This window comes from Rhinoderma darwinii, chromosome 3 (assembly GCF_050947455.1).
Source record: "Rhinoderma darwinii isolate aRhiDar2 chromosome 3, aRhiDar2.hap1, whole genome shotgun sequence".
Lineage (NCBI taxonomy): Eukaryota > Metazoa > Chordata > Amphibia > Anura > Rhinodermatidae > Rhinoderma > Rhinoderma darwinii.
The window spans coordinates 135,068,847-135,213,025 of NC_134689.1; the positions used below are offsets into that span (position 1 = coordinate 135,068,847).

The following is a 144,179-nucleotide window of genomic DNA, read 5'->3' on the forward strand; positions in this document are numbered from 1 at the left end:
TTGCATCTGGTGTTTGGTGTGTTTTTCTTTTTAAATACATCAAGCCATTAGACGTAACTGCCATCCCTATAAAAGTGTTTCTTCTTTTTCCCTTTTCCTTTTTTCCTTTTTTCCTTTCCTTAAACACTGTACCATGGAGACAACGAAATTGTTCTCTGCCTATGCATAAAAATAACCTTTACGATTTACACATATATTTGAGCCAGCACTAAGCACTTTATTGACACAAACCTGGTTAGAGTGAACGTATCCTAACACAAGTAATCACTAGATATCCTGTCATATATTTACCTGCCCATCTCTTCTGCGCTGTCCAATGGGGTGCGTGCTTCCGGCGTACGCGGCCGGGACTGGGGCTGGCCACGCCCGCTCCTCTGTCAGTGTGGTGCGCATGTCCGGATCTCTTGGTACGCGTCGAGGGTCCGGATGTGCGCCGCAGCACTGGAGGGCGGAAGTGGGGCGTGCCACACTTCCGGCTGCGCCGTCGGATGCGCGCCGCATACTCTTGGACAGGGTAGAACGCATCCAACACACACCTGGGCTACTAATAGAAGGGGCATAAATAGGGAGCTGACGGACATGTACACCACACCCCCTTGAGGAAGCGAACATTCGCGAAACGCGCGTCGGGGCGCACACAGCGATCACCAGGGACCACACAGAGACATTTTATGGGTAAGAATATCCTGCATATTTTCAAGCTCCTAGGGTATGGTTTATTTCTACCTTCTCTATTGATCATGGTGTCTGTTTGGATCAATCTTGTCCTGCAGTAACATGTTGATATGTTTTTGAGTTCAATCGCCATACTCCAAAACTGGTGATAATCTTGCCTGTAACCCATTGTTATAAAAGGGCTCACTATGTGTTACTTTGGTTTCCTTGATGTATCTCTGTGTTGACTTTAGATTGAGTTTCTCCTGTCATATACGATTTTAAAAATGTTTATTGTTATGCATATTTAATAAAGAATCTTTTTGATACCTTTGGATATATACTGGCTTCAAGACTCTGTGTTGTGTTTTCTTTTGCATCTATATTTTTTTTGTTTGTCTGTGTTTTTTTTAACTTTATATCTACTGCCTTATTAATGGTGCCTGTCTAATAGACAGCGTCCATTAGTAAGGCGGAGCTTAGTGTTATCCGGTGAAAAGGCTGACACTAACACCCCCATTATTATCCCAGTACCCACCTCCACCAGGGCTGTTGGAAAGAGCCGGGTACAATCCAGTAACCAACCATCTGAAGTGATGGTAGGCTATTGGGGCGGCCGCAGGCTGGTATCATTAGGCTGGGAACGCCCAAAAGCAATGGGCCTTCCCATCCTGGTAATGCTAGGCTGCGGCTGTATTATTTTATCTAGCTGGTTATGACTTAGGGTCCCCCCCACTTTTCATAACGAGCTAGATACAATAAAGCAGCTGCAGCCTAGCATTACCAGGGTGGGAAGGCCCATTGTTTTTGGGCTTCCTCAGCCTACTAATACCAGCCTGCGGCCGGCCCAGTGCCCTACCTAGATATAAGGCCCTACCAGGGCCAGCGATGCAGCTGAAAGCTGCGGACTATCGGCCATGAGAAGTTTGGGAGGTCCCAAGAAGAACCTTTGCATCAAGGCTCATGAGCCATTAGCTATGCCCCTGCCCCCACACAACCCTCGTTAACCAATTTATTGAAAATAAAATCACTGTTTTTGAAGTAGTCCTCGAATCGGACGCAGTCCAATGACCAGACCTGAAAAAAAAACAACACAAAGAAAAAAATTGTAATACTAATAATTAGAAAAGCAAATCCATTATAAGGGTCTGTTCACACAGAGTTTTATGCAGGCAGAAAAATCTGCCTCAAAATCCTCAGAAATACCTCTTTGCCATGTTTTTTTCAACTGCGGTCATTGAGCACCACGGGCAAAAAACTAAGCGAAAACCACTCTCTCTGCCAAAAGCGTTCAGAGATGGAAACGCCTGAAGAAAGGGCATGGAGCTCCTTTTTCCCGCTAGCGTATTTTTACGCCCACCACTCACAGATGCCTCCTGTAGATAGTGCCACTCCGCCCCATGTAAGTAGTGCCACAAAGCCCCCTTGTAGGTAGTGCCATACAGCCCTCCTGTAGATAGTGCCACACAGCCCCCTTGTAGGTAGTGCCACACACAGCCCCCTTGTAGATAGTGCCACACACAGCCCCCTTGTAGATTGTGCCACACACAGCCCCCTTGTAGTGGGATTTCAGTCCAGGAGATGCCCTTGATGTCTTGGTCTATTTATGGACAGTGATGCAAGGTGCTTCTCCTGTGACTGAATCACCAGCCACCACGCCAGCAACGCTGTGGATGGGGATTCCACTTCAGGAGTTGCCTCTGATGTCACTGTCCATATATGGACAGAGACATCAAGCGCTCCGTCTAGGAGCGGAATCCGGCCACAGGGGGATTCCGCTCCTTCAGGGAGCTACGGTGGCGCTATGTATAGGAAGGAGGGGATGGGGGGGGTGGTACCTACAGAGGTGGGGGGTGCTATCTACAAGGTGCCACAGAACCCTGGTTGAAAACCACTTCATTAGACAGTACATGATTTATACATACCTGTCCTGGACCTGGTGCGGCGCCCTCCAGCTCTGCCGTCCATTCCCCATAGCGCTTCTTAGACTATGAGTCTAAGACACGCCCACTGTTCTTGGATTGGCCACAGCTGCTTACGTGAGCACCTCTGGCCAATCCAATAACAACACAACCTAACCAAAAACCTCGCACCATAGAAATGGCATGTAGTGGGGTCCCCTATAGCAATAGAACCTAACAACGAACCAGATGGGACATATCCCTTAAGAAAATATTGTACTCGATATAAAAAGCACAAAAAATATCTTTATTAAATATAATGACAAAATAACACAGTAATAGAAAAAGAGAGATAATACAGCATATACGGAGACATATACAGCAGGGTCAGATAGAAAAGACCATGACCAACAGAATCAACCATATACTAATGATCACTCACACGCTCAAATAATATCCAATAATAACACAAGCCCAGGGGTGTGTAATATAAATCCCACATGTAGCAAATAGAAATAAGAAGGTGGCCTGTACAATATCAGAACCTATACAAAAAGGGGAGGGCAGGATAACATGTGGCAGCATGCATATAATGATAATACGTCAGAGCAAGCACAGAAAGGGTGCAGCTAAATCGATATGTATACAATAATACGTATAAAGACAGCGCAGTATAACTAAATAGATATATGTATACTGCTAGATAGGAGTCAGCACAAGAAAAGAGTGTAGCTATTGACGTATATCAAGAGATAGTGTAGCTCAGATAGCTATAGAAAAATGCAGCTGCCATAGTTAGACAATATAGCCCAAAAGTCAGTATAGGTTTAGCAAAAGCACATACACATACCCTGAGACATGTTGAAAGAGCGTGGAGGATCAGAAGATCTGGGTGAACAAGCGCCTCGACGCGCGTTTCGCCCGATAGACCGGCTTCGTCAGGAGGCTAATTTAAAATGATACTCCAGGGTTATAAATAGAGGACATAAAGTTAGGCTCACCTGTGATGAGCGCAAATCGGCGCTCAGAACACACGCCCAGTGACGCCCACATCACGGGACGCGCCGCGCGTCAGATGGAGAGGACGCCGCATGATGAAAGATCACCATAGCGACGTAAGACGCTAAGCGGCACTCCCGGATGTAGGCCACACTGCGCATGCGCAACCGAGCGTCTGTGCGGACACCACAGGGGAGACAACAAAAAACAAGACTAACACAATGGCAGTTTAGGAGTGGGGAGTAACTACGAGAATGCAATACATTCAACGGAATCTAGCAATAGAGGGTACATGTAGATAGAACAGGATGTAAAAAATACACAAAATACCGGGGGTCGCGTAACTAAAAATAATAAAATTAAAATAGGACGGGGGAAAGTACACATATGACAAGACTGTGCACAAAAGGAAAAAGTAAGTGGACTGTGATCCAGTAGAAAAGTGAAGCAGATGTAAAAAAGGAGGGGGGGGGGCATTTAAATAAAATAATAAATATAATATATCGTGTGAAAAGTGGTATACATGAATGTGAATGGGCAATTCCCAAACACCCTATAAGGATACATGTACATGGTACAAAAATTAAATAATGAAATGGTGACAAGTGAATACATATATATATATATATATAAATAAATATACATGAAACAAAATACATCAAAATGTTTAAAATACATCAATATACTCCATCCTATATGTCCCACTATATATAACAGATGGAAAGCCGACAAAGTGGAACCCAAAATATAATAATACAATGGAATCCACAGTATCGGCAAAAATACACACATATAGATACATTGGTGGATGTACAAAATGCTGCAACATCAAATATACCAAAAATAGATATAAAGTGCTACACAATATATATAAAAAATACATATATAAATAGAAATATATTCTTATATAGTTAGTTGAAAAAGGCAGCAATCGCTCCAAAAAGTTTTTTTTAGAAAAATACACACATTGGCAGAAATGATACAACAAATACACAATACATCAAAATTACAATATGTGTATAACTTCTCCACTTCTGGTTTGCAATAAAGGCCATATGCGATCCTCGTAGACATATAGAGAAGTAGACCCACTCACTGGACAAGATAAACTGCAATATACAAAAGTAAGTATAAAACACAAGAAAAAAACCCTAGAGAAAATAAAATTCACGCATGGTTAAAAAGATTACAAGAAAGGCCTAAAACTAGTGGCTTCATTAAAGCCAGATGGAGCTACAGTATTAAGTAACGTGATCCACTTCATCTCTTTTCTTAATAACGCCACACGTACATCCCCACCTCTACAGCCCAAAGAGATCTTGTCAATTCCACGTACCTCAAAACCCTTTGGATTACAGGAGTGGAACTCGCGAAAATGCCGGGCAACAGGCTGGAGTTTGTCAATGTCCACGACAGTAAGTGCCGATTTAATCTTACTCACGTGTTCCAGCACCTTCAATTGCCTGGTAGTCATACCAACATAAATAAGCCCACACGGACAGGTAGCAAAGTACACCACAGCCACGGTATTACACGTGATGTGGTAGACAATTTTATAATCTTTCCTTCCACTTGAGCTATAAAAGTTAGAGGTACGTAGAATATATTTACAGGCATATATAAATAAATATACATGAAACAAAATACATCAAAATGTTTAAAATACATCAATATACTCCATCCTATATGTCCCACTATATATAACAGATGGAAAGCCGACAAAGTGGAACCCAAAATATAATAATACAATGGAATCCACAGTATCGGCAAAAATACACACATATAGATACATTGGTGGATGTACAAAATGCTGCAACATCAAATATACCAAAAATAGATATAAAGTGCTACACAATATATATATAAAAATACATATATAAATAGAAATATATTCTTATATAGTTAGTTGAAAAACGCAGCAATCGCTCCAAAAAGGTTTTTTTAGAAAAATACACACATTGGCAGAAATGATACAACAAATACACAATACATCAAAATTACAATATGTGTATAACTTCTCCACTTCTGGTTTGCAATAAAGGCCCCCACTACATGCCATTTCTATGGTGCGAGGTTTTTGGTTAGGTTGTCTTGACTATTCTTGTCTGTGTTTACAGAAAATACCTCAGGATTTATGGATTTCAGGAAAAGAGATAAGGATTGGATTACACAACTCGGTACCATATTCGGAGAGAATTCAGCAGTGACTACAGAAAGTAGTAACATTAAGGGCTTGAAACTTAAAATACGTGATCTTCTCAAAAAACGCACCAAGGTTTGGTGGAACAAGGCAGCCTTGGAAAATTATCTGCAGAAAGATATTATACCTCGCGGCCTACGCCTGCAGGTGTTCCCCACTTTGGATACGGAAGATCCTTCTTTTGTTGCGAAATGGGAAGATTCCCTTACTAAATGTTCGCGCACGCTTATTGAGCTGCTCATTGGGGCAGATCGTAGAACCCTCGACTCTCTGGAAAAGGAAATTGATTCCCTTAAGGAAAAGATACATCAATCTCTTAGTACAGAAGAGCTTGGCACTTTTGATAAGGCATTGGAGGAGGAGCTGAAAAAGTGGGAGAGAGAGATACAAGATCTTAAAACCAGAAAATTCCAGCGCGATTTGGGTGATTTCCAGTCAAATAAAATCTATCGTTGGCATACCAAAAGGGATAGAGCTCGGTCCTTGTCCCGTTCTGTCTCTTCTGCTTCTCTTGTATCTGAAGAAGAATGTGGCGGTTTTTTAGACAAACCTCAGGCCACGGGAGATGGAGACCCCCTGTTCGACCCCAGAACCCCGGCAGTCAAAAGAAAGACCAGAGGGGTATTCAACAGGGACAAGAGAAACAGGAGGCTCTAAAGGTAATTAACCTCTCTTCCCATACTTTGTCGTCCTCCCAAATAAATGTTTTGCAAAAGGGTCTGTCCTTTTCCCCTACGGGTAAATTTGATCTCTTTACCACCATTAAGGATTTGGCTCTTTTTTCTAGAAAACTACTGTTTAAAAAACATTTTGGTAGAAGGGATTATAGTGCTGCTATGGGTTCCCCGGCAGAGAGACAGGCATTTGATGCCCTTCTATCACTTCTAGAGGAACAGGAGGCTCACACTGATCCCAGACTTCCCATGCATCTGTGCCGCCGCTCCCAACATTTCCCCCCTTTCACTCTATGCCCCTCATTGGATATTTTTTTCAAACTAGTCAAGAAGGATCTGGAAAGTATTTCCGAGTCTAGGACATCATGCAATCTCAACTATAAGGAGAGGCAAGCTGTTCTGGAACTTAGAAAACTTAGGGATGTTATTATTAAACCAGCTGATAAGGGGGGCAATGTTGTATTATGGCCGGCACAGATGTATGAATGTGAGGCCTTTCGTCAACTAGATATGAGCCAATGTTACCGTAGGTTACCATCGGATCCTACGCTAGCCTTTAAAGCAGAACTAGATAGTTTATTGCAACGTGGTGTGGATTCAAATATTATCAACTCCAAATTAAGAGATGGTCTTTCCGTGGACTTTCCCATTAAGCCCACTTTTTATTTACTGCCTAAAGTGCATAAAAATGTCATCTGCCCTCCCGGGCGCCCAATAGTGTCAGGGATTGGAGGCTTATGTGAGAACATCTGCAGATTCGTGGATTTTTATCTACAGAAATGTGTGGAAACTTTGCCGTCATATATTAGGGATACCACGGATATGTTGCAACGTCTTGATGGGCTGTATCTTGAGGATGACATGCTTCTTGTTACATGTGACGTGGAGTCCCTGTACACATCTATATGCCATGACCACGGGATCCGAGCATCTAGACATTTTTTACAGATGACCAATCATGACCCGGATCTTGTTGAGTTTATTCTATGCCTTCTCGACTTTGCACTAACACACAATTTTTTTGTATTTAAGGACCGTCTCTTCCTACAGCTCCAGGGCACAGCAATGGGGGCCACTTGTGCGCCCTCATATGCTAATTTGTTCTTGGGGCTGTGGGAGTGGGAGACTGTGCAGCAGACTCCGGGTCATGATTCAGTGCTCCTGTGGTCACGGTATATAGATGATATTCTATTCATCTGGCAGGGCTCCACGTCTAGCTTGGAATCTTTCCTCAATTCCCTTAATAGGAATAATATCAACATCAAATTGACGTGGCAGTTTAGCTTCACTTGCGTTGACTTTCTGGACATCAGGATTTGCAGAGATAATAGCAGTTTTATTTCTACCGATATTTTCAGAAAAAAAACTTCTACAAATGCCCTCCTCCATGCTACGTCTGCCCACTACCCAAAGGTTACAACATCCATACCCGTGGGCCAGTTTTTGAGGGCAAAGCGTATCTGCTCCAGTGACAGCAACTTTGAGCGTCAAGCTTTGGATCTTACAGCCAGATTCAAGAGTCGTGGGTACAGTCAGAGGGTCATTAAGAAAGGCTATCTAAGAGCTAAAAACTCAACTCGCGATGGACTTCTGGTGAGTAGACCCAAGAGACACAAAATAGATCAGAATGTCAGATTTATCACTACTTTCAACCCTCATTGGACTGAGATTCGTGATATTTTGCAAAAGCACTGGCGGGTCCTTCTCACTGATCGCGACTTGGCAGGGGTCTTACCCAGTTATCCCTCCATTACCTGGAGGCGGTCTAAAAATCTTAAGGACCTTCTGACTGCGAGTCACTATATTCCTAGTGCTCCCCCCAACCCGTTTGGGAGTAGAGGCCCTCCTTGGGGCTCGTATAACTGCGGCCATTGTTCTGCCTGTAAATATATTCTACGTACCTCTAACTTTTATAGCTCAAGTGGAAGGAAAGATTATAAAATTGTCTACCACATCACGTGTAATACCGTGGCTGTGGTGTACTTTGCTACCTGTCCGTGTGGGCTTATTTATGTTGGTATGACTACCAGGCAATTGAAGGTGCGGGTGCTGGAACACGTGAGTAAGATTAAATCGGCACTTACTGTCGTGGACATTGACAAACTCCAGCCTGTTGCCCGGCATTTTCGCGAGTTCCACTCCTGTAATCCAAAGGGTTTTGAGGTACGTGGAATTGACAAGATCTCTTTGGGCTGTAGAGGTGGGGATGTACGTGTGGCGTTATTAAGAAAAGAGATGAAGTGGATCACGTTACTTAATACTGTAGCTCCATCTGGCTTTAATGAAGCCACTAGTTTTAGGCCTTTCTTGTAATCTTTTTAACCATGCGTGAATTTTATTTTCTCTAGGGTTTTTTTCTTGTGTTTTATACTTACTTTTGTATATTGCAGTTTATCTTGTCCAGTGAGTGGGTCTACTTCTCTATATGTCTACGAGGATCGCATATGGCCTTTATTGCAAACCAGAAGTGGAGAAGTTATACACATATTGTAATTTTGATGTATTGTGTATTTGTTGTATCATTTCTGCCAATGTGTGTATTTTTCTAAAAAAACCTTTTTGGAGCGATTGCTGCGTTTTTCAACTAACTATATAAGAATATATTTCTATTTATATATGTATTTTTATATATATATTGTGTAGCACTTTATATCTATTTTTGGTATATTTGATGTTGCAGCATTTTGTACATCCACCAATGTATCTATATGTGTGTATTTTTGCCGATACTGTGGATTCCATTGTATTATTATATTTTGGGTTCCACTTTGTCGGCTTTCCATCTGTTATATATAGTGGGACATATAGGATGGAGTATATTGATGTATTTTAAACATTTTGATGTATTTTGTTTCATGTATATTTATTTATATATGCCTGTAAATATATTCTACGTACCTCTAACTTTTATAGCTCAAGTGGAAGGAAAGATTATAAAATTGTCTACCACATCACGTGTAATACCGTGGCTGTGGTGTACTTTGCTACCTGTCCGTGTGGGCTTATTTATGTTGGTATGACTACCAGGCAATTGAAGGTGCGGGTGCTGGAACACGTGAGTAAGATTAAATCGGCACTTACTGTCGTGGACATTGACAAACTCCAGCCTGTTGCCCGGCATTTTCGCGAGTTCCACTCCTGTAATCCAAAGGGTTTTGAGGTACGTGGAATTGACAAGATCTCTTTGGGCTGTAGAGGTGGGGATGTACGTGTGGCGTTATTAAGAAAAGAGATGAAGTGGATCACGTTACTTAATACTGTAGCTCCATCTGGCTTTAATGAAGCCACTAGTTTTAGGCCTTTCTTGTAATCTTTTTAACCATGCGTGAATTTTATTTTCTCTAGGGTTTTTTTCTTGTGTTTTATACTTACTTTTGTATATTGCAGTTTATCTTGTCCAGTGAGTGGGTCTACTTCTCTATATGTCTACGAGGATCGCATATGGCCTTTATTGCAAACCAGAAGTGGAGAAGTTATACACATATTGTAATTTTGATGTATTGTGTATTTGTTGTATCATTTCTGCCAATGTGTGTATTTTTCTAAAAAAAACTTTTTGGAGCGATTGCTGCCTTTTTCAACTAACTATATAAGAATATATTTCTATTTATATATGTATTTTTTATATATATTGTGTAGCACTTTATATCTATTTTTGGTATATTTGATGTTGCAGCATTTTGTACATCCACCAATGTATCTATATGTGTGTATTTTTGCCGATACTGTGGATTCCATTGTATTATTATATTTTGGGTTCCACTTTGTCGGCTTTCCATCTGTTATATATAGTGGGACATATAGGATGGAGTATATTGATGTATTTTAAACATTTTGATGTATTTTGTTTCATGTATATTTATTTATATATATATATATATATATGTATTCACTTGTCACCATTTCATTATTTAATTTTTGTACCATGTACATTTATCCTTATAGGGTGTTTGGGAATTGCCCATTCACATTCATGTATACCACTTTTCACACGATATATTATATTTATTATTTTATTTAAATGCCCCCCCCCCCCCCTCCTTTTTTACATCTGCTTCACTTTTCTACTGGATCACAGTCCACTTACTTTTTCCTTTTGTGCACAGTCTTGTCATATGTGTACTTTCCCCCGTCCTATTTTAATTTTATTATTTTTAGTTACGCGACCCCCGGTATTTTGTGTATTTTTTACATCCTGTTCTATCTACATGTACCCTCTATTGCTAGATTCCGTTGAATGTATTGCATTCTCGTAGTTACTCCCCACTCCTAAACTGCCATTGTGTTAGTCTTGTTTTTTGTTGTCTCCCCTGTGGTGTCCGCACAGACGCTCGGTTGCGCATGCGCAGTGTGGCCTACATCCGGGAGTGCCGCTTAGCGTCTTACGTCGCTATGGTGATCTTTCATCATGCGGCGTCCTCTCCATCTGACGCGCGGCGCGTCCCGTGATGTGGGCGTCACTGGGCGTGTGTTCTGAGCGCCGATTTGCGCTCATCACAGGTGAGCCTAACTTTATGTCCTCTATTTATAACCCTGGAGTATCATTTTAAATTAGCCTCCTGACGAAGCCGGTCTATCGGGCGAAACGCGCGTCGAGGCGCTTGTTCACCCAGATCTTCTGATCCTCCACGCTCTTTCAACATGTCTCAGGGTATGTGTATGTGCTTTTGCTAAACCTATACTGACTTTTGGGCTATATTGTCTAACTATGGCAGCTGCATTTTTCTATAGCTATCTGAGCTACACTATCTCTTGATATACGTCAATAGCTACACTCTTTTCTTGTGCTGACTCCTATCTAGCAGTATACATATATCTATTTAGTTATACTGCGCTGTCTTTATACGTATTATTGTATACATATCGATTTAGCTGCACCCTTTCTGTGCTGGCTCTGACGTATTATCATTATATGCATGCTGCCACATGTTATCCTGCCCTCCCCTTTTTGTATAGGTTCTGATATTGTACAGGCCACCTTCTTATTTCTATTTGCTACATGTGGGATTTATATTACACACCCCTGGGCTTGTGTTATTATTGGATATTATTTGAGCGTGTGAGTGATCATTAGTATATGGTTGATTCTGTTGGTCATGGTCTTTTCTATCTGACCCTGCTGAATATGTCTCCGTATATGCTGTATTATCTCTCTTTTTCTATTACTGTGTTATTTTGTCATTATATTTAATAAAGATATTTTTTGTGCTTTTTATATCGAGTACAATATTTTCTTAAGGGATATGTCCCATCTGGTTCGTTGTTAGGTTCCAATCCAATAACAACAGACAGCGTGAATTGCAGTCTGAAGAGTGCTGGTGAAGCGCACCCCCTGCCCTGTGAGTGACATGCCTACCACTAAGGTCCTGAAGGAGCGCTCCTCCTTCTCTTTCCTTCTAGTTCCCGATTGGTCAGGTAGTAGCACTGCGGGATTGGAGCATTTTGCTGTCAATAATTTTTACCACAGGAGCTATAGCGAGTCCCTCATTGGATGGGTGTTAGCTGTACTTGATTGGAGCATATTTTTCTGTTTAGGGCCATTCTTATAAGGATCATCGTGATTGGTAGCATCAGTTCAGATGACGTCAGAAGTGAAGCTATAAATAGGAGACTTAGCCGCGTTCGCCGCCATTAGCCCCATTTCCCCTCAGGATGCCACTTCGGTGGTGAAACATGTCGGGGGGGGGGGCTTTTTCAATTTTAAAATCAATGTGTTCTGATAGCGCCCCCTTCCCTTGTGAATAGCGCCGCACAACCCGTCCTTCTCTTGTAAATAGTGGCACACAGCCCCCCCTTGCCTTGTAAATAGTGCCACACAGCCCCCTATCCCTTGGAAATGGCGCCGCATGGCCCCCTCTTCCCTTGCAAATAGCGCTGCACAGCCCCCCTTCCCTTGTAAATAGCGCCGCACAGCCCCCCTCCCTTGTACTTAGTGCAACTAAAGCAGAGAGCGGTAGCCTACCGCTACCACTCTCCGCTCTGCCTGTTTTGACTCACCGTCAGATGAGGTGGTCATGCGGCGAAGCGGGGGAGGATCACTTTTGACTGGGGTCGGTGACGGCACAGGAGTGGACTCATCCAGTCGCCTGACCTGAGTCACCTGGATTGGTCCACTTCCGGCACCGACCTCACTTGGCAGAGGCCAGCCTGCATATTTTGAGATTCCGCAGAACTCAAGCGGAATCCGAAAATATGCCCAGCCGCGGCCTACTATTCCTTTGCACTGCACATGTACATTTTGGCGCATGCGCAGTACAAAGTTCCGAGAGACTGCAGAAAAATCCCAGACGGTGCTTTTTTCTGCTGGACGCTACGGACGGAAGAAAAAACATCCATTTTTGCTGACTGTCTTTAAATTTACGGATGGTTGGCAACCCTGAGCCTATGATCATGCAAAATGCCTTTTAAAGACCATTTATACATTGGCAAGAAGGACCCACAAATGAATATCCCAGCTGGCCTATGAATTACATTTATGGAACTGGGAGCCATTGCTACTCACCCAGCACCATTCTGCCCACGTGATCTTTTCTATGGGTGACATTTGTGATTGACTCCAATCCTGGCTGTTTAATCTTTGTAATGCTGCAATAAATAGCAATTGTAGTATCACAAATAAGGTGCTTCTTTTCCCCCATGAACATCAGCGCCGGTGACAGCCCCCATGGATATCATTTGTACCTGCAACAATTCCGTTACGTGTGGACAAGCCCTAAATGTGAAAAAAGTGACGGACTATAAAGCTTGAATATAGGTAAACTACTTTCCTAATTCTCTAGGTTAAAGTGCCAACCTATATGATTCTGGTGGTGACCACTTCCAGTTATAGGAGTTTCTGGCAGATGTGAATAATATAATCGATCACAATTTTTTATCTTAGAGTTTATCTTTATACTGATGTGTCCTTCCTTGGCATTCCTCTTATCTCAACATATCCTGAGATGTGCGGTGCGAGATGACCAGTTTTGAAAAATAAATGATTTTGTGATACTCTATCATGAGATGTCTATGCTATATGTGTCTATGTGTGGCTACCCAGTGATGGTTGTGATGTGAGTTGCAACTTTTCAAGGGTTTTGCTAGCATGTTACAATATTGTATTGAATTGTTGTCATGCGAAATAGGAGTCATTATCCAAATTCAAGTAAAGGTAAGGGTGGATACATCTGTAGTCGCGGGATAATGGGTGACTCTCATATTGTAGTACCGCATTATATACCTGTTCTTTTGTGCAGCGCTCGTTTAGTCTGGCCCACATATAGTTTATTAGAAAGACTCTTGATATAATATATTACACTTTTTGTGTGGCAATTTATATGGTTCTTGATGGTATAGTATGGGTTCCCATCTGGAATCTCCACAGAGGTAACTGATGTTTTTCATTTTTGTCTCCTGACATGCTCGACACCTCCAACAAGGAAACAGAACCTGGGGTTTGTAACATGTTTTTTTAAAGTGTTTTTATTTATGGATTTTTGCTGTATTCTTTTATGTAATCGTTGGACTGTTGGGACCTCCAGATTGCCCCAATTCTTTGCCCTCCTAAATACGAAACTCAGATTATATGCGGCATTGAAAAAAATCAATCGATTACAGAAGTGGTGATTTCATTAAACAAATGTCGCAGGCAGAAAGCAGCTTGATATTTGACTCAAACGCTCTTATCCCAAATGTCTAAATAGGGAAATTGTGCTATATGCCTTCTAATACACATGTATTGCTAGAAGATAAACCTTAAAGTGGGAAAAAGAAGTCCAGCGAACTACTTACCACATGGGTTCTGTAAGTTGTGGTAAACAGCAGGTGTGGAATGTGAAATCTATCTCTGACGAAGGAAGACATTTCTTCTGAAACTTGTCGGAAGAAATCTCTACACTGGCTAGTAGTGCCCCGGTGACATTTCACACTACTAGCGGAGCTGCTTTTAAACTTACTATCTGGGAACTACACCACCGGCTGGAGCACCTCCGGTGCTCTTTGGGATTCCATGAACGGACTGCACTTGCACTTGGGAGGATTCATATCTGCCAAAAATAGTAGAGGAACAGATCAGGAAGCCAATACCTGGATGCGGTCACCACTAGGATCTTACAGGTTGGTGCTTTAACGTAGCGATTTAGGAAAGTAATTTACCTGCGAGCAAGCCTTATAGTCCGTTACTTCACATTTAGTTGGGCCATACTTCTCATGTAAGCAATTCAGCAACTGTGAACACCTTGGATTTTTAAGAAACAATTGTCTTCTTATATGATGTTTTCAAATCCATGCAAGTGCAAGTAGTTGATTTGCATCTAGCTATCCTCATATTTCGGGCCATATACTCTGTCTATTGTCATAGGTGCCAGTGTTTACTTTTGTGATGTTTGAACTGCTCTCCCCAAGAGCATTGTTAACAGCTTATGGGGGTAAAAACTGCTGGAGACTCCTTTTAATCCTTTCCCTGCAAGGGACGTATTTCAGACATCCTGGCAGGAAGGCACTTTTGTAGCCAAGGACATATCTGATACGTCCTTGCTACTAACTGCTCTAACTCAAGTTGGATCATAGCTAGAATTTTGACTTTCAAGCAAGCTCAAAATTGCAGCACACACAAACATAAGTAAAGGTTATTCATTTTACACTGTTCCCCTATCCTGTCCTTACGCCATCTTTACCGTCAATTCTTCAGACCACTTCTTAAGTGATACCCGTTACATGCTACAGTCATAGTGAGAACAATTATTACTAGAGAGAAATGTCTAATATATTTCTAATGGAAGGAAGAGATTTCCGTCACTCAGAAAATACATTTTTATTCACTCACGGTCGCCATAAATAATAATTTCGAACTAGTTCCACAAAAATAAAAAAAAGTATTAGTTAGCATATTAGATTAAGTTTAGGGAAATGCAATTATTGATCAGGGTTAGGCTGTGTTCACAAGTTGCAGTCAATTTGTGCTTTTTGCCACGTTTGTTGCAAATTCAGTGAAAAATGAAGCGGTTTTGCTGCATTTTTTTTTAATTGTGACGTGTGAACACATCCATAGAATTTATATAGGAGATCGAAAATTATTTGCCTATAGAATCCCAAATTTAATTTCTTTGTGAAAATTGGTTGTCTAGTTCAATATTATGCATCATTTGTACTATTCTCCTGCTTCACTTTATAAAATGTGTTTAATTGAGGAGGCAAAATGCCATAGATGCCAATATCTGGTGGCAGAATTTTGGCACATGGTATGGGAATGCCCTGCTATTAACTCATATTGGTCTGTCTTTGATATTTAAAGAAGTGTCATCTAAGCAAGATCCTGAAATCTGATGGGAAGTGTATCGAGCAGGCTCCACGCGTGAGCCCACTCTAAACATCACCCCCCTCCCGCATCAAGACGTGGCATGTCATGGGTCGGGAAGGGGTTAATGAAGCGGTCAGGGGGGTCACACGCAGCAAGGCCCCTTGACTGCCGACTGTAAGACGCATGGACTTTCTGGCAAGATTTATTCTTGCTAAAAAAGTGTGACTTATAGACTGAAAATTACGGTACTTGAATTTGGATCAGCTGCAATACTAGACACAACCCATGGACAGGAGTGATGCTATTACTGAAGAAAGCAGCCATATTTTTGTAATCCTGGACAGCCCCTTTAATTGTTTTACATTTGTATTTTGGTATGTTTTTGTTAAGTTTAATTTCTTGCTAAATAATAAGAAACAGACTTTACCTTTGACTATTTCTTAATCATTTTGTCTCTCATCAATTCTTATCCAAGTTGATATTCCATTTAAGAAACAATGTCCCTGAAGTGCTGTAAAAGCTTAAAGTAATATTTCACTGCTAAGCAGCTTTGACAAGCTTGAATCTGGTACTAAACTATGCAGAATTTGTATTTTATTTATTTTACTTTATTTTCCTGGAACTATGAAGATTTTGCTGATAAAAAGTTGAACTAGTTAATCTTGCTCAAAATAGCAGATGATTGGAATTTTGTATGTCAAATATTTAAGGTCAGTTTATGAAAACTCAGGAGATCCTTACATCCCAGGGGTTATCCAGATAATAGACTTAAAATATGAAAACCAGATCATGTCATATGCTACAGCTCAGTATAAATTATACGGTGCCAACCAGTGAATAGAGGTGATATACAACATATATTATAAAGAATGGGACGGGAAAGAAGGGGGGAGGGAAAGGAGAGGGAAGAAAAATGGGAAAATGGACAAAGGTTACCACTGGCAAATAGGCACTCGGCTCAGCATGTGTTATAAAAGTACACTGCCGTTCAAAAGTTTGGGGTCACCCAGACAATTTTGTGTTTTCCATGAAAACTCACGCTTATATTTATCAAATAAGTTGCAAAATGACTAGAAAATATAGTCAAGACATTGACAAGGTTAGAAATAATGATTTTTATTTCAAATAATAATTTTCTCCTTCAAACTTTACTTTCATCAAAGAATGCTCCATTTCCAGCAATTACAGCACATTCATTGCGCAGGCACTGCCTCCGGCCTCGTTTTCATCTTTTGGTAGCGTCATTCACAAGGCGTACCCTCCTCTCCAGCATGTCGAGGGCTGGCACATAGAGTGGCGTCTCTTGGAAACATGAGTTAGCGCTGGATTCTGTGTCCTATGCCAGATATGTTATTCGTTTTGCATTGGTTGGAAATATGTTTAAATAACAGCACTGGGTCTATCTTTTGTTATCCCCTGGCCTGAAGAAGCAATTGCAAAATATGCGTCGGGTTTGGTCGCCAACTTTTGGTCTGTATACACTACCGTTCAAAAGTTTGGGGTCACCCAGACAATTTTGGGTTTTCCATGAAAAAATGTGTTGCAAAATGACTAGAAAATATAGACATGACATTGACAAGGTTAGAAATAATGATTTTTAGTTGAAATAATAATTTTCTCCTTCAGACTTTGCTTTCGCCAAAGAATGCTCCATTTGCAGCAATTACAGAATTGCAGACCTTTGGCATTCTAGCTGTTAATTTGCTGAGGTAATCGGGAGAAATTTCACCCCATGCTTCAAGAAGCTCCTCCCACAAGTTGGATTGGCTTGATGGGCACTTCTTGCGTACCATACGGTCAAGCTGCTCCCACAACAGCTCTATGGGGTTGAGATCTGGTGACTGCGCTGGCCACTCCATTACAGATAGAATACCAGCTGCCTGCTTCTTCCCTAAATAGTTCTTGCATAATTTGGAGGTGTGCTTTGGGTTATTGTCCTGTTGTAGGATGAAATTGGCTCCAATCAAGCGCTGTCCACAGGGTATGGCATGGCGTTGCAAAATGGAGTGATAGCCTTCCTTATTCAAAATCCCTTTTACCTTGTACAAATCTCCCACTTTACCAGCACCAAAGCAACCCCAGACCATCACATTACCTCCACCATGCTTGACAGATGCCGTCAGGCACTGTTCCAGCATCTTTTCAGTTGTTCTGCGTCACACAAATGTTCTTCTGTATGAGCCAAACACCTCAAACTTCGATTCGTCTGTCCATAACACTTTTTTCCAATCTTCCTCTGTCCAATGTCTGTGTGCTTTTGCCCATATTAATCTTTTCCTTTTATTAGCCAGTCTGAGATATGGCTTTTTCTTTGCCACTCTGCCCTGAAGGCCAGCATCCCGGAGTCGCCTCTTCACTGTAGACATTGACACTGGCATTTTCCGGGTACTATTTAATTAAGCTGCCAGTTGAGGACCTGTGAGGTGTCTATTTCTCAAACTAGAGACTCTAATGTACTTGTCTTGTTGCTCAGTTGTGCAGCGGGGCCTCCCACTTTCTACTCTGGTTAGAGCCTGTTTGTGCTGTCCTCTGAAGGGAGTAGTACACACCGTTGTAGGAAATCTTCAGTTTCTTGGCAATTTCTCGCATGGAATAGCCTTCATTTCTAAGAACAAGAATAGACTGTCGAGTTTCACATGAAAGCTCTCTTTTTCTAACCATTTTGAGAGTTTAATAGAACCCACAAATGTAATGCTCCAGATTCTCAACTAGCTCAAAGGAAGGTCAGTTTTATAGCTCCTCTAAACAGCAAAACTGTTTACAGCGGTGCTAACATAATTGCACAAGGGTTTTCAAGTGTTTTCTAATCATCCATTAGCCTTCTAACACTGTTAGCAAACACAATGTACCATTAGAACACTGGAGTGATGGTTGCTGGAAATGGGCCTCTATACACCTATGTAGATATTGCATTAAAAAACAGACGTTTGACGTTAGAATAGTCATTTAGCACATTAACAATGTATAGAGTGTATTTCTGATTAATTTAATGTTATCTTCATTGAACAAAACTGTGCTTTTCTTGCAAAAATAAGGACATTTCTAAGTGACCCTAAACTTTTGAACGGTAGTGTATATGAAAATTTATTGAACAATAAATTAAATATGACAAGGTAGCACAAAGTGCAACACTATGTCAAAGTTGACAGACACAACACAGATACTAAAAATAAACAAGCAGAGAAAACGTCACACACCCGGCCGGGTAGCTAGTAATGCACTCATATAAATATTTATCTAACATTCATGTTTGTTTGCGTATATGGTAGGAGAAATGTAGCATAAAATTTACACTCTCAAGTTTAAACATACATGAAGTTGAGTCAAAAAATAAACCCGTTCAGGTGAAGAGTAGTGTGTCGATCATTCAATTGGTGGGTTTATGCCATACCAAGGCTGGAATAATTAGCAGCTGCAGGTATGAGTTAAGTTTAACCTCTTAATGCACGTATATTTATGAATCAACATATATAACCAGTATGCGTTGCTATGTCAAAAATGAACATCAAATAGTCACGTGGACACAATGAAGGCAAAAGGATAGAGCAGAAAGATTTATCCAATAGCATGTATCAGACAAATGACAATCGGCTGTCAAACAACGACGCGTAAAATGACTGCCTCGTCAAAGAAGTGCAGGACACTTCTTTGGACGTAATTTGAGCCGTTTTTCATTGAATTCAATGAAGAACAGTTCTAAATTACGGCCGTCAATGACGCCTCGCAAAATGCGAGGACAAGCAATTACGTCTGCAATTACGGAGCTATTTTCTCCTGAAAACAGCTCCGTAATATCAGACGTAAATGCAGTTTACGTGTGCACATACCCTAAGACTTTTCCTGCCGATGCAGATGTGCCCTGCTCTTCTATACCCTGCTTGGATTTTGGTGCTACGTATTGCTTGCTCGACAAAGGAAGCCTGCTGGGACGGATAGTTTCCCTTAAATTGCTGTTGTTATCTTCTGTCCTCTTTTGGCTCAATCGTGGGCTGCCAGCTACAACGTGGACTGCTGAAAAGGCACGGACTTGGCGAATTAACACCTCATACCTGCAGCTGCTAATTATTCCAGCCTTGGTATGGCATAAACCCACCAATTGAATGATCGACACACTACTCTTCACCTAAACGGGTTTATTTTTTGACTCAACTTCATGTATGTTTAAACTCGAGAGTGTAAATTTTATGCTACATTTCTCCTACCATATACGCAAACAAACATGAATGTTAGATAAATATTTATATGAGTGCATTACTAGCTACCCGGCCGGGTGTGTGACGTTTTCTCTGCTTGTTTATTTTTAGTATCTGTGTTGTGTCTGTCAACTTTGACATAGTGTTGCACTTTGTGCTACCTTGTCATATTTTATTTATTGTTCAATAAAATGTCATATACTTTTATAACACATGCTGAGTCGAGTGCCTATTTGCCAGTGGTAACATTTGTCCATTTTCCCATTTTCCTTCCCTCTCCCTTCCCTCCCCCCTTCTTTCCCGTCCCATTCTTTATAATATATGTTGGTTATCCAGATAATACGTGGAATCAGGGCTGGCCTTAGGGGTGTGTGACATGTGCGGCAGCACAGGGCGCATCACTCCTAAGTAAAGGGGGCGCCGTCACTGACAAACATGCTGCCTGATGCTTCCGTAGATTACTCCCTCTGTGGCACCTATTCCCTCCTACAACATAATCTTCTCTATGGTGGCACCATAGCCTGTCTCCTCAGCTTGCCTGCGGACTGCTGCGAATACAAACTAAGTCCTCTCTCTCTCTCTTCTGAAGCAGTCGGGACAGAGAGGAGGGGGAGGGGAGAGTTCACAGCCTGAGCATCTGCAGAGAGGAAGCGCCGTTTCTAGTCGTCTCCTGTATCCCCCCTCCTCTGCTGTGTGCTATTTCTCTCCTGTGTGCCCTTACTTCCCTCTCCTGTGTCCCCCTCCTCTCCAGTGCTGGGTCCCTCTATTCTTCTTGCAGACCAACAAACCGGCTACTTTCTGCAACTGATAATATCTGCTGTCCTGGGATGGGACATGTTGTAAAGGGCCCTGCTGCTACAGGAGACTGTCTGCATGAGAGATCCTACATAGAAGGTAAGTTTGTGTGTGTATGAGTGTGTGAGTGTATGTATGAGTGTGTGTGTGTGTGTGTGTGTGTGTGTGTGTGCGTGTGTGTGTATGAGTATGTGTGTATGAGTGTAACGTCTATGGCCACTGTCCGTCGTTCGGTCGTTAACCTCGACGGCCGTGGACATGGACATCTTACCTCGCTGCAGCGTCGTCCTCCTGTGAGGCGCCGGCACTCACTTCCGGACTTCGAGTGTTTCCGGCTGGCGTGCTCGTCCGCGGGTGCACGGCCTTAAAGGGCCAGTGCGCGCAATTTTTGCAGGAAGTCTGCAATCTAGCCCAGGATGCCCTGGGCTATAAAAAGGGCTCTGTCCTCTTGTTCTTTGCCAGAGCGTTGTATGTTACCCATCGTTTGTCGTGCTTATGGTCTCCCAGTGTCTTCCAGTTTCCCAGTGTACCTTACTCCTGTATCCCGTATCCTGTTTCCGTGCTACCTAGTTCTAGTGCGGTGCTGTGCAATTGCGGTGCTGTGCAACATTCTATGCATGATCTGCTACGCCTCACCCGACGACTTCCCGCCCCCTGGTCCTGGACGTGCCTGCCTCGCTACTGCCTACGATTGCCTCAGGTAACCCTCGCTCAACTAATTGAACTCTGTACTTACCTGTTTGCCAGCTGCCATCCCACTACGCGGTACGGCCCAGTGGGTCCACACCATGCATCGTGACAATGAGTATGTGTGTGTGTAAGTATAAGTGTGTAAGTGTGTGTATGAGTGTATAAGTGTGTGTGAGTGTGTGAGTGTGTATGAGTGTATAAGTGTGTGTGAGTGTGTGAGTGTGTATGAGTGTGGAAGGGTGTGTAAATGTGTGTGTATGAGTTTGTAAGTTTATGTATAAGTTCGTAAATGTGTATGTGTGTGTGTGTGTGTATCTGTGTGCATGTGGATATATATGATTCTTGTGTACATATGATACTGTAAGGGCATATTAACACATTGTAGTTTTGCAGCAATGATTTAAAAACAGTTTTTGCTGTGCTTTTGTGTAAATAGTGGCAAAACTGTGATATTTCCAGTATATAGTGTGTGTATATAGTGATATTATGTGTGTGTAGACTGTATAGCAGTATTTTGTGCGTAGTGTATATTGCGATATTATAGGTGTATGCAGTATATAGCGGTATTATATGGGAGTATAGTATATAGCAGTATAATAGGTGTGTAGTGAATATAATGGTATTATATGTGTACAGTATATAGCAGTATTTTTTATACAAACAAAATGTAGTGGTGTTATATGTGTGTAGAGTATAAAGTGATTATTATCATGGGGGTATTATTTATTTGTACAGTATTATTAATGTGTACTGTATATGGCGTTATTATATATGTATACATAGATTGTAAACTGTATGTCTGATATTGTCTGTACAATGTACCCCCTGGAATAAAACGTGCTGCGGATTATGTTTGCGAATATAAATAAAAAGTATTATGTATACATTTTACAAACGTATTATTTATGTATTAAATAAATGGTAGCGTTATTTATGCATACAGGACATACCTGTGTTATTTATGTGAACATTATATGGTAGCATTATTTGTGTGTAAAGGTATGTAATATGGGAGGGGGCGCCAAAACTATTCTGCTGCACAAGGTGCCCTCTAGCCTAAGGCCGGTCCTGCGTGGAATACATCCACTGAGACTAATAAAACGGAGGTTCCATGTTAAACATTGGAAATTTTTCCTGAAAATAATTTTAAAAATGGAAAGATTATATGTTATTAACACATTATATTTATAGCAATTATTCAGCAGTTTTCATGTAATTACACAACACACATAACTTCTAATGATAGTTGTATCCAACATTTTCTATTCAACAGTACATGTTATTTTCCTTGAAGTAAATGTCCACTTTTAAGTACCATTTCATTTTAGATTCAACATTTAGTGCAGCTTAATTTAATAATAGTCATTTATCGGTGTTAGACTGTATTTTTCCATTACTGAACCTTCAAATTATCTGCTTTCCTTCCTTACAACCTTAGTAGAGATGAGCGAACCGGGACAACCGAACCCGGTTTCGGTCCGAACATCAGGAAAAGTTCGGTTCGCAGCGAATCCGAACTTCACCGGGTTCGGCCGAACCTGTTTTGACCGAACCCGGTCAAAAATATTATACAAATCGGCAGCCACTTGTCTCTATCAATCACTGATAGAGAAAAGAGGCTGCTGATTAAAAATAAAATAAAAAGCATTTCATACGTACCCGGTCGTTGTCTTGGTGACGAGTCCCTCTTCTTCCTCCAGTCCGACCTTCTTTTCTGACGCGGCAGATGGTGATTGTCTGCAGAGGCCTCTGCAGCCTGTGATTGGCAGCGGTCACCTGGGCTGTAACGTCATCCAGGAATGTCGGGCCGGATGTCGAGAGGGACGCGTCACCAAGGCAACGGCCAGGAGACCGGACTGGAGGAAGCAGAAAGTTCTCGGTAAGTAGGAACGTCTTTTTGTTTTTTTTACAGGTTACTCTATATTCTGATCGGAATTCACTGTCCAGGGTGCTGAAACAGTTACTGCCGATCAGTTAACTCTTTCAGCACCCTGGACAGTGACTATTTACTGACGTCGCCTAGCAACGCTGCCGTAATGACGGGTGCACACATGTAGCCACCCGTCATTACGGGGCCTCATGCACACGACCGTAAAAACACCCGTTATTACGGGTCGTAATTACGACCCGCAATAGCGGGCCCATAGACTTCTGTTAGCCATGGGTACCTTCCCGTTTTCTCACGGGAAGGTGCCCGTGCCGTTAAAAAGATAGAACATGTTCTATTTTTTTATTTTACGGGCCGTGCTCCTATACTTTATAATGGGAGCACGGCTCGGAAAAACGACCGGCTGCCCGTGGCCGGCCGTGCTCATCTCCTGAAATACTCTGTGCTGCCTTAAACTCTGTGGACAGGTCAGGATCCTGTTTCTTTTAAATGCTGCTGGGGAACCCGCTCGATCCACTATATATGGCTGCGCTACAGTGCAGCATTTAAAAGAAACAGGATCCTGACCTGTCCACAGAGTTTAAAGCAGCACAGAGTATTTCAGGAGAGGAGCGTGCAGATTCAGTGCTGCTGTGAACTCTGCTCTTACCATTACGTAGCTCTCAGTCTGTTACCTCTCCTCCACTTCTGTCCTCAATAACACCTTCACATGATTGGCAAGTCATCGCAGCACAGAGTATTTCAGGAGATGAGCGTGTGGATCTTGTGCGGGGTGGTGACTTGCCAATCATGTGAAGGTGTTATTGAGGACAGGAGTGGAGGAGAGGTAACAGACTGAGCTACGTAATGGTAAGAGCAGAGTTCACAGCAGCACAGAGTATTTCAGGAGAGGAGCGTGCAGATTCTGTGCTGCTGTGAACTCTGCTCTTACCATTACGTAGCTCAGTCTGTTACCTCTCCTCCACTCCTGTCCTCAATAACACCTTCACATGATTGGCAAGTCACCACCCCGCACAAGATCCACACGCTCATCTCCTGAAATACTCTGTGCTGCGATGACTTGCCAATCATGTGAAGGTGTTATTGAGGACAGAAGTGGAGGAGAGGTAACAGACTGAGAGCTACGTAATGGTAAGAGCAGAGTTCACAGCAGCACAGAATCTGCACGCTCTCCTGAAATACTCTGTGCTGCTGTGAATTCTGCTCTTACCATTACGTAGCTCAGTCTGTTACCTCTCCTCCACTCCTGTCCTCAATAACACCTTCACATGATTGGCAAGTCACCACACCGCACAAGGTCCACACGCTCATCTCCTGAAATACTCTGAGCTGCGATGACTTGCCAATCATGTGAAGGTGTTATTGAGGACAGAAGTGGAGGAGAGGTAACAGACTGAGAGCTACGTAATGGTAAGAGCAGAGTTCACAGCAGCACAGAATCTGCACGCTCTCCTGAAATACTCTGTGCTGCTGTGAATTCTGCTCTTACCATTACGTAGCTCAGTCTGTTACCTCTCCTCCACTCCTGTCCTCAATAACACCTTCACATGATTGGCAAGTCACCACACCGCACAAGGTCCACACGCTCATCTCCTGAAATACTCTGAGCTGCGATGACTTGCCAATCATGTGAAGGTGTTATTGAGGACAGAAGTGGAGGAGAGGTAACAGACTGAGAGCTACGTAATGGTAAGAGCAGAGTTCACAGCAGCACTGAATCTGCACGCTCATCTCCTGAAATACTCTGTGCTGCCTTAAACTCTGTGGACAGGTCAGGATCCTGTTTCTTTTAAATGCTGCACTGTAGCGCAGCCTTATATAGTGGATCGAGCGGGTTCCCCAGCAGCATTTAAAAGAAACAGGATCCTGACCTGTCCACAGAGTTTAAGGCAGCGCAGCACAGAGTATTTCAGGAGAGGAGCGTGTGATTGGCTGCAGAGGCCGCTGCAGCCTGTGATTGGCTGCAGAGGCGGTCACGTGGGATGAAGCGTCATCCCTGGAGGCCGGCCTTCTGACGTCATCCTGACGTGCGTGACCGCCACTACAGCCTGTGATTGGCTGCAGCGGCGACATGGATGAAACGTCATCGCTGGAGGCCGGACAGGAGGAAAGTAAGTATGAACGTATTTTTTTATTTTTTTTTATTACATTAAAATTGTATTTTCCGTGCGCCGAGCATGTACTGTCAAGGTTGCTGAAAGAGTTAGTGCAGCCCATTAACTCTATCAGCACCCTGGACAGTACCATGCTCGGCGCACGGAAATTACAAGTTCGGTCAGAACTAGTTCGGTCCGAATCAAACTTTTTCGTGAAATTCGGTGAACTAGCCGAACCGAACTTTTCATAAGTTCGCTCATCTCTAAACCTTAGAGTTAAATTATAAAATTCTGTTTGTCTACAGTTCCTACAAAGGGAGTTGTAGTGCAGTAAGCTAAATTATGTAAGCGAGATAGGAATTGTTAAATCAGGACTCGTATTCCCTAAGGAATATTGGGTACTGCCAGGTTTTCTGGAGACTCGTTTCGTGCTTCCCTGTGACTAGCTCTGTTAGCATGTGGTGCTGTGTGCAGTTACTATAGCACTCCCAAGATCACAAGTGGTGTTAAGAAAAACCATTACTAACACATATACTGTAAGTAATGCAGGGTGCTGTCATTATTAATGGGTGATGTAGCAGATGGAAGAAGTTGATCTATTTTCCAAAAAAAAGGCTCCCATTAAACATTCCGATGTAAGCTGTGGAGTCTGCTGAAGGAAGAAATTACATAAAAAAATACAAAGTTGAGAAACTTTTTTTTTTTTATTCAATTTACCCTGGAGATTACTTTATAGTTTTATACCGCATGTATTAATGCAGTGTTAATGGCATTACTGGAATAGCATTTTAACTCTTGATAGCTGAACATTATAGAGTTACATAATATTATGTTAGTCTTTTAACATATCACTATGAGAAAACTCTTTCAGAAAACACATCTGCTTACTCTTCAGCAAAGCACATTTTTGGCAACAGAGAAATCCTTAAAGAATTCACATTCACTTATTCCAGCAACAATTATTTATGAAGCTTGTAAATTGCATTTTGATTTTCCATTCTGGGACACGTGTATGTTCAAAATAATTTTATACTCTTGAGAGCAATTTCATGTCATCTTTCTCATGATAAAGATCCAGAGTGTTCTAAAACTATTAAAAAGAAGTCAGCCTTATGTCCATTGTTATACTTAACAAACAAAGCAAAAGTTAGATTTTTAAGATTTGAAAACAATAAACATGTTACTGTTCTTGTAAGTCAGAGGTCACACACTAGTGACAGTGGCTTTATTTTCCAAAACTAGGATTGGAATCTTTTAGTCAAGAGATGTATGAAACTGTCTTTATATATTCCTCTTCCATATTAGATCTGAACCATGTTTTGGTAAAAAAAAAATACCTCAAGCATCAAACTACACTATACCAAGCTCCGATCAGGATGTGTGACCCCGGTGTTACTCGGAAATGTTGAGTAATGTGTTTATGATCTGTGCGATAGTAACTGAAAAATAGAGGGAAGATGTTTTTCTTCCCTAGCACCCTGTCAGATTTGTCTTATGTTTCAGGAGTTTGTTCTTGTTCTCAAAAGGTGTGAACCTGTTTAAGGAAATCTGGAAAATGGGCCTGAAAACTTATAGGAAAAGAGTAGGATGGGTTCCCAATCCCTAGTCCTTATCACCGAGCTACTGAACAGTCAACTGAGACTGCAGCTCTATATAGGAGAGGTGAACTGAAAAAGCTTAGTGTCTGACTGGGGCGTATCTCTGCTGTTAGTGTAAAGCTTCTGAGGAAAAGTGTACCTGTGCCTACTTCATTTTCTGTGTCCAGTTCCTTTAGGCCGGTTTCACACACAACTTTTTGACTTGTCTTTGGTGGCGTTTTTCAGTGTTTTTACTACGTTTTTTATTCCAAAATGTTGTGGACAGATGTTCGTTTAGAGTCTGTAGTTAGATATATACATACAATAGTTGATGAGGTATAAAAAAGACACAGGATTAAAAGTACCTCCTATAATCCTACGGTGTTGAGCCAGATGAAGCCAAACACCTCTATGAGGTGGATGCCATTTTCCCCTATATTAAAGGGAAAAATTATTTCCCGACTCCAAATATGGCAATCAGAATAAATCCCTGGATCATCATCCCATCTCCAGAATCTAGTACTCAGAACCTGTAATATTATATTTTTCAAAAAACACATCCAGGCCCTTTTTGAACTTGCTCAATGAATCAAGCATTACCACATCATGTAGCAGAGATTCCCATAGTCCCATTGCTCTTACAGTAAAGAATCACCTTCTATAGCACTTTGCTTTAAAATGTATTCTTAAGATGAATATAGTCAATTCTTCACTTTCAAGTATATATAAAATAATTTTTGAGCTTACATTCACTTCACACTTTTTTCACTAGTCAAAGGTTTTAGAATAGGGATCTAGGCCCAATAAGTCAGGAGAAATGGGTGAATATTTATTTGAATGGCAAGGAGATATCGGTTAGTGCTAATCATCAAATGATTCAGTTCAATATTATGCATCGCCTGTATTATACTCCATTCTTGTTTCATAAAATGGGCTTAATTGAGGATATGATATGGGAATACTCAATTATTGATTCATACTGTACTTTGATATTTAATGAGGTAGCGATCAAGCTTGATCGTGGCATTCCTAAAACAGCACAGTTAGCGCTACTGAATTGCACCGATGAATTGTCAATGGCAGAGTTCTCACAAACCCAAATTCGGTTTATTTTGAGAGTTTTAGTAGTAATTTCAAGGAAATGAATGGCAGAGTCTCCCCCTCTACTCTATAATAGAGTAGTATTGTTCTTAAAATTAAAATGTATGAAAAAACAAGATACATTTTTTTTAGCAATTGCATAAATGGGAGAAGCTTTGGGGTCTCTAGAACTGATGTGAAGGGGGATTGTTGTTTTTTTTTTATCTGGAGTAGGGGGTGGGTGGGATTGCACAGGGTCATGCTGGAATTGTTATTTTGTATTGTAAGCCTTGGTGGTTGTAATGTAACAATTTTTAGAATAAAATAAAATATTTAAAGTAAAAAAATAAAAATAAAGAAACCCCTTTTATGACGATGATGGTGAAACCTTTTTTCCTCAGACCTAAGCCCTCTTTTTTCTAAATTGAATAGACCGAGGTTTGATAACCTTTCTCGGTACAACGATACACCCTTAATTACCTTGGTCGCCCTTATTTGCACCCATTCTAGTTCAGTTATGTCCTTCTTTTACTGGTCATTAATAAACATATTAAAAGGAGGAGAGTCCATTACTGACCCTGTATAGTGAAATTTGATAATGTCTACAAACATAGCATTTAGTTTTTGGGGATTTTTGTAGTGTTTGTGGGTTAAAGGGGTTTTCCGAGTTAAAATGACTATGTGTTAGTGCTTATAATTTATTAATGTAAATACATTTGTAATATACTTACATTTTCCAGATGCTGCCGTGGGGTACTTGACGGGTGACGTCCCTCTCTGGCCACTGTGTTGATCTTCATTCTCTTCAGGGTATACAACACGTCACTTGTGGTGTGCCGTGAATGGGCTGTTCATGTGCGGTCCCTGCAGTTCTCGAAATAACAGCAGTGACCGCGCATGCGCATTACGAGAGGTACAACAGAACAGCCTATACACGGCACGTCACAAGTAACGTGTCGTATACCCGGAAGAGAATTGAAGATCAATGCGGCGGCCAGAGAGTGACGTCACCCGTCAAGTACCCTCTGATTAGCTGCATTTTCTTAGATATCCGTGATAAACATATCATTCATTCTATTGACCTTCTGGTGGTAGAGATGTACATTTTACAGATTTAACACAAAGTTACTAGAATTTTTTTTAAAGGGGACCTGTTTTGTTTTTGTTTTTTTTAAAACCTTATGTTATCTTCTCTTATTCCCAACGTCCTCCTGATTCCAGCACTGTAATTATCCCCCCCCCCCTGTTGTCCCGCTACAGCACTTACTTCCTTTGGTGACTGATATGCTAATTATAAGTAAAGGTACGGAGGGCAGGAAACCTAATTTCTCCTCAGAAGGTGTTGCTTCATGCATTGCAGTGAAGCTGTCCAATCAATGCAAACAACCTCACAGTAATGCAGAAAACCTGTAGTAAGTCACAAAAAATCATCAGGTCTGCATCGCTGTGAGGCTGTCCTCTCTGATTGGACAGCGTAACAACGATTCACAAGCCAACGCCTACTGTGGAGAGATGAGGTCTCCTCCTGCCTGTACTTTTACTCAAAATTGTCATACTAGGGACCAAACAGAGTGGAGGCTGTAGCGGGACATGGGGTGGGGACAATACAATTTTTTTACAGTGTTGTAATCGGAAAGAGGGCGGGAACGAGGGGAGGGATGTGGTTTTAACCCCTTCCCGACATTTGACATATCCATACGCCAAAGTCGGGTAGGGGAAGTATGGAGCGGGCTCACGGAGTGAACCTGCTCCATACGATGCAGGTGTCGGCTGTTTGTTACAGCCGACACTTCAAAGTAACGAGCGGCATCGCGATCCCGCTTGTTTAACTCGTTAAATGCTGCGGTCAATAGCGACCGCAACATTTAAATAGTTAGAAAGAGGGGGGCGACCCTTTCTAACAGCTCATCGCGCCCCCCGCAACGCAATCGCGGGGGGTTGATGGTTGCTATGGCTGCCTGGGGGCTTAATGAAGGCCCCCAGGTCCGCCATCTTTGTGCACCTATTAAGCACTACCTCCAGCAGGGATTAATAGATGCCTGTCAGAATCACGATATACTGCAATACATTAGTATTGCAGTATATCGTGCAAGCGATCTAAAGATCGCTGGTTGGAGTCCCCTAGGGGGACTAATAAAAAAAGTAAAAATTAGTTAAATAAAAAAAATTTTTGTGTAAAAAAAAAATAAACAAATATTACAAGTTAAAAAAAAAACCTTTTCCCATTTTCCCCTTAGAGCATAGCAAAAAAACTAAATAAATAAACATAATTGGTATCGCCGAGTCTCTAAATGTCTGATCTATTACAATATATCATTATTTAACCCGCACGGTGAACGCGGTAAAAAAAAAACATTAAACGCCAGAATCTCTATTTTTTTGGTCACCTAATCTCCCACAAAAAATGAAATAAAAAGTGATCAAACCGTCGCGTGTAAACCAAAATGGTATTATTAAAAACGACAGCTTATCCCGCAAAAAATAAGCCCTCACACTACTTAATCGACGGAAAAATAAAAACGTTATGGCTCTCGGAATTTGGCGACACAAAAGAAATTTTATTTTTTACACTTAGGTTTTTACTTGTAAAAGTAGTAAAATATAGAAAAAACTATATATATTTGGTATCGCCGTAATCGTATTGACCCACAGAATAAAGTTAACATGTTGTTTTAATTGCACAGTGAATTCCGTAAAAACGGCACGCAAAAAAACATGGAAGAATCGCTGTTTTTTTAATTTTCTACCCCACAAATAATTTTTTTCCCGTTTCCTAGTACATTATACGGCAAAATAAATGATGCTACGAAAAACTACAACTCGTCCCGCAAAAAACAATCATAGTACTATATCGACGGAAAAATAAAGACGCTATGGCTTCTGGAATGTGGAGAGGAAAAAACTAAATTAAAATCTGAAAGTTGTTTAGGTCGAGAAGGGGTTAAATGTTTTACCTAAAGATCTGCCCGCCTTTAAAACCATCTCCTCCATTTTCAATGTCAAGAGAGGTTGTTCGATTTACTGTATCCTCGCTGGTAATTCAACAGTCCCAGCGTTAGTGGATAACCTTGGAAATTTAGAGTAATAACAAGTCACTAAAGATAAGCAAATTTCTCGGATTCTATTTGATCCAAATAAATTTGCCGCAAATCGCAATTGCCCTGATTGCCCTGCGAACTCGTGTCTGACTTTTTTATGTCTTCTTGGACTGAAGGGGTTGGCCATTTTATGTTTATTTTCACTAATGTGTGGGGAACAGCATTATGTGGCATTTACTAATACATAGTTATTAGAAGATCAGCACCAATCTCTTCCTCTGTGAAGCACCACCCCCTTGTTAGCATAGCCTTCTCTGCGGACTGTACGGCACTCCCTTTCTGAAAATGGCCGCTAAAGGAGGGGCATGTGACCAGGTACGTCCATCAGTGGCCTACACTGAATAACACTGCGCGTAGCATGGGAAACTAGCGCATGCGCAGTGCCGTGCACAGTGTTATTGAGTGAAGACAGCTGATGGAAGAAATTGTGTACAGTAATTGTGTACAGTAAAAAATTGTGTAGTACCGTGTTAGCCAGAGACAATATGAAATGTTAAATACTTTTGTGTCAAAAAAGACAAAAGTATAATAGGTATGATACCTTTATGGACATGGACACACGTCACGTCCCCCATCAGACTGACTCCAGATGCCTTAACTCCTAAGTCATCACCCCTATAACCTCAGTTTTATTTCCCCGGCTTATCTTAATGATGTATCACCTCATGTACTAATTGTCGTTGTGTAACATCTAAATGTTGTGTCATTCATTTGTAAACTGCCTGAAGAAGGGGCCTCTGTGCTCTGAAAGCTTGCATATAGAACTTTTATGGTTAGCCAATAAAGGTATCATACCTATTATACTTTTGTCTTTTTTGACACAAAAGTATTTAACATTGAACATTTGGACTGAATTAGATTTGTGTAGAATCGATTTGCTCAACTCTATCAGTCACTCATGGAGCCAATAAAACAGCAGATTCCCCATAAATCCTCCAGTGTACCGAGTTCCCGAGACTTTTCTAAGGCCAGTAACAAAAGAGCCCATGGGAACCAGCAGTGGGCAACCCCATCTGAAGCTGGCTATAAAGCAGCCCACATGATGCTGGGGTGTGTCACTATTTTACTTTCTTTCACTGAGAACATTTTAGACCTTAGGTTTGTATGTCCAATGATAACAGCAGTTAGTCATGCACATAAAGCCACTTTGTACAACTCTCTCTATCAAACATTGGGGCAAATTTACTATTTAAAATGTGCCAAAATTTGGGTCCAACTGAGACAGAATTCTGGCATACATGCCGTGCGCCACATTTATTCACTGTTTTAGACACTTTTTTTCAACAAAATTCAATGGAAAAAATGGACATGGTCTACCAAATGAGCGTGGCTTCAATGTGACACTATGCACCAAAAATGTGCCAAAATTCTGCCTCAAGTTACTGGTGTAAACTTAGTCAACTAATAGGTGATATTAGGAAGAGAAAAGTGTCTCGCATGTCTAGGAGCCAAATTTATTATACAGCATGCACCACTGAAAAATTTGGTGCATTTTATGACTGCCTTGTCTAAGTTTACAGTGTCTAAAACTTAGACAATATTAGTAAATCCGCCCCACTGTCTCTACCTGTTTATTGCTAAAGGATAACATTCACTGATGTAGCCCGAGATATTGATGAACCTGAAAGAGAAATTTATGTTACATTACTGCTATTTTATATTCTAACCATAGACAAGAAAAAAAAACTTGTCACTGGGCAAATATCATAAGTGAGAGTTGTCAAGTTTTATCTACCAAACTGTCGGATATATTAAGCCATCTGTGATACATCTGCTGTTTAATGGCTCTGTACAGCATACACACATAAACCTCACAGGAAATATTTTGGTATTTATTGCTAAATTAAAAATGTTTTATAAGCCAGCAATCTGCTGTTAAAAATACACTTTAAAAAATAAGATATAATTTAAATTTAGAATTATACCTTTACAAATGAATTCTCTTGTGGGAGTAATATTATTAATGTTTCTTATAAATATTAAATTGCACCATTTGATTTAAGCAAAAGGAATATTAACACTATAAATCTCATTGTCTGTCCAGATATTTTATTTATATAGTATGAGACAGTGACAGGCAAAGTCGTTGGTGACATATATTTTTTCCGCCGGAATCATGTCATATGTATTTTAGGGGAAATTTACTCGTGGCTGAGCAGGATTTTTTATTTGCCTAATGTGTAAAAGGCCATTTCTTTTTCAGATGCTAAATAAATACTGGCAAGCCCTGTTTTATCTGTTCTGAGCCCACTGTACCTACACTTATTGATGTTAATCATCAACAAAATTTCTAAAACCAAGTTTCCTTGTCATTGAAATCTTTTAATAGCAATTCCCTTTAACACTGTCCATTTATTTAATAAGTAGGTAATTAGTTTAAAGGAGTATTCACATTTCGGACATTTATGGCATATCCTCAGGATATGCCATTAATGACTGATAGATGCAGTTCCCACCTCTAAGACTCACACCTATCTCTTGAATGGGGGCCGGTACCATCTGCTGCTCTCGCTGGGCTCCGGGCACTGGTTATCGAAGTGACTGAGCGTGTTTTACTACACTGTTTTTGGAACGCCAAAAACAGCCCTCATACCACTCAATAAAATAAAAAAAAAGAAGTTAGGGCTCTCAGAATATGGAGACACAAATCAAATGTTTTTTTAAATTAATTTTTTCTTTGTATAAGTGGTAATACGTAAAAATATATATATACACTTGGTATCGCCGTAATTATATTGACCCACAGTATAAAGTTAACATGTCGTTTTTATTGCACAGTGAACGCTGTAAAAACTGAACCCAAAAAACAATGGCATTTCCCATTCCACCCCACAAATAATTATTTTCTTCCAGTTTCCCAATATATTATATGGTACAATAAATGGTGCCATGAAAAACCTTAGTTAGTCCCGCAAATAAAACCAAGCCCATACAACTTTATTGACAGCAAAATAAAAAAGTTATGGCTTTGTGAAAGTGTGTAGGAAAAAACTGCAATGAAACAGAGGAAAATGGCTGTGGCGACAAGGGGTTAATCAGCAAAGAGTTTTGAATTTATTTAGATAAAAACCAAAACAAAATGGTATTCCGGGGTGGATATTCCCTTCAAGGAATATTTTACTGACCAGGAAATATGCTCCTTTATCCTTAGTATTAAAGGGGTAGTCTGTTAGAGTATATGGACATGATAGAGGGTTAACCCCCTTTTTGGACCTCCACTACTGTAGTGCCACTAAGAAAGTTTATTTCTGACATATGAGGACCTATCCTATCCATGTATTATATGGTTAGACATTTATTTGGATAGCCGGCATGTAGTACTAAACTTTCATCAGCAATATCGGCATCATCTGAGCCCCGGCTTCATTTGACAATGGAAATATCATCATGAGACAATACCTCAATTTAGCACTAGCAAACAAAGCAAAATACGTAAGTCTTGCATAGACAGTCATAGCCTTTAATAGGGTGACTGTGGAACAATTAGTACAATGGAGGCTCACACATAATAGGTACGTTTTCATTTTATCATTATTAAAATACAAACATTTGGCAAAAATTTCAGTCTAAAAAATGTACCAGTTCAATGCCAAAATAATTAATGGTGTAAAATGAAATGCAGTACTTTGGCAAGGGCAGAAACTCTTAATCTTGAAAGTCCAGTACCATGGTAACAGTTTGTATCAAACATTTTGTTATAACACACTGAATGAGATTAAACTTTCTTTGTTTATGCTAATGGATACAATGTAGAACAGTAACTAAAACGGATACTTCCCTTTTCTATATTTGGCATTGCAGCGCACACTTTCATTCCCGATTGATACACAGTGGCTGTACAACAATTAAATAAAGACGATATACTCAATCTACCTCTCACTGTCTATATACATGAAGTACGTCTGTATAATCTGTCTACAATTTAGAATAGCAGTTGGCACTATTCATTTTTGTGCTGTAACTCAAGTAGTTGTATACTATTATCCCAATTCTATGTTCCCAAAGTGATCCATTTGATATTATAAGCACTGGGCACGTTATTGTGTCAGAATTTGGGCACACAGCAGTATTCTCTGGTCCTCTGGTAGGACAGTTTAACTTGTCTAGTGACTTTCTGCAACCTGTGTGTCCCTTTTTTACTGACAGTTGAACACCATTTTAAAATATTTTCACGCAAAATTAATCTATGTGAGTAGTTAAATAGCTTTTCAATTTTATATTTTACAGGTCCTAAATAACAGCCTGTATTATGGCCCAGAGTTGCATTCTAAATTCTACTGGCTTCTAAGCTGAAGAATTTCTCCGAGAATTCCTTTCTGTCACAAGGTCTGCATAGAGCTTACTGTGGTGATTTGCATTCTGGGAAGTGTCCGCTTATCACACGCTGTGAAGTAATCTGAGGTAGGAAAAACTCATTCTCGCATTGCATTATATCAGCTCCGCTAAATTGTTAGGGGTCAACAAGCTTGCCGACTGTTTCCTATAACAATCTTCAAAACTGAATTCAGTTCAGGGATGTAATACATGCTATAAATCTGTAACCGTATATTATGTTCTTATATAAACTGTTGTTAAACTTCTGCTTTAATGTGGAAAAAGGAATAACATTTTTTTTGCAGGAAAGAATAGTGATAAATAAGCACTTTTACAAAAAGAGCTTTAACTAGATTTTTTTTACTTCACTAAAATCAATATGGGAGTTGCTTTTCCGCATGTTTTTCAGTCATTAAGGACTACTCATTTTCCAATTTCAGTCAGTTTCAACACATACGCCAGTAACATAATTCATATTGATTGCCTCCTGCTTAACAGGAATTAAAGTATTTGTTGTAGATAAACCCATCCCTTTTGAATTGTCATGGAATTTTCTGCTTACTTTACAGCAAGGTTCCTATATAGCAGAAATCCTATCCATATGCAGATTGACATAAAATCCTTGTGAGAATATCCACATATAATTCAATATCTATTAAGAATAATAAGTTACACAAATGAGTAAATTGGGCAATGCTCCTCCATGTCTGACCCTATAGCCAATAATAGATCTGGCACTGTACGAATACGACGCCAGATCTATTGGAAGAGCCCCAGTTGCAATATTTACATGCAGCTGAGGCCAACCAGACATAGTGTCAGAAATAATAAAAGATACAACTTTTTTGTGAAAATCAATTATCAAGTAATTTTTTCTGCAGTAAAATGGCCACTTATTGGCAACAAAAAAACAAAAACAAAAACATTTAATCCCAGACAACCCCTTCAAGAATAGTGTGTGTGGGACTATTATTTAGACAATATTGTGGTAGTATAATTTTCCTTTTCCCTTTTATCGAAAAACGGGTGCTTCCCGCATGTGCCTCTACAACATTGTAACTTCCCCTACATATAATCTTTTTTTTATTGTTCTATTTCTCTAAATTTCAAGCTAAAGTTTCTGATCTTTTAAACTTCAAACTTCATTGGTGCTACACTGTTTTCTTCTTCATGGTCAGAAATTACACGCTTCAGCCCGGTCACAGAGCAGTAGAACAGGGATTAGGGGGCCTCATTCTAGAGATAGGTGCGGGTCCCAGAGGTGGGACCCACATCTATCTGACATTTATGACATATTCTGTGGATATGTCATAAATGTTCCTGATGGGAAAACCCCTTTAAAGTCTATTTAAACGTTTAATGTAATATTTTATTTATTTAATATATGTATTTTGGGAAATTGAACATATTTGTAATAAAACATTTTTTAAAATTTTTGTTTAGTATTAGAGATGCAGCTTCTGTGTATCCACCATACAAAGAAGTTGCATGTCGTTGCTGTCAGCCGAATCCGTCAGTGAGATGCACTGAGGGCTTGGTTGAAAAAGACTCATTTGTGCTCCTGACAGCTTATCTTAACCAAATGTTACATAGTTACATAGTTAGTACGGCTGAAAAAAGCCACATGTCCATCAAGTTCAACCAAGGGACGGGAAAAGGGAAGGTAAAAATTTCTACACAAAGGAGCTAATACTTTTCTGTTCTAGGAAATTATCTAACCCTTTTTTAAAGCCATCTACTGTTGCTGCTGTGTTAGACTATTCCATAGATTCACAGTTCTCACAGTAAAGAAGGCTTGTCGCCTCCGCAGCTTGAACCTTTTTTTCTTCAGACGGAGGGAGTGCCCCCTGGTTTTTTGAGGGGGTTTTACATGGAACAGGATTTCACCATATTTTTTGTATGTGCCAATAATATATTTATATAAATTAATCATGTCCCCCTTAGTCGTCTTTTTTCAAGGCTAAATAGGTTTAATTCTTTTAATCTTTCCTCATAACTTAGATACTCCATGCCCCTAATTTGCTTCGTTGCTCTTCTCTGTATTTTTTCCAACTCCAGGGCATCCTTTCTATAAACTGGAGCCCAGAACTGAACTGCATATTCTAAATGAGGCCTCACTAATGCTTTGTAAAGTGGTAATATTACATCCCTGTCCCGCGAGTCCATGCCTCTTTTAATACACGACAATATCCTGCTGGCCTTTGAAGCAGCTGATTGACACTGCATGCTGTTATTTAGTTTATCATTTACAAGTACACCCAGATCCTTCTCAACAAGCGAATCTGCCAGTGTAGCTCCCCCTAGGACATATGATGCATGCAGGTTGTTGGTTACCCAGATGCATAACTTTACATTTATCTACATTAAACTTCATTTGCCAACTGGATGCCCAAACACTTAGTTTGTTTAAATCTGCTTGAAATTCACGAACATCTTCCATAGACTGAACTATATTACATAGCTTGGTGTCATCTGCAAATATAGAAATAGTGCTATTAATCCCATCCTCTATATCATTAATAAATAAGTTGAATAATAGTGGTCCCAGCACTGAACTCTGGGGATGTTAGATCATGTAAATACAGCTCCCATCATAGTGTTATTTCAGAACTCTCCACACTAGAAATTCCCAGAAGGACAAAACCGCAGCACTCATCAGTCTTACACCAAAATCTTGCCTTTTTCAAAAATGATAAAAAATGCAAACATTTGTGCACAAGACACTGAATGTGTAATAAAGCTCAAATACTTGTATTGAAATACTAACAGAATAAAAACATAATAAAAGGGCAGGACTTCACACATATAAATCAGAAGCCCTATTGGTAATCAATATAAGGTTTAAACCACAAAGAACAATAATATAGGCAATATATAAAGTTCCTAGTGGATATATGGTATAAAATCAGAAGGAGATAGCCCAGACTAAAATTCAAGGGGTAAATGAATATAGCCAGTTCTATATGTACACCACCGTTCAAAAGTTTACGGTGACTTAGAAATTTCCTTATTTTTGCAAGAAAAGCACAGTTTTTTTCAATGAAGATAACATTAAATTAATCAGAAATACACTCTATACATTGTTAATGTGCTAAATAACTATTCTAGCTGCAAACGTCTGGTTTTTAATGCAATATCTACATAGGTGTATAGAGGCCCATTTCCAGCAACCATCACTCCAGTGTTCTAATGGTACATTGTGTTTGCTAACTGTGTTAGAAGGCTAATGGATGATTAGAAAACACTTGAAAACCCTTGTGCAATTATGTTAGCACCGCTGTAAACAGTTTTGCTGTTTAGAGGAGCTACAAAACTGACCTTCTTTTGAGCTAGTTGAGAATCTGGAGCATTACATTTGTGGGTTCGATTAAACTCTCAAAATGGCTAGAAAAAGAGAGCTTTCATGTGAAACTCGACAGTCTATTCTTGTTCTTAGAAATGAAGGCTATTCCATGCGAGAAATTGCCAAGAAACTGAAGATTTCCTACAACGGTGTGTACTACTCCCTTCAGAGGACAGCACAAACAGGCTCTAACCAGAGTAGAAAGAGAATTGGGAGGCCCTGCTGCACAACTGAGCAACAAGACAAGTACATTATAGTCTCTAGTTTGAGAAATAGATGCCTCACAGGTCCTCAACTGGCAGCTTCATTAAATAGTACCCGCTAAACTCCAGTGTCAACGTCTACAGTGAAGAGGCGACTCCGGGATGCTGGCCTTCAGGGCAGAGTGGCAAAGAAAAAGCCATATCTGATACTTGCTAATAAAAGGAAAAGATTAATATGGGCAAAAGCACACAGACATAGGACAGAGGAAGATTGGAAAAAAAGTGTTATGGACAGCCGAATCGAAGTTTGAGGTGTTTGGATCACACAGAAGAACATTTGTGAGACGCAGAACAACTGAAAAGATGCTGGCAGAGTGCCTGACGCCATCTGTCAAGCATGGTGGAGGTAATGTGATGGTCTGGGGTTGCTTTGGTGCTGGTAAAGTGGGAGATTTGTACAAGGTAAAAGGGATTTTTAATAAGGAAGGCTATCACTCCATTTTGCAACGCCATGCCATACCCTGTGGACAGCGCTTGATTGGAGCCAATTTCATCCTACAACAGGACAATGACCCAAAGCACACCTCCAAATTATGCAAGAATTATTTAGGGAAGAAGCAGGCAGCTGGTATTCTATCTGTAATGGAGTGGCCAGCGCAGTCACCAGACCTCAACCCCATAGAGCTGTTGTAGGAGCAGCTTGACCGTATGGTACGCAAGAAGTGCCCATCAAGCCAATCCAACTTGTGGGAGGGCCTTCTGGAAGCATGGGGTGAAATTTCTCCCGATTACCTCTGCAAATTAACAGCTAGAATGCCAAAGGTCTGCAATTCTATAATTGCTGCAAATGGAGCATTCTTTGACAAAAGCAAAGTCTGAAGGAGAAAATTATTATTTCAACTAAAAATCATTATTTCTAACCTTGTCAATGTCTTGTCTATATTTTCTAGTCATTTTGCAACTCATTTGATAAATATAAGTGTGAGTTTTCATGGAAAACACAAAATTGTCTGGGTGACCCCAAACTTTTGAACGGTAGTGTACACAGACCAAAAGTTGGTGACCAAACCCGACGCATATTTTGCAATTGCTTCTTCAGGCCAGGGGATAACAAAAGATAGACCCAGTGCTGTTATTTAAACATATTTCCAACCAATGCAAAACGAATAACATATCTGGCATAGGACACAGAATCCAGCACTAACTCATGTTTCCAAGAGACGCCACTCTATGTGCCAGCCCTCGGCATGCTGGAGAGGAGAGTACGCCTTGTGAATGACGCTACCAAAAGATGAAAACGAGGCCGGAGGTAGTGCCTGCACAATGAATGTGCGCTCCAAGCTGGAATGCAAGAGAGCACATGCGCCCTAACTTAGACGAGGGGTCTATCACTGTAATGCAGACACCGAACCCATAATAGATATGTATATGCACAGATTAAAGATCGATATACATAGTGGTACTGTTAAACCTGTTAAGAATCAAAATAAATATAAAATAAGTGAAACTGCAAAGTGCTTACCAGGGTACATAAATAAAAGTGAAAGTGCAGTACAAAACATGACAAAATCTAAAAACACATGGACCACAAATTAATCAATGGATATAAGAATATGGGATTATTCTACCAAAGGTAACAATGGATGTAAATATTTCCTAGTGTATTTTTCCGACCAAGGTTATCTTAATAAATACATAAAGTGACAGTGCAAATTTAATTCTTATTGCATATTATCCATGAAGTTACTTTGATGGGATACCAAACCCATACATTTCGTAAAAATGTATTATCGAGCAAAGACATAAGATGCCTGTGTTTAACATGTTTTAGAGCATGTACACAGCACCAAAATTATACTAATTTTATATTATTAACTAGTGTGCTCTGCCGATGTTATTGTTTATAAAAAACCTAGAATGGTGCACATATAGAGCAAGATGAGCTTCAAGCTTTGTAATGTGCTGCCCAGTTGTTGCTGCCTGTCTGCCATGGATATTTACAGCAAAAAGAAAATGGGGTTTGGAGGAGAACTGTGAAAACACTTCATATGTTAAATGTCTTTAGTGGATCCATATTACCAATAATTAATTGTTGCCCAGCATTTCACTTTAGAGTGCATCTGCCAATAGGCAGATGTACTTTAACCCTTTCACTGTCAGGGGTTTTTGGACATTTTGCACATCTCGTAGTCAAAACTTTTTTTATTGACATGTGTAAAAAAAAACTTATATTACAACATAACAAATCATACTAAATCCCCATACTGTACCTATATATTTTCTGAAAGGAAACACCTGGCACATTGTCAAAATGACACTCACCACTTAATATACACAGGCACTGTCATCCAATATTATGTCAAATTGTAATTTTTCATAAAAACACATAGAAATTAATAATTGTGAAGAAAAGTGTGACCCAAGCAGAAAATTAGATGCACCACACAGCCTAAAAATAAATGTTCAGTATGTGCAGAGTTTAGACATACTATTTATGCCTGTGTTTACATGCACATATCTTCAGAAAATCACTAGACCAAAAATCTGGTATTAACTGGTTGCCGACACAATGAGAATACTCGTCCTGAGCGGCGTGTGCTTGTCGCATTAGGACGAGCATTCATGGCCTGTGTGACACACAATATGCCGATGCGATCAGGAGTGGGGCAACAGCTGTAATACACATAACAGCAAATTCCTAAACTTGATCTAATTTGTTAACTAATACAGATTTTATTGTTTTGCTTGTGGAACTAGTTGGAATCAATTGGTAATGGCAAGTAGATAAAAATATATTTTCTAACTGACAAATCTTTCCAGAACTTTTCTAACTGACAAATCTTTCCAGAAATATATTAGACAATCCTCTCTAGTGATAATCATTATTGCTATGACTGTAGTGTGAAAAGGGTATCGCTAGAGGAGCAGTCAGTTGATTTTGCACTTAAAATTGGGTATGGACAGGAAAGGGTCACTGTAAATTATAGAAACTTTATTGATGTTTGTGTGTGGTGTAAGGCCCCATGCACACGACCGTGTTTTTGCGTCCGCAATTCCCCCACAAATCCACGGGAGAATTGCGGACCCATTCATTTCTATGGGCCCATACACACTATCCGTGTTTTCACGGGTCTCCGCATGTCCGCAAATCCGTGCCGCAGAAACTCAGGACATGTCTTATTACGGGCCGCAAATTCGATGCGGACATGCCAATAGAAGTCAATGGGCCCGTGGAAATTGCGGATACACCTCCGTGTGTCATCCGCAGTTTGCGGATTTGCGGAAGTGTTGCTAGGCGACGACCGGGAATCAGTTCCGTCTTCGTGAAGGCTGGAGACAGTGCAGGAAAGCAGCAGAGAGCAGCAGAGAGCAGCATGGCTTCAATTAGCGTGGAGAAGCTAATCATCCTGGTCCAGCACAAGCCCTGTCTATGGAATAAGCGCCTTGAAGAGTATGCTGACAGGAATCTGAAAGATCTTGCCTGGCAGGAGGTCTGCAGTGAGGTGCATCCTGAGTGGGAGAAGGCAACGAACGTGCAAAAGAAACGCATGGGTAAGTTTCACACCTTGATGCGGTTTCTGAGTACTCCTGTCATGTCATGTCATAATGAAATGCCTGAAGTTTTGATTGGTGGGGGTTGGATCACTGAAACACCCACCAATCTCTGAAATGAAGCTGCAGAAGTGCACGTGAGATTGTGGGGGTCTCATGGCTCGGACCACCACCGATCAAAACGTGACATGTCACTATGAGGGTATGTTCACACACACTAATTACGGACGTAATTCGGGGGTTTTTGCCCTGAAGTATGTCCGCTAAATACGCCGCAGTAGCGTGGACAAACATTTGCCCGTTGAAAGCAATGGGCTGATGTTTGTGTGTTCAAGCGAGGTGTATATTTACCCGCCACTGTCAAATTACGGCGCGTAAATATACGCCCGCGTCAAAGAAGTGACCTGTCACTTCTTGTGCCGTAATTGGAGACGTTATTCATTGACTCCAATTAAAAGCAGCGCCAATTACGCCCGTTCAAGCACCTCCTGAACACATCAACGTAATTTCAGCCGTTCAGTTGTCGTGTGGGCACGGGCAGACGTGGTTGAATTGATGTTGAATTAAATGAGAAAACAGAAAACTGTGGCAAGTACGCAGTCGTTTCTGCAACGTCTCAATTACCTGTCAAATATGCAAATGTTGGTGCAGATTTGTTGCGTAAACGCCCCAAATCTGCACCAACATTTTCAGCAAAAAAACAACATTTCCTAAGATCTAGTAATGTACACTTCAAATATGTTGATCTGTGATTGTTTTATTTTATATCATAGTTGAATACGTGAAAACACGATGGAACACATGCCGTGACCAATTTAAGCGTGAGCTGAATGATAAGGGGAAGAGCGGAGACGGACGACAGAAAAAAAGACCATACCTGTACACAAAACAGCTGTCGTTCCTTCTGGATGTCATGCAGGTTGGCCCGTAAGTATTGCTTATATACTTTGATCATTGTAGTCTGGCCATGTAGTCAGTGGCGTAACTACCGCCGTAGCAGCCGTAGCGACTGCTACGGGGACCGCGGCATGAGGGGGCTCCACCATGTCCGGAGGCTCCGCTAGCAGCCGCTATGGCTGCTACAGCGGGACGCCACTGAACACTTTTATGGGGGGGGGAGGGGGGCCTGTATGGCGTTACAGTCCCCCTATACAGCCATACAGTATGGCCATACAGTCCCCCTATAGATAACGCCATACAGTCCCCCGGTAGATAATGCCATACAGTGTACAGTGGGGCGCTATATGGCGTTATCTACAGGGGTGGGGGGGCTGTAAAAAAGGCACTATCTACAAGGGGGGGGGGGGGTTGTGTGACACCCAGTGTAGGGTGGGCCCCAGTCAAAAGTTTGCTAGGCGGACCAGTCTTTCCTAGTTACGCCCCTGCATGTGAGTATGTTAAAAGAGTACGTATTGTTGGTGTGGCCAATTATACGGTCTATTCAAGCACATAATTCCCTCTAGGCAGCCCATTGGATAAGCTGCATATGTTTACATAGTGTATTTGCCCTGCTGTAGACATGACGTTAAATTAGTACTAAAATTCCCTAACATTATGTTTTCATTTTCCAACAGAGCCAAGGATAATCTGGAGGCAGAAGACTCTGATGCCACTCAAATAGAAGAGGCTGACGTAGGTTTGGGGATTGCTAGGTCCACTTTCACTCCAGTGCCTGCTGAAAATACAACAGAGGATAATCCAGTCTGTGCCACGGAACCGGAAGACGAAATTATACCCCGAGGTAAACGCCGACGTTCTGCCAATAAAGGTCCAACATGTACAGAGCCAAGGCAGGCGGTCGACTTGCGGGTTTTAGAACACCTGGAGAAAAGAGCGACAGAAACCGAAGAGGGCACCTTCTGTCGCGCTCTTTCAAATATTCTAAAAAGAGTGCCAATTGAGAGGCAGATCAGGTGCCAAACAGCCCTAATGGAAGTGGTCGAAATTTTTGCAACACATCCTGACCCACGTGAAATCCATCATGCCATAGAGTTTCATAGGCGGGGGTGTGATGGAAGCACCTTCCGCTCTGTCCCTCCAGCACCTGCAGCAACTGCTCAAACCAGCCAGCAGCCACCATATCAAGCCTCAATGCCACTATTCAGTGAAGATCGTCCAGGGTATGGCATGCCAGGACCTTCTCAACAGCAGTATCGGCACATGCAGCAGGGGGAAGCTGTTCCACGACCCCATCATGACCCTGCACCTTCTCAATCATTTTACAATTTATAATTTTGTAATATTATATAGTTTTGTTTTTGTTTGATGACACTGTTTTGTGCAAAGAATAAAATAAGTTTATAGTTAATTATGTGTTTGTATTTATTATTATTGAAAAACATAATGAGGTATTGGTTTGCATTTCTGCCGAATGCAAAGAATCACATTTTTTTTTTTTTTAATTAATAAATAATTAAAAAAAAAAACGACAGAAATACATTAGCTCGCAACCCGCGTCAAGGGTCCTCATTCTCTTGCGAGTCCCTACTCTACTACTGCAACTTTAACTACTAAAACATTTGTAACATAAACAGGAAATACAACAGTCCCTATTAAATTTTAATTTGGCAGACGAAGCACATCCCTTTGCCAATGAACTGCTCCCTCAGGTGATACAAAATAGTCTGTATACAAATTACGGACTGCCAGTCCAGACACTCCAGGTCTTCCATGTTGTGTGTAGTCCAAAGCGATGGAATTAGTTGAGAAATGGTTCAGCTCTGCGTCCACTGCCGACTCATGAATCCTCAGAAAATTGTGGAGGACAACACACGCTTGGATAACCTTTGTCACATTTTCAGGATTCATCTGAATGGAGCTCTGGAACACACGCCACTTGCTTCTTAGAATTCCGAAGGCGCACTCCACATACCGTCTTGCACGGGTAAGGCGGTAGTTAAAAATGCGCCTCCGTTCATCTAAGCCACGCCTAGGGAATGGACGCATCAGATGAGGGGACAGTCCGAAACCTTCATCACCCACAATGACAAAGGGTGCTGGTGGTCCTGTAGATCCTGGAAGCTGTCTAGGTTCCGCAAGGTCGAGCTGTTTAGATGCTAGCCGTTCACCCATTCTGGAAGCCCTGAAGATGCCAGCATCCGCAGAGCTTCCATAGGCCCCAATATCGACAATTATAAACCGATAGTCACTGTCAGCCAAGGCCAACAGCACCACCGAGAAAAACTGTTTATAATTGAAATACTGAGACCCTGAGTGAGCAGGCTTTTTTACGCGGATGTGCTTACCATCCAGCGCACCAACACAGTTGGGAAACTGTGCTGATTCTAAGAAGCCATCGGCAATCCAAATCCAGTCCTCAGGCTTGGGCTTTGGCATCACTGCTGCTCGAAGTTGCTGCCAGATGACTTCACAGGTAAGCTTGACAATCTTCGAAATAGTGGAGCACCCCAGCAGAAAATGGAAATGGAGCGATGCAAAGGAGTTGCCGGTTGCAAGAAATCTGTAAAAATATATATATATATATCTAAAAATATGCACATACAGGAAAAATATCTGCAGCACGGTGACATGGCGGCAATATGCACAGGGGACAAGTATACTAATATTGTTTGCAGGGTAGAGACATGTCGTAGAAGGGGATTTAGGTTTTCTTACCTCAGAGTGACGATCAGGCGTTCCTCTGGAGAAATGCAACGTCTCATGGTGGTGTCCTGGAAGATGAGTCCAGGACGAAGGTCCGCCAGCAGACAGTCAAAAGTTTGAACGGACATACGGCAGTAGCTGAGGAACTTGTCCGGGTGCTGAGTACAGCATGTTAAAATGCCCCTTCCTAAGCCGTTGGGAGACAATGGGGTGAACCCAATATCTCCTCCTCCTCCTCGGTTCTTCGTCCAGCATTGGTGGTTGCTGTCCAAATCGCCTGGAGAGGAGCCAGTACAGGAGTACATCGTCCACATCATCAGAAGACATCTTCGCAGTGAGGAACTCACAAAAACCACAGCTCAATGTGACCGAACTCGCACAAAGCAAAGATCTGGAAAAATGCACAAGGAAATGGCTCCTGAGCGATCATGTGACCTTCTAAAGGGGTTGGACCAAGCTTTTGACATCCTGTTTAAATTTTCCTTTTTTTTTTTTTTTTTTTTTCCATCCGCATTTTGCGGATTACATACGGATGAACTGCGGATTACATACGGATGAACTGCGGATGACATTTCACGGAATACGGTCCTGGAATTTGCGGACCAGAAAAACACTACGGTCGTGTGCATGAGGCCTAAGAGTTTGGTGTAACTTTATTAATGCTACGAGCCGACTTGTAAACGTCCGGTTTGTGGAGTTAATAAACTGCCTAATTCATCGTGGGAGGGTGACTAGATGAGCTACTACTCATCTTCTCGCTCCTTTTCTGAAAAAAAAAGTATGCACCCTTATTGATAAAGGGGGATGGTGATAATATGCACACAAGGCACAGGAGGAGTATCACAGATTCTCCTATTCTCCCTGCATTCTACCAGCTTGTCCCCCCACTGCCCCCCTCTCTACTCCACACAGGCTGAAGTGAGGGTTGCAAATATATGAAGGTCCCACGGCCACCTACTTTAACTTAGTCTATATCTCAGGGCCTGTTTTAAGAATCTTAGCATTAAAACAAGTCCTAGATCGTAGCTTTAGCTTCGATCTAGCCTGATTTAGTCGTTAGTAGCAAGGATGTTTAGATACATCCTTGGCTACTGAAGTGCCTCCCTGTTAGGACGTATAAGATACGAACTAGGCAGGGAAAGGGTTTACCTATGGACACCTAAGCAATGTCTTTTACGTTTTACAACAGTAAGAACCCTAAAAATCTCCATCAGGGTAACCATCCTTATATTTTTTTATCTTCTACAACTATGTGGAATATCATGGAGAGGCAATATTTTTTACAGACAAATTGAAAAATTAAGAATAATTCATAAAGATTATCACTATAACCTGCACAAGCACCAACTGTTTAATAAAAACATGGATGCATTTTTTTTCATCATTGACACTGGACTAAAGTCCTATTTTTACAGATTATCTGTGAATTTACAGGCAGTTATAAATCTTGAGCTCCATTAAGTACAAATCAGGGATGGGAGTATATTTATTTTACCTCCTGTGACAGGACCAGTGGAGAATTAATTAAAGGAGTGTATATTTCCACCAGGCTAATTTTGTATACAATTTAAAAAGCGGCCAGGGAGTTTTGTAGCAAGAAAAGGGCAGAAAGTTCACAAGCTGATGCCTTTCTGCTCCTGGGACAAAGCTTTTTGAGAGTAAAAGCAACTGTTGTGTTTTGTTTGGAATGCTATGCACCAGGCGCAGATGTCTTGGAGTTAGCAGCTCTATGTAAAGCTAGTCGCCAGATTTTGTTTTGTACAGATTAGATTTTTTCTATATCTGCATGATAAACAATTAAAACAGGTTGAGGTCAGCTGCACCATACTTGACTGGCATGGACTATGTTCTTTGTGTACCTGAAATGCCTGTCTATCCCAGGACATGGCGATCTCGTTAGCTAATCCCGTTACATTCTTTACTTCCAGATACTGATGGTGACACAACGGAAGAAAGTGAATGTAATAACTAATAGCATTTGATGTATTAAAACTAATCAAGATTTAAGCTTTGGATTTACACAGATATGTTCCTATAAATTGTATTAGACTTCAAAATATTTCACATTTGTAGCCTTTAGGTTATGAAACACTTCTGTGTGTCTCCTTGTACATTTACAAGCTTTAGTTCTTTTGCTGCACCAAATAGAAAGCAAAACCGGTGTGATAATGGTAGGACACTTACTGACAGGGTCATGAGCAGGGGCAAAAAAAAACAAAACATTTTTATAGCGACACATTCCCTTTAAAGTGGCCCTGGAAAAAGATTTCACAGTGGCCTCATGTTGTAGGTGGGTTCAAATTGGCAGCAGGCAGGCCAACAAAAGTAGGCAAGGTCAGAAAACCATTAGCCGTAAGCCACATTGGTGTAAGTGGGGCTGAGCAATCCTCACCAAGACTGAGAACTTATCTATGTTAAAGGGGTTTTCCCAGGCGGGACATTTATGACACATCCACAGGATATGTCATAAATGTCATATAGATCCAGGTTCCACTTCTGGGACCTGCACCTATCTCTAGAACAGGGCCCCCTAAACCACGTTCTAGCTTTTTGTGCTTTCGCTGCCTCCCGGCCACTTACTGATTAAATATTGGGGAGTTAGGGAAACAGCGTAACTCGCTGAGATACGCTGTTTCTGTAACTCCCATAGTACTGAATAGTAGTCACAGAAACAGAGTAGCTTGCATGCTACACTGCTGCCATAACTGCCATTCACGGTTTCCACGTCAAAACCAGCGTAAAAAAACACCTGTGTGAACTGGGCCATACAGTGATGATGGGGATTACATATATACAGGGATGATGAGGGTTACATATATACAGGGATGATGGGTATTACATATATACAGGGATGATGGGAATTACATAAATACAGGGATGATGGGGGTTATATATAGGGATGATGGGGATTACATATATACAGTTATGATGGGGGTTATATACAGGGATGATGGGAATTATACCAGTCCACCATCATCCCTGTGTGTATCCCCCCATCATCCCTGTATATACCAGCCCGCCATCATCCCTGTATATAATCCCCTTTTATCAGAAATTGCAATTGACCAATTTTAAAATTAGGTAGGTCTAATCCCCCATCTTCCTCCTTTTTATAGAGGTAATTTATCTTGACCCTTGGGTCTTTACCCCTCCACAGCAGCTCATTTATTGAACTCATTTTTTTTAATTTTTTTTTTAAATAACCAATCATTTAGCCAAATCAGGGCATTAGTCAAAGCATTATTCAACGCATATAAGAGCTGCAGTAAAATTATCATTTTTATCAATGCAACTCTATCTGCAATTCTTTCTATTCCAAATCCTAATTCTCAGTCTAATTTTGTTTAGTAAGGGGATAATATTCAGCATCACATAATCCATAGGATTAACAGAGATTCTAATATCCAAATATGTAAAATATGTAAAGTTATCATTTAATGATAATACTTGTAATGAGCCATTGTCCAATATTTCTTGTCCGTGTACCGGAAGCAATATGGACTTTGCCCAATTGATTTTGATTCCTGACAGGCATCCAAATCTTTTAATACATTCTATGGTTCTTACCAAATCTCCTCTAGTATTCTTTTAGTATATCAATATGTCGTCTGCAAAGAGCGAAATTTTGTCCTCTCTCCTTTCACAGCCAAACCCCTGAATATCAGGGTTCTATCTGATCTGTGCAGCCAGTATTTCAATAACTAAAGCAAAAAGAATTGAGAGAGGACAACCCTGCCGAGTCCCACGCTGCAGATCAATCGGCTCTGTAAGGATCCCCATTAATACAAATTCTATAGGCTTCTTATATAGTAACATTATCCATCTCACAAAACAATTACCAAAGCCAAATTTCCTCAATACTGTATATCCCAGAGAAAACCCCATTCCACACAATGGAAATGTTTCCCCTTCACAAGTTTCTAACTGTAAATCGCTAAATAACGTTCTAATATTATTTCTTATTGCTCAACCTGGGATGAACCAACATTGGTCTGATTCAACCAATGTTGATATCACCCTTTTTAGTCTTTTTGTTAATACTTTAGCTAATAATTTGGCATAAAAATGTAAAAGTGAGATGGGTCTAAATGATTCCGTATCCAATAAATTCTTTCCTTCTTTGGGGATTAGGGTTATCATTGCCTTCAACATGGAACTCGGCAGTTGACCCTCAGCGCACAACACATTAAACACCTGTATCAGTCCTTGTATTAGCACCTCAATATAATGTTTGTATATCTCTGCCCCAAACCCGTCAATCCCAGAGGCTTTATAATTTACTAATATTCTAGGAACCTCTTTCACCTCTTCAATATTAATCAAGCATTTCTCTCTGTTTTATGAAGATCACTGGCAAGGATACACCTTCCAAGTACCCTACATATCTCCTCAAGATTACCTTCAAACTGGGCTTTATATACCTACCTAAAATGGACTATAAATTCATCTTTTATCTGGTTCGAATCATTAACTATCTTTGGTTTTTTTCTAATGGCGGGTATATTTTTACAACCTCTAGTACCTTCCAACATCTTAGCCAACAAGGATCCCACACCTTCTATGGACTACTTCTGTCTCATCCTAAATTTCAGTTTTATTACTTCTTGTTTTAATTTATTCTTATATTTTTTTAGCAGCTTCCTCCCAATCTTTCCTTGCCATTTCATTCTGAAACTTAATGTTGACTTTTTCCTTTTCCTGTACCATTTGACCCAATTCTGACTCTTTGCTTTTATCCATTTTATCTCTTTTTATAGTAACCCTCTTAGGAAGACCTTTACTGCATCCCAAACAACTTGTTTGGAAGCGGTCTTCGATTCGAAGAGCAACAATTGTCTATAAATGATGACTTTCTAAAAATGTTAACCCCTTAGAGTTCACACACATAGATCTTGTTTTTAACCCTTCCTTCAATTCCACAATTGACACTCTGTGGTCAGATACATGCCTGGCGCCAAATTTAATAGATTTTAATATTCCAAACACTTCATTGTTACCCAAAACAAGATCAATCCTAGAAAACACTTTGTGTTTTGCTATAACAGGTAAACTGAGCCTTTTCTGGATTTTTTTAACCGCCAAAGTTCTAACCACCCCATTTTCTTAGATATTTTTTTTATTAGCGTATCATTATTTTCCACAATGTTGTCTTGTCTTTGCCTGTTTACCTTTTCATAAAACACACAGTTAAGGTCCCCAATTATCAACAGGGTTATGTCTTGTTTATTAGTAAAGAATTCACTTAAAGATAGCAAACTTTTTTTCTTAAAAGGGGTATATATATATACACAAATGTTAGTACACATTCCCAGCCATCAACAGTGGAGAAATATAAAGCACCCATGTGCTATTTTGTTTGAAATCACATGGCAATTTATACCAACACACTTAAGCTACATTCAGACGAGCATGTCCTATTTGCGCGCGTAAAAAACTGCGTTTTTTCCTACATTTCATGTTCGTGTGCCATCAGTGTGCATTGCGCATTGGCATCAGTGGGCTTTGTGCGTCGCATGCATTTTTCACGTCCATGCAAGCACTTCTTTTTTTTATTTTTCATTTCTTGTGCATTTATTTGTAACTGGTGCGTGAAACACGGACAGCATGAGGATGTCGTCCGTGTGCTGTCCATGGGTTTTACGTACCTATAGACTTCAGTGTGTGACTAGGTGTGCAAAAATGCACCAATATAGAACATGCAGTGAGTTTCACAAAAAGGACACTCACTGCGTGAAAACTAATGCATGTTTGAATAGCCCCATTGAAATTAATGGGTGTGTGTGCTGTGAGTTATTTCAATGCACAGCACACGGATGAGTAACACGCTCATCTGAATGAGCCCTAACTGCTCTAGAGTATGTAGAAAACACAGAGTGGTATTCTTTACCAATCCACCTCTTTTTTTAACCTTGTCACCAAGTCCCTCACAACGTACATCTCCTGTGTATACACGATGGCTGGCAAGTACCCTGTTACAGTATGAAAGACAAAATCCTCATTTTTCAACTAACCATTGAATTTAAGGGGTGTAAAAAGGAGAGAAGGCAACAACTCAAAATCAAACAATAAAAGCAAAGAGAGAAACAAAAAAAAAACACATCCCAGTCTGCTGGTCCCCCCCCCCCCCCCACTAATGAGCAAACCTTGACCCAAAGGTCTAGCCTGCTGCTAATCTAAACATGCATACCCATCCCCTTCCTATCATCAATCATTATCTCAAAAGAAAATAAATCTGCCCTCATGTAGGAGAGCGCTCCCAATTACTGCTTATAGATGTTCTTCCTAGACCCTATGACTACAGTCACTGACTAGCATCTTCTGAGTTAGTAAAAAAAAAAAAGTATTTTCCTGATATACAATCAGCAACTTAGCAGGATACATCAGTGAGAACACAAGTTTTAACCTCCTGGTATGACCTGAACTTTTCACCATTTCGTTTGAGTAATCTGGAAATAACATCAATTGGCATTATCAATCTCCAATATTTTCTCTCTGGCTCTCTGTAATACCATGTCTCTGTCTCTAGAATGCAATAATTTTACTATTATTGTTCTTGGATATGACCCAGCAGGCAAAGGTTTGCTTGGGACCCTATGGGCCCTCCACCTACTGCAAAGGTAGATGTAAATCCATCTTGGCCAAAGTTTTTCATTATCCAGTCCTGTATGAAATTCACACAGTCCCCTTTAGGGAACCAAAGAAATCTAAGATTCCCACATCTAGATTTAGCCTCAAGATCATTTAGCTTTTTAGCCATGGGGGAATATTCAGGTGTACACTTTTTAAATTCAGTCTGTTATTCTGCCACAGTGTCCCCTCCAATTGACAGATCCTACCCTCCACCTCATCTAGACAGCCTCTTGTTTTATTTAGATCAACTATGTATGATAAGAGTTATGTCCGTTCTTACACAGCCTACCTGGACCATAAGGTCCTCCACATTACTGTTGCATTTGGTAATGGCAGGTAAAGTTTAGTAGGTTTAGTAACTGCTTGCCATATCTTTGGATTTACTTTTCCCTTGTGCATTTGGGCTTCTGTTAGGGGACTTCAAATAAGCGTCAAGATTTTTGAGTTATATAACTCTTCACCTTTGAAGCTACTGAGGGATGGAGTTCTAATATTTAGGAACAGGATCCTTGCTAGCAAATTATTCACAATGCAATTAAACATTTTGCAGATGTAGCATTTGTTATATATATATTCCCGATATATCAATTTTTTTGTACATAATAGTCAATACTATACAATATCCAGCCTTTGCCTTTACCCTAGCAACATCCCTGACACAATAGGTCACATCTCCAAAACTATAATGGTTTATGTATATACTGTTGTGGTAGTGCCCAATAAATAGTGCTGTACAGTGGCTGTGCTATTAAAAGTGACATACATTGCCTAGATGGAGAGTGACAAAGAATGCTAAGATAGTGCCATGAAGTGTTCAGATAAATAATGTATGTAGTGGATGTATGAAAAGTTCTATATAGTGCCCACAATATTAGTTCCACAAAGCACCCAAATTAATAGGCACTATTTATACACACTTCAAATTCCACGTTCTTGCCATGCTGTAGTTAAAGGGGTTATCCGGGGACCAAAAATTGCAATGCATTAATATTTTTATGTAAAAAGAAGTCACTTACTAATGTACTTTAATTACATTTAAATACAATCGTGGTGTGCGGATGGTTTCTATGGCAGCCAGGGGCCTAACAAAGGCCCCCAGGTCTGCCTTTAGTAAATGCCTGTTTTACACTGACAGGCATAATACACTGCAAGTCAGAAGTATTGCAGTGTATTATAAAAGTGATCAAAAGTTCGCACAGTAAAGTCCCCTAGTGAGACTAAAAAAAAGTTAAAAAAGTTTAATAAAGTTTGCAATAAATAAATATCTACCCCAAGTAGAAGGAATTAAAAACTCACTATTTCCCCTTACAAAATGCTTTTTTTTTCAAAAAAATTTAACATTTACACATATTTGTTATCGCCGCATCCATAACGACCCCAACTATAAAACGTTTGCAATATTTAACCAGCATGGTGGACACCCTAAAGAAATAAGATAAAAACAATGCAAGAATTGCTGTTTTCTGTGAACCCTGCCTTAAAAAGAAGTGATAAAAAGTGATCAAAGAGTCGCATGTACTTCAAAATGTTACCAATAAAAGCTCCAAGTCGTCCCGCAAAAAAAAAATCCCTCCTACAGCTGCATTGGTGGAAAAATAAAAAAATTCTGGCTCTTAAAATATGGCGACACAAAAACAAATGATTTAGAAAAAAAACAAGTGTTTTTACTGTGTAAAAGTAGTAAATCATAAATAACTATATAAATTTGGTATCGCCGCAATCGTAGCCTCCCGCTGAATGAAGGTATTATGTTATTAATACCACACGGTAAACTGCGTAAAATTTATGACACAAAAAAGTGACGGAATTTCAGTTTTTCCTCTTACTACCCCACCAAAAAAGTTAATAAAAGTAATCATTAAATTATAAGTACCCCAAAATGGTGCTATTAAAAAATACAACTTGTTCCAGAAAAAACAAGTCCTTATACAGCTATCACAAAAAGGCCATACTTACTAGGTAGGTGGGTGGGTGAAAACCCGTTCCCATCAGGACGCAGACGGGTCAAAGAATGCTGCAGAAGGAGAGTGCATTAAATAGTGATAGCCCCTCCCACTAGTCTTGAGGGGAGTGGCAAACTAAGTGCTCAAAGGTGTGCGATAAATGAGTGTCAGTGTAGTGCTAGGGTGTGAATGGATGGTAAAAAATAAATATGTATGTATGAAAGTGTCAGAACTGTGTAATAATGTAATAAAAATAAATAAAAAATAAATGTGATGAATAGGGGTCAGTGCTGTGAATAGTACATGGGGTGTCAGTACTATGTGTAATACGTGGAGGGATAATGTGCTGGTCGTCAGGCATGGCGTATCTTGCCGAATAACAGCCTATTTGTAACGCCGCTAGTGTTAGGAACGAAAAGTTCTGGTTAGGGACTCGCAAGGCACTGGGGACCCTTGACGTTGGGTTGCGAGCTTTGCGTATTTTGGCCAAAATAACAACTAATACCCCATGTTTCATGGATATTTCTTACTACGTATACTACACTTTTTTCAGGACGCAGCCGGGTCTTATATGCTGGGAGGGCATGATGTGCTGGCGTTTGGTTTGGAATGCAGAGCAGCCCGCTTTAGCTAACACTAGCGGCGTTACAAATAGGCTGTTATTCGGCAAGATACACCATGCCTGACGACCAGCACATTATCCCTCCACGTATTACACATAGTATTGACACCCCATGTACTATTCACAGCACTGACCCCTATTCATCACATTTATTTTTTATTTATTTTTATTACATTATTACACAGTTCTGACACTTTCATACATACATATTTATTTTTTACCATCCATTCACACCCTAGCACTACACTGACACTCATTTATCGCACACCTTTGAGCACTTAGTTTGCCACTCCCCTCAAGACTAGTGGGAGGGGCTATCACTATTTAATGCACTCTCCTTCTGCAGCATTCTTTGACCCGTCTGCGTCCTGATGGGAACGGGTTTTCACCCACCCACCTACCTAGTAAGTATGGCCTTTTTGTGGTTTTGATGATATCTATGTCCCATTTTTTCTGTTTGTGTTTTTAAATTAGGAACGAAAAGTTCTGGTTAGGGACTCGCAAGGCACTGGGGACCCTTGACGTTGGGTTGCGAGCTTTGCGTATTTTGGCCAAAATAACAACTAATACCCCATGTTTCATGGATATTTCTTACTACGTATACTACACTTTTTTCAGGACGCAGCCGGGTCTTATATGCTGGGAGGGCATGATGTGCTGGCGTTTGGTTTGGAATGCAGAGCAGCCCGCTTTAGCTAACACTAGCGGCGTTACAAATAGGCTGTTATTCGGCAAGATACACCATGCCTGACGACCAGCACATTATCCCTCCACGTATTACACATAGTATTGACACCCCATGTACTATTCACAGCACTGACCCCTATTCATCACATTTATTTTTTATTTATTTTTATTACATTATTACACAGTTCTGACACTTTCATACATACATATTTATTTTTTACCATCCATTCACACCCTAGCACTACACTGACACTCATTTATCGCACACCTTTGAGCACTTAGTTTGCCACTCCCCTCAAGACTAGTGGGAGGGGCTATCACTATTTAATGCACTCTCCTTCTGCAGCATTCTTTGACCCGTCTGCGTCCTGATGGGAACGGGTTTTCACCCACCCACCTACCTAGTAAGTATGGCCTTTTTGTGGTTTTGATGATATCTATGTCCCATTTTTTCTGTTTGTGTTTTTAAATTAGGAACGAAAAGTTCTGGTTAGGGACTCGCAAGGCACTGGGGACCCTTGACGTTGGGTTGCGAGCTTTGCGTATTTTAGCCAAAATAACAACTAATACCCCATGTTTCATGGATATTTCTTACTACGTATACTACACTTTTTTCAGGACGCAGCCGGGTCTTATATGCTGGGAGGGCATGATGTGCTGGCGTTTGGTTTGGAATGCAGAGCAGCCCGCTTTAGCTAACACTAGCGGCGTTACAAATAGGCTGTTATTCGGCAAGATACACCATGCCTGAGGACCAGCACATTATCCCTCCACGTATTACACATAGTATTGACACCCCATGTACTATTCACAGCACTGACCCCTATTCATCACATTTATTTTTTATTTATTTTTATTACATTATTACACAGTTCTGACACTTTCATACATACATATTTATTTTTTACCATCCATTCACACCCTAGCACTACACTGACACTCATTTATCGCACACCTTTGAGCACTTAGTTTGCCACTCCCCTCAAGACTAGTGGGAGGGGCTATCACTATTTAATGCACTCTCCTTCTGCAGCATTCTTTGACCCGTCTGCGTCCTGATGGGAACGGGTTTTCACCCACCCACCTACCTAGTAAGTATGGCCTTTTTGTGGTTTTGATGATATCTATGTCCCATTTTTTCTGTTTGTGTTTTTAAATTAGGAACGAAAAGTTCTGGTTAGGGACTCGCAAGGCACTGGGGACCCTTGACGTTGGGTTGCGAGCTTTGCGTATTTTGGCCAAAATAACAACTAATACCCCATGTTTCATGGATATTTCTTACTACGTATACTACACTTTTTTCAGGACGCAGCCGGGTCTTATATGCTGGGAGGGCATGATGTGCTGGCGTTTGGTTTGGAATGCAGAGCAGCCCGCTTTAGCTAACACTAGCGGCGTTACAAATAGGCTGTTATTCGGCAAGATACACCATGCCTGACGACCAGCACATTATCCCTCCACGTATTACACATAGTATTGACACCCCATGTACTATTCACAGCACTGACCCCTATTCATCATATTTATTTTTTATTTATTTTTATTACATTATTACACAGTTCTGACACTTTCATACATACATATTTATTTTTTACCATCCATTCACACCCTAGCACTACACTGACACTCATTTATCGCACACCTTTGAGCACTTAGTTTGCCACTCCCCTCAAGACTAGTGGGAGGGGCTATCACTATTTAATGCACTCTCCTTCTGCAGCATTCTTTGACCCGTCTGCGTCCTGATGGGAACGGGTTTTCACCCACCCACCTACCTAGTAAGTATGGCCTTTTTGTGGTTTTGATGATATCTATGTCCCATTTTTTCTGTTTGTGTTTTTAAATTAGGAACGAAAAGTTCTGGTTAGGGACTCGCAAGGCACTGGGGACCCTTGACGTTGGGTTGCGAGCTTTGCGTATTTTGGCCAAAATAACAACTAATACCCCATGTTTCATGGATATTTCTTACTACGTATACTACACTTTTTTCAGGACGCAGCCGGGTCTTATATGCTGGGAGGGCATGATGTGCTGGCGTTTGGTTTGGAATGCAGAGCAGCCCGCTTTAGCTAACACTAGCGGCGTTACAAATAGGCTGTTATTCGGCAAGATACACCATGCCTGACGACCAGCACATTATCCCTCCACGTATTACACATAGTATTGACACCCCATGTACTATTCACAGCACTGACCCCTATTCATCACATTTATTTTTTATTTATTTTTATTACATTATTACACAGTTCTGACACTTTCATACATACATATTTATTTTTTACCATCCATTCACACCCTAGCACTACACTGACACTCATTTATCGCACACCTTTGAGCACTTAGTTTGCCACTCCCCTCAAGACTAGTGGGAGGGGCTATCACTATTTAATGCACTCTCCTTCTGCAGCATTCTTTGACCCGTCTGCGTCCTGATGGGAACGGGTTTTCACCCACCCACCTACCTAGTAAGTATGGCCTTTTTGTGGTTTTGATGATATCTATGTCCCATTTTTTCTGTTTGTGTTTTTAAATTAGGAACGAAAAGTTCTGGTTAGGGACTCGCAAGGCACTGGGGACCCTTGACGTTGGGTTGCGAGCTTTGCGTATTTTGGCCAAAATAACAACTAATACCCCATGTTTCATGGATATTTCTTACTACGTATACTACACTTTTTTCAGGACGCAGCCGGGTCTTATATGCTGGGAGGGCATGATGTGCTGGCGTTTGGTTTGGAATGCAGAGCAGCCCGCTTTAGCTAACACTAGCGGCGTTACAAATAGGCTGTTATTCGGCAAGATACACCATGCCTGACGACCAGCACATTATCCCTCCACGTATTACACATAGTATTGACACCCCATGTACTATTCACAGCACTGACCCCTATTCATCACATTTATTTTTTATTTATTTTTATTACATTATTACACAGTTCTGACACTTTCATACATACATATTTATTTTTTACCATCCATTCACACCCTAGCACTACACTGACACTCATTTATCGCACACCTTTGAGCACTTAGTTTGCCACTCCCCTCAAGACTAGTGGGAGGGGCTATCACTATTTAATGCACTCTCCTTCTGCAGCATTCTTTGACCCGTCTGCGTCCTGATGGGAACGGGTTTTCACCCACCCACCTACCTAGTAAGTATGGCCTTTTTGTGGTTTTGATGATATCTATGTCCCATTTTTTCTGTTTGTGTTTTTAAATTAGGAACGAAAAGTTCTGGTTAGGGACTCGCAAGGCACTGGGGACCCTTGACGTTGGGTTGCGAGCTTTGCGTATTTTGGCCAAAATAACAACTAATACCCCATGTTTCATGGATATTTCTTACTACGTATACTACACTTTTTTCAGGACGCAGCCGGGTCTTATATGCTGGGAGGGCATGATGTGCTGGCGTTTGGTTTGGAATGCAGAGCAGCCCGCTTTAGCTAACACTAGCGGCGTTACAAATAGGCTGTTATTCGGCAAGATACACCATGCCTGACGACCAGCACATTATCCCTCCACGTATTACACATAATATTGACACCCCATGTACTATTCACAGCACTGACCCCTATTCATCACATTTATTTTTTATTTATTTTTATTACATTATTACACAGTTCTGACACTTTCATACATACATATTTATTTTTTACCATCCATTCACACCCTAGCACTACACTGACACTCATTTATCGCACACCTTTGAGCACTTAGTTTGCCACTCCCCTCAAGACTAGTGGGAGGGGCTATCACTATTTAATGCACTCTCCTTCTGCAGCATTCTTTGACCCGTCTGCGTCCTGATGGGAACGGGTTTTCACCCACCCACCTACCTAGTAAGTATGGCCTTTTTGTGGTTTTGATGATATCTATGTCCCATTTTTTCTGTTTGTGTTTTTAAATTAGGAACGAAAAGTTCTGGTTAGGGACTCGCAAGGCACTGGGGACCCTTGACGTTGGGTTGCGAGCTTTGCGTATTTTGGCCAAAATAACAACTAATACCCCATGTTTCATGGATATTTCTTACTACGTATACTACACTTTTTTCAGGACGCAGCCGGGTCTTATATGCTGGGAGGGCATGATGTGCTGGCGTTTGGTTTGGAATGCAGAGCAGCCCGCTTTAGCTAACACTAGCGGCGTTACAAATAGGCTGTTATTCGGCAAGATACACCATGCCTGACGACCAGCACATTATCCCTCCACGTATTACACATAGTATTGACACCCCATGTACTATTCACAGCACTGACCCCTATTCATCACATTTATTTTTTATTTATTTTTATTACATTATTACACAGTTCTGACACTTTCATACATACATATTTATTTTTTACCATCCATTCACACCCTAGCACTACACTGACACTCATTTATCGCACACCTTTGAGCACTTAGTTTGCCACTCCCCTCAAGACTAGTGGGAGGGGCTATCACTATTTAATGCACTCTCCTTCTGCAGCATTCTTTGACCCGTCTGCGTCCTGATGGGAACGGGTTTTCACCCACCCACCTACCTAGTAAGTATGGCCTTTTTGTGGTTTTGATGATATCTATGTCCCATTTTTTCTGTTTGTGTTTTTAAATTAGGAACGAAAAGTTCTGGTTAGGGACTCGCAAGGCACTGGGGACCCTTGACGTTGGGTTGCGAGCTTTGCGTATTTTGGCCAAAATAACAACTAATACCCCATGTTTCATGGATATTTCTTACTACGTATACTACACTTTTTTCAGGACGCAGCCGGGTCTTATATGCTGGGAGGGCATGATGTGCTGGCGTTTGGTTTGGAATGCAGAGCAGCCCGCTTTAGCTAACACTAGCGGCGTTACAAATAGGCTGTTATTCGGCAAAATACACCATGCCTGACGACCAGCACATTATCCCTCCACGTATTACACATAGTATTGACACCCCATGTACTATTCACAGCACTGACCCCTATTCATCACATTTATTTTTTATTTATTTTTATTACATTATTACACAGTTCTGACACTTTCATACATACATATTTATTTTTTACCATCCATTCACACCCTAGCACTACACTGACACTCATTTATCGCACACCTTTGAGCACTTAGTTTGCCACTCCCCTCAAGACTAGTGGGAGGGGCTATCACTATTTAATGCACTCTCCTTCTGCAGCATTCTTTGACCCGTCTGCGTCCTGATGGGAACGGGTTTTCACCCACCCACCTACCTAGTAAGTATGGCCTTTTTGTGGTTTTGATGATATCTATGTCCCATTTTTTCTGTTTGTGCCTTATACAGCTATGTTTGACGCAAAAATATAAAAGTTATAGCTCTTTAAATCTGACGATGGAAAAACTTAAAAAATTGCTTGGTCGCTAAGGTTTAAAATACCTTCAGTATTAAGGAGTTAAATACTTAGATGTAATTGTTGTAGCAAAACATATAGCACCTTCTGACATTTTATTATTGGCAGTTCATCATAAAAAACACATACTGATATTCTATGAAATAAAATATACTGTGGAAACCCAACCAGACAATCTATTTTTAAGAATTAAAATGCCTTAAATTGTTAGTATTTTAACATGAATTGCTAACAAAGTTTCCTCTCTGTAGAAATAGAGAAGTTCTGAGTTCTTAATTTAAATGTTTGCAGTACGAATCATGAATTTTGACACTTATCCCAACGTAGTTAGTTACATTACATAGAATTGTGCTTATTAAAATTATTCTGAGAAATGTAATACATTATATTGTTTAATTAAGCTATGAGTGAGGCAAAAATTTGTATTTCAGAATGTTCTGTATGGTTTTACTAATGTTGCAGTATAGATGTACTAGAGATGATCAAAAAGTTTATTTGAGTTTGGGATTCATGACTTTTTGTAAGGTTTTACTCCATCTAATTGATGGTTATTTTAATTCACAATAGTCTAATACGATATTTGAAAACGTTTTCTTTTTAAACAAACAACATTTAAATGTATAGAATCATTAATAGACATAACCATGGCAAACAGTATGAAAACATTTATTATATACATTATTGGCTGCATTCAGAGAACTAGAGAACAAAACACAATAGAAAATGTTGCTATTACAAAGTTGTTTCTTTTTTATGTCATGATTAAACACCCTTAGGCTACATTAACACGACAGTGAAAAACGGCCGTCACACGGCCATTTTCAAAGCCATGAGGTTTTATGGGTGTATTCACACGGCCGTTTTTTTAATGACCTGTGAATATTGGCTGTCAAAAAATAGGACATGTCCTATTTTTGGCCGTTTTCACAGCCAGACGGCCCTCATAGAAGTCAATAGATCAGTTTTTAACGGCTGTCAATACATGTAACAACCGTTAAAAACGGATCTGTGACATGGGGATTCAAGAGGCAAGGGAAATATTGGTTCCCTTGTTGGCTATCGGCGGCACGATGACACATACTCACCGATGCAGCGCCGTCCTCTACAGATGTGATCTCTAGTCTCACGGGTTCTGCAAAGGCAATGAGATTACGTCCGTTAGACTAGAGACCACACGTGAAGTAGACGGTGCTACATCGGTGAGTATGTAGGGCATTCAGGTGGAATTAAATTTCGGGTATTGTTGCGCTCACTACACGGGTAGTGTGGCGCTAGTACAGGGGGCATTATTGTCAACTGTAGCAAATTTTTTGGGACTGTCCTGAATTGACAGAGACAGACCCAAAAGATTACTACATGGAGGGTGGGGTGCTTTCTCTGGAGAGATGTGTGTGGCATCATCTACAGGCAGACTGTGGGCCATCATCTACAGGGGGGCACTGTGCCATCATCTACAGGGGTCTGTGTGCCATCATCTAGGGGGTCTGTGTGCCATCATCTGGGGGTCTGTGTGCCATCATCTGGGGGTCTGTGTGGCATCATATACAGGGGGTCTGTGTGCCATCATCTAATGGGGGAATGTGAAGCAATCATGACAATTACCTTCCTTTGGGTGTTTTCAGGGGGTTGGGACAAAAAAAGCTGGACAAATGAAATTCATCAGGTTTTTTTAATGGCCATGAAAAACTGATGCAAACCAGATGTCAAACAGCCAATAAAAACGGATATGAAAATGGATGAAAATTTGGAGACATACTGATGCAAAACGGCCATGAAAAACTGACAGTTGATCAGTTTTTAATGGCCATTTGTTTTCACTGCCGTGTGAATATAGCCTTATCCATAGAATGTTTAAAACCCCTTTATAGGAACAGATCAAGTTCAATTATATCTGTAGAGCCACAGGTTCCAATAATCTCCTAATAAAACATTTCCAACTTTAAGAAAGTTGATTAGAAATTGAGTGTCATATTTAAATGTTTTCATCATTCTAACTTTATTAATACAAATGGAATATGTGAATTTTGTTTTTTCTTAAATAGATTTAGTATATCAAAGCAAAATGTTCATGAAAAAACTTTTTATGTCTTATTCTAAATTAGGTCGGGTTTATCTATCCTTCAAAGCTTTCAAGAAAAAAATGACAATATTATTTTTTAAGATATAAAAAAATTATGTCACAGCATGTAATGAGCTAGAGCAATTCCGTATCTTTTCCAATTATATTTCAATTATATGTATGAAAGGCTTGCATTTCTTAGGTGCTCGGTAATGAGTGACTGAGTTACATTTGATATGTATTAATGGTTAAGTTGAATTCAAGAACAAAAGGTCACTTTAATTCAGATGTTTCCAGATAAATGGGGAAATTAAGCACATAATTTTACATGGCAATTTTCATACACCTAACATTTACTTTCACTAAAAGATATAATAGGAACGAGTGTCAACTATAATTTGTGTTTTGGAAAGCTAGATTTTTTTAAAAAAAACTGTGTGGCAGTAACTTCTCAATTTATAAAAATATGACTTGTCACAATAGATTATTGCAGAGCATATCTCACCAATCTCCACGTCCCCAAATGTCTACTGTTTTCATCTGTGTGGTCTAAATGACACAAAGTTAGGCCTGTACTGTGTGATACTGTATTTAATTTGTATTATTGTAAAAAAAAAATATTGCAGATTAATTTTGTTGTCAATGTTGTGTTTAAAAACATAGGCCCACATTTATCCATCAGTGACATCATTTTAGCCAATGTTGAAGTTAAAATCAGATTGTTTTATTGACTTATGCTACAACAAATTTATGTCTGCATTTGCCTTTGATAAATCTACCACATCATACATCACTGCCATTAACGTTCACACTGGATTACATCACTTCACATTTTTTTTACGTCAGGTAGTAGAGATGTAGTAGAGATGCAACTTTTTTTTTCCCTAATATGCAACTTTATTGCTACTTTTTAAAAAATAAATTAGAATTTCATAAATGTGTCTACATACTGGCCAAGCAGTAAGCCCCTCTTTTAACTCTACTTTTACAAACTGACTTGAATGGCAGAAACGGCTTTAAATTCTGGTGCAAATGGTATATGTCGCAGAGCAGTTTGGACACTATTTTGGTGTGAAATGCGACAAAAAGGTGCAAATACATTGATAAATGTGGGCCAGAGTCTAGGCAGCACAGGATTGTCTGTCTTGTTCCTAACGTGTAAGATCCTTACACAGTCAAGAATCAGGTTATACTAGAGGGTGGGCCATTTATATGGATACACCTAAATAAAATGGGAATGGTTGGTGATATTAACTTCCTGTTTGTGGCACATTAGAATATGGGAGGGGGGAAACTTTTCAAGCTGGGTGTTGACCATGGCGGCCATTTTGAAGTCGGCCATTTTGTATCCAACTTTAGTTTTTTCAATGGGAAGAGGGTCATGTGACACATCAAACTTATCGAGAATTTCACAAGAAAAACAATAGTGTGCTTGGTTTTAACGTTACTTTATTCTTTCATGAGTTATTGCCTTGCAATAATATTCGACCCTCTTGGTGTTTTATTGCATTACCATTTGGAATTAAAACGGATTTTAACATTTATTATAAAATAGTCAAAATGATTACATTGGAATGAAAAAAAAATACCTTTTTTGAAAAAAAATAGAAAATAAAAAACCTAAGAAGTAAAAAAATTGTGAGTGCATTTATTATCACACTCTTTGTTATGGAACCCCTAAATAATGTCTGGTCATATCAATTGACTTTTAGAAGTCACATAATTAGTTGAATAAGTTCCCACTTCCAATGCATGTGTCACATAATCTATCACATGATGTCAGTATAAATACACCTGTTCCGAAAGGCCCTTGAGACTGCAACACCAATAAGAAAGCAACATGAAGATCAAATAGCACTCCAAACAGGTCAGATACAATGTTGTGGAGAATTCAAAATTTAAATTGGGTTATAAAAAATATCCCAAACTTTGACAATCCCACAAAGCATCATTATCTCCATTCTAACAAAATGAAAAAAATATGGCACAACTACAAACCTGACAAGAGAAGACCAGCCACCAAAACTCACAGACTGGGCAAGGAGGGCATTAATCAGATATTCAACAAAGACACAAAAGATAACACTGAAGGAGTTCCAAAGATCCACAGCAGAAATGAAAGTATCTGATTTGTCTTTCAGGGGGTGAATACTTATGCGCATTAAAGATCTCTGTTCTTTGTTTGTATCACAGTAAAATATATTTTGCACCTTCTAAGTTGTAGGCATGTTGTGTAAATCAAATGGTACAACCCCCCCCCCCCCCCCCAAGTATGCATTTTAATTCAAGGATCTAATGCAACAAAATAGGAAATACTCCAAGGGGATTAAATACTTTCACGAGCCTCTGTATATAGGAGAATATTGAAAACAAAATCTTAAAGAAATTGCATGATGTATTACTTAATAGTTACATCATGATTATAAAATAGCTTCTGTGCATGAAACCTCTTTTGTAATAAAGAGACATTGAAATTAATACCTCTATTGTATTCCTTAGAGCATTCTTCCAGTGAAAAAATGAAAATATTGTAGAGTATTACAAATCACATTAAATGGGTTCTTCAATAAATCTTCGAATAGGCCAATCTTTGATTGGTGGGGTTTAACCATGTAAACAATGAAGGGGATATGGCCCCTTTATTGTTATAAAGGGTAGGAATCCGAGAGGTCAGACCCCCACCGATCAAACATTGATGGCCTATCGTAAGGATAGGCCATCAATGTTAAACTTACGGAGAGCCCATTTAATGAAATGGGAATTAGAGTGTTATTTATCATCTGTAAAATATGACTTGTTCGGCCTGCACTTAAGACAGATTATATATTATGTATGAAAATTCTTAAAGGTGAAAACGTTTATAATCCTTTAAATGTCCTAAATGGCGGAGAGATATCAAAATTGTCTAACAGAAAAAGTTACGTTGTTGCCCAAAAGCAAGCAAGCAACCTGCTAACCAACTAGATATTGTAGTTAATAAAGGACTTTGTAAACAAGTAATTGCAGAAGACGTATTACCAGTATTTGTAATATATGACCTCATTACTGAGATATGCTCGCTTGACGTTATAGGACTAAAGTCTGTGAATGCACAATTGAGAGGTTCTGAACGACAACAATTTCAAACAGATGCAGTGATGTCACAAAGATTTTGTAGATCCAAACCACCATCCACATCATCCACAGGAGTGAGGCGAGATAAGTAACTGTGGGGTCTAATCTGAGCTCTTAAAACATTTTGGGCAGTGGTCTAATCACTCCACGTTTTGTAATCTCACTCATCCTCAGAAAAGCATAGTTGAACAGCAGCACATGTCTCCCAAATTTCAATCAATAAATTATTTTATTGGTCAAACATTTCGTTAAAAATGGCAACCTTTCTGAGGCTTGAGAAAGACCCTCCACTTGTCACGGGTCGAAACATTGCCATTTTTAACTAGATGTTTGACCAATAAAAGAATCTATTGATTGAAATTTGGGAGACGTGTGCTGCTGTTCAACCATGCTTTTCTGAGAATCACATTACGTCAGACTGGGTTTGTCTTACTTTACAGTGACACCGCTCCTGATATCAGGATTTGTGCTGCGTCAAATACTTTATTTTTTGTAATCTCACTGATGTTACTGCTAAGTATGTTATTGACTTTCTGTTAAACAGTGGCAGTAATGTGTGAGTATATATTTGGGGACTTATGTATATGATAATATAAATCCGGATAGAGTCTTCATGATAACACTGAAAACCAAAAAAAAGAAAATTGTAGTCATCAAAATCTCTCATTAGTCCAGTCTTAAGCTTCAGATCTGTAGCTTTAAACAGTCGTATTTCAGCAGAGATCTCTACATATAATAAAACTGTAAACTTTGGGTGTCTGTACATTGAAAATATTTGCGCAAAAAAATAATGAAGTATAAGTGATAGAATGCATTAAGATCATTTTTGGAATTTTTGGCTGTTTGTCTATTTGTTTGTGCACGCATCACGTAAAAACTATTGACCCAATTCGGATAGAGTTTTTAGAAAACATAGGGGTCAACTTGAAGTAACATTTGTTTTTTATTTCATCGCAATCGGTTCACTCAATCAGAAGATATGCACATTTTATGTTTTCAAAAACTCATTTACATTGCATTAGTACAACAACAAACACATGAAAACCATGGCAACCGATCACATTTTTACTTTCATTTTGTATTGTCTTGGAAAAATAGACATTAGTAGGTTGCTAGACTGCTCCAAATTTCATCTATACTGATTGTTATATAAGGAAGAGGTTGCAATCAATCAGATGGCTGCAAATTTTTCAAGCTGCCTCAGACAAATTACAGCTGTGATCTGATTGGTTGCTAAGGACAACAACCCCGACTTTCGTCTATATTGTTTTTTTTATGCATCGAAGGCACATATAACTACCAATCAGGTTTGATAGGAAAGTAGTGAAGAACGTGAAGCGTGATTAACCGCCGATCGCAAATGTCACAACTATGCCAGAGCTCTCGAAAGCGAAGACCAATATCAACGACGATTGAACTCCGCTAGAGAGAATTATGAACGCACGCGCCAAGATAATGAAAGTTATTTATTGTCTGAAAGGGAAAGTGTAGATAAAATACGGCAGGCAGAAACAGAAGAACAATGTCAATCACGCTTAGAGGCTAATCGAATTTGACACTCTCTTAATATAATGTGTATTTCATCAGAAGAATCTGATGAGTCTCAGGAGTATGGTGCGGCAAACAATGTTGTTCCTCAGGTCAATAAGGAAACAGCAGGTTTTATGTATTCCCCTAGGATTGACTATGCTGAATTCGCTTCCGTAGGTGGTATGGTCATAATTTCCAATTTTTGCGGTGCTCTCAAATGGAGAAAAGAACCAAATGGAATCTGTTGTTCAAGTGGTAAAGTTCACATTGAAAAATTTCAAGAACCTCCAGAGCTTATAAAACAACTTTTAAATGGTGACCATCCACAATCAAAACACTTCTTAGACAGTATACGTTTATATAACAGCGCATTCAAAATGACATCTTTTGGGGCAAAACTAATTACAGAGGGACCATTCATGCCAACCTTCAAGGTGCAAGGCCAAGTTTACCATCTCTTCGGATCTTTGCTACCACAAGATGAGCCAAAATTTCTTCAGATTTATTTAGCATCAGATTACAATGAACAGGCCAATATCAGAAATTAGAACTTTCCACAACTAAATAGTAACCTTATACGTCCACTTCAAAACATGCTGCATCAGGTGAATCCTTACATGCATAGTTTCAAAGCTGCATTACAGTCTATTCCGCAGGGGCAAAGCAATGATTACAAAATGATCATCAGCGCAGATAGACGTCCTGTTTCTGAACACCGCGCCAGGTATAACGCCCCCATCGCAGATGAAGTTGCAGTGGTTTTAGTTGATCAGGAGTGTGATAGGCGTGACGTCGTGTTGCACACTCACAATCGCCTGCAACGCATTTTCGAAACAAACAGAGATTACGACTCCCTGCAATATCCTTTAATTTATTGCCACGGTGAAGCTGGGTACAATTTTGGACTCTACCAAGTTAATCCTACTACTAGGGTAACACATTTTCATAAAAAGATATCAGCACAGCAATTTTATTCATACCTGCTGCAGATAAGGCGTAATAGTTTTATCTATTTGCAACGATTTAGAGGATTGTTCAGCCAATTTATTGTGGACATGTATGCAAAAGTAGAGACGGAGTGTTTAGTGTACATACGCACTAACCAGACACGTTTAAGAGCTGAAGATTATGTGCATCTACGAGACGCCATGCAACAAGATAATAAACTTAGGGCGATTAGTTATCCTGCCATCCAATTTTACCGGTGGTCCGCATTACATGCATGAACGTACACAAGATGCTTTCTGCTACGTCCGAAAATTCGGCCTTTTCATGACGTTCACAACTAATCCAAAGTGGTACGAAATTTCCCAAGAACTTCTCGCAGGACAGGCGTCTTATGATAGGCATGATATTATAGCCAGAGTTTTCCACTTAAAACTAAAGTTGATGATCGACCTGATCACAAAACAAAAAGTTTTCGGTTCACTCTTTGTTTCATGTACAGTGTTGAGTGACAAAAGTGTTGCTTGCCACACGCCCACATTCTCCTGGGGCTGCAAGAAAATTTTTGTCACGATGCTGTTGACACGGTCATAAGTGCTGAGTTTCCTGAGTGGAACGAGGATCCGAAATTGCACGAGATTGTAAAGATGCACATGGTTCATTGGTCATGCGGCGCATTAAATAGAAACTCTCCTTGCATGCAGGAGGGTCATTGCTCCAAAAGATACATCAGAGGACTATTAGAGCAAACGATGTCGGGTGAAAATAGGTATCCGTTGTATCGTCGAAGATCACCCCTACAAGGCAGTTTTACAGCTACAGTCAGGTTACATGGTCAAGAAATTGTTTTGGAAAATCAGTTGGTTGTACTCTATTCACCGGTGTTATCAAGAACATCTCAAGCTCACATCACCATCAAAATATGTAACGTCGAAGCCATCAAATATATATGTAAATACGTCAACAAGGGTAGTGACCAGGCCACGTTTGTGTTGAGAAATAATAATCAATACGACTAAGTCATGAGGTTCCAATCTGGCCAATATATAAACTCTTCTGAGGCGGTGTGGCGCATTTTGAGCTTCTACATTCACAGGAAATATCCACCAGTGCTGCATCTTGATGTTCACCTTGAAGGCGGGCAACGAGTGTACTTCAACCCTGAAAATGTGGCAGAGCTGTTAGAAAACCCGAGACAAACCACTTTTCTGGCATACTTTCAACTTTGCCATTTTGCTGTTTTTTTGTGGACTTTCGGATGCTGTACAGTTGTGGCAAAAATATCTGGAAAAATTAGTTGAAGACTTTTTCAGGAATGCACAACTAAACAAAAACGGCGAACTGAACGACAGGTTGTGTGAATATAATATAAATCGATGTTTGCTGGTTATCCAAGACATAGTTACATCTAAAGGGGGTAATCCTATCTCTCAATATGGTATGCCCGCACCAGCTTTAGACGGGGAACGCATAAACAGGGAGTACGCGGCAGAAATAAACTATAATCCAGCGGAACTGGCCGAAACATTGCAAAATGGTGTCTCGAGTCGGACAGCGGAACAGTGTATGATATTCGATCACACGTGTTATAGCGTAGATGGTACTTTGGGAGAAATTCTGTTTTCTGTTTTTAGATGCACCCGGTGGGACGGGAAAAATATTTCTCACCAAAGTCATCTTGGCCCAAATACGCAATCAAAGCAAAATTGCTCTTGCTGTCGCTTCATTGGGCATAGCAGTCACATTGTTGCCCGGAGGCAAAACCGTCCATACAATGTTCAAGATCCCGATTGATTTGAATCTTACGGAAAGCCCAGTGGGTAATGTTTCTGGAAAAAGCGACAAAGCAAGGGTTCTACGCGATTGCTGCTTAGTAATATGGGACGAGTGCACTATGGCAAACCGTAAAGTGGTAGAAGTGGTAGATAAAACCTTGCGAGATATCAGACAAAATCACCAGCCCATGGGTGGTATGACAATGCTTTTCGGTTCGATTTTAGGCAGACTTTGACAATAATACCATGAGGAACGGGGGCAGATGAAATTAGAGCCTGCCTAAAGTGCTTAAGTCTGTGGCGCAACGTTATACCGATGCATTTAACAATAAATATGCGGGCGCAAACAGGAGGCAACCCAAATGCACAAGAGTTTTCATATTTATTACTAAAAATTGGTGACGGTACGTATCTGCAAGAAGAAGGGAAAGTTATTTTGCCTGATAATTTATGTTGTACTGTTCCATCACGGCAAGACCTCATTTTTTCTATGTATGGTGACCCAACGCAAATAACAAATCATGAAAACTCTTGGCTATCCGAAAGAGCTATTTTGACCCCTCGCAACGACTAGGCAGCAGCAATAAATGCTGAAATATTAACGTGTGTTCATGGTGAAAGTGCAGAATATATCTCTATCAACAGAGTCATTGAACAAGAAGACGCTACCAACTATCCGGTGGAATTTTTAAATTCCCTAAGCACACCCGGTCTTCCGTCACACAAAATTAATTTAAAAGTCGGCGTCCCAATAATTAATCCCATAAAGATGTAACGGTACCCGACTAAAAATCACAATTCTACAACAAAACGTGATAGAAGCTGAGATTTTAGCAGGATGCAGCGCAGGTGATAGCGTTTTTTTAAACCCTGAATACCCCTTATTCCAAATCATTTTCCCTTCAGTTTTAAATGTGTACAGTTTCCTGTTAGCTTATGTTACGCTATGGCCATCAACAAAGCGCAGGACTATGTGGTTCTCTCCCGTGTTAGCAACTCCACCAATCTTTATGCAGACATCCCTGGTGGTTCTACTGCTAACATTGTTTACAGGGAAGCGTTGTCGTAGTGAACCTGACTACTCAAAGAAAACTATTTTTAATTGAAGTTTGTTCATTGTCTTTGTTTTTTTTTTTCACTTTGTTTTGAGTATGGTCCAAGGCTACGTGTACACATAAAAAATGGCATTGGTACGTTTTTCAGTGGTCTGTGTGTACGAAGTCGCAGGCACAGCTAGTATAGCATAAAATTCTAAACTATTTTCACATTTGAATGTATACTGAGATGCCTTTTATATATTCCTTATGATAGGTCTACTTTAAGAAACAGCAGTTTGAACATCGCTTATACTTTCACACTCTTATAGCAGGCATAAATTAATGTGATGCCCTTCATTGTACATGGATAAAGGTGTGTTCCATAGAATTGGCATCAATTTAGTCTATGTCCCTTTTTTCTATCTTAAAGAAATTATTGGAGAAGTTACTTATCTTTGTAATTAGAAGATGAATGATGTGCCTGCATAAAGTGGTCAATTAATAATAACATTTTCAGTATTTTTGTGTTACTTTGACTGCGTAAGCATTCCATTTCTATAACAGGTAAATGAAATTATTGCTTTAGAAAATGACATGTCACAGTGACAGAAGCTGTTGTAACTCATGTAACTTCTATGTCTGCGTCCTGTTCAAGCAAAATCTACAATGAATGATTTACCTGTAGTAGGAATTCAGCACACATGAAATAAATTTTGAATTTGGGTTAATTTAAAAATCATAATACTACTGATAATTTACTAGAAATCCTGTGTACAGTGTACTATAAATGGAAACCTTTATATATATGTAAAAATATATAATGTATTATAGCATATTAGTAATAAATAAAATGCTATTATTGCTAGAACCATTTTGTTGATTAGGTTAAGGCCACATGCACACGGCCGTATTTTTACTCTGTACAATCACTGAATTGTAGAGAGATGTAATATGTCATGCATGGAAGTTTATGGGGCTTTTCTATACTTCTGCATGCCCCTGATGTCATATGGAGACATATAGTGTTCATTTCTGTTATTTTAGGGAAAATCTGCTCCCACGCCGACTTTTTGACTTTTCCTCTGAGTGATAGGGTAGAACATTCATGAAGCGCTCTGCCCGATCATAGGGAGAACTGTGCAGCTGTTCTTTCGAACATATCTTTACACCATTCTGTATGATTAGTGTAGATAGGGAGTAGAAACCTGAGCGACCAGTATTAAGATTCCTGTAACAGCTATAACACTGAAGAATGTAGAGGTGAGCAAACCACTGGACACTAGGTATGAAGCCTTAACTCTTTCACTGCCCTAGACTAGCCGGGATACTGACATTAAACCCTTCACAACGCTAGCACACCATGTATGCTAATACTAACCATTTCAATGCCCTTGACTGCCAGGGATGTTGCCATTATCCCCTTCATAAACCCAGACCACCAGTAATGCTGGTATTAACTCCTTCACAATGTTTAACCCATATACTAACTCAGATCATTAGACTGGGAGTTGTTACATTTAACCCCTTAACTACCCTAGATTGATTACCTACCTTAGACCTATATTACTCCCCCCCCAATAGATCATAAGATCATTTTGTCCTCTCAGGACAGCTCAGAAATTTTATGTGTTGCCCTTATTTATCTGGATGCTGTATGCAATATTTATTTAGAGTTCTATAGTATACACTATAAAACTATCTTTCGTTAAAGAACAGAGAAGACGGACTAAAGGAATTGGGGGTGTCTCTGCCAAAGCCCACTTCAGTTTCTTCACAGCCCGCCCATAAAAGTCTATGGAGAGGGGGACAGGAGAAGGAGCAGGAGCAGAAAGAGAAACACAGACACAGATGCTGCTTCCCATAATGTCTATAAAGAGCAAATGGGGGGGGGCAGAGATAGAGACACAGACACTGCCCTAGAGGTCTATGGGGAGGGGAGGGTGAAGCAGGAGACACTGCTGCTCATAGAAGTCTATGGAGAGAAGAGGGAGAGCAGGAGGAGGGAGCAGAGGGAGAGAGGGAGAGATACAGACGCTGCTGCAGATAGAAATCTATGGAGAGGGGAAAGGGAAGAGAAAGCAGGAGCAGAGAGAGAGAGAGAGAGAGAAGTCACAGAGTTATATGTCACCCCAGTGCTGGATTCTCATGCACACTGCTCATTACTGTTGTATAATGTCCTCCATGCTGGTGCTGCTTATATATATATATATGGATACTGGAAGCCTGTGCTAGTATTTCTTCTCCGGTGTTGCAATCAGTGTGTGAAGAGTGGGAGAAGAGGGTTGCATTGACAATCCAACACAATGGGCAGCACTTTGAACACATTTTACAAGTCAGAAACTTGTAAATAACTCATGAAAGAATAAAGTAACGTTAAAAAAACCAAGCACACCATTGTTTTTCTTGTGAAATTCTCGATAAGTTTGGTGTGTCACATGACCCTCTTCCCATTGAAAAAACTACATTTGGATACAAAATGGCCGACTTCAAAATGGCCGATATGGTCAACACCCAGCTTGAAAAGTTTCCCCCCTCCCATATACTAATGTACAGGAAGTTAATATCACCAACCATTCCCATTTTATTTAGGTGTATCCATATAAATGGCCCACCCTGTATATATATATATATATATATATATATATATATATATATATATATATATATATGTGTGTGATATATAGAGATTAGAGAGCAGGATTCTCCTGTTCTCTGTGTGTAGTGTATAGAAGACATGATAGCAGTTAGGCTTCACTGACTATCTGATAGAAAACTGAAAAATAGAGAGAGAGAGAGAGTCTGCAGAGGGGAACACGACTAAAAAAATGCTATATACAAGTCATATAATAGACTGAAATTGTGTAAGTCCTCATGTGCATACATATGACAGCTTATTCTGAAAAGTCAACTGAAAAGCTAGGCACGCTTTTCGGGGGTTTGACCATCAGGGACATTTATGGCTTATCATTGGGACTCACACCTATCTCTAGAACGGGGCCCCCTAAACCCTGTTCTACCTTTCTCAGTTCCCACTGCTTCTGGGCCACTTCCTTGTTACATAGTGGGAAATTACAAAAACATTAGAAAATTCTTAACTACCATAGAAGTGAATGGCAGTTACGGAAACAGCGTAGCTTGCGTGCTACACTGCTTCAGTAACAGCCATTCACGTTTATGGGAGTCACGGAGCGAGCAGCGAGCTACGCTGTTTTCGTCATTTCCGACCTTGTAATGTAATGGAAGTGGCCAGGGCACCAGTGGGAACCGAGAAAGGTAGAACAGGGTTTAGGGGGCCCTGTTTTAGAGAAAGTTGCGGGTCCCAGAGATGGCACCTGCATCTATGTGACATATATGGCATATCCTGTGGAGATATCATAAATGTCCCTCATGTGCAAACCCCTTTAAGGTAGGCTCTGTCACCAGTTTATTAATTCCCTATCTTCTAAGTAATCTAAAAGGCGCTTTGCTGCTGATAACTACATTGTGATTTAAAAAACGTTTATTATTTTAAAAGTTATGAGTACTTTTTAAAAAATGCTAATGTGCCTCTAACAGCCAAATAGGAGGTGACTCTTTCTTTTCACTCTGGGTGGTGTAATGTTTTCTGTATGACGCTGTCCAATTATACAGCTTCTCCTCTTCCCGGCCCAGCAACACAGCCTGATCTTATAGTATACAGCTTCCATTCCCGAATGTGTATTCAACTGGCGATATCTCCGGTTGTGTCACAGCTAGAACTGCGATCCTGGTGTCATATGAAAAATTAGAATCTCCTCTTTTATATGCCACTGTTCTAGGTGGTCCCCAACTCGAGATATGGCTGTTTGAAGTGATCCCCCTTCCCTCCAGCCTCAGTCTCTCATACTGTGGGTGATCAGCTTCATGCTGATAGGACAGCGTCAGAGGCGGTGATGTAGCTACACCTCAGGAGAATCGCTGGTGTTGACACCCTCTTTTCTAGTATAGGCTACTTTTCATATTTAGTAAAAAAAACTCATAACTTTTAAAATAATAAATGTTTTTGGACACAATTTTCACTAGCATTATCAGTGTGACAGCGCCTGTTAGATTAGTAGGAGATAGGGAATTATCAAACTAGTGACAGATCCTCTTTAAGCATTGTTTCTCTGCATAAAGTAATCTAAAGGTTGCTTGAAAATCTCAGGTACATACGGTTTTCAAAACTGTTATGTTAATATTTACGCACTTGAAAAACATATTTACAAAAGTCAAGCTATTATATGTCTCTTTGTAGTCTAGCTTTATTTGGGAATGCCACCACGTGCCATAAAATAAATAAAAGCAAAACCAAAACAGTACAAAACAATGTTGGGCATTGTTCACATCTGCACTAGGGCTCCATTTCGACGTTCCATCAGGGCTTTCCATCGTAATGGAGCCCTGACAGACACAAACGGAAACATTAGGTTTCCGTTTCCATCACCATAGATTTTAATGGTGAGGGATCCGGTGAAATCAATGGTGATGGAAATGGAAACCTAAGGTTTCCGTTTGTGTCTGTCAGGGCTCCGTTCCGACGGAAAGCTCAGACGAAGTGTGGAAACGGAGCCCTAGCGCAGATCTGAACGAAGCCTTAACTTGTTATTCCAAAATGACAATGTTATACAATGAAAAAAATCAAAGTGCTTCCTTAGAAACGCAGTCTCATTGTAATGACGGGGGTAGGGAAACGAACAAGTGAGCCCTAATCTACCCGCCACTCTGTCCCTGCATACTTGCAACGACCCGCCCTAGGCTACGGGGTACAACTGGGCGGCGGTCCCTACGCTCAGTAAGTGCACGAGACAAACATACAAGGGAATACAAAGCAAAGGGAAAGGGGCAGTTGCCCACGGCAACACCGTGAGCAACAGAGTGGTGAACGAGCCAAGTCAAACCAGGAGAGCACGAGGTACCAAACGCAGTGCAGGAGAGTAGTCAGTAAGCCAGGGTCAGTATGGAGCAGGATCAAATAGTTAGGAGCTGTAGCTGGGCCAGGAAACCACACGGAAAGAATCACAAGCAAGGAGGAACAGGAAAGGCAGGTATAAATAGACAGAGGGCGGGAGCTAGCTCCGTCTGGCCAGGCTGCGATAGGCTCTCCCACTCCTAAGCCTGCCATCCTGAGTGGTGGAAGAAGGAGTCAGTCTCAGAGACGTAGATTCAGGTGTAGACTGATTACCTATGGGAGTTAACCCCGAAGCTGTGCCTGGCAGATCCTTTACAGTACCCCCCCTTTTATGAGGGGCCACCGGACCCTTTCTAAGTGGACCTGGTTTACTGGGGAAGCGAAGGTGGAACTTCCTGACCAATACCCCAGCGTGAACATCCCGGGCGGGTACCCAAGTCCTCTCCTCAGGCCCGTATCCTCTCCAATGGACCAGGTACTGGAGGGAGCCTTGGACCATCTTGCTGTCCACAATCTCGGCCACCTCGAATTCCACCCCCTCAGGGGTGAGAACGGGAACAGGAGGTTTCCTCGAGGGAGCCAAGGACGGGGAGCAGCGTTTAAGGAGGGAGGCATGAAACACGTCGGGTATACGAAAAGATGGGGGTAACTCCAGCCGGAAGGAGACAGGATTGAGGACTTCAATGACCTTATACAGCCCAATAAACCGGGGAGCAAACTTCTTGGACGGGACCTTAAGACGCAAGTTCCTAGACGATAACCACACCAGATCCCCGACCATAAACAAGGGGTTAGCAGAACGTTTTCTATCAGCCTGAGTTTTTTGTACGCTCTGGGACACCTTTAGGTTCGTCTGAACCTGGGCCCAGACTGTGCACAGTTCCCGATGAACGACCTCTACCTCGGGATTGTTGGAACTACCAGGTGAAACGGAGGAGAACCGTGGATTAAACCCAAAATTACAGAAAAAGGGGGAGACCCCTGACGAGTTACTGACCCGGTTATTAAGGGAAAATTCAGCGAGGGGAATGAATGAGACACAATCATATTGACAGTCAGAGATAAAACACCTTAAATATTGTTCTAGAGATTGATTAGTCCTCTCAGTTTGGCCATTGGTTTCAGGATGGAAGGCAGAGGAGAAGGACAGATCAATCTCCAACTTCTTACAGAAGGCTCTCCAAAACAAAGAAACAAATTGTACCCCTCTGTCCGAAACAATATTGATAGGAACCCCATGGAGACGCAGGATGTGTTTGACAAACAATGTAGCTAACGTCTTGGCGTTGGGTAGTTTCTTGAGGGGCACAAAGTGGCACATCTTACTGAAGCGGTCTACTACCACCCACACCACCGACTTGCCTTGGGATGGAGGCAAATCGGTGATAAAATCCATGGAGATATGTGTCCAAGGTCTCTGGGGAATGGGCAACGAACGTAGTAAGCCCGCTGGTTGGGACCTGGGAGTCTTGGACCTAGCACAAACCTCACAAGCGGCGACGTAGGCCTTAACGTCTTTAGGCAACCCAGGCCACCAATAGTTTCTGGCAATGAGGTGTTTGGTACCCAGGATGCCTGGATGACCAGATAGTGCAGAGTCATGATTTTCCCTAAGTACCCTTAGCCGGTATTGCAGGGGAACAAACAGCTTGTCCTCAGGAAGGTTCCCGGGAGCTGAACCTTGATCAGCCGCAATTTCAGAGACTAAATTAGAATCAATAGAAGAAATGATTATACCGGGAGGCAAAAATACAAGCAGGATCTTCCTCCGAAGGAGGGCTGGCCATGAAGCTACGCGACAGTGCATCGGCCTTAATATTTTTAGACCCAGCCCTATAGGTAACCAAAAAGTTGAATCTGGTAAAAAATAGAACCCATCAAGCTTATCTCGGGTTTAGCCTCCGGGCAGATTCTAGGAAAACCAGATTCTTGTGGTCGGTAAGGACCGTTACCTGGTGCCTAGCCCCCTCCAGGAAGTGGCGCCACTCTTCAAATGCCCATTTAATGGCTAAGAGTTCGCGGTTGCCAATATCATAGTTACTCTCAGTGGGCGAAAACTTCCTGGAGAAGTAGGCACAGGGGCGGAGATGGGTGAGGGACCTGGTACCCTGGGACAAGATAGCCCCCACTCCCACCTCGGATGCGTCAACTTCCACGATAAATGGCTCCATTTGGTTGGGCTGAACCAGCACCGGGGCCGAGATAAAGCACTTCTTAAGGACCTCAAAAGCCTGGACAGCCTCAGGAGACCAGTGGAGGAGATCAGCACCTTTGCGAGTGAGGTCCGTAAGAGGCTTAGCGATGACCGAGAAGTTAGCAATAAATCTCCTGTAATAATTAGCGAACCCCAAAAAACACTGTAACGCCTTCAGGGAGGCAGGTTGGACCCATTCAGCCACAGCCTGAACCTTGGCGGGGTCCATGCGGAATTCATGAGGAGTGAGGATTTGACCCAAAAATGGTATCTCCTGTACCCCAAACACACATTTTTCGGTTTTTGCAAACAGTTTGTTTTCCCGAAGGACCTGGAGCACCTTCCTGACATGCTCAATGTGGGAGGGCCAGTCCTTGGAAAACACCAGTATGTCATCAAGGTACACTACAAGAAATATCCCCAGGTAATCTCTCAAAATCTCATTTATGAAATTCTGGAAGACCGCCGGCGCATTACACAACCCAAAGGGCATGACGAGGTATTCGAAATGACCTTCGGGCGTGTTAAACGCAGTCTTCCACTCATCCCCCTCTTTGATGCGGATAAGGTTATACGCCCCCCGTAGATCAAACTTAGAGAACCATTGGGCCCCCTGAACCTGATTAAAGAGATCAGGAATCAAAGGAAGGGGATACTGGTTCCTTACAGTGACCTTATTCAGGTTACGGTAGTCAATGCAAGGCCTAAGATCACCATCCTTCTTCCCTACGAAGAAGAAGCCAGCACCTACCGGAGAAGTAGAGGGGCGAATGTAACCCTTGGCCAGGCATTCCTGGATATACTCTCTCATGGCTTCACGTTCGGGACAAGAAAGATTAAATATCCTACCCTTAGGAAGCTTAGCTCCTGGTACCAATTCGATAGCGCAATCGTATTCTCTATGAGGAGGTAACACTTCAGAGGCCTCCTTAGAGAAAACATCAGCGAAGTCCTGAACAAACTCAGGTAGCGTGTTCACCTCCTCAGGGGGAGAAAGATCTTATTACGTTTCATATTTACGGGAAATACCTGTGCGCCCAAGTGACCTCCCCGATGATCACTTAGGCGCGGAAGTTCTCCGGCTGCATTCTTACGCTTAAGACAGTTGTTCACTTGATGCTTGTCATCCCCACAGTAGAAGCAGAGACCATTCTTCCTGCGGAAATCTCTACGTTGTTGGGGGGCCGCGAAGGCCCCGAGTTGCATAGGTACCTCTGAGTCTTCCGGGGAAGAGCGAAGCAACGGAACCTCGGGAGGCATCATGGGGGAGTCGGAGGAGAAAACACATAAACGTTCGCGTTGTCGTTCCCTGAGACGTCGGTCAAGTCGTACCGCTAAAACCATAACCTGGTCTATGGATTCAGAAGAGTGATAGCTAACTAGCAGGTCTTTAAGGGCATTCGACAGACCCAACCTAAACTGGCACCTTAAGGCAGGGTCATTCCACCGAGAAGCTACGCACCACTTCCTAAAGTCAGAACAATACTCCTCAACAGGTCTCTTACCCTGACATAAGCTCACCAGCTGACTCTCGGCAAAGGCAGTCTTGTCAGTCTCGTCATAAATGAGTCCGAGAGCTTAAAAGAAAAGATCAACGGAGGAAAGTTCATGGGCGTCAGGAGCCAAGGAGAAGGCCCATTCTTGGGGCCCGTCCTGGAGCCGGGACATAATTATACCCACTCGCTGGCTCTCAGAACCTGAGGAGTGGGGCTTTAAGCGAAAGTAAAGCCTACAACTCTCCCGAAAGGAGAGAAAAGCCCTCCGGTCCCCTGAGAACCGGTCGGGCAACTTGAGGTGGGGTTCAGGAGGTGAGGTCAGGGGAACTACCAAGGTAGCATCAGGCTGGTTGACCCTCTGAGCCAGTGCCTGGACCTGTAGGGAGATACTCTGCATTTGCTGAGCCAGGGTCTCACGGGGGTCCATAGTGGTGTCAGGGACCAGGGTAAACTAGGTATGGGCTTGTGATTATGTAACGACGGGGGTAGGGAAACGAACAAGTGAGCCCTAATCTACCCGCCAGTCTGTCCCTGCCTACTTGCAAGGACCCGCCCTAGGCGACGGGGTACAACTGGGCGGCGGTCCCTACGCTCAGTAAGTGCATGAGACAAACATACAAGGGAATACAAAGCAAAGGGAAAGGGGCAGTTGCCCACGGCAACACCGTGAGCAACAGAGTTGTGAACGAGCCAAGTCAAACCAGGAGAGCACGAGGTACCAAACGCAGAGAAGAAGAGTAGTCAGTAAGCCAGGGTCAGTATGGAGCAGGATCAAATAGTTAGGAACTGTAGCTGGGCCAGGAAACCACACGGAAAGAATCACAAGCAAGGAGGAACAGGAAAGGCAGGTATAAATAGACAGAGGGCGGGAGCTAGCTCCGTCTGGCCGGGCTGCGATAGGCTCTCCCACTCCTAAGCCTGCCATCCTGAGTGGTGGAAGAAGGAGTCAGTCTCAGAGACGTAGATTCAGGTGTAGACTGATTACCTATGGGAGTTAACCCCAAAGCTGTGCCTGGCAGATCCTTTACACTCATTTTCATTAGCATAAAAGAGTATCCGGCACACCAATTTTGAAACAAAAGGTATTTTTATTTTGTTTTTGTTTTTAATGCCAGTGGCAGAGTGCGACGTTTCGGTCTTATTTTACTCGTTATTTTACTTATTGTTTTCTCTGCCTTTTGGAGTAATTCCCTTTTATCTTGTGTTGAATGATATATTGTCATTTTGACTATTGTTCTTTCATTATTCCAGTGACTGATGAAGGTCGCTTAGACCGAAACGTCACACTCTGCCACTGGCATAAAAACAAAAACAAAATAAAAATACCTTTTGTTTCAAAATTGGTGTGCCGGATACTCTTTTATACTTATCTTCGGTTTGGGCCCCTATCCGTGCAATATCCCATCCTTCCACATATCTGGTGCTGTCTGAACCTATACACAAATTAATTTTCATTAGCAGTCATTGTTACTGTTTGCTTCTCTGCGTCAAAACAATATTTCATTTTGAAATACTTGTCGTTTCATGACTTAAATTCCTAATGTGAGATAGCTGGAGCTAGTCTACTTTGTATTATAATGCAAGCTGTGCCAGTATGCATATTCAACTGCATATGGCTTTAGGTTAAACAAATAATAATCTAAAAACTCATCACCTAAATGTATGCAAAAAGCTTTTCTTTTCAAAACAATCACCTAAATCCACAAAACCAGTCATGGGTTTCTTTCATCTTCACCTTCTTTCATCAATAACGTTTATGTTAAAGGCATAGGATATGTGATGTGTACCTCCAGTTTTTAGACTTTATTGTATTAGCTTTCCCATGACTGGGAAAATAAATCACAAGATGTATGTAAAAGCTTCACCCAAATGTTTAATCCCAACAGAATAGATCGTAATTTCAAGTATTTTCCACTGCCAAAATTTTGCACCATTATAAAAAATAATTATATAGTATATTTCCCAGGGATGTACAGCAAAATGAGCTTGTAGGAAAACATTGTACCACTACATAGAATAGTAAGTAATTTAAGTGGAAAAAAAAATGTGATACATGCTTCTTTACATAGGTGATAAACAGTAGACACTGCACACAGAGTAATTCACATATCAAAGTAGGATTTTGATAAAAAAAAATATCAGGTGCTTTATTTCTGGAAAAGTAATATTTTTGTATTGCAATTAATAAAGAGATTAGATAGAACTAATGAAATTAGTAATGTTTAAAGCAGCAATCAGTGAGGATAGGTAATTTATATGCTATCTGCAATACAAAGGCATTTGAAGGTAAAGTCTTCATGGATCCTGTTTGTCACTTTGAAATAAGTCAAATTTCTCTAATGTTAATCCTTAATTTAGGGAATTTTGTATATATTTAGGTGATGATTATTTTTTAGATTATAAACAGTGTTTTTTTTTTTACCTAAAGCCATTTGCAATTGAATATGTAATGAAACAGCAAATAACTTTTATTTATTTTTATAAGATGAATTATTATTAAACATTTTTATAGCAATATTGACAATAAAAAGAAAAACACAGAAACAACACCTCCGCCCAACCTCTTCTGCTTGGGATCATAGTTCCAAAAGGATAGTCATACCCAGTGAGGAGTCCACGGCTGAGAACAGAATCCCAAGCTCCAAATAGCCTTCAATAAGAAGGTACTGGAGCAGTTTGAAGTAAGAGCCAGTTTTAGTCTTCATTTCTACAGTAGGGTGAAAAACCACTGAACGAGAAATGTAGATATTATTACATCCATTCTCATTAGCAATGACTCTTAATAAGACAATGCAATAAAGCTCTCAAATGTTCTCATTGTATAACGTTGCAATATTAGAATAACATTGGCATGGTGTTTCCACATAGGGACCGCTACGGGCTTTGGTTAATTAGGGTAAGGTTCTGGTTGGGGACACCATCAATCACCATTGTGCCTTTTACTTTCTTTTCGATCTTCCATTCACACTACCGGGATCTTCCTAAGCCATCTGACCGGGTAAGATTGTTCTTGTTCATCATTTGAGCACAGTTGTATGGCCTTGCACTCCGCAACTTAAATGCATGTATGCTAAATTGTCAGGGCCACATTAATGTAAGAGACATTGTGCTTGCATATGGTTACCTGGGGCATGTAAGAAAAAACATTAATTTTATTTTGTATACTGAATTTGGTGGTGTATGGAGTATGTATTAATTTACTTAGCAAAAGTTATGTTTTAATTGTCTCAGCCTTTTTGTTGTTTTTGATTAATTGTACCTTCTAGGGGTCCTCTAGATGAATACAGTTCCATCTGGATTATGTATATTGTCAATATTAGAATAGTAAGTCAACATTGTCTTGATTGATGGCTGGACTCATTTGTCCTGGACATGATGTTATCCTTCTTTTTAACATGCATCCTGTTGTTGTAGGGTTTGCTGGGGGAGGTGAGCAGTGGTGGAGCTGTAGAGTAGCACATAATAGGTATCATCCAAACAGTACTTTACTATGTACAAAAGTGCCTATGAGTGGTCAGTTTTATACTGTGATAAAATGTTCTAAAAAAATAAGCTATACAGTAACAAAAGAGTAAAAAAAAAATCTCCTAACTAAGTGGTTACATTCATAGTATGAAGAATCTTAACAATTTGAATATGAACATTACAGAATCTACTCCAAAGACTTAACTTAGAGGGAAGTGTGCCTTCACATTTTATATAGACAGAGATATACTCTCATGGGATCAATTCATTTTTTCTCCTCTAGGCACATACTAAAACTAATGAATATATACTTTCCTATAAATGAAGAATTGAGTGATTTCATTAATATGGATCTTGCACATATTACTATTTTTAAATAGATGATTTGTATATGTATACATGTAAATAATCTGCATGATGTCTCATAGGAGCTCAGTAATATCGCTTTTGTCGAGAAATATACACAAAAAAAATATTTGTCATGACTAAAATACATAGAGAAATACTTTTTTGTCCTGAATTAATACTTTTAAATTGAATACTGGTGACATATTTTTTTTTTTCGGTTAAACAGTCCCCCCTTGTCCCCTGCATGTTTTTAAATGGGAGCTGTAGAAAATTAGTATATAGTACCTGACCTAATGGTGGATGTATGAAGTTAGAATTTCCAACTGTAAAGAAACCTAGTTCTTATACTGTATGTACTCAGTCTGTGGATAATGGAGCAAATACCTCCTAGCCTTCATTTCTAATGTGTTCATCATGAAAACTGCTGCTTCTTAGGCCTTGGTCACACAGAGCAGTTTTGGAGGATCAACTCCTACATAAACTGCATAGAGATGCCCTGTGTGAACAAGGCCAAAGGCCAGGTTCAAGCTAGAGAGTTTTCTGTGAGTTTTCTACCTTTTTTTACATAGCAGAAAAATGACAGTAGTCACATTCTATTTGAAAGTGAATGCATTTTTTTACATTTCTTATCATGATTTAGTTTTCCATAGAAACAGTCCTATGAGCTTTTCCTAGAACTGCCGTCTATAACATCAAAACATGCAGTTTTACTCATTGTTCATATGCCTTATCAAAGCTCTTTTTGTATTTTATAGTTTTTCTGTAAATAATTTACACTGTCATACTGATATTAGCGGATGTAAAGCGTTGGATCTACAAGAACACAAGAATTTATTAGACAATCAACAAATAATAAAAAAATCTGTTCACACTACAGTATTGAGTAATATAAACCTTGCATTTGCTGCCAGGGAATACTCTCCATATGTATGGCATGTTTTGTGTAGAGCTGGATGACTGAACACATTTCTCTAATATTACTAATCCGCTAAGCCCTTAAAAACCCTATTCTACTCAGGTTTACAACAGATTCTCACATGAACCTTTGGCAGATGTTTAGTCAAACATATGTTTCCATTTTACTGAAATATTAATGTTATTATTGTGACTGGGTGTTTATTTATGTATTGCCTTGCTGTCATTATTACAAGGTAGACTTAGATACAAGGTCCAGCAGACAGTAATCTTATACAATATAAGATTATTGTCTGCTGGACCATGTGGTAGGCTTAGATACAGGATCTAACAGACAGTATCACACATGGGCCCTGTATCTAAGCTAACTATGTGGTTATGTAAGATGCTTAGATACAGGGCCCCAGCTGACAGTAATCTTATACAGCATAAGATTACTATCAGCTGGGACCCTGTATATAAGCCTACCATCAGGGGCGTAACTAGGAAAGACTGGACCCCATAGCAAACTTTTGACTGGGTGTCACACAACCCCCCCCCCCCTTGTAGATAGTGCCTTTTTTACAGCCCCCCCTGTAGATAACGCCATACAGCCCCCCTATAGATAACGCCACACAGCCCCCCTGTAGATAACGCCATACAGCCCCCCTGTAGATAACGCCATACAGCCCCCCCCCCTGTAGACTGTATGGCGTTATCTACAGGGGGGACTGTATGGCATTATCTACAGGGGGGACTGTATGGCGTTATCTACAGGGGTGACTGTATGGCGATATCTACAGGGGTACTGTATGGCGTTATCTACAGGGGGGACTGTGTGGCGTTATCTACAGGGGGACTGTGTGGCGTTATCTACAGGGGGGACTGTGTGGCGTTATCTACAGGGGGGACTGTGTGGCGTTATCTACAGGGGGCTGTGTGGCGTTATCTACAGGGGGACTGTATGGCGTTATCTACAGGGGGACTGTTTGGCGTTCTCTACAGAGGGGGCTGTATGGTGCTAGCGCCATACAGCCCCCACTGTAGAGAACGCCATACAGCTCCCCCTGCAGGGAACGCCATACAGCGCCCCTCCTGCAGGGAACGCCATACAGCGCCCCCCCCCCTGCAGGGAACGCCATACAGCGCCCCCCCCCCCTGCAGGGAAACGCCATACAGCGTTCCCCCCCCCCCTGCAGGGCACACCATACAGCGCCCCCCCCCCCCCCCTGCAGGGAACGCCATACAGTGCCCCCCCTGTAGGGAACGCCATACATCCCCCCCCAAAAAAATGCAACCTATAGTGTGTCCTACAAATAACATGCATCCCCTATCCACAGGATCGGGGATACATGTGTGATCGCTGGCAGCGATAAGGAGACCGGGGGAATGAAAGTCCCCTGAAGTTCTCCATGACAAACCTCTGACTTCCGGCGTCTGTGTCGGCAGCTCAATAAAAATGAAAGGAGCGCTGGTCACGCATGCGCACAAGTGCGACCGGCGCTCCATTCATTTCTACGGAGCTGCCGACACAGACCCCGGAAGTCCGAGGTTTGTGATGGAGAACTTCAGGGGACTTTTAGTCCCCCGTTCTCCTTATCGCTGCCAGCAATCACACATGTATCCCCTGTCCTGTGGATAGGGGATACATGTCTTTTGTTTAATGGCAGAGCGGGGAAATACCTCCCTGCTCTGCCGTACTGTTCAGTGGCGTCCCACTGTAGCAGCCATAGCGGCTGCTAGCAGAACCTGCGGCCATGGTGGGGACCCGTGCCAGCGGGAGACACGGGCCCCCTCATGCCACGGGCCCCGTAGCAGTCGCTACGGCTGCTACGTCGGTAGTTACGCCACTGCCTACCATGTGATTGGCTTAGATACAGGGCCCAGCAGACAGCATCACACAATCTGTGATCCTGTAAAATGGGCCCTCTACGCCTGCTACATCGTAGGCTTAAAGGGGTTGTCCAGTCCCTAAACATTGATGGCCTATCCTGCGACCCCTATAGCTACGCCACTGATTGTTGACATCTTATCATGGGTGATTTCTGCAGCGGGTCCTGTATTAGTGTACATTGACTTGGTGTTTTTTTTTGTCTGGGGTGTATTCACACACATGTTTTTCATATTGCTTTGCAAAGTCGAGGCAAATAGTAATAAAAACGCATGCGGTTTTCGGCCACGCGGCAAAAAAAACATGGCAAAACCGCACCATGTGATTACATCCTTTTAGATTTTTTAACTCTGTGTTTCGAATAAATCTTATATTCTTATTATTTTTGGGAGTACGCTCCCCTATAATGTCCTACCAATGTCATTCGTATTTTCGCATATTATTTTGCGCCTTCCCTTCGTCTCACAATTACATACGATTAATACACAAACAAGGCAGCCTCAATGAGTTAGATGATGAACTCACATTCCTGCATTAGTGCTTCATACTTTGTGTAAATTGGAGGGTATAAGTAAGGGTAGCAGAGTACTATTTCCATTTTAGAGCACTTTGTCTCTGTTGTCCTCTATTCGAGTAACCCTGACACTATTTTATTAACCCCTTCCCGACATATGTCGTATGGATATGTCATGGAAAGCTAGTGCTTCCCGCATTTTGCCGTATCCATACAACAAATGGTGGACACCGGCTCAGAAGCTGAGTCGGTGCCCCCATCCCCGGGTGTCGGCTGTATGTTACAGATGACACCCTGGGGTAATGGCGGGGACCAAAGTTTACTCTCATCCCCACCATTAACCCCTTTAAAGTAGCGGTCAAAAGCGATCGCTGCATTTAAGGGGTTAACAGCTCATCGGCTCCCCAGTGGCTGCAAAGGCAACCGGAGGCCTAACACTATCCTCCCTGTATGAATAGTACGGAAGCCTTTTAGGCCCCGGCCGGAGGCAGAACCTAAATGTCTTCCGTAGCCGCCGGAAAGATGGCATCCACCTGTAACGGCAGGAACCGGAGCTAGCACCGATTCCTGCCATTAACCCTTTTGATGCAGCGATCGAAAGCCATCGCTGCATCTTAGAGGTGGGTAGCAGATCGGCAGCCCTGCCATGCTATCGCAGGGCTGCCGACTGCTGCTATGGCAACAGGAGGCCTATCATTGGCCTCCTGCTCTGCCTCTGTAGAAGCCGATTTGGCCCTGCCCGGAGGCGAAGCCTAATTGGCTTTCTGTCAGTGAATGACTGACAGATCTAATACATTGCACTACATAGGTAGTGCAATGTATTAGAAAGAAAATCTGACAGTTGGACCTTCAAGTCTCATAGTGGGCCTAAGGAAAAGTGTAAAAGAAAAAGTGAAAAAAAAGTTGTAAATAATATAATAAAAGTTTCAAGTTATAAAATAAAACACAATCGCCCTTTTTCCCTTATGAAGTCCTTTACTATTTAAAAAAAAACATAAAAACATACAGATTTGGTATCGCCGCGTCCGTAACGACCTGAACTATAAAAATATTATGTTATTTATTCTACATGGTGAACGGCGTAAAAAAAAAAAACCTTAAAAAACAATGCCAGAATTTCTGGTTTTTGGTCACTTTGCCCTACAAAAATTGGAATAAAAAGTGATCAAAAAGTCGCATTTATTAAAAAATGGTACCTATAAAAACTATAGCTTGTCTCGCAAGAAACAAGCCCTCATACAGCTCCGTCGATGAAAAATTCAAAAGTTATTGTTCTCACAACATGGCGACAGAAAAAATAAATTCTTTTTACAAAAGTTGTAAAACATAAAAGAAGTGCCATAAATTAGGTTTCAATGGAATCGTACTGGCCCGAAAGAATAAAGTTAACATGTAATTTATAACGCAAGGTGAACGCTGTATAAAAAAAACTATGCCAGAATTGATGTTTTTTGGTCACCTTGCCTCCCAAAAAATTGGATAAAAAGTGATCAAAAAGTCGCATGTACTCCAAAATGGTACCAATAATAACTGCAGCCCTCATGCCACTACGTCTATGAAAAATAAAATTAGTTGAGGCACCAATAAGTCAGGAAATAAAAAATATGCAGTTGTGCAGGCTGGAGGGGAACATTTCTTCTGTTTCAAAAGGTGATATATCAAGGCCCTAAAATTAGGAAACCAGGAAAGGGAGGGCCAAAACATATCTGCCGGAAGTGAGGGTGTCCGTATTAAACAAGGGCAACACTTTTTCCAGCAAAATTCCCCAAACTGCAAAGGTGCAAAGTCTGTACCAAAAGGTGGATAAGTAAGAACACTGTTTATCATTGCGACACTGGCCTGTGCATAAAGGATTGCTTTACATCATAACAAATATCTATGGATTATTTTATTTTTATCCCATTATTATACCACCTAACTATGCCCCTGATGTACTCTGCCCAGCTTACATATGCCCCCACATTATATACTGAAATACCAGTAAAATATCAAACAAACTACTACCAAAATCCACGCTCCAAAAGCCAAATGGTGCTCCCTTCCTTCTGAACCCTACAGCGTGCACAAACAGCTGTTTACTCCCACATATATGGCATCGCTATACTTGGGAGAACCCTTTTAAAAAAATTTGGGGTGTGTGTCTCCAGTGGCACAAGCTGGGCATGACATATTTGCCACTGAAATGGTATATCTAGGGAAAATTTGAAATCTTTACTTTGTACCACCCGCAGCGCATTGATTTATGAAAAAGAGTTGTTTGGTGAAAATGCTCACTACACCCCTTAATAAATGCTTGAGTGGTGCAGTTTCCAAAATGGGGTCACTTCTCTTGGGTATCTTTTATTATTTCACATCAGAGCCTCTGCAATTGTGAACCAATACTTTGTAAATTGCCAAATTACGCCTTAACTTTGCATGGTACTCAATCACTCCTGAGCCTGGTTGAATGTCCAAAAGATTAGGGCCATATGTAGGTTGATTCTAAAACCAGGAAACACAGCATAATAATTAGAGAGCTGTCTTGTTATGGTGGCACAAGCTGGGCACTACATATTGGCATATCTATGGAAAAATGGCCCTTTTCACTCTGCAACATCGAGTGCACACTAATTTCTGCAAAATACCTGCAGGGATAACATGCTCACTACACCCCTAGGTGAATAGCTGTAGCGCCCATGGCCGCGGGCCGTCGGGTTCACTCACCTCCCGACGCCCGCAGCCATGGATCTGTGAGCGCTGGCCTCCGTCTCCCTCCTAGGAGATGCCAGCGCTCGCTTCCGCTCCGTCCGGCCGGGTCCCGTAGGGTGCTCTTAAAGGGCCAGCGCGCGCACATGGAATCAATGATTATTAACCCACGTGATTCATTGCTCTATAAGAATGCCCCAGCCCTTCTGATCCTTGCCTGAGCGTTGTTAGTCTTTCCCTGTCTGTCTCGCAAATGGTCCCTTAGTGTCTCCCGTTCCTGCTGTTACCCGTGCCCTGTTACCGTTCCTGTATTCCACATTGTTCCTGTGCCTACCCGTGTTCAAGTGTCATCTGCCACGTCAGGTGCCATCTGCCACGTCAAGTGCCATCTGCCACGTCAAGTGCCATCTGCCACGTCAAGTGTCATCTGCCACGTCAAGTGCCATCTGCCACGTCAAGTGCCATCTGCCACGTCAAGTGTCATCTGCCACGTCAAATGCCATCTGCCACATCAAGTGCCATCTGCCACGTCAAGTACCATCGGCTCATCGGATACTGCCCCCCACGTCTGGCGCCACTTTCCGCACCTGTCTCCATCCGTGCTGAGGCCACAGTCACCGTCCGGACTATTACAGGTACCTAAACATTACTGTCTGCTATCTACTTTCACATAGACTGTGACCTGGTCAGCTGCCTCCCCGCTACGGCGGAGCGGCCTAGTGGGTCCACAAACCCAGTGCCCGTGACAATAGCTTGAGGTGTGTCGTTTCCAAAATGGTGTCATTTCTGGGGGGTTTCCACTGTTTTAATCCCACAGGAGCTTTGCAAATGCGACATAACACCCAGAAACCAATCCAGCAAAATCTGCACACCAAAAGCCAAATGACGCTCCTTCGCTTCTGAGCCCTACTTTGTGCCTAAACAACAGTTTATGACCACAAATGGGGTATTGCGGTACTTGGGAGAAATTGCTTTACAAATGTTGGAGTTCTTTTTTTCCTTTATTTGCTGAAAAAATGAAAACTTTTGAGCTAAAGCTACGTCTTATTGAAGAAAAAGGATTTTTTTTTATTTTCACTGCCCAATTCTTTTTTTTTTTTTTTTTTTTTTTTCTTTAGTTCACTGCCCAATTCTAATAAAACTTATGAAACACCTGTGGGGGTCAAAATGCTCACTACACCCCTAGATGAATTCTTCAAGGGGTGTAGTTTCGTGAATGGAGTCACTTTTGGGTAGTTTCCAGAGTTGTGGTACCTAGGGGGCTTTGCAAAAGCGACATGGTGTCAATAAACCAATCCAGAAAATCTGTGCTCCAAAAGCCAAATAGCGCTCCTTCTCTTCTGATCCTTGCCGTGTGCCCAAACAGCAGTTTATGACCGCATATGGGATATTTCTGTATTCCAGAGAAGTTGCTATACAAATGTTGGGTTTCTTTTTTTCCTTTATTTGTTGAGAAAATGAGAAATTTTGAGCTAAATCTACGTCTTATTGAAGAAAAAGGATTGTTTTTATTTTAACTGCCAAATTTTAATAAAATCTAATAAAATCTATGAAACACCTGTGGGGTCAAAATGCTCACTCCACTCCTAGATGAATTCCTCAAGGGGTGTAGTTTCCTAAATGGAGTCACTTTTTGGGTATTTTCACTGTTTTAGTCCCTCAGGGCCTTTGCAAATGCACCATGGCCTCCGCAAACTATTCCTGCTAAATTTGAGCTCCAAAAGCCAAATGGCGCTCTTTCCCTTCTAAGCCCTGCTGTATATACAAACAGCCGTTTATGACCACATGTGGGGTATTGTTTTACTCAGGAGAAATTGCTTTACAAATTTTGCATGCTTTTTCTCCTTTAGTCCTTGTGAAAATGAGAAAACTTTAGCTAAACCTACATTTTCTTTGAAAAATATGTAGATTTTCACTTTCACGCCCTACTTACAATAATTTCTGAAGAATACTTGTGGGGTCAAAAAGCTAACTATACCCCTAGATCATTTCCTCAAGTGGTGTAATTTCCAAAATGGGGTCACTTGTGGGGGTTTCCACTGTTTTGTCCCCTCAGGGGCTTTGCAAATGCGACATGGCCTCCGCAATCCCATCCTGCTAAATTTGAGCTCCAAAAGTCAAATGGTGCTCCATCCCTTCTAAGCCCTGCTGTGTGTCCAAACAGCTGTTTATTATTACATGTGGGGTATTGTTTTACTCGGGAGAAATTGCTTTATACATTTTGCAGTTCTTTTTCTCCTTTAGTCCATGAGGAAATGTGAAAAATTAGCTAAACCTACATTTTCTTTGAAAAAATTTCGCTTTTAATTTTCACGGCATACTTCCAATAATTTCTGCAATAAACCTGTGGGGTCAAAATGCTCACTGTACTCCTAGATCATTTTCTTGAGGGGTGTAGTTTCCCAAATGGTGTCACTTTTGGGGGATTTCCCCTGTTTTGGCACCTCAAGAGCCCTTCAAACCTGACATGGTGCCTAAAATATATTCTAATAAAAATTAATTTCTGCAAAAAAAATGTGAAATTTGTACATTTCACCTCTAATTTGCTTTAATTCCTATGAAAGGTCTAAAGGGTTGAGAAACTTTGTAAATGCATTTTTGAATACTTTGAGGGGTGAAGTTTTTAAAATGGGATTACTTATCGGGGGTTTATAATATATAAGGCCCTCAAAGCCACTTTACAACTGAACTGGCCCCTGTAAATATAGCCTTTTGAAATTTTCTTAAAAACTGGGGTAAATTAGTTCTAAGTGTTGTAACATCCTAGAAAAATAAAAGGATGTTCAAAAAACGATGCCAATCTAAAGTAGACATATGGGGCATGTTAAAGGGGTTATCCGGGCACAAAAAAATCATTGCCTATTTGATTCAAACTAGAAATTGACCCTACTTACCTATATACATGTTTAGCCATTCTGGCTCTGTTTCACACATTTTTATAAACCACCACTGACGCCGGAAGTTCTGTAGTTCGTGTCATAAGGATGACGCTCCAACGCATGATCACGTGATTGATAGCATTCTGCCCCTTAAGTGGTGTCAGAGCATCATGAAGTCACATGACCACTAGCTGCAGCAGGGTCAGTGTGTCATTGGGTTACTTGAGCTCTCCCTCCAGTGTTGTCAGTGTGTCATGTGACCATTAGGGGGCTGGCCATATGACATTCTGGCAGTAGTAAGCTAGTCCTCTTCAACATCATCCAATCCCAGGGCATGCACATTGCCATAACGATGTGTGGTGTACAACAGCTGAAAGAGGATTGGGGACTGGAGAAACTGCGGGAGAGCACAGGGATTAGACTATGTAATCAGTGGGGTGTGCTTGGGTAGAAGCGGGAGGGGGTGGGGATACATGGCAAGAGGAGGAAAGCAGTGCACGATGGGACTTGTCGTTTAATAAGCGCACAGAAACCACAAGTACCGACCAATAACCGGAAGTGTGACCTCGGCTGCAGCGTTACAACGGGGATCAGTAAGCAACGCAGAAATATGTTTTTTAATGGAATGTAGTTGAATAAAGATATATACTTGGTTGAGAAAGTAGGTGGGGTTTTTTTTATTAGTTTTTTACTCCCCGGATAACTCCTTTAATTAGCAACAATTTTGTGTGGTATAACTGCCTGCCTTACAAGCAGATACATTTAAAGAGGCTCTGTCACCACATTATAAGTGCCCTATCTCCTACATAATGAGATCGGCGCTATAATGTAGGTGACAGCAGTGCTTTTTATTTAAAAAAACGATCTGTTTTCACCACTTTATGAGCGATTTTAGCTTTATGCTAATTAGTTTCTCAATGGACAACTGGGCGTGTTTTACTATTGACCAAGTGGGCGTTGTACAGAGGAGTGTATGACGCTGACCAATCAGCGTCATACACTCCTCTCCAGCGCATAGGGATCCTTTTATATCAGTATGTGCTGTCTTATATGAACACATTAACGATACTGAAGTGTTTAGACAGTGAATAGACATTCCACGGGATGTCTATTCACAATCCCTGCACTTCATTACTGTTTCTGTGGTAGTTACAGCAGAGGAAGCGTAATCTCGCTGTAACCTGTCATTTACAGCGTGATCTCGCGAGATTACGCTTTCTCTGCTGTAACTACCACAGAAACAGTAACGAAGTGCAGGGATTGTGAGTAGACATCCTGTGGAATGTCTATTCACTGTCTAAACACTTCAGTATCGTTAATGTGTTAGTATTAGGGTATGTGCACACGATAACCTCAATTACGGCTGAAATTACGGAGCTGTTTTCAGGAGAAAACAGCTCCTGCATTTCAGACGTAATTGCTCGTACTCGCATTTTGCGAGACGTCAATGACGGACATAATTTGGAGCTGTTCTTCATTGGATTCAATTAAAAATGGCTCCAATTATGTCCCAAGAAGTGTCCTGCACTTCTTTGACGAGGCTGTTATTTTACGCGCCGTCTTTTGACAGCGACGCGCAAAATTACAAGTCGTCGGCACAGTACATCGGCAAACCCATTGAAATTAATGGGCAGATGTTTGCCGACGTATTGGAGCCGTGTTTTCAGGCGTAAATCGAGACGTAAAACTCCTCGTTTACGCCTGAAAATAGGTCGTGTGAACCCAGCCTAAGACAGCACATACTGATCTAAAAGGATCCCTATGCGCTGACTAAATGAATGGAGAGAAGTGTATGACGCTGATTGGTCAGCATCACACAGTCCTCTGTATAACGCCCACTTGGTTAATAGTAAAACACGCCCAGTTGTCCATTGAGAAACTCATTAATAAAGCTAAAATCGCTCATAAAGTGGTGAAAATAGATAGTTTTTTTAAATAAAAAGAACTGCTGTCACCTACATTATAGTGCCAATCTCATTATGTAGGAGATAGGGCACTTATAATGGGGTGACAGAGCCTCTTTAAATTTAGAAAAATGCTCATTTTTAAAAATTTGCGCAAAATGTTTTTTTTACAATTAAATACTGAATTTATTGAGCAAATTTTTCCGGTAACATAAAGTCCAATGTGTCATGGGTAAACAATCTCAGAATCGCTTGGATAGGTAAAAGCATTCAGAAGTTATTACCACATAAAGTGAAACGTGTCAGATTTGAAAAATGAGGCTCTGTCAGGAAGGTCAAAAGTGGCCAAAGCGGGAAGGGGTTAAAGGTGCTGTCTCACGAAGACATCCCCTGTCCATGTAAGGCCTCATTCACACGACAGGGTCCGAGTGTCGGCCGGGAAAATCGGCCGTTTTTGGCCGATTTTCCCGGCCGGTTTGCATCCGATTTGCATCCGTTCCGATTCCGTTCCGGGCCGAGTTGCCGTTTTTACCGCCCGATTTGGACCCGATTTGCATCCGTTTTTTTCCCTGTCCGTTTTAAAATCGGATGAATTTCATTTAAATTTGTTGCCACACACAGCCCTTTGTAGATAATGCCACAGCCCCCCTGGTAGGTAATGCCACCCAGCCCCCTGTAGGGGATGCCACCCAGCCCCCTGTAGGTAATGCCACCCAGCCCCCTGCAGGTAATGCCACACAGCCCCCTGTAGGTAATGCCACCCAGCCCCCTGTAGGTGATGCCACCCAGCCCCCTGTAGGTGATGCCACACAGCCCCCTGTAGGTGATGCCACCCAACCCCCTGTAGGTAATGCCACCCAGCCCCCTGTAGGTGATGCCACCCAGCCCCCTGTAGGCGATGCCACCCACCAGCCCCCTGTAGGCGATGCCACCCACCAGCCGCCTGTAGGTGATGCCACCCACCCTGCCCCCTGTAGGTGATGCCACTTACCCTGCCCCCTGTAGGTGATGCCGCCCACCCTGCCCCCTGTAGGTGATGCCACCCACCCTGCCCCCTGTAGGTAATGCCACCCACCCTGCCCCCTGTAGGTGATGCCACCCACCCTGCCCCCTGTAGGTGATGCCACCCACCCTGCCCCCTGTAGGTGATGCCACCCTGCCCCCTGTAGGTGATTCCACCCTGCCCCCTGTAGGTGATGCCACCAAGTTCCCTGTAGGTGATCCCACATAGCCCCCTGTAGGTTGCACCCATCCCCCCCCCCTTCCAGGAGAAGTCACTGACTTCAATGTCCATATATGGACAGTGTAGTCACTGACTTCTCCTGAAGAGGAATTCCCTGCCACAGGTCGGGAATTCGCTTCAGAAGTGAGTGACGTCACTGTGTCCATATATGGACAGTGTAGTCACTCACTTCTCCTGTAGCGGAATCCCCGGCCATAGAGTCGGGGATTCCGCTGCAGAAGTACGTGACTTTGCTGTGTCCATATATGGACAGTGTAGTCATGCACTTCTCCTGTAGCGGCATCCCCGGCCATAGAGTCGGGGATTCCGCTGCAGAAGTGCGTGACTTCGCTGTGTCCATATATGGACAGTGTAGTCACTCACTTCTCCTGTAGCGGCATCCCCGGCCATAGAGTCGGGGATTCCGCTGCAGAAGTGCGTGACTTCGCTGTGTCCATATATGGACAGTGTAGTCACTCACTTCGCCTGTACCGGCATCCCCGGCCATAGAGTCGGGGATTCCGCTGCAGAAGTGCGTGACTTCGCTGTGTCCATATATGGACAGTGTAGTCATGCACTTCTCCTGTACCCCGGCCATAGAGTTGGGGATTCCGCTGCAGAAGTGCGTGACTTCGCTGTGTCCATATATGGACAGTGTAGTCACGCACTTCTCCTGTAGCGGCATCCCCGACCATAGAGTCGGGGATTCCGCTGCAGAAGTGAGTGACTTCGCTGTGTCCATATCTGGACAGTGTAGTCACGCACTTCTCCTGTAGCGGAATCCCCAATCCCCGGCCGGGGATTGGGGATTCCGACTCCTACAGCGAGCAATAAAAGACCCTCCTCCTCCTCCTCACATGCACTCTGCACTCTGAGGAGGAGAGAGAGTGCGCGAGCGACGGTGGACCCGGCCATTACTCGGGACACATTCCGGTGATGGCCGGGTATTACCCGGCCCCATAGACTTCTATGGGAGCCGGGCGGCCGGGCACCCGGCCGAAAATAGAGCATGTCCTATTTTTTGACGGCCGGTTTTCCAGCCCTTCAAAAAATCGGTCGTGTGAATAGCCCCATTAGGGGTCTATTATTCCTAATGCAGCCGGGTGCCGGCCGATTTATGAACGGCCGGCACCCGGCCGGGAAACCCTGTCGTGTGAATCCCGCCTAACTATTAGGCCCCTTGCACACGACCGTGTTCGGTCCGTGATATACGGTCCGCATGTCGGCCGCATGTCCCGGACCAAGCACAGTGCAGGGAGCCGGTCTCCTAGCATCATACTTATCTATGACGCTAGGTGTCACTGCCTGTCCACGGAACTACTGCAGCGAGGCAGTGACACCTAGCGTCATAGATAAGTATGATGCTAGGAGCCCGGCTCCTTGCACTGTGTTCGGTCTGGGACATGCGGCCAACATGCGGACCGTACATCACGGACTGAACACGGTCGTGTGCATGGGGCCTTAGGACACAAGCACTTAATAAAGAGGAGTGCCCCACTTAGGACACCCTCTATAAACCAGAATGGGGAGTTGCTCTAAGATTGGTTCTCACTCTAGTGAATCCAGCCAGGCCCATGCATTACATGGACAGCCATTTATTTGAATGGCCGCTATGTAATGCTGCATTTTCCCTGCAGAGTCTGCTGCTGTGGAAATGTCTGGTCATTAGTGGCTTCCCCAAGAATAACAGATAATCGCTGGGTAATGGTGAAACTGGCTTCAATTCCAAAAGGGGTTGCTTGGATGAGACAACCCCTCTAAAAGCTTTATATATGACTGGATTTGCTTCAGTCAATACCATGTTATAGATAATATGGTCAGCTACATAATCAAGGCAGTTAAAAGTGTGAAAAAAGATCATGATCTGGTGGGTAGGGTACAGAGATGCCCCATAAATCAAGTATTCAGATCATATCCAACATAAGGCTACGGCTACACATTGATGGATGCTTTCAGCACCACCTTTTGTTTCAGGTTGTCTAATCAGAAAATTATGTTCAATTTTCTGTAACATTTTAATTGGTCTCTCTGTACCAGTGACATACCTCGCAACTTTCAAGTATCACAAAGAGGGACAATTTTTTTCTTTTAAGCCACGCCTCTAATCCCACCCAATCCCCGCCCATACACACCCGATTCAGCTCACACAATATCATGCTCCCATAGTACCTCCCACACAGTATAATACCAAATAGATGCCCCTACACAGTATAATGCCCTCTAGCTGCCACCATACAGTATAAAGCCAACACAGATGGCCCCATACAGTATAATGCCTATACAGATGCTCCCATGCAGTATAATGCCCAAACACATTTCCCCATACAGCATAACGCCCCATAGCTTCCCCCATACAGCATAATGCCACCATAGCTTCCCCCATACAGCATAATGCCCCCATAGCTGCCCCTAGTTCCAGTGCTCTTGTAGGTAGTGCCACAGTATATTGCCCTCTTGCTGCCAATATACAGTATAATGCCCCATACAGTATAAGGCCAAAACAAATGCCCCCATACAGTATAATGCCCACACAGATTCTCACATGCTTTATAATGCCCACACAGAGGCCCACAAGCAGTATAATGCCCAAATTCCCCCATACAACATAATGCCCCATAGCTGCCCCATGCAGCATAATGCCCCCATAGCTGCCCCATACAGTAAAATGCCCATACAGATGCCCCCATAGCTGCCCCATACAGTATAATGCCCCATAACTGACCCATACAGTATAAAGCCCCATAGCTGCCACATACAGCATAAAGCCCCCCTACAGCATAATGCCTCAATAGCCTCCCCATACAGTATAATCATCCCATAGCTGCTTCATACAGTATAATGCCCCCCCAGCTGCCCTTATACAGTATAATACCCCATATATAAAGTGCCAATGTCCTCTCAATAGTGCCACAGTGCCCATGTAGATAGTGCCCCTATATAGTGCCACAGTTTCCATGTTGATAGTGCCACCACCCTGTAGATAGTGCTACCCCCACCCTGTAGACAGCGCCATTGAGACTCCCTCTAGAAGCGGAATCCCCAGCCAGAGCACAGGCCGGGGATTCCGCTCCTAGATGGAAGCCCTGATGTTACTGTCCATATATGGACAGTGACGTCAGTGGATACTCCTTGAGCGAATCCCCGTTGCCGACTCTGGCCGGGGGTTCCGCTCCAGGAGGAGCCACTGACGTCAATGTCCTGATCATCGGCAACGGGGATTCTGCTCAAGGAGTAGCCACTAATTCTGAAGCAGGAAACTATCACCTCCCTGCTTCAGAATTAGTTCAGAGCGGAGGGAACTCCTCCGCTCGCCGAAGACTCGTCATCGTTGGCATCGTTGCCAACCTCCGCTTCAAAAATTTCTGGACAACTGAGCTAAAAATCGCGGACAGACCAAAAGTTTTACGGACACATTACAAAATCAAGAGTAAGGCCCCATGCACACGACCGTAGATTTCGTCCGTAATTACGGACCCATTCATTTCCATGGCCGTAGAAACCTTCCGTAAAAAATAAGACATGTCCTATTTTTTTATTTTATGGGCCATGGTCCTATACTTTATAATGGGAAGACGGTCCGCAAATGCGGATGACTGTCCGCAGCCGTCCGTGGCCGTAATCACAGATTGTAATCACGGGTACGGTCGTGTGCATGGGGCCTCAGTGATAATAAAGAGCATAACTAACACCTTTTATAAGTGATCACACAAGTGGGATAGTAGGAAAAAGAGTACGGGCACAACTGAAGTTGAATTCAAAAACTATTAAAGTAAGGGCCTGTTCACATCAGCATTGGCTTTCCAATCCGGGGTCCGTCGGAGGTTTCCGTCGGGTGAACCCCGCAACGGAAAGTCAAACTGAAATCACAGCTTACGTTTCAGTTGACTGCGCTATTGATTCCGTCGGAAAAACGGAAACCTGCCAGAATGGTGACAAACGGAAACCATTAGCAATGTTTCCATCACCATTGATATCAATGGTGACGGAAACAGAAACTGTGGTTTCAGTTTGACTTTCCATTGCGGGGTTCACCCAACAGAAACTTCAGATGGAACCCCGGAACGGAAAGCCAACGCTGATGTGAACAGGCCCTAAGGCTTCTTTCACACTAACGTTTCTATACGTTTACCTCTCTTCCGTCAGAGGAAGAGAGGATCGATACGTTAATGGAAAGCAACGGTTCCATTAGAATTACCATTGCTTTCAATGGTAATTCTTTTGTATCAGTTGCTTTCCGTTTGTCTCCGTTCGCTAAGTTTCCGTTCTTTTGAACGGAAATAAAAGTTCGGCAGACTGCACTTTTGTTTCCTTTAAAAAAAAAGGAAACTTAGCGAACGGAGACAAATGGAAAGCAACTGATACAAAAGAATTACTAATTAATTAATTAATTCTAATGGAACCGTTGCTTTCCGTGTAACGTATCGATCCTCTCTTCCTCTGACGGAAGAGAGGTAAACGTATATTAATGCTAGCGTGAACTTAGCCTAATACAACTAAGATATTAATAATATTTAAAAAAAACTAAAAAAAAAACTGCTGGACTTTGAACCAGCAACCTCCCCAGTGTAATGCAGCCAAGCTGACCACTACACTATAGAAGATGTCATATTCAATAACTGTGAAACAGTAGTAGTTGAGGGTTCAATAAATAACCATAGGCAGTATCTCAGTCAATCCGTCTATGTGTCTGCTGCGTGTGGGTGGTGACTGGTCAGAGACTCACAGTCAGACTGGCTGCCGCATGCAGTGTGCACTGGGAGTGACTGTGAGACTTACCAGTCACAGCCCCGCTTGTAGCTTTCCCACAATAATTAAGCACAGGAAAGCTACAAGCGCGGCTGTAACCGGTGAGTCGGACACTCAATCCACCCGCAAAGTAGCACTGTGCCCGGGTAGCCCTCGGCGAGCAGAGGAGCTCCCTCTGCTCCTCCGCTATGAACCAATTCTGAAGCAGGGAGCTGATGGTTCCCTGCTTTAGAATTATTTAGAATTATTTTGCTGAATCCGGGGCGGTTGGGAGGTATTTAAATGAAAGGAAAGGTATAAATAAAAGACTGATGCATCTCGTTAAAAAAGTACACCAAAAACTGCATCAAAACTATGTGTGTGAGATCCTAGCCTTAAAAATGCAAAATCTAACATGCATTTTTTATGTCATTTTGCACATGCTTTTTTTTACTGCCGTTTTTTAATTCAGTGCATTTTATATTTCATTATCTAAGAACTGGCACCAATAAAAGAAAAAAAATGCATCAAAACGCCATTAACTAGTTGGCGACACAGGACGAAAATATTCATCCTGAGCGGCGGGTGCTTCGCGCATTAGGATGAGCATTCTCGTCCTGTGTGACAGACAGTGTCCGCGCGCGATCAGGAGCGGGGCAGCGGCTGTATTACACAGTCGCAGCCCCACTCTAACGACAGAAAGAAGAGAAAACTCTTCTCTCCACCGTTAACCCCTTGAATGCCGCGATCAAAGCTGATCACGGAACTCAAAGTGAATAGGAGAAGGGGGGACTGCTCTTTGATCGCGTCACAGGAAATCCCTGTGACACGATCAAGGCCCATAACTTGTATGGCCAGACAGCCTAGGGTCCATTGAAGGAGCCAGGACTGTCTGACCATATTCCCTGTTGTTATGGCACACTCAGGTATGCCCTAACAACTGCCTGCCTGTGTACAATCAGAACACAGACTAATGTACTGGCATATAGATATATGCCAGTACATTACAGTTAAAAAATAGAAATCAAAATGAAAAATCCCTCTATGGGATTAAAAAAAATAGTAAAATTAATTCTAAAAAAAAAAGAATGTTAAATAACAACAAATAGTAAGAAAATACCCAAAAATACAATATTTTTTTTACAATGAGTAAACTTTTTAACATTTAAGTCCAAAAGCATGAAATAATATAAACATATTTGGTATCGCCACGACCGTAACAACATGTACAACAAATGTATAACATTATTTATGATGATCGGTGTAAAAAATAAATAAATTAAAACTGCAGCGGAACTGCTTTTTTTCTGCATTTTTGCCAAAATAAAAATGTATATAAATTAAATGATAATGTATTTTTACCAAAAAATGTTACCTACATAAAGTACATTTCGTTCCGCAAAAACCAAAGTCTCATACAACTATGTCGTACAAAACATAAAAAAGTTATGAGCACTGAGCTGCAAAGAGGGAAATATCAAAAAATTGTTCTGTCCTCAAGGCTAAAATTCCCTGTGCCCTTAAGGGGTTAACAAATGCACAAAAAAACCCAGCAAAACGCTATTTGTTGGCACAGAGGCGTAGCTAGTTTCTCCAGCACCCGGGGCAAAGATTCAGTTTGGCGCCCCCCCCCAACCTCTTTCCCGACATCTCCTCCCCCCTCGCCGTGTTTGTTTTCTCTACCAATCGACGTGTCATTTCTTTTCCACATTTCTTTTTATGTAACGCAAGCATAAAAACATTTGTACATTTTACAAGCAATAGGGTTCTATACACAACACCAGAACCAAGCTCAGTACATAAAAACAGTACCAGAACAAATACAGCTCAATTTAGTGCAACACCTGCCGTATAGGTGTGTACGGCGTAAAACTACAGCTCCCAGCATGGCCCGAACAATGGTGAGGATATGCTGGGAGTTGCTGTTTCATAAAAAATTAATCCTATCATAATCATACCACCCGGGGGCGGAGCGTAGCCGTGCAGCGTGATGGTAGCTTGAGATTAGAGCTCCTCACTGATACCAGCCAAAACCCGAGCTTTATCGACCCACATCATTAGAAAATGGTTAAACCGGCAAAGGAGAAACTTAAAGAACACACTGGCACTCCTAAACTGGGGAAAGCACAAGCAGACATGGAGAAATTTCTTCACAAAAACGGCATGAAGAATCGCCGGCCCGGGAATCTAAGATGGCCGCCGTGCATGCTGCTTCACTGAGCCGAGATGACGATTCGGAAGAGGATAGTGGAGGTGAGCAATCTGAGTCGGGAGACGCTTATGATTCAGCACCAGTGTCACGGGGGTTCATGAAGAGGATCTTATATAAAGCCCTGACTCCTATTACTAAGGAACTTTCAGAGATAAGCACTGATTTACGTCAGATAGGAACACGTGTGGAGACGCTTGAATCGGTACAGGCAGACATGAGAGTTTATCATGACAAAGTGAGGGACATTCTACATTCTCAACAAGACCAACTGAATGAGATGTTTATGCGGACAGAAGATCAGGAAAATCAGGAAGATCAGGAAAATAGGAGTCGGAGGAAGAACATCAGACTGCGGGGTGTACCTGAGTCATATGCACATGAGACTTTGGGCAAACTTGCTCATGACATATTGACATATCGGTTCTGGGAGTGAGCAGCCATGATACAGTTAAGATCGAGCACATCCATAGAGCACTCCGCCCGAAACCTCGCCCTAATGATCCTCCCCGCGACATTATCTGTGGTCTGCTGAGCTACACCGACACAGCGGAGATCCTAAAGGCCGCACAGATGAAAGGTACAATTGAATTTGAAGGAACAACAATATACCTCTATCAAGATATAGCGTCATCCACATTACAAAAGCGGAAAGTTTTCCGACCTCTCCTTGATGTGCTACGCTCCACCAAGACGCCTTTTCGCTGGCTATATCCATTTGGCCTAGCGATACAAAAAGATGGCCGCCAGGTCACCATCAGGAAACACGAGGATCTTGCCCATGCGTGGGAAACCCTGGGTATACCGCCTATGGAAATATCGCCGTGGATGATGGTACCTCCGGAGCTGAAACTGCCTTCTCTGCTGGAACCTTTGCCGTGGAAAGTGGTGGGGAAAATGAAATCGCCTAAAAATCAAGGGCCGGCGCTAAGATATGGATCGATGGAAAATTGAAATGCACAGCCAATATTGCGGGGACTGTTCTCCACACGGCTCCAGTAGCCGGGTTGACGGATGTCATCTCTTCTTTCGTATTGGAACCGTGAGTAGGAGCAAGTCACTGTCGTTGGAGAAGATCAAGACATAGAGTATACTTTGAAGTGACTCAATTGTTGCTATTGTGGGCGATCTTATTGCTTCTTATTGTTTTACACTGTTCTTATTTGGGTTTTGGCTGGCATGCGGGTTATGCCAACTACACAACTGTTGTTAACAGTTAACTCCCCCCCCCCTCCCCAGGTACATGCGCTATACGCTGGGGCAGTACATATCACTACGTTGATATCACTCTTTCCTGTATTACAATCTTTCCCTCCTACTGGTGTCTTGAAAGCCATGATGTCATATTTGCTGAAGTATATTGTCTTTTACCATGTCTGATATTAAGATAACATCGTATAATGTAAGAGGCCTGAATACTCCACGTAAACGATACCAGATTGCCCAACAATTGAAAAAAGATAATACTGGTATAGCCCTTCTCCAGGAAACACATCACAAACATAATAAAACACCGGAGCTATCTAGGGCTATCTTCTCCAATGCCTTTCATAGCACCTACTCTACTGCTAGCAGAGGAGTGAGTATTTTGATACACAAAAATTTGCCTTTTAAATTACTGTCAATGAAGAAAGACCCTGAAGGTCGATATCTTTTTATTAAAGCCCACATTGGTACAGATTTGTTTTCTATAGCCAATTTATACACGCCCAATACGGATCAAATATCCTGGATTATTCAGACCTTAGAGAATTTTAAGTTATTTGCGGAAGGTGTTAGAATAATAGGCGGGGACTTTAACATTCCACTCAACCCCATTATTGACTCTACTGGCAAGGTTAAACTGTCCCATAGAGCTGGGGCGAGACTCCATAGGGTACTTAGGGATCTACAGGTTACTGACGCGTGGAGACTTCTATATCCCACTACAAAGGATTTCTCTTATTACTCTGCAGCACATAATGTATATACTAGATTAGACTATGTTCTGTTGTCAGATAGTCTCCTCCCGATGGTTCGGTCGGCAGGGATGGGAAACCTTCTCCTTTCTGATCATGCACCGGTGTTTGTGTCTATTAAGCTAAATAGTGTTCCGAGGGGAGACAGACTGTGGAGGTTGAACAACACGGTTTTGAGTGACCCTCAACACTCCACTGCGATACAAGATAATATTCAGAAGTATTTTGATATAAATTCCTCTCCGGACTTATCGGATACTATTAGATGGGAAGCACATAAAGTAGTAATAAGGGGAGAACTGATATCGCTATGTTCACATATCAAAAAGCAACGGTCGGCAAGACTGAACGATTTATTCTCGAGAATATCTACGCTTGAGTCTATCCACAAACGTACGAAAGCAGCCGCAGCACAGACTGAGCTTGGGGAACTAAGGGAATAGGTTAAAAATGCTCTGAATATAAAAACCGCTAAAACGTTTCACTATACCAAATTTAAACACTATGCGCATGGGGAGAGGGGCAACAGAATCATGGCTGCACTGCTCAAACAACAACATGAGAAGTATTTTATCTCTGAGATTCTAACTTCTTCTGGTGTTAGAGCTACTGAATCGAAGGATATAGCACAGGCCTTTACTCATTTCTATCATGGGCTATACAATCTTGATGGCAATGATAGTTCGCAGGTTAACTTAGGGGACAGCACTAGGGAGTTTCTGGATAAACTTAGCTTGCCTCAACTCACACAGGAAGATCAATTAGCTCTTACTGCACCCTTCACCACGGAAGAACTTCATAAAATTCTTAAAACAATACCATCTGGGAAAAGTCCTGGCCCAGATGGTTATACGATTCAGTACTATAAGACATTCAGCGGTATTTAGTTGCCCCATTTCACGTCCATGTGTAATTCATTGATGGGGGGAGCTCAATTGACTCGCTAATCTCTGGAAGCTCACATCACAGTCCTGCCAAAGGATGGGAAAGATCCCGCACTATGTGGTAGCTATAGACCTATATCTTTGCTAAACACAGATCTTAAGTGGTGGGCGAAGCCTTTGGCGACTAGATTGGGGAAGCTTCTGCCCAAACTCATTGGCCCAGAACAAACAGGATTTGTGGGGGGTCGCCAGGGTAAGGATAACACAACAAGAGTAGTTAGGTTAGTGCAACATGCTCGCTCGACGCACACCCCAATGGTACTTCTTAGCACAGATGCCGAAAAGGCTTTTGACAAGGTGAGCTGGCAATATATGGTCGCTACCTTGTCAAAATTTGGGATCCCTATTGAATTCACACAAGCTATATTGACACTTTATCATAATCCGAGTGCTAAAGTTAGAGTGAATGGCATATTGTCGGATTCCTTTCAAATCTCAAACGGTACTAGGCAAGGATGCCCTATATCGCCTTCGCTATTTGTGATGGTGATGGAGACCTTGATTCAAAGGATCCGCCAAGATGATAGTATAGCCGGCCTGAAGATAGGTCAATTCACACATAAAACGGCTGCGTTCGCGGATGATCTGTTGCTGTTGGTGACTGAGCCGTCTGTCTCCCTTCGGAACATAACACAAGCTTTTACAGAATTTGGTGCCATATCTAATTTTAAAATTAATTATAGTAAATCTAAGATCCTTAATGTCTCTGTACCTCGACATTTAGTTGCTATGGTAGCTGGAAAGTCTCAGTTCAGATGGATATCCACATCGATCTCGTACTTAGGCATCACTATTTCTAATTGCCCATCGCAATTGTATACTCTCAACTATGTACCCCTAGTGGCGGCTATTATACGTCAGCTAGATTCCTTGAAGCTCCCGTTTATGTCATGGATGGGGCGGAAAAATTTCCTAAAGACTTTTATAGTCCCGAAAATTTTGTACCTGATTCAGACATTGCCACTGTGGCTACCAAAATCATTCTTCCTCTCCTTAAAGCGTATTTTCTCGAACTTTCTATGGAACAAGAACAGACCCAGACAGAGACACATACAACTGATTAACTCGGTTAAGATGGGAGGTATGGGACTGTCTGACATCCACACATATTATATCGCTAATCACTTGAACAGATGGGTTGCGCTGCAACATCCCTCTCAGACTTCTCTCTGTACGGAATTAGAAAACACTCTCATGCTTAGTTGGGAACAGAGGGCCCTGTGGAGTCTCGCTAAAAGTTCACACCTTGATCAATACTCTAGCATTCTTTTAAAGGGCACCATATTGGTGTGGCAAGAAATACATAACAGATTGAGCTTACTTGGGATGCCTTCACCACATATGCCTCTACGTTTAGTGCCTTGCTATGTATATCGAGATTCTACACTGGTGCCGGATCCGTGGGATATACCGCATCACATCAAAGTCTCCAGCCTGATTACTGACAATCCGCAGAGAAGCGTTTCCATGGCCTTTGATAAATTAGGAATAAAGTCTCAAGATTTTCTCTTTAAACACACCTTCATGAGGTGTTGCACGGCTATGCTTAGCTTTCCAACCTCCCCTCAGAATTGGATAGATAAGATGCTTTTGAGCCCTATACTTCCGCGTAAGATACTATCTACCTCGTATAATAATTTGATCTCTCTGATCTGCCCACCGATACCAGGCTATATGGAAAAGTGGTTAACAGACCTCCACATCTCATTGACTGAATCCGAAATTAGATTCATACTGTCTAACGCATTGGGTTTCTCTAGGTGTACTAGAATACAGGAAAGCTCCTACAAACTGTTAACTAGGTGGTATAAGACGCCTGTGGTACTACACGCTATTGATCATGAGATTACGGACCTGTGCTGGAGGTGCAACACTTCAAGGGGTACTTATCTGCACATTTGGTGGTCATGCCCCCTTATTGTGCCTTTTTGGCAACAAGTTGAGCAGAAAATTAACAATATATGCTCTACGAACTTGCACTTAACACCTGAGTTAATTTTATTGTGGAAACCGACCCCCACTTTTACCCCCAAGAAACATTGTCTTCCAACCTTGTTGCTTACAGCAGCTAAGTTATTAATACCAGGTTTATGGAGATCCACAGAACCCCCACAGTTGAACCACTGGGAAAACAAGGTGTCGGAGTTAGAAAGATTGGAGGAATTGGCACATTGGGAACTGCTAACTAGAAATAAGTATCTTAAAATATGGGGACCATGGAAGGCCCGGGCAACTTTTAATTAGGTGAGAGTAATTGCAATATAGATGTTTCTGCATAATTCACAACTGGTTTAATATGCATTGTCTTCATTGATATCATCAATGACATTAATATTAGCTGGATTCAACACCAGACCACTTTCCCCCCCTTCTCTGATTTATCTCCCCCCCTTCCATACCGCTGACCTACCTCCCTTTCCCCCTTTTTTCCTCCCCTTTTTGATTCAAAAGATATGTGAATCAGTATGTGTTACACATTCTTAATGGAATTTACATTGTTCGCGCTATGTTATTATACTTATTGCTTGCTGTACCAAAGAACCACATGGGATTCCTGGTGGATGTGAATTTTATATAACATGTTATCATTTTGTATGACATATCTTTGTATGTGTTCTTGGAAAATGTAATAATTTTTTTTTTGAAAATAATCATACCACCCATCATCTCGCTGCAGATCACACAGTGACTACATTACTGATTAGAGGCAGAATAAGCATTTACATTAAGTGACTCACCGGTGACGTCTCAGATTCTAGTTCTTTTTCTCCATCCGGCCCAGACCTCTATGATGACTTCTCCCGGTCACAGCCCATTTCTGCAGTTTGCTGCTCAGATGTCTTCAGCTTCTCACCTTTGCAACATTTCTGCACCTATAAATAAATATAAAGTTCTCATTATACCACACACTACGCCCCTAAATATAATAGCGCCATACCTCTAATTATAATAGCACCATACACTGTGTCCCACACACACTCTGTGCCCCCTGTAGATAGGGCCTGCCATAGAGCCCCCTGTAGATAGTGCCCCCATAGAGCCCCGTGTAGATAGTGCCTGCCATATAGCCCACCCCTGTATATAGTGTCCCACAAATAACTCCCCCTATAGTGCTCTACAGATACCCCACCCCTGTATATAGCCCCCTGTAGATATAGCCCAGCCCTGTATATAGTGCTCCACGTATAGCCCAACCCTGTATATAGCCCCCTGTAGATATAGCCCACCCCTGTATATAGTGCTCTACAGATAGCCCACCCCTGTATGTAGCCCCCATGTAGATATAGCCCACCCCTGTATATAGTGCTCCACATATAGTCCACCCCTGTATATAGTGCTCCACATATAGTCCACCCCTGTATATAGTGTTTCACAGATGGCCCACCCCTGTATATAGCCCCCCTGTACATATAGTCCACCCCTGTATATAGTGCTCCACTAGATAGTCCACCCCTGTATATAGTGCTCCACAGATAGCCCACCCCTGTATATAGCCCCCCTGTACATATAGTCCACCCCTGTATATAGTGCCCCACTAGATAGTCCACCGCTGTATATAGTGCTCCACAGATAGCCCACCCCTGTATATAGCCCCCCTGTACATATAGTCCACCCCTGTATATAGTGCTCCACTAGATAGTCCACCCCTGTATATAGTGCTCCACAGATAGCCCACCCCTGTATATAGCCCCCCTGTACATATAGTCCACCCCTGTATATAGTGCTCCACTAGATAGTCCACCCCTGTATATAGTGCTCCACAGATAGCCCACCCCTGTATATAGGGGTGGGCTATCTGTGGAGCACTATATACAGGGGTGGACTATATGTACAGGGGGGGCTATATACAGGGGTGGGCTTTCTGTGGAGCACTATAGGGGAGCTATTTGTGAGATACTATCTACAGGGGGACTATATACAGGGGTGGGCTATATCTACAGAGGGGCTATATACAGGGGTGGGCTATATCCAGGGGTGGGCTATATCTACAGGGAGGCTATATCTACAGGGGTGGGCTATATCTACAGGGGGCTATATACTATATAGCCCCCCCCTGTAGCTATAGCCCACCCCTGTATATGGTGCTTCATAGATAGCCCACCCCAGTATATAGCCCCCTGTAGATAGACACCCCCCCCCCGTAGATAAAGCCCCCCGCATGTAGATAAAGCCCCCCCTGTAGATAAAGTCCCCCTTGTAGATAAAGCCCCCCCCCCATGTAGACAAAGTCCCCCCCGTAGTTAAAGTCCCCGCGTAGATAAAGTCCCCCCCATAGAAAATAAAGTCCCCCCGGTAGTTAAAGTCCCCCCCGTGTAGACAAAGTCCACCCCCCCGTAGACAAAGTCCCCCCATGTAGACAAAGTCCCCCCGTAGATAAATGCCCCCCCCCCGTGTAGACAATGGCACACACTTTTATTACAATTGGAAAAAATAAATAAATATTCAAACTCACCTTAATCCCGCTCCCACGCCGTCCGGCAGCCATGGAGACCTGCTCTCTTCTGCGCAGGTCTCCTGGTGGTTGAACGCAGCGTCTTTGAAAGGCGCTGATTGGCTGGGCAGGATGACTTTCCCTGTCAGTCAGTCAGCGCCTTTCATCGACGGAAGCTTCACTGGTACAAAAGGTACCAGTTGCTTCACTCGTGGAAAGGCGCCTGAATGGCCGGGCGCGGAACGTGCCCAGTCATTCATTGCTTCTAATTGTACCTGTGTTCTTGCGACACAGGTACAATTATAGTGCAGGAGGAGGTGGCGCTGGCGCCCCCCTCTAAGCTGCGCCCGGGGCACATGCCCCGCCTGCCCCCCCCCCTAGCTATGCCCCTGTGTTGGCATATGTGCATGTAAACAATTACAATGCCATCCTGATATACTGTAGGAAGATTAAGGTCTTACATTCAGACTCACTTTCTATATTGATAAAACTGCTACATGACACTTTGCAAAGTAAATCACCCACAGTTAAAACATTAAAACATAAAATATAATATTACATTCAGTAGATTAAGATGACACACAGTGAATATTAAAGAGAATAAAATATAGCATTATGTACCGAATTTCTTTGCTAGACATATGGAACTGAAAAATATGAGTTATCATATTCTATGCACGAACAAAGAATAATAATGCCTAATGCTGTGATCTCTGCAAAATCAGAAATCAGTATAATGAATGCATGTAGCGTATATAACCTCAGTAAAATCTTAACCCATAAATCAATCCTGGCTACAGTATATTCTCTCTTAAAGGGGAAAGATACTCAGAACATTCTTACAATGATTTAATTGTTCTCAATGTGTAAAACATTTGAGGATAATAATGGTCGATATTTGATACCCACTGAATGAGAAATACTGTATCATCGTAATTCATTAGCTCCCTGTATCTTTTGATATATAAATACTTTATCAACCATTAACTTTTATCTATTCTAAATCTCCAAATGATTATTACACAGTTTTCATCAGGAACTAATTCAGTAGATTTCAACCTTCTTACAAATGTAAGTATGTTAATAACTTTAATCACAATTACATTATAGCACTTTCACATTTAAAATGCAATGGTCACAATTACAAAGTATACTCGAAAGAAAACAATAGAGAGTGGCCTTCCCCTATGATATTCATTTCAGTAATATTAATTAATTCTGTGGTTGAGTACCTTTCTATTTTATTCCTTCCATCCACTCCTGAATTCATCTTCACATTTTGTCGCCTAGACCGCCTCAATTGGTTTGCTGTCTCCCTGGTGCCAGGGCTCGGCATGTGATGGAACAGGTGGATAAATTACTGCGAGGGGCTGGTGATGATCCAGCTGAAAAAGCTTACTCATGGACTTTTTAATATATTTGGAATAAAGTTGGACTATAACTTCCTTTTAAACCCAGCGCTGGATCATGTTTCTCTTTTTCTGCTTTGATTTCCATCGTGAGCCGCCACGAGGATCCGTGCATTGTCATAGGATCGGTGAGCTGGAGGATTCCTCCCCCATTTACTTCTGTGATGATCCAGCTGTTGTGGTCCATGTGGGACCCAATGACAGAATACATGTTAGGTGGAGGAGCCAAAAGAATAATTTTAAAGAACTAGGCTACAAGCTGAGGGGAAGAACCTCCAAGGTTGTATTCACTGGAATACTGCCTGTGCCATGCTGAATAACAGTGGGAGCTCAGTGAGTTAAATGCATGGCTTAAAGTTGCTCTGTCACCAGTTTATAAGTGCCCTATCTCCTACCTAATCTGATAGGTGATGTAATGTAGATAACAACAGTGGTTTTTAGATTTATGCTAATTCCTTTCTTAATGACCAACTAGGCGTTTCTTAACTTTTTAGCAAGTGGGCGTTGTAAAGAGAAGTGTATGACGCTGACAAATCTGCATCATACACTTCTCAACGTTCATTTTTAGCAGTACTGACAGCACAGCGAGATCACGCTGTGCTGTCACATTTTCCCACAGTAAATTTACCGAAGTGTCTTGAGAGTGAATGGACATCGCCTCCAGCCAGGATGCGATGTCTATTCACACTCCCAACACTTTGGTAAAGTTTCTGTGCGACTTACTCAAGGCACTGTGCGATCTCGCGAGATCACGCTGTGAATGACACCACAGCGTGGTCTCCCGAGCTATACCTATCTATAGCTAGACTGTTTAAATGGGCTACAAGTTCAGTTACGTTTTAGTAGTATTTACGTTCCATCTTGGTTAGGGCTGCATAATGACACAACGTAACTGGTAAACAGTATTCCCTCTAAGCTCTAGAAAGCAAAACAAGTAAAACAAACTTTGGTCAACAAGCCCAATAACATTTTTACCTGTCTGAAGGTTGTGGAATTTTTCTTTTTATTATTTCCATAATGCACAGCTTAAAGGGAACAGTGGCTGTAAGCTGTGGTAAAAAAAAATGGCTGAAAAATCGGAAGCAGAACACCTACAAATATCTGCCCATTGATTTCAATGGGAAATACAGCATTCTTTTCCGATGGGGTGTTTTTTAACGCCTCATTTTCAAAAAAGAAAAAGAAGTGCATGTCACTTCTTGAGTCATTTTTGGAGCCGTTTTTCATTGACTCTATAGAAAAACAGCACTAAAAACGTCCGTAAAAACGCAGCGTAAAACGCAAATTGCTTAAAAAATGGCTGAAAATCAGGAGCTGTTTTCCCTTGAAAACAGTTCTGTATTTTCAGATGTTTTTTGTTAAGGGTATGTTCACACGGAGTGTTTTCAGGCATATTTCGCGGCGTTTACGCCTCAAAAAACACCTGAAAAAATGGAAGCAGAACGCCTCCAAACATCTGCCCATTGATTTCAATGGGAAATACTGCGTTCTGTTCTGACGGGGCGTTTTTTTAAGCCTCGTTTTCCAAAAACAGCACGTAAAAAGACACCCGTGAAAAAGAATTGCATGTCACTACTTGGGACATTTTTGAAGCCGTTTTTCATTGACTCTATAGAAAAACAGCTCCAAAAACGGCCGTAAAAAAACGCAGCGAAAATCGTGGGTGGCTTAAAAAACTTCTGAAAATCAGGAGCTGTTTTCCATTGAAAACAGCTCTGTATTTTCAGATGCTTTTTTGTAAGCGTATGAACATACCCTCAGCATCTGAACATACCCTTAGTACATGTTTTATAAGCAGATACATTTAAATTTAGAACATCAGTAATTTTTGCAAATTTCCTAAAAATTTAGGTGTTTTTCAGAAATAAATATTGAATTTATCGACCACATTTTTTTCACTAACATAAAGCACAATATGTCACGAGAAAACAGTCTCAGAATCGGTCAGATAGGTAAAAGCATTCCAAAGTTATTACCACATAAAGTGACACGTGTCAGATTTTAAAAAATCGGCTTCTTCTTTAAGGCCAAAACAGGCTGTACCCTGAAGGGGTTAAACATACATATACTCTACACAACTATATACACAATTATTACTGCTATATACTATACTCAGAAATAATACTGCTATATACTGTACTCACATATAATACCGCTATATACAATACCCACTTATAATATTGCTATATATTGTACACACATATAATGTTGCTATATGCTGTAAACACATAATATTGATATAAACTCTACTCACATATAATATCGATATTATACACATATATATTACTGCTATAAACTGTATTCAAAATAATTTAATATAACGATATTCTACATACATGTATAATATTGCTATATACCAAACACATGTTGTAATGCTTTATACTATACACACATAATACTGCGATATACTATATATACACATATATGGCAATATATTGTACACACAAATAATATTGCTATATACTGTAGATACATATATTGCTTTATACTTTACCCACATATAATATTGCTATGTACAGTAAACATATATAATACTGCAATATACTATACACACATATATCACTGTTTACTATACACACATATATCACTATATACTGTACACACACATATATTGCTATATACTGTGCTCACATATAACATCGCTTTGTACAGTGCACACATATAATACTACTATATATTCTACACACATATATTACTATATGCTATACAAATACTTCGCTTTATACTGTCCACACATATAATAATGCTCTTCACAACACAGTTGAGCCGCTATTTACACAAATCCACAGCAAAAAAACCTACAAAAACCAAAACGTGTCAATATACTCTTAGGCCCCATGCACACGACCGTAAAATCGCCCGTAACTACGGGCCCATTCATTACTATGGCCGACGGAAAATTTCCTGTATATTTCCGGGAAGAAACTTGCTGAAAAAAATAGGACATGTCCTATTTTTGTTTAATTTTACGGACCTTGCTGCCATACTTTATAATGGGAGCATGGCCCGTAAAAAAGGACGGCAGTCCGTGGCTGACCGTGACCGCAATTACAGTTCGTAACTACGGGAACGGTCATGTTCATGGTGCCTTATAGCATCATACATATTCACCAGACACATACAGTACATACTGACCTTCTATTAAAGATCTCTCATGCCGGCAGTCTTCTGAAGTAGCAGGGTTCTTTACAACTGCCACATCCCACGACAGCCGCCATAACCACTGCAGAAGTAACTGGTCAACAAGAAGTAGAGATGAGGGGGACACAAGACTGGAGATAAGGGAGATGCAAGACCAGAGAGGAAAGGGACACAGGCTAGGAGAAGAGGGAGACATAGGACAGGAGGGGGACACAGGAGAGGAGGGGGAGACAGCACAAGAGAGGAGTGGGACACAGTCAGGCCCGGACTATTAATACCAGGATCTCGGTGCTGGTATTAAATTGAAAAATACAATATTAATTTCCGGTAATTTGTTCATTCAAAGGACCACGACTGTATATAAAAATACATTCAAACAAACAGATCTTCTTGACCCAAGACTGTATAATTTCTCTAAAAAAAATTGTTTCCACAGCACTGGACTGCAGGTTGGTACACGCCTCAACTGGACCTGGTCCTCAATATCAGGCAGACAAAAAATGGACAGAGGCTTTTTGGAAGTGCTGCCTCTGTCCATTTTTTGTCTGTCTGTATAATTTCTCCGTCACCCAATGTCATTAAGAACTGTTAGTTAAGTTCAGGGAGACGGGGCACCGGACTTTATAGTGCCATTTGGCTAATAGATCCTAACAAAGATTACAGTGAACTCATATAATGATGAGCCCACTTTATTCATGAGGAGAGCATTTCCTTTCCACTGCCGCCACCTCTCTCACCAGTGATTGACAGCTGCCATATATCTGCATGATTAGATAGTCACCGTCAATCACTGGTGGGGGCGGTGGGAGCAGTGCACCCCTCATGAATACATAACTACATGAGTCCACTGTAATCTTTGTAAAGCTCTATTAGCCAAATGACATGACCGAGTAAAGCTAATTTTTCCACAACGTGCATTGCAGCCTGCTATTTTTCCAAGATAGGGGGGGGGGGGAGTGATATTGTATGCGGGCTTGTGGAGTTTATGTGCCAGGACTGCTTTTTAGTTCCAGTGCCACCCTAAAGACAGCATAAGAGAGAATTGGAGAGGTACTGTAAAGGATCTGCCAGACACAGCTTCTGTGTCGACGCCCGTGGGTAATCTGTCTGCACCTGCTCCTAAGTCTGAGAGAGTGACACGATCTTCTACCAGTCAGGCTGGGAGGCTGGGGAGTGGGAGAGCCTATCACAGCCTGGCCAGACGGAGCTAGCTCCCGCCCTCTGTCTATTTATACCTGCATTTCCTGCTCCTCCTTTGCCTGTGATTCTTTTCTGTTTCCTGGCTCTGCTGCTCCTGCTATGATTATTGACCTTGCTTCATTTTTGACCCTGGCTTTACTGACTACACTCCTGCTCTGCGATTTGTACCTCGTGCACTCCTGGTTTGACTCGGCTCGTTCACTACTCTTGTTGCTCACTGTGTTGCCGTGGTCAACTGCCCCGTTTCCCTTAGCTTCTGTGTACCCTTGTCTGTTTGTCTGTCGTGCACTTATTGAGCGTAGAGACCATCGCCCAGTTGTACGCCGTCGCCTATGACGGGCCGTTGCAAGTAGGCAGGGACTGAGTGGCGGGTAGATTAGGGCTCACCTTTCAGTCTCCCTACCCTGTCATTACAGGTACACAGCACTAGAGATGAGGGGGACACAGCACAAGAGATGTGGGGGACACAGCATAAGAGATGTGGGGGACACAGCACAAGAGAGGAGGGGGACACAGCACAGGAAAGGAATGTGACCCATCACTGAAGAGGAGGGGACATAGGACAGAAGGACTATAAACTGAGCTTCCTCTTCTTGTCCTGACTGTCTATGCTGACGCTGTATGCCCCTCCCCCTATTCTCTGCCCGAACTGCCTTTTGATAACAGGAGGGAGGAAAGAGAGCACATTGATAATAGTAGCTGTTTTTAATCCACAGGTCATAGAGAAGGGATACCTTGCTATCAGGGAGAGATATTATATTGTTAGTGGTAATGGTTGCAGAGTAATGAGTGGAGGCAATGGGCAGCCTTTTTATTGGCTGTGACAGCCCCTTTTTCATTCAGGAGTGGTGATGCACATAGAGTTCGCACTTTAAAGGCTGATCTGATTAATTTTAGGGGTCTGATCTGGGTTCTGAATGAGTTTAGGAGACTGGTCTGTTGTTATGTCCGTGGCTGCGGGCTGTCAGCTCCAACCTCCCCCTGACAGCCGCAGCCACGAGTCGGCAAGCGCTGGCCCCAGCCTCCTCCTCGTGTCCACTCACCTCTGCTGGATTCCGTAGGTGGGGCCCTGAGTGTCAAGATCGTTGCCTGGTGCGGATTCGTTCGGCTCAGCCTTCGCTGCCTCGGTCATTGGCAGGATTGCCAGGTCATTATGCTGCCTTTTCGGACGTCTTCAGCAAGAGGGAGGCCGAGACATTGCCTTCACATCAACGATCTGTTTTCACCACTTTATTAGCTAATGAGTTGCTTAATGCCAAAGTGGGCGTGTTTTTACTTTAGACCAAGTGGGCGTTGTACAGAGGAGTGTATGACGCTGACCAATCAGCGTCATGCACTCCTCTCCATTCATTTAGACAGCGCATAGGGATACTTTTAGATCAGTATGTGCTGTCTTAGGGGGGATTCACACGAGCGTGTATTCGGTCCGTGCGGGCCGCGTGGTTTTCACGCGGCACGCATGGACCAATACAAGTCTATGGGGCAGTACAGACAGTCCGTGCTTTTTGCGGAGAGTTTGTCTGCTGCGCAAAAAGCGTGACAGGTTCAATAACTCTGCGTATTTCGCGCATCACGCACCCATTGAAGTCAATGGGTGCGTGAAAATCACGCGCACCACACGGAAGCACTTCCGTGGGACGAGAGTGATTCGCGTAACAGCAGTGAAAAGGATGAATGAAAACAGAAAAGCACCACGTGCTTTTCTGTTTCCAAACATCCAAACGGAGTGTCTTTGCGATGAGCGAAGCCGGACAAGCGTACCGAACTTCACCGGGTTCGGCCAAACTCGTTTTGGCCGAACCCGGCAAAAAAATTATCGGTACGCGACGTCAGGAGATAGTCACTGTCCATGGTGCTGAAAGAGTTAAACTGTTTCAGCACCATGGACCGTGACTTCCGATCCCAATATACATGAACCTGTAGAAAAAAAAACGAAGTTCTGACTTACCGCTAACTCCCGGCTTCTTCCTCCAGTCTGACCTCCCGGGATGACAATTAAGTCCAAGTGACAGCTCCAGCCAATCACAGGCCAAGCACAGGCTGCAGCGGTCACATGGACTGGCGCGTCATCCAGGGAGGTGGGGCCCGATGTCAAGAGAGGCGCGTCACCAAGGACGCGTCACCAAGGAAACGGCCGGGAAGTTCTCGGTAAGTACGAACTTTTTCTTTTTTTTCTACAGGTTTTGCGATATTGTGTTCGGCATTCACTGTCGAGGGTGCTGAAAGAGTTAGCTCTTTCAGCACCTTGGACAGTGACGGCCGTCGACTAGCCTCATCTCTATGATGGCGGCTGCGCGAAAATCACGCAGCCGCGCATCAGACACGGATGACACACGCAGCTGTCAAATGGTTTTTCGCGTTGTTTGCGCGCGCAAAAACGCAACGCTCGTGTGAATCTGCCCTTATACTAACACATTATCGATACTGAAGTGTTTAGACAGTGAATAGACATTCCACAGGATGTCTATTCACAATCCCTGCACTTCGTTACTGTTTCTATGGTAGTGACAGCAGAGGAAGCGTAATCTCGTTGTAACTTGTCATCCAGAGCGTAATCTCGCGAGATTACGCTTCCTCTGCTGTAACTACCACAGAAAGAGTAACGAAGTGCAGAGATTGTGAAAAAACATCCTGTGGAATCTAAAGTAAAAACACGCCCACTTAGGCTTTAAGCAACTCATTAGCATAAACCTAAAATCGCTAATAAAGTGGTGAAAACAGATCGTTTTTTTAAATAAAAAGCACTGCTGTCACCTACATTACAGCGCCCATCTCCTTATGTAGGAGATAGGCCACTTATAATGTGGTGACAGAGCCTCTTTAATTGTTCCCCGGGGTGGAGCTGCAGGGTAAGTGAGCACTTGCTGCTGGAAACCCCACAGATTAAAGTTTGGGGTTTCAACAATCTATAATCAGCTTAATGTTGAGAAACCATTCTAACAAGGCAAACAACCATTTAAATACTGTGCTGAGTGATTGTAGTCACTTTTATAACTCAAGCATTGACCGTCTGTCATTCATGAAAAATTAACCATTTAATCATTCCATTCAATAATAGGGGACTTTATTAATGGCTTTATGTTACTTTTGTGGTGTTACATCGCAAATTTTGACGCAATAAATTCTAGCCTTTTACTCCAGCGAAGTCTGTATTTTCCAATATGCTTTCTATGTTAATTCCTAAGGGTTTTCTAGATCTCTGTTTGTTGCTATTCAGTATTAATATTCATTGTTTACTTCCAGTAGATAAAATTCTGTCCATGGTCATGTGACACAGGTGCACGGCTCGCTACAGTAAGGGTATGTTCGCACGCACTAATTCCGGACGTAATTCGTGCGTTTTTGCCCCGAATTACGTCCGAAAATAGTGCCTCAATAGCGTTGACAAACATCTGCCCATTGAAAGCAATGGGCAGACGTTTGTCTGTTCACACGAGGCGTAATTTACGCGCCGCTGTCAAATGACGGCACGTAAATAGACGCCCGCGTCAAAGAAGTGACCTGTCACTTCTTTGGCCATAATTGGAGCCGTTATTCATTGACTCCAATAAATAGCAGCGCCAAATACGTACGTAATGGACGCGGCGTTCAAGCGCCTGCACATGCCGTTACGGCTGAAATTACGGGGATGTTTTCAGGCTGAAACATCCCCGTAATTTCAGCCGTTACGGACGCCCTCGTGTGAAAATGCCCTAACAGTTTGTGTATCAGAGCTGTGTCTTTTAACGATCCCAGCACCTGTCTGTCCATCACATGACTATGGACAGAATTGTGTCAACTGGAAGTTAGATCTCCCTCTGAGATCATCTACACCCATACAGGGACAGGAGGAGGGTGACAGCTTCTCCTCCTCTTCCTGCACACTGCCTGCACATCCCCCTACTGGCCCCTTATTCAACCTACTCTAACTCAGAATTGATCGTAGCTAAAGCTCTGTACCAGGGCTTGTTTAAATAATTCACAGCAAGCACTTGCACCACTCAAACATCAATAAAGTTTGTATATTTTACACTGTCCTTATCCTGCCAATTTCCGATCTTTAGCGCAAAGTCCTCTGACCGCTTCTTTAGTGGTACCCGTTACACGCTACAGTCATACCGGTAACGATTACCAACACGGAAGCATTCCTAATATATTTCTGATGGATGGAAAAGATTTCCATTTTTCATAAATGAGTGTTTCCAACTAGTTCTACTTTATCAGTATTAGCTAACGCATAAAATTACGTTTGAGGAATTGTAATCATTCACACGTTGCAGTCAATTTGTGATTTTTGCCTTGATATTTTCGCAGAATCGCAGTAAAAAGGAGCAGTTTTGCAGCATTTTTTATTCAAGTGCGGCAAACAACGCAATTTGACTGCAACATGTGAACACAGCCTTAGGGAATGTTCACACGTGGCGGAATTGCTGTGGAATTCCGCTACGGACAGTCCGCACTGGAAATCCACAGCCAACAGTTTGTCCATTGGTTTACACACCTTTTTAGTTATCTTCGTGCAGACGTTGCGGAAAACTCCGCTGCGGACCATAGGCTGCGGTGCGAAATTTGGTGTCGGCAGCATGCACTGGCTGTTGGGGACTTGATGCGTACTTGTGGCGGAATTTCTCCATTGACTTCAATGGAGTTGCAAAATTACGCAATTAAATCTGCAGATGTTATGTGTGTTGTGTTGCGGATTGCTTTTACGAAGGAGGATATTTCATCATTCTGACTAGATCTATGTGTTTTCGAGGTCTATAGCCAGACTGAGAAGGAATGTTTTAAAAGAGAGCAGGATGTACTCTTCACCTAAATATGCAACGACTAATCCGCAGCAATTTACTGCACATTTTAGGCAAAGGCGCAAAGGAATCTGCAAAGCAGATTATGTGCGGCATTGATGCGGACAGTTTCTGCAGAAATATGCCACGTGTGACCATGCCCTAAGGGTTTGTATAGAGGGATGGAAAATTATGTACCTATAGAATCCTCAATTAAATATAAGTGTGCAGGGAGAGAAGGAGAAGTTATCTTCCTTCTCCCGTCCCTGTATGGCTGTAGATGACTCCAGGGGCAAAGTTAACATTAACGATTCTTCATGTTATCACCCCCTTATCATTCGTAGGGCAAAAATATTTTTTTTAAGAAAGGGAGTGAGAAGATGAGCCATAGCTCATCTTCCTACCCCTGTGTGCTTAATTGGGCCGTTTGTTGGCTCCACAACCCAGACGTTAACCAGCGTTTTGATTGTGTAACGTAAAATAATTCGCACCAAACACTTTCACCACACACATACATCAGTGATGTAGTGATATAGCCGTAACACGCTACAGTCCTATCTACAACGATTAGCACTAGAGAAGAATTTGTAATATATTTCTGATGGATGGTATAAACTCCTCACAACTTAAATTTCTTTGCAGAGCACTTTTTGTTTGCATAAGGGGTCTGCTTGAGTACACATTTTAATCACAAAGTTGAATTTTCATGCAATTTTTCACTGTTTGATACAAAGTTGCCTAAGGGCACGTTCAGACGTGGCAGAATTTTTCCGCTGCAAATGTTGGTGCAGATTTGGGTCAATTACGCAACGAATCTGCACCAACATTTGCATATTTGACAGGTAAATCAGACGTTGCAGAAAAAACAGTGGACTTGCCACAGATTTCAGTTTTTGCATTGCAAAGGCTGAAATACGCAGTGAAATTCCGCTTCTTCTCCAAAACAGACAGTGCATGCTGCGGAGGGAAAATTCTGCACTGCAGCCTATGGTCCGCAGCGGAGTTTTCCGCAACGTCTGCACTAACTTTCCAAAAAATGTATAGATGCAAATGTAAAAAACGTCCGTTGCAGAATTCCACTGCGGACTGTCCGTCTGAACGTGCCCTTAAGGTGGTTGTGTGAATAAATTATTAAGCTGTATTTTTATGCATGATATACTGTGCGTTCTAAAAAAGTTTAGATTTTGCTAGCAAAGTAGCTGTTTGCTGTGTGCAGTATATATTTTTAACACATTTGTAGATGAAGACCAAATATTGCATGGCATCTGTTTCAGCAATTTTGAGAGTCCAAGCTCTTTTTGATATAGACATATGTGGTATATATGAATTTTGCACACATTGATCTATAATTTTCAAGTTATTTTTATGTGTAAACCTCTGCGTGTAAGTGAGTTTTTGGTGTAAATGTATGTTATAATGCATTTAAAAAAATAAATAAAAATATTTGTTTGTCACAAAGTTACGTGAAGGTATATGAATACCAGTGGCGTAACTACCGCCGTAGCAGCAGTAGCGGCTGCTACGGGGCCCGCTGCATGAGGGGGCCCGTGTCGCCCGCCGGCACGGGCCCCCACCATGGCCGGAGGCTCTGCTAGCAGCCGCTATGGCTGCTACAGCGGGACGCCACTGAACACTACGGCAGAGCAGGGAGGTATCTCCCCGCTCTGCCATTAACTGGTTCCCGACCGCTGGCTGTATTTTTATGGCCAGCGGTCAGGGTCCTTAAAACCCGAGCCATAGACTTTCTACGGCTTGGGTTTTAACTTGCTGCCCGCGCGATCTGGCAGCTGAATGTCGGGTCTCCGGCTGTCAGTGACTGCCGGGGACCCTGAGGAGAGTATAGAAGCAGCTTTCGCTGCTTCTGTCTTCTCTGATTACTTGTACACAGCGCTGAATGCGCGCTGTGTACAGGAATAGAGACAGCAGCAGCGGCGCTGTCTCTATTCCTCCCGGTGATCATGTGACTGGTCACATGATCGCCGGGTGCCGTTAGTGGCAGGCTGCTGCTGGGTCTTACTAGACCCAGCACAGCCCTATTAGTGACAATCGTCACTATGAGAGGGCTGATTTCCCCTGTAACTGGGGCTGCTGTGCAGCTCCAGTTACAGTGGAAAAACATGGTGTAAAAGAAAGAAAAAAAATATATAAAGTTCCCCAAAGGTCTTCTTTGACCTTTGAGGGACAGACCATAGTAATAAAAAAATAATAAAGTAAAGTGCAAAAAAATTTTTAATAATAAATACACATAAAATACCCACCCCAAAAAAAAAACTTCCCCCCCCCCCCGCCAATCATTGTTGTAACGCTAGCGCTGACCCAATTACCCTAATATAGACATGTAATATATAAAAATTTACGGTAGACAATGGCGATCACAAATAAAAGGTCTATTTTTATTAAAACTATGTTATTACCCCCAAAAAAATAGCTGAAATGTAAAAAAGCTTATTTTTTTACTATTATTTTCAAACTTTATGAATAAAAATTCTAAAATAGCAAAAAAGGTGTGTATAAAAACAATAAAAAATGAAACCTGCATTGTCTACGGAAAAAACGTCGCAAAAAATCACGTCGTTAGCCCAACAAATAAAAAAGTTATAGCCATTTAACTAACACGTGCTAAAAATGGCTAAACGGTGTCTGGTCCTGAAGGCTCAAAATAGAGCAAAAGACATGTATGCCCTCTCCACAGGACAGGGGATACATGTGTGATCGCTGGCATTGATAGGGAGAACGGGGGACTGAAAGTCCCCTGAAGTTCTCCATCACAAACCTCGGAATTTCGGGGTCTGTGTCGGCAGCTCCGTAGAAATGAATGGAGCGCCGGTCGTGCTTGTGCACATGCGTGACCAGCGCTCCTTTCATTTTTATTGAGCTGTGCAGATGCCGGAAGTCAGAGGTTTGTCATGGAGAAGTTCAGTCCTCCGTTCTCCCTATCGCTGCCAGCGATCACTCATGTATCCCCTATCCTGTGGAGATCCTGTGGAGAGGGGATACATGTATTTTGTAGGACACACTGTAGGTCGCATTTTTTTGGGAGGGGGGACGCTGTATGGCGTTCCCTACAGGGGGGGGTGGCTGTATGGCGTTCCCTACGGGGGGTGGGTGGCTGTATGGCGTTCCCTACAGGGGGGACTGTATGGCGTTCTCTACAGGGGGGGCTGTATGGCGTTCTCTGCAGGGGGGCTGTATGGCGTTCTCTGCAGGGGGGCTGTATGGCGTTCTCGGCAGGGGGGCTGTATGGCGCTATCTACAGAGGGGGGGCTGTATGGCGTTATCTACAGGGGGGGCTGTAAAAAAGGCACTATCTACAAGGGGGGGGGGTTGTGTGACACCCAGGGGAGGGGGGGCCCCAGTCAAAAGTTTGCTATGGGGCCCAGTCTTTCCTAGTTACGCCCCTGATGAATACATTTGCAGTTATCAGGTTGTCTGCTTTCAGGAATTATATAGGGTTTGAGGGTGCACTCAATTTTTAAGGTGTGTAATCCCTTTATTTTATTGGTTGTTACTTTTTTAGCATATCCAGTTTAAAACTAGATTGTTGGCCTCTTTAAGGCTGGATTCAGACGAGCACATTACGTCCGTAATGGACGGAACGTATTTCGGCCGCTAATCCCGGACCGAACACACTGCAGGGAGCCGGGCTCCCAGCATCATAGTTATGTACGATGCTAGGAGTCCCTGCCTCTCCGTGGGACTACTGTCCCGTACTGAAAACATGATTACAGTACGGGACAGTAGTTCCACGAAGAGGCAGGGACTCCTAGCATCATACATAACTATGATGCTAGGAGCTCGGCTCCCTGCAGTGTGTTCGGTCCGGGATTAGAAATACGTTCCGTCCATTACGGACGTAATGTGCTTGTATGAAACCAGCCTTATTCTGGTGATTTTATGAAGATATGTGCATGTAGAAAACGGCCAATTGCTATGTATGAACTCTGCACATATTGAATCTTTATTTTTAGGATGTGTGATACATCTAATTTTCTGCTTGAGTCACACTTTTAGCCCCAAATATAAATGTGTATGTATTTTTTATGAAAAATTGTAATTTATACACACAGGCACCATCTTGCATTTTTTGTCAAAGTGCTGAGTGACATTTTGACAATGGGCCATGTGTCTACTTTCAGAAAATATATAATATAATTCCCTATTTTGTAATTCAAGTTCTATTTGTACAGTGTGAAAATTGTCCTGGCTACCAGAGGTGCAAAATGTCCAAAAACCCTGGTCTTGTATGTGGGCTAACAGTTTCACAAATATATTTAGCTAATTTTTTTAATCTAAAATGTGAATCTCAAAGAAAAATATTGTAACTGACATATATAATGACTTACACATGCACATCCATACATCCATATTACAGAGGGGTGTAAAGGATCTGCCAGGCACAGCTTAGGGGTTAACGCCCATAGGTAATCAGTCTTCACCTGAGTCTATGTCTCTGAGACTGACTCCAGCTTCCACGACTCAGGCTGGCAGGCTTAGGAGTGGGAGAGCCTATCGCAGCCTGGCCAGACTCAGCTAGCTCCCGCCCTCTGTCTATTTATACCTGCCTTTCCTGTTCCTCCTTGCTTGTGATTCTTTCCGTGTGGTTTTCTGGCCCAGCTACAGCTCCTACTATTTGATCCTGCTCCATACTGACCCTGGCTTACTGACTACTCTCCTGCTCTGCGTTTGGTACCTCGTGCTCTCCTGGTTTGACTTGGCTCGTTCAGCACTCTGGTTGCTCACGGTGTTGCCGTGGGCAACTGCCCCTTTCCCTTTGCTTTGTATTCCCTTGTATGTTTTGTCTCGTGCACTTACTGAGCGTAGGAACTGCCGCCCAGTTGTACCCCGTCGCCTAGGGCGGGTCGTTGCAAGTAGGCAGGGACAGAGTGGCGGGTAGATTAGGGCTCACTTGTTCGTTTCCCTACCCCCGTCGTTACATAATCACAAGCCCATACCTAGTCTACACTGGTCCCTGTCACTAATATGGACCCCCTTGAGACCCTGGCTCAGCAAATGCAGGGTCTCTCCCTACAGGTCCAGGCCCTGGCTCAGAGGGTCAACCAGCCTGATGCTACCATGGTAGTCCCCCTCACCTCACCTCTTGAACCCCACCTCAAGTTGCCCGACCGGTTCTCAGGGGACCGGGGGGCTTTTCTCTCCTTTCGGGAGAGTTGTAGGCTTTACTTTCGCTTAAAGCCTCATTCCTCAGGTTCTGAGAACCAGCGGGTGGGTATAATTATGTCCCGGCTCCAGGAAGGGCCCCAAGAGTGGGCCTTCTCCTTGGCTCCTGACGCCCCTGAACTTTCCTCCGTTGATCGTTTCTTTTCTGCTCTCGGACTCATCTATGACGAGACTGACAGGACTGCCTTTGCCGAGAGTCAGCTGGTGACCTTACGTCAGGGTAAGAGACCTGTTGAGGAGTATTGTTCTGACTTTAGGAAGTGGGGCGTAGCTTCTCGGTGGAATGACCCTGCCTTAAGGTGCCAGTTTAGGTTGGGTCTGTCGAATGCCCTGAAAGACCTGCTAGTTAGCTATCCCTCTTCTGACTCCCTAGACCAGGTTATGGCTTTAGCGGTACGACTTGTCCGACGTCTCAGGGAATGACAACGTGAACGTTTGTGTTTTCTCCTCCGACTTCCCCATGATGCGTTCCGAGGTTCCGTTGCTTCGTTCCTCCCCGGAAGACTCAGAGGTACCTATGCAACTCGGGGCCTCCGTGTCCCCCCAACAACATAGAGATTTCCGCAGGAAGAATGGTCTCTGCTTCTACTGTGGGGATGACAAGCATCAAGTGAACAACTGTCCTAAGCGTAAGAATGCAGCCGGAGAACTTCCGCGCCTAAGTGATCATCGGGGAGGTCACTTGGGCGCACAGGTATTTCCCGTAAATATGAAACGTAATAAGATCTTTCTTCCCTTTCAGGTCTCTTTTGGTGGTAGGTCTGCTACCGGCAGTGCCTTCGTGGATTCAGGGTCCTCTGCTAATATCATGTCTGTGGAATTTGCTATGTCTCTTGCTATGCCTTTGATTGATTTGCTTAAACCTGTCCCGGTAGTGGGTATCGACTCCACTCCTCTTGCTAATGGTTATTTTACACAGCATACCCCTGTTTTTGAACTCCTTGTTGGCTCCATGCATTTAGAGCAGTGCTCTGTACTGTTGATGCAGGGATTATCGTCCGATTTGGTTTTAGGCCTTCCCTGGTTGCAGTTGCATAATCCCACGTTTGACTGGAATACTGGGGAGCTTACCAAATGGGGTAATGAATGTTTGACGTCATGTTTTTCTGTTAATTCTATTTCTCCACCTGAGGAGGTGAACACGCTACCTGAGTTTGTTCAGGACTTCGCTGATGTTTTCTCTAAGGAGGCCTCCGAAGTGTTACCTCCTCATAGAGAATACGATTGCGCTATCGAATTGGTACCAGGAGCTAAGCTTCCTAAGGGTATGATATTTAATCTTTCTTGTCCCGAACGTGAAGCCATGAGAGAGTATATCCAGGAATGCCTGGCCAAGGGTTACATTCGCCCCTCTACTTCTCCGGTAGGTGCTGGCTTCTTCTTCGTAGGGAAGAAGGATGGTGGTCTTAGGCCTTGCATTGAGTACCGTAACCTGAATAAGGTCACTGTAAGGAACCAGTATCCCCTTCCTTTGATTCCTGATCTCTTTAATCAGGTTCAGGGGGCCCAATGGTTCTCTAAGTTTGATCTACGGGGGGCGTATAACCTTATCCGCATCAAAGAGGGAGATGAGTGGAAGACTGCGTTTAACACGCCCGAAGGTCATTTCGAATACCTCGTCATGCCCTTTGGGTTGTGTAATGCTTCGGCGGTCTTCCAGAATTTCATAAATGAGATTTTGAGAGATTACCTGGGGATATTTCTTGTAGTGTACCTTGATGACATACTGGTGTTTTCCAAGGACTGGTCCTCCTACATTGAGCATGTCAGGAAGGTGCTCCAGGTCCTTCGGGAAAACAAACTGTTTGCAAAAACCGAAAAATGTGTGTTTGGGGTACAGGAGATACCGTTTTTGGGTCAAATCTTCACTCCTCATGAATTCCGCATGGACCCCGCCAAGGTTCAGGCTGTGGCGGAATGGGTCCAACCTGCCTCCCTGAAGGCGTTACAGTGTTTTTGGGGTTCGCTAATTATTACAGGAGATTTATTGCTAACTTCTCGGTCATCGCTAAGCCTCTTACGGACCTCACTCGCAAAGGTGCTGATCTCTTCCACTGGCCTCCTGAGGCTGTCCAGGCTTTTGAGGTCCTTAAGAAGTGCTTTATCTAGGCCCCGGTGCTGGTTCAGCCCAACCAAATGGAGCCATTTATCGTGGAGGTTGACGCATCCGAGGTGGGAGTGGGGGCTGTCTTGTCCCAGGGTACCAGGTCCCTCACCCATCTCCGCCCCTGTGCCTACTTCTCCAGGAGGTTTTCGCCCACTGAGAGTAACTATGATATTGGCAACCGCGAACTCTTAGCCATTAAATGGGCATTTGAAGAGTGGCACCACTTCCTGGAGGGGCCAGGCACCAGGTAACGGTCCTTACCGACCACAAGAATCTGGTTTTCCTAGAATCTGCCCGGAGGCTAAACCCGAGACAAGCTCGATGGGCGCTATTTTTTACCAGATTCAACTTTTTGGTTACCTATAGGGCTGGGTCTAAAAATATTAAGGCCGATGCACTGTCGTGTAGCTTCATGGCCAGCCCTCCTTCGGAGGAAGATCCTGCTTGTATTTTGCCTCCCGGTATAATCATTTCTTCTATTGATTCTGATTTAGTCTCTGAAATTGCGGCTGATCAAGGTTCAGCTCCCGGGAACCTTCCTGAGGACAAGCTGTTTGTTCCCCTGCAATGCCGGCTAAGGGTACTTAGGGAAAATCATGACTCCGCACTATCCGGTCATCCAGGCATCCTGGGTACCAAACACCTCATTGCCAGAAACTATTGGTGGCCTGGGTTGCCTAAAGACGTTAAGGCCTACGTCGCCGCTTGTGAGGTTTGTGCTAGGTCCAAGACTCCCAGGTCCCGACCAGCAGGCTTACTACGTTCGTTGCCCATTCCCCAGAGACCTTGGACACATATCTCCATGGATTTTATCACCGATTTGCCTCCATCCCAAGGCAAGTCGGTGGTGTGGGTGGTAGTAGACCGCTTCAGTAAGATATGCCACTTTGTGCCCCTCAAGAAACTACCCAACGCCAAGACGTTAGCTACCTTGTTTGTCAAACACATCCTGCGTCTCCATGGGGTCCCTGTCAATATTGTTTCAGACAGAGGGGTACAATTTGTTTCTTTGTTTTGGAGAGCCTTCTGTAAAAAGTTGGAGATTGATCTGTCCTTCTCCTCTGCCTTCCATCCTGAAACCAATGGCCAAACGGAGAGGACTAATCAATCTCTAGAACAATATTTAAGGTGTTTTATCTCTGACTGTCAGTATGATTGTGTCTCATTCATTCCCCTCGCTGAATTTTCGCTTAATAACCGGGTCAGTAACTCGTCAGGGGTCTCCCCCTTTTTCTGTAATTTTGGGTTTAATCCACAGTTCTCCTCCGTTTCACCTGGTAGATCCAACAATCCCGAGGTAGAGGTCGTTCATCGGGAACTGTGCACAGTCTGGGCCCAGGTTCAGAAGAACCTAGAGGCATCCCAGAGCGTACAAAAAACTCAGGCTGATAGAAAACGTTCTGCTAACCCCTTGTTTATGGTCGGGGATCTGGTGTGGTTATCGTCTAGGAACTTGCGTCTTAAGGTCCCGTCCAAGAAGTTTGCTCCCTGGTTTATTGGGCCGTATAAGGTCATTGAAGTCCTCAATCCTGTCTCCTTCCGGCTGGAGTTACCCCCATCTTTTCGTATACACAACGTGTTTTATGCCTCCCTCCTTAAACGCTGCTCCCCGTCCTTGGCTCCCTCGAGGAAACCTCCTGTTCCCGTTCTCACCCCTGAGGGGGTCGAATTCGAGGTGGCCAAGATTGTGGAAAGCAAGATGGTCCAAGGCTCCCTCCAGTACCTGGTCCATTGGAGAGGATACGGGCCTGAGGAGGAACTTGGGTACCCGCCCGGGATGTTCACGCTGGGGTATTGGTCAGGAAGTTCCACCTTCGTTTCCCCAATAAACCAGGTCCACTTAGAATGGGTCCGGTGGCCCCTCATAAAAGGGGGGGTACTGTAAAGGATCTGCCAGGCACAGCTTCGGGGTTAATGCCCATAGGTAATCAGTCTTCACCTGAGTCTATGTCTCTGAGACTGACTCCAGCTTCCACCACTCAGGCTGGCAGGCTTAGGAGTGGGAGAGCCTATCGCAGCCTGGCCAGACTCAGCTAGCTCCCGCCCTCTGTCTATTTATACCTGCCTTTCCTGTTCCTCCTTGCTTGTGATTCTTTCCGTGTGGTTTCCTGGCCCAGCTACAGCTCCTACTATTTGATCCTGCTCCATACTGACCCTGGCTTACTGACTACTCTCCTGCTCTGCGTTTGGTACCTCGTGCTCTCCTGTTTTGACTTGGCTCGTTCAGCACTCTGGTTGCTCACGGTGTTGCCGTGGGCAACTGCCCCTTTCCCTTTGCTTTGTATTCCCTTGTATGTTTGTCTCGTGCACTTACTGAGCGTAGGGACTGTCGCTCAGTTGTACCCCGTCGCCTAGGGCGGGTCGTTGCAAGTAGGCAGGGACAGAGTGGCGGGTAGATTAGGGCTCACTTGTTCGTTTCCCTACCCCCGTCGTTACAAGGGGTTTCAATGTTTGTAGTGGAAACCATATGATAGCTGTATAGACACAAAACATAAGAGCCGCTGTATAGTGTTATTTACGCGTTGTGTTATTTATGTATTATTCTTACTTTGCTATAACAATTCTTTGAGATTTGTTAAAACCAAAGCTTCAACATATTAATAATAGCCATATATGGCTTCATCATTTCAGACTGCAAAAATGTTTACAATTTATTTATAAATAAGCATTTCATAAACTAACAGAACAATAAAATTGTTAGCAGCTAATGTAATAAAAACCTACAGAGTAATACAAAAGCATGCATAAGGAACATTCACAGTGAAGAGGATTGTAATTAAGCTCTATACTCTTCTCTTTAATTTCCCTGTGCTTGACTATCAATGCCCACATTAGAATATTTTAACATAATGTGTAGTACTTGAATATCCTATGAAGGCAGGTTTTCAATTCTGTATTTAGATTTTGTCTTTAGATTGAAGCTATTACGAAAACAATTCCAAGTCCACTGTAGTTGACTTGGAATAGCACAGTTGACTGCATTATTGATTCCGTCAAAAAAACAAAAGCTTACGGAACGGGGACAAACGGTTTCCATTAGCAACATGAGAATTAACATTGAAATCAATGGTAAAGCAAACGGAAAGCTATGGTTTTCATTTGCCTTTACATTGATGGGTTTCCGTGACGGAAAGGTCTGACAGGAACCCATCAATGGAAACCAAACGCTGATGTGAACAGGCCCTTACTTTAGTGCAACAACCCATCTACTGTTCCATGTCTGCAAGGCTCAGTAGACCTTCCAATAGCTTTTTTTGGAGATTTCTATTTGTAGTCCTGTCGGTATACTTTTATCTGTATATGCTGTTTTTACAATATGTTTTTTTATATAGCCATTGGTATAATACATGTTTTATACATATGAACTGAACTGTACTTGACTAGGTTATATAGGCGGCTAGTATAATCATCCTGAAGAAATCAAACCCATTTGTATTCATTATCACAAATCTCTATTAATTCATAATAAAAACATTTTTAAAAAAAATATTTTCTTGAATAGCACAGCACATAACACAATGGTTTTACAAACCCTACATCAGATAAAGGGGTATTATTCGTGTATGAATAGTTGAGCTGAAGTACTGTAGAGAAATGTCACATATTACATATTAAATATTTGATTAGTGCACAACTAAATGTATGCTAAAAGCCATGAGTGGATAAAAAAAGGTCAGGAAATATATAAAGTGAGTACTACTTCTCTCTTTTTGATGAACTCCTGTGTTTAGCTAAATAGACTGCACAAAAAACTGCATCAAAATGTTTGGCAAAAATGGCATGTGTGAATTCAGCCTTATACAATCCTTCTGCTCTCTGTAGCACTAGTCTTTAGGGAATAGTGCTAAGGCCTTATTCACACGGACGTGTCCGTTTTGCGCGCACAAAAAAAGCTGCGTTTTGCACGCGCAAAAGGTCCGTGTGGCATCAGCGAAAATCACGCAGCCGGCATCATGATGACACTCTGGTTTTATGTTTACAAACAGAAAAGCACGTGGTGCTTTTCTGTTTTCATTCATTGTTTTTACTGCTTTCGCGCGAATCACGCGCGGCACCCGGAGGTGCTTCCGTGTGCCGAGCGCAATTTGCACGCACCCTTTGCGGACTACTTCATGAGTCCCGAAGGTGCCGTGCCCCGGCAATTTGCATGCCTCAGTGAAGAGCAGCCTGTCCAGGACTGATGGTTCTCCTCATGGGTCCCATCCAACCTTTTTCATCAACCTGCCTGCTAGCAACTTTCCTCTGCTGGCTTTGTGTTAAAAATGTACATTGTTATTTTCTCTTTAATTTGAAAGGCCTTGTATACTTTAAAATTAGATTTATTTTGCAACATATGTGTTGTGTTTCTTTTTGAATGAATGGCTTGTCCACACGTAACGGAATTTGTTCAGCAATTCTGTTCAAAGTAGCAGACTTTTCGCTGCTGAAACAACGCTCAAATTCAGTCCACTTTCCGCAGCAGGAATTGATATGCTGCGGTCCAAAAAATAGGCACTGCAGGTCAAGTTCTGCTTCGAATTTTTATGCAGTGTGTGGATGAGATATGTTAACTCTCACCCACTTTTCTGCTACTGTATTCAGCAGCGTCGTTAACCTCCACAATTCTGGACGGAAAATACGCCTCAATTACGCTACGGGTGGACAAGCGATCAAATATTTGTAACCGATCCTGTGGCTGTGTGGTTCATGTGGTTGGATAATCCATATTTAAGTGTAGCTACACATTTAACAAACTTCTGACATGTCATAGTGACATCGCCGAAGTTTTGATTAGTGGGGGTCTGAGCACTCAGACCCCCACCAATTAGTAAAACTAAGCAGCTGAAGCGCTTGTGTCAGCGCTTAGCCGCTTCGTGTATGTTTGGCTTTTTACGGTAATCAATGTATTGGAGGAAGGGCTCAATAAGTCTATGAACCTGTCCTCCAATACATCGGATTTCCAGAAAAAGACAAACAGACAAGAAGCGGATGAGCACTCACACGAGTATTAAACTAGGGATTAGGCCTTCATAAAACGGGTCCATTAATGCAACCATATAAGGTATAGTGTCATGGTCAAGACAAGTCTTTTCTGTTCAAGTTTGACCAGGACACTCTATAGTTATGTGGTTGTGGAAATGTACCTAAATAGAGTGAATTTACACTAATGGGATATGTATCCCTTTAACTTAAAGGGGTTTTCCCATGAATGACATATCCACAGGAGGTTTCCGTTTCCATCACTATTGATTTTAATGGTGAGGGATCCGGTGCCCATGGTTTTTGTTTGTCTCTGTTGTGCACTGGACCCGTCGTTTTGTCAGAAGCAATAGCGTAGTCGACTTTTTGATGGGCTTAGCTCTATTTTTCACGCGAACGTTATTTGACAAAACCGCATCAAATCACATGCCAGATAACGCCTCGAATGCTTGTGCCGTTTTTTTTTTTATGTCTCCCATTGATTTCTATGAGTTTTTGGAGTAGAAACAGCCTCAAGATAGGTCATGTCGCTTCATTTTCCAAGAAGCGTTTTTTCCGCTCGCGGGAAAAAAAACGCCTCCGCCTCCCATTGAAATCAATGGGAGGTTATTTCATCAGTTTTTTTGCCGCGGTTTCCGCAGAAAAAACTCAGTGTGAACAGGGCTTTAGTGTCATTATGTGATTGTTTATCCCACACCCAAATAATCAAAACATGTTCTAAATGAAACTATTTATTATAGAGAAAACGTGGAATATCTTACAACTAAGTAAATCTTCTGATTTATAGCCAATTATGGAAACCATACAATAGCTAAAAATAAAGTATAACATAATTAAATGGTTACACAATCCTTTGCACTCTGAACCAACACATCTCAAAAGAATAAGCTAAGATATTGGTGCCGCAAAGAGCAGACTGATTATTTTATACAAAGAAATTTCAGTTAAGATCTAACTTTTTATACTGCTTCATTCTTTATATGCTTCAATCTTTATATTAAGTTGTCTTAGTTTTGCTTATCTATAGTGTTGGAACAAAATGTAGGTAACTCCATTAATGCAATCTACAGTATACTATTTCTTTTTAGAGCTAAAATCTGCATTAGTACACATCATGAATAGCAATTTCCTAAGTTTTTATAGAGCGTATTCAATTGTTCAAAATGAAATATGGAACAAATTAATTTGCCTGTAAAAACACTGGATACTGGATAAAAGACCAGAGAGTGTTGACTGTCATGGACTTCCCACCACTGTCACTTGACCTCAACTTCATGGAATATTTATGGGGGCATTTGAAGAGCAAGAAAGGCAAGCATTCAGATACATTACAAGAACGTGTTCTAATAATGCTGAGAACATATATTATCATATGTTACACAAACTTGTGCAGTCTATGCCGGAACGAGAACGCAAAAAAAGTAAAATGGGAAATTCCTTACGCTAAGGGCCGATTTACACGAGCGTGTGCGTTTTGCACGCGCAAAAAACTCGGCATTTTGCGCGCGCAAAAGGCACTTAACAGCTCCGTGTGTCATCACCATATGATGCGCGGCTGCGTGATTTTTGTGTAGCCGCCATCATTATGACACTCTGTATGTTTGTAAACAGAAAAGCACGTGGTGCTTTTCTGTTTTCAATCATACTTCTTACTGCTGTTGCGCGAATTACGCGCGTCCCATGGAAGTGCTTCCGTGTGGTGCGCGTGATTTTCACGCACCCATTGACTTCAATGGGTGCGTGATGCGCGAACAGCGCAGAAATATAGTACATGTCGTGCGTTTCACGCAGCGGACACATGCTGCGTGAAAATCACTGACTGTCTGCACGGCCCCATAGACTAACTTAGGTCCGTATGACACGTGTGAAAATCACGCTCGTTGCACGGACGTATTACACGTTCGTGTAAATCCGCCCTAAGTATTTCAAAGATTCTTAAAGTGATTGTGATCATGTGGTCACAACTGCTATGACTAACATGAATGTATATCATGCTGCCTTAGGACAAAATAAAATCTGGTGTAGGTTTGGGTGTGCCAATCGATGCATAATAATAATCAACCTAAAGAGCCCTCTTAATAAGTTTTCTATTGTAACTGTTAGGGCATGGCCAGACGTGGCGGAATTGCTCTGGAATTCCGCTGAGGCCAGTCCGCTGTGGAAATCCACAGCGGACATTTTCTCCATTGGTTTCCACACTTTTTTAGTTAGGTTTGTGCACGCGTGGCGGAAAACTCCGCTACGGACCATAGGCTGCGGTGCGGAATTTGGTGTCCGCAGCATTCACTGGCTGTTGCGGATGTGTAGCGGACTTGTTGCGGACTTACTGCGGAATTTCTCCATTGACTTCAATGGAGACTCAAAGTTTCGCAATGAAATCTGCAGATGTTGTGTGTTGCGTTGCGTATTGGTTTTACGAACAGGATATTTCTTCATTCTGGCTGGACCTATGCGTTTCGAGGTCTATAGCCAGACTTAGATGAAATGTTTTAAAAGACAGCAGCAAGTACTCTTCACCTGAATACGCAACGGCTAATCCGCAGCAATTTACTGCACATTTTAGGAAAAGTCGCAACAGAATCTGCAACGCAGATTATGTGCGGCATTGATGCGGACAGTGTCTGCAGAAATACGCCACGTCTGACCATGCCCTAAATGTTCTTACATGCATTAGATGTGTGTATATACGGTTAGACTTTATTCCTTGAATGTGAATACGCTTTTATCAGTCTACTTGAAGGAAGAAAAATATACTGCCAAAACAACAGGAGGAAATGTCATTTAGACTACAGCAAGTAAGTGCTTTTACATGATTCCACTGGAAAGTTAATGGCAGTTGTATTAAGGCTAATAGTCCAATCATAAATTACCCAGCTGTTTAACCTTGGTTGCACTACTTTACATCAGCAGAAACCTCTCCAGGTCCCGTAATTTAAAGCATTTGTTCACATGTCAAGCTGAGCCAGATATGGGCTTTCAAAATTCCTGACGCAATACTGTGGGATTAAAGTGTACGAGAGTCAAAGAGTCAGTGGGTAATGACAGTCTACACTGTGTACATGATGGACACAGGACCAATAATGTATTTATTACACAGATTGGAAATTCAGTCATGTCAAGTAGTATAAGTACATTCATAGCTGTTTTGTCATTCTTGATTAGTAGGCTAATAATGTGGTTAATGGAGGCCTTTTGGTAAGTGGATTGCTTGAAATATATTAAGCAGCAGGTCCATAATATCTTACCATTGTGACTAAAATGGCTTTTAGGTACGCAGGCTAATGCATTAAACATTATGGACTCCTTTGCATCCATGTTTTTATTTTACATAACATAACAACAAAACAGTTAAGAAATAAACAAAAAAAAAAAAATACATTTGCACTATATAATCCATCAGAAGAAAGGAAAGACAAAAAAACAATTCCATCCGTTGTCAACAGATTAGTGAAAAATCTTAATATTTTATAATACAAATTCATTAGAAATGACAAATAAACAAGTCTCCGCTTCTTCGGCTATAAGTAGTAATTTTAACAAAGAAAAAGAAAAGTCGCCATATTACCTTCTTCCAAAACATGGAAGTCTGAGCCAGAAGTTTTCCCCTGCCGCATTATTTGGTTTATACAAAAAAATTTAGAAAATGGAAAATTAACCTATAGCCATACGTTGCCCCCTGAACTACCAACGCCCATGTTACGAGGGGGAAGTGGGGGAAGGAGTCCTAGACAACCTATATTCTGACCATAGGGCCCAATGTATACGAAAGGTATTGAAAGTATTTAAACGTATAGCTACCATCTGCTCCATAACATAGTCAAAGTGTATTAGGTTACTTAGTTCCATTATTGTGATCGGATCTGAAGACTTCCAAGACCTAGTCAATAATCTGGCAGTCAAGATTACATGGCCAACAATCCACCGAAACTCTATAGGGATGTCAACAAGGCCAATAAAACATAGTGCCAGAGCTGGGGATGGAGAGATCCTGAAATGTACAATAGAAGAAATAAATGTAAAGGTTAATTTCCAAAACTTGGATATTAGAGGACAAGTCCACCATACATGCATATAACTACCTATTATTCCGCAACCCCTCCAACATGACGGAGAATAGTTAACATTAAATTTAGCAATTTGCAGAGGGGTTCTATACCCCCTAAGTAGTATTTTTTGCGCTATTTCTCTGTGGCTAGCTCCCCTTGAAATCCTAGAGGCCCAATGTATAGCAGAGTACCATTCACTTAGTGAAATTTCCAGCTTTAAATCTAGCTCCCAATGCAACAAATACCCAGGCTTAACTAGCGACTAAGATCGGGAAATTTCAGAATAAAGCAGAGAGATCCCTTTTGATTTTGACGATACTGAGACAAATATCTTGTGTGCACTAATAGGGAAAACTGGGGAATCGACAGAACTTGAGTGTAAAATATGGCGAATTTGAAAAAATGTAAACAGATCATGTTTGGGAATGTGGTAACTATCTAACAAATTATAAAAAGGCCTACAAATGTCACATATTCCAGCCTTTACCCAAATCACCAAATTAATTCCTGGCATGAAGGAAGATAGATAGCAAAGGGGAAGTAGCTTCAGAGATATGCACTCTGACACAGGCATAACTGAAATAAGATATTTCCAGGAGGATATGGAAGCAACAATAGAGAATAAAGGTCTACCCAATAGTGGGCCTTTAAACCCTTTTATAGTCAAAAGGGAGACAAAAGGAAACCCCACCGTGGCCCTCTCAATCTCTAACCATCTAAGATCCGAATTACTCTGCCACCAATGGTACATATGGGTAAGAACCGTAGAATGAAAATATTTTTTAATATCCGGAACTCCCATCCCCCCCCAGAAAACCAAGGTCTGACCATCGTGGAAAGTCGTATTCTCGGTTTCCTTCCAGCCCATATAAAATCCGTAAGTAATTTCTGAAGTTTAGAAAAATAAGAATTAGGAACCGGGATGATTACTGTACGAAACATATATAATATTACAGGCAATACCATCATTTTAACTATAGCTATCTTACCCGCCCAGGAAATCATAGGTTTTGAATATTTTTTTCAATAATTTGGAGACTTTAGCAAGTAATGGAATATAATTCTTCATGAAGAGAGCTGAGCTAGGGCTAGTAATAGACACTCCTAGTAATATAATCTGATCCTTTTTCCATTCATAGGGAAATTTCGCACTTAAAGCAGCTTTAGTGGTGGGATCTATACCTATACTCAATATTTGAGACTTAGCCAGGTTAACTTTATAGTATGATACTCTGCCGAACTCAAAAATAGCTTTCTGGACCGAAATTAGGGATTGTAGAGGGTCTGTAATTGCAAGAAGAACATCATCGGCATAGATACCAATTTTGTGGACTCTAGGACCAACTCTAATACCCTTAATTTAATACTTGGATCATTGCGTATCAACTCTGTCAATGGTTCCATGGCTAGGGCAAATATAATAGGGGACAAAGGACAACCTTGCCGCGTGCCATTTTGTATCTTAAATGAATCGAACAAGAACCCTGAGGAAAGAACTCTAGCTGAAGGAGATGAATACAATGCAAGTATAGAAGATTTTATAAAGCCTCTAATGCCAAATTGCTCCAAAAGGTGAGATAGATAATTCCAATGGACTCGATCAAAGGCCTTCTCAGCGTCCAAAGCTAAAAGCAGAGAGGGCCTTTGAGATATTTCTGCACATTGTACTAAGTTTATAAACCTACGAGTTCCATCTTGGGTCTGTCGTCCTGCGACAAATCCTACTTGGTCTGATTTAACTAGTTCGGGGACAATTTTAAAAAGCCTGTTTGTAAGAATTTTTGCATAAATTTTAATATCCGAATTCAAAAAAGAAATCGGGCGGAAATTAGCTGGAGATATAGGGTCTTTTACGGGCTTTGGAATGATAACTATATTGGCAGATAGCATATCCTCCGGGAAGTTACCATCTGTTGCAGCCTTATTAAAGACTTGCAAGAGATGAGGAGCTAGAATTGTGGCATACACTATATAATAATTATTTGTGAACCCATCAGGGCCAGGCGCCTTAAATAATTTAAGGGAAGATATGGCTTCCATTATTTCCGCCTCAGTAAATGGTGCTGAAAGATCTGATGGGTAAGATTGTGGGACCTGTAGCAGTGAAACAGAATTGAAAAAATTTGTAATATCAGACTCTGTAGGTTGGTAGGTATCATTATCTCCATGGAGGCTATATAAAGTACTATAATACGCTTGGAATTTCTTAGCAATTAATCTAGGATCCAGGATTTTATGTCCCTTTTCATCTATGAGATAAGCAATGCAAGAGTGTGGCGCTGCTTGTTTTAATTTCTTAGCTAAAAATGCCCCAGCTTTATTATTATGCATGTAAGTATGCATTTGCATACGTTTGAGATACAAATCGTGCTGGGAAGCAAGTAAGGATTGTAAATTTAAACATAAGGAACGCAATTCTGCCGTATAGGATATTGTGGGGGATATTTTATTTTTCATTTCCAAGCTCGAAATATTCCTAGTTAAATCAAATAAGTATTTTTCCCAATAAAAAATATTGGGTTTAATTAAAATTGTTACTTTGTTTGGCTTCTGTAGCTAGCATGTATACACACACACACACACACACACACACACACACACACACACACACAACATAGCAAGTGTAATGTCAGGATAGGGAGACAGACAGGTGAGCCCTAATCTACCCACCACTCAGTCCTTGCCAACTTGCATAGCCCGTCCTAGGCGATGGCGTACAACTGGGCGACGGTCCCTACGCTCAATATGTGAGCGACAGACAAACAAGACAAGGGAACACAAAAGCAAGGGATGTGGGGCAGTTGCCCACGGCGACTCCATGAGCAACAGAGTAGTGGACGAGCCGAGTCAAACCAGGAGTGTACGAGGTAACAAATGCAGAGCAGGAGAATAGTAAGTCAAACAAGGGTCAATATGAAGCAGAGGTCAATGGTAACAGCAGGAACAGCAGAGCCAGGAAACAAGAGAGAATCACAAGCAAAGGACAAGCAGCAAATGAATGTATAAGTAGACCAAGGGCGGGAGCTAGAACCATCTGGCCAGGCTGCAATAGGCTCTCTCACTCCTCAGCCTACCAGCCTGAGTGGTAGCAGATCAAGTCACTCTAGCAGACCTAGGAACAGAGGCAGGCTGATTAACCATGGGCGTCGACACAGAAGCTGTGTCAGGCAAATCCTTCACAGCAAGATTGCCGTTCAGTAGCAAACCCGTGAGACTGGCTATCTGACGGCTCATTCTTTAGCCCCTTTTTCTCCTCTACTGAACGATATTCTGAGTTGATTTATGGCCAAATCAAAGTTCAACTGAAGCTGGATCTCTCGTGGGGACTCAAAGTAACTTAATGATGAACATGTTACCGAAGGACCTGCTACATATGATTTGAACATATGCCTGGATCCAGAGTAATCCTGATCCTTTTTCTGGCTAATTATGGATCCATTAAAAAGGTATTGTGTGAAACTAGCCTGACAATTTATTGCGCTTCCATATAAAGTCCTTCAAGGCAGAAACAAAAGTCCCTGTGGTACATTGTCTTCATGTCAATGATAACACCAATAGTAATGCAGAGCAATTCAAGCCATTAAAAAACTTACTTAGAAAAGTTTAACACTGAGCAAATTTAGAAACCCTCATCTTTGTATGTCATGTCTAACCATTATATGTTTTTCTTACTGTATTCTTATACTGTTTTTCTAAATTCCTGTTTTACTGCAGAAAGAAAGTTTCTTCACACTGAAGATTTTTATGCATCTTATTATTCGCACATGGCTGGTAATGCTTATTCATATGGATAATGAATAAGTAATATTAAAAGGCAAAGCCATGACAGCAACTGCAGTTAAACTTGTGGATCGCCGTACAAAAAAGATAATGGATAACTAACTATTTCAATAACAAATTTGTATGCATTAGAAGAGTCTACCTATCGCACATTTCACAAAACAGTAATAACCTTTCAAGAAAGAGAACGGGAAAGGTAAAAAATAACAAACAAGCTTCTCATTTTGATGTCTACTGAAGACTTAGAAATAAGATTATATATACACTGCATATTTATATATATATTCCTAGTTAGTGAGGTTAGAAATAGGAGTGTGTCCTTGATAAATTCACATAGGCAGCCCTTAAAGAAATGGTAACTTTCATCTTTATTAAATTTAAAAGCTTTACAATAAAGTGTTTGGATCTCATGAACATTTTACCAAAGTTCAAAATGACTGCCCAGGTTATCAAGTTAAGCTTATATAGACATTAGTATTGCAGTATATTGTGCAAGCAACACTTTGATCGCTGATTCAAGTCCCCTAAGGGGACTAATGGAAAAAGAAAAATAGTTAAATAAAGTTTTATATATATATATATATATATATATATATATATATATATATATATATATATATATATATATATATATATATATATATATATGCTGTATATAAAAAAATATTAAAGAGCTATGTAAAAAGATTTAAAAAATTAACATAGCTGATAACGCCGCATTTGTAAAGATGAACTATTACAATACAGGATTATTTAACCCACATGTTGAACTCAGTAAAAAAAAAAATAAAAATCGCCAGGATCACTGTTTTTTGGTCACCTTTAAAAGTGATCAAAAAGTCTTAAACTAGTACTAATAAAAACTAAAGATCGGCCCGCAATAAAGTCTTCACACCACTCAATCAACGGAAAAATAAAAAAAGTTATGGCTCTCATATGGTGACACAAAACAAATGTTATTTTGAACAATCATTTTTTCCACTGTAACCGTAGTAAAACATTAAAAAAAACTATATCAATTTGGTATCGTCATAATAGTATTGACCCACAGAATAAAGGTAACATGTTGCTTTTACCGCACGGCGAACACCATAAAAAAACAAAACCCAAAAGACAATGGAGGAATCACTGTTTTTTTTCTCATTCAACCCCACAAAGAAACTTTTTACAGTTTTCCAGTACTTTGTATGGTACAAAAAAATGGTGCCGTGAAAAACTACAACTCGTCCTGCGATAAACAAGCCCTCATATGGCTACATTGGCGGAGAAATAAAAAAGTTTTGGAAGGTGGGGAGGAAAGAACGAAAATGAAAATCATCTGTCTTTTAGAGTATCTATCTATCTATCTCTATCTATCTATCTATGGTGTTTGAAACTTACTATCAATTTCATAAAAATCTCAATAGGCAAAACATTATATGCTGATTGATTTCATAATATATTTTCAAACAATCCATTGTTTCTTATGAAACTGACATAGTAAGTGTTCTCTAGTGTCTGCAGGCAGCCGTCATTTTATCATTTAACTCTAGAGCTCTGTGAATGGAAGAAGGGGAACATAAGTTCTATCCTCAATAAACATATGCTATGAAATTAATCAGCAAAGAATGTTGGACCTGTGTAGATAAAAAAAAATATACAGTGTGCAACTAAGATTATTAATGTTGAGAGCACAGCAGACCATATGGACTAGACAATGTACATAACTGTTGAAATCCTGTATATGTGTTAATTCAAGAATAAGTAAATACAGATACACAACAAATAAATAAAATCAAAAAATATTATTTTAACACAATAAAGGGAGCAATTGAAAATAACACATTGATAACACATATTTTATTAAACAGATTAAGACCTTTTTTTATTGAAGTGAGATACAAAAAATAAAGCTTCTAAATATAGCCATTGTGCAGATAACTGATACAATAATAGGAAAGTAACATTTCTTTAGTGTACAATACCACCAACAATACCACCCATGGACACCTGGAAGCTCACAATAAATTTTACATTAAAAATGGATTGCCTTGCTGAAAATAAATGTCTCTTGGTCTCTGTACTAAAACCTGTAATAAAATTCCCCACAATAAATGACATAATATCGAAGAAACAGTAATATTAATAATACTAATAAAAAAATAATAATAAATATAGCTCTATTATACTGTAGAAACATTACTATTAAGGGGTTCTTCCATTTGAGTAAACCACCCTGGTCTACTTTATTAGTGTTTTCTGTACCTTGCGTAAAATATGATTTGTTAAGCATTTTTCATGTCTAAAACTTTTCTTATGAACTCTTTGCTGCACTAAAAGTAAACAATGGTAACTCAGAAATGAAATATCATTATAGTCTCAATGGCAATCTTGAAGATTTCACGGGACGTGGGAAGGGACAGTAAGAAGACATAAAGGAGTTGTTGAGCTTCTCTCCCTCCCTTAGGTACACCTATACTTAGACACTACATGGCCAAAAGTATGTAGATACTCCTTATAAATTCTTTGTAAGGCCATTTCAGCCACATCCACTGCTAACAGGTGCATAAACCCAAGCATTAAATGTACAATCTCTGTAGACAAAGATCAGCAATAGAATGGGTTGTATGGAACGTGGCATTGGAACTCCCAGTACTGAGTCTTCACCTATTACTGAAAGCAACCGTAGTGCAAGAAATGTGGGGAACTTTCCATGGCGGAGCAGACAGAGGACGAAAATCACCTGGTCAATCCTTAAGGGGTTGTCCATTTAGAAAAACCCTTGTAAATATGACTTAGAGACATTTATTATGAGCCTTGCAACAGTCTAGAAAATATAAACATCATAAAATTGTTGGGTTTTTACATAATGCAAGGATCATTATTCGTCTTCCCCAAAATAATACTCTTTATGTCATTATGTAAACATTAGCACTAATTAGCAATTTATATACAACAGTAATAATTCCTTTATATTGATAGTGTGGATAGAAATCTTTATTAAGACCATTACTAAGCCCATAAAACATTTTGATGTGTTTTATATTTCAACACTGTAAAAGTCTGTAAACAAACAATTTAAGTACAGAATATGTTTCCAGAAAATCTTTGCTTAATAGCT

At 41.8% G+C, this 144,179-nt stretch overlaps 1 long non-coding RNA gene across 1 annotated transcript; it reads left to right on the top strand.

The window, feature by feature from the left end:
• The first annotated feature begins 20,498 nt into the window (after positions 1-20,498).
• On the top strand, positions 20,499-112,018 carry LOC142751103 (uncharacterized). The gene is made up of 3 exons (XR_012882706.1): positions 20,499-20,792; positions 35,350-35,523; positions 111,787-112,018. It is a non-coding gene; the product is annotated as an uncharacterized LOC142751103 (long non-coding RNA).
• Positions 112,019-144,179: the final 32,161 nt, after the last annotated feature.